At 55.5% G+C, this 125,173-nt stretch overlaps 2 protein-coding genes across 2 annotated transcripts; one reads left to right on the top strand and one right to left on the bottom strand.

Moving 5' to 3' along the window:
• The first annotated feature begins 174 nt into the window (after positions 1-174).
• Positions 175-3,243, top strand: LOC119113033 (caseinolytic peptidase B protein homolog). The gene is made up of 6 exons (XM_037237351.1): positions 175-189; positions 326-487; positions 814-989; positions 1,603-1,798; positions 2,128-2,244; positions 3,109-3,243. Exons 1-6 carry the CDS (start codon positions 175-177, stop codon positions 3,241-3,243), a joined length of 801 nt encoding a protein of 266 aa, XP_037093246.1.
• A 10,196-nt stretch (positions 3,244-13,439) lies between these two features.
• On the bottom strand, positions 13,440-70,639 carry LOC119113036 (uncharacterized). The gene is given in 77 exon segments (XM_037237356.1): positions 13,440-13,573; positions 13,881-14,004; positions 14,252-14,364; positions 14,367-14,391; positions 14,580-14,713; positions 15,405-15,525; positions 15,910-15,960; positions 15,962-15,998; positions 16,291-16,442; positions 18,415-18,500; positions 19,548-19,723; positions 20,246-20,462; positions 24,076-24,253; positions 24,791-25,041; positions 25,327-25,450; positions 25,832-25,997; positions 27,105-27,282; positions 27,575-27,980; positions 28,350-28,691; positions 29,070-29,218; positions 29,716-29,833; positions 30,131-30,277; positions 30,680-30,840; positions 31,110-31,382; positions 31,701-31,781; positions 32,116-32,181; positions 32,385-32,600; positions 32,864-33,041; positions 33,624-33,783; positions 35,439-35,584; positions 36,188-36,382; positions 37,242-37,375; positions 37,681-37,801; positions 38,197-38,337; positions 39,540-39,686; positions 39,892-40,043; positions 40,326-40,442; positions 41,008-41,040; positions 41,092-41,194; positions 41,703-41,836; positions 42,845-42,993; positions 43,457-43,634; positions 43,992-44,202; positions 45,039-45,223; positions 45,634-45,761; positions 47,056-47,162; positions 47,519-47,677; positions 47,948-48,045; positions 48,420-48,557; positions 49,319-49,397; positions 49,927-50,105; positions 50,518-50,663; positions 50,915-51,065; positions 51,796-51,984; positions 52,634-52,796; positions 53,364-53,581; positions 53,866-53,896; positions 54,339-54,365; positions 54,758-54,898; positions 55,236-55,348; positions 55,885-56,291; positions 57,074-57,206; positions 58,056-58,242; positions 59,102-59,231; positions 60,164-60,273; positions 60,642-60,754; positions 61,160-61,285; positions 61,846-61,932; positions 62,124-62,247; positions 64,980-65,096; positions 65,674-65,819; positions 66,177-66,207; positions 66,255-66,419; positions 66,909-67,126; positions 67,717-67,906; positions 68,286-68,485; positions 70,630-70,639. Coding segments are annotated over 77 exon segments (11,271 nt in total).
• Positions 70,640-125,173: the final 54,534 nt, after the last annotated feature.

Below are 125,173 nucleotides of genomic sequence, written 5' to 3' on the forward strand. Positions count from 1 at the left end.
ACAATAGGCTGCGGTCGAAAGCCCTCTCTTCGCGTGCTGTTTTGTTCTTTTGCTCCCCCCCCCCCCCCCCCCCCAGTATTCAACGGTTATGTTCTCCATTTTCACCAGTGTTGGATTCTTTTAACTTAAATTTCATAACCTGAAGGCACCAAAAGAGGATCAATTGGAAGAGACATGATGAGCCATACCGTGAACAAATATGCAATCTTCGTGTATGTCTCAGCTCGCATTTATGCCAGAACACGGACGCAGTTTTGCTGCACATTCAAATAGCCCGCTCGCTGACGTTCGTCGGTGCACCAGAGTTTCCGTCTCGCGTCGCCAGGTGGCGAAGCTGATTGGTTCGCCGCCGGGCTACGTGGGCCATGACGACGGCGGCCAGCTAACCAAGCGACTCAAGAGCTGCCCCAACGCCGTGGTGCTGTTCGACGAGGTGGACAAGGCGCACGCCGACGTCCTCACCGTGCTGCTACAGCTGTTCGACGAGGTGCGGACGCGGCGGCCGGCCCGGGGCGCGGCCAGCCATCGCTCGGCATTTAAATGTTGTAATGCAGACAATTTACGGAGTTGCTAAACCTACCATGCAAAATATGCCTCAGAACCTTACAACCCTCCTCTGTAGCTGACGACTCGTCTGCCGATACTGCTACGAGTTCGCAAGCTTACATGTTGTGTAACAGTTGGTTGGGCTGGGGGAGCTGCACCCATCCTACTTGATCTGCAACAGTTCTGTTCTACTTGGCCGTGCACTGGTGGCATGCGAGTGCTGGGTGTCGGAAGTCGGTCATAACTGGCGCGCTCGTCCCGCGCCAGGGCCGGCTCACCGACGGCAAGGGACGCACCATCGAGTGCAAGGACGCCATCTTCGTCATGACGTCCAACCTGGCCAGCAACCAGATCGCCGACCACGCACTGGAGCTGCGCCGCGAGGCCGAGAAGCTGGCCCGGGAGCGGTACGAGGGCAAGATTGGTGAGCGCCGCGTACCGGCGTGCGCGGGCCCGGCGCAGCCCGACGCAACCGTAACGTTTCTGTTGTTGGCGTGTACTTTGATGCGGTTGGCGCTAGAACTGGAGGTATGTGTGGGACGTTCCCCGTATGGTAGGGGTGGTTGGGGTGAGTAGGCTGGCAGATGCCAGGTTTTTTGTCAGTCGTCCCCGACCAGCGTAGTCATCACACTCAAGCGTAATTTTGCCAGTGTAGTTTTGTCTGTATGTTGATGCTCACATGCTTGTACTGTTAATCAACGTACAGGCAATCTGCTTGTTATCCGATATGTCGGGCTGCGTCCGTGCAGAACATGCCGAGGTCATCAGCCCGTCCTGCGTGTCATCACTGGTTACCACCAATGACCCCAGCTTCCTTCCCGTCGTTCGCACTCGTTTCATCAATGCATAATCTCGTGGCATCACAGAGAAATGCATGTTAGTGAACAGCCGGAGTCCAGGAAAAGTTAAAATATGAAATTTGTCCTCACTTTACCGCGCAACAGTTTCCGTAACCAAGCAGCCTTCCGAATACATTGCACCGCCGTTTCTGTATATATTTAGGTTGTTTGTGACCCCTTGGGCAGCGTGCCTGACCCTGCCCTGACCCGGCCGCAGACGACGTGGAGTTCACCGAGCGCGTCAACATCTCCGCACCTTCAAGGAGACGGTGGTGCAGCCCATCCTGAAGCGACACTTCCTGCGGGACGAGTTTCTCGGTCGCATCAACGAGATCGTGTACTTCCTGCCCTCGTTCTCGCGGCCCGAGCTGCGTCTGCTGGTGGCGCGAGAGCTCCAGCTCTGGGCTGACCGGGTGGGTGGTGACGGACGGCGCCACCGCGAACGGCGCTCGCGGCCGCGCGGCAGGCGTGCCGTGGCTGTGTTCGCACGTGCACGGTGGAAGGAAGCGCGTGCTCACGGTGCTGTGTGTTGCCGCTAAGGCAGTTCACTCACCCCACGGCGTGATATGATACGGTGCCTTCAAGAGTATGGGGCTGGTCACAGCGCGTCCTGGCATATCTGGGAGCCACATCAGGACACTTAACGGAGAGGTATTGGGGACAGTAGTTACGGCTTGGTCACTGGTAGCGCGTTTCACTCCTGTCGGACCGTCGCTAACGCTCCGCCGGCGTCCCGTTTCAGGCGAAGGAGAAGCACAACATCGAGTTGAAGTGGGACCGTCGCGTGCTGGACGTGCTCGTGGACGGCTACAACGTGTACTACGGCGCCCGCTCCATCAAGCATGAGGTGGAGCGGCAGGTGAGGCGTTGGTCGGCACAGGATGGAACGCCGGCCAGTGCCCGGCGTTCCAAGTCAGGTGCTGCTTCCATGGCCTCCCCGGTCGCCCGCCGCTGGTTCTATTTTGTCCATTTGTTCCATACGTGTGCTATTTGCTTGAATTTAGGGGGAGACCTTGTGATGTACTTTGCATCGACCGGCATCCCGTACAGTGTGTTTTGCTATGGTTTCTCATTTTTTGTGTGTCCAAAATCGTGGGTGGTTATTTATTCCTTAGTCTCATGAATAGCGCCCGAAGGTAACCATTGCTGAGGACAAAGAGATAAAATGATAAAGATAAAGATGATTTCGGTCCCAGGAGTAGCGCCTTTAGTACTACGCTGTGCTCCTGCTGTGCGTCGCATGATGTGTCGGTGTTCGCGTTCTCACTGTCCCTATCGTACTTCGTCTGCCAGATATGTGTCATTTCCCTGTGTTCCTTAGCCTGTTGTGTCTGATCTGTTCCATTGTGTTCCAATATATCTTTGGCTGTGGTTCTGATGACCTGCGTCTCCCTTTGCGCCGCGTTCATGCCTCACGTCCGCCATGTCTCTTATTTATTTCCTTCCCATCTTCTTATCTTCCGTGTGGATACTGCTCCTCTGTGCCCGCCCCCTCCCCCTCCCCCTTTAGCACCATGTTTGTCTGCCGGGTTTCCTGTTCTCGCGTACCCCGCCCTCAATACCCCACCTGTCATGTGTATGCTGCTTCCTGTGTTCCATAGCGCGCCTGCCGTGTGTCTTCTGCCCTTGTAGTCCGCCTCCAACACCCCACGTGATGGTGACGCGGCGGCGCTGGCCGGCCGGGCAGGTAGTGAACCAGCTGGCGGCGGCCCACGAGCTGCAGCAGCTGCGGCCCGGCTGCGCCGTGTTCGTCACCGTCACGGACGACACAGCACAACCGGGCGCGCGCGGCGTCAAGATCCAGCTGGGCCATGGCGGCGCCTCCGACCTGGAGGATTTCGTCTCTCCGCTGAGCTGAGCCGACGCAGCGGACGTCGCCGGGCTGGGAGCTGTTCAAGCGGGAGACGGCACTGAGGGGATCGCGGTTCTTGCGGCGTCACGGACACCAGCTTTCCCGGGCGACGTCACTTGACTCGAGGTCGCGCAGATGGTGCGTGGTCCAGGTTTCGTGCCGTGGTGGCGGTTCTGTAGGACGCCGGCGGCCGTTCCCAGGTGTGATCGGGCAGGCGCAGGCCCCATTGTTAGTGCTGTGACGGAGGCTGGATAGTGGTGCAGTGGTGATCCGCAGCCTTGTCCGCCTGCCGGTAGTGCCTGCCGAGGGCGGCACGACCCCGGTAGTTGGTGCCAAACGCTACAGACTGTGCTTGCTTGCATGAGTGATGTGCTCGCATTCCACTGTGCTAGTCTGCCCGGGTGGCGTTTTCATTGTTTTGACAGATTGCCTGTTTAAGGTAATAGAGCTGTGGCATTATTTCATGTCTCCATTTCGTTATTTTCTAGTGACTCCCTTCGCAGTATTTTGGTTGAGCCAGCGATGCAAGTCGATATTAATACATGATTGAATCGGGACTCCTGACATTGCCTGTTAGCCTGCGCCTGGCTGGGGTCTGAGATAACCGCGTCCGGCCGGGAGAAGTCAGCTTCCTCCTGGGATTTCCAACTCCCAGATGTCGTATGAGAAAAACAATGACACCGTTGTGAAGGTCTCATGAGTGCATTAACAACGCACGGCAAATTTTTGACCTTAGGTCAAATGTCAATCACCAGGTTATGGGTTGCGATAGGCCAAAAACGATTGTTCTGATAAATGCAGCTGAAATCTATGCTAACGCGTCCAGCCGGATATTGAGGGAACTGAAAGAAATATTAGGACTAAGAGGGAGTCTATTAAGAGGATCCCATTCCGACTATTTCTGTTTCTACATAAGGGTCAGGTCAAATCAGGTTACGATACAAAGTCGATTAACCAGAAACCTACAAGAGTGATGCTTCTCACAATGTGCTTCTAAGTGTATTTTATTAGACGCAGCTGCGGTGCAGGGGTATTCTAGACACAAACAATTCAAGTTAGACTGACCTAGAAGGCATCTTGGGTCAAATTCGTCAAATTTACAAACCATTAAAATGACGAATTTGAAATGCTAACCGGGCCTATGTAACCAGTACAATGTTTCTCTGTCGTCAGAAATAGTGCGTTGTATATCTACAGGTACTCAGGATCGCATAGCTGTTGTCTCCATCACACGTGATCCATCCGACAATCGGCAATGTGTTTGTAACAAACTGAGAGCGGGCACGTTGATGCATGAACTTGTACTCATCAGCTTCATAAACATTATAAGGAGGTGGTTATGCGCATCACACTCATCCATCTAGCCTCTCCACTACTGGCAGTAGGGTCATTGACCTTGGGTGACATCATATTATCTTGCATGTTTTCACGTAACCCATTGTGGCCCCACTACGCATTAGGATGATATCGCATGCTTTTAGTGGAGTATTTGAATTCTGTGTGCAAAACCCAGTGAAAAATTGCCTGTTTTGAGTCCACCAAGTGTTTTACTGGAGGAACCCGTAGAGGTATGTCATGACCTGGGTAAAGGCCATGTGATCGGCGGTCCAATGATGGTTTTTCATATGGCTCTTTACCTCATATGCAAACACTACAACTACCTAAAAACGCGTACAAATTTGCACTATCTACAAAAATTCAGAACGATTTACCTGACTTTAGAATAATGACCCAGCCTTTTCGAAAAATCTGAAATAACAACAATGTAGATTCGATCATGTTCTACGACTATAGCAAGTTTGAACAATGTCAAGTGACCCGCAAACAATTATATGTTGTCACATTTTTTAGAGGCTGGCCTCTTTGGCACTACCCAGGTCACTAATCTTTGTACAACAAAACTTCAGAATCGCATACCAGGATGCCAAATCGATAAATGGACAGGTGCTAAAATTTCAAGTTGCTGCAAGCGTTTGTAGTTTGTACCTGTGCCCAAAATATCGTCAGGAGGAAAGTCACCTTCCCGCTCCCCGCCGGGACGCGGGTTTAAAAGCCATAATCCCCTTTTCTGAACGTCTCGCAATTACGCCCGTGACGATTTCAAGCTAATAGAAACGGTTTTCTTGCGCCAGCCGTATGTGCCAAACGCCGACGCTACGCAATACATGCTCTATTTTGACAGACCGCCAACATGTATCATTTCCACACTTGTGTACACCTCAGTCGCCAGAGGCTTACACGTGCCACACATAGGAAATCCATGCTAGCATCCGTAGCACCCGACAGCAGCATACCTAAAGGTTGCAAAGTGCACGTGTCGCCAGTGCCAGGGGGCGGATCCATGATTTCGTCAATGGGGGCACACAACATTGTAGGGCCCCCTGGAGTTTGGGGGCCCCCTCCAAAAATATTATTGCATTTCGGTCATTACCATTTTTAAGACAAGTTGTATGTAACACGTATAGACCAAGAAATATATATATATATATTATATATATATATATATATATATATATATATATATATAGGTACGTATACATGCATGCATGTGTTTACTTGTTAATTTTATTTCATAAATACGGGAAACCCATCTTGCTGTGCACGGCCTTATAAAGCTAGGCGTGCTACGGCCTACATACACATAGAACTCACTCACTTTGTACAGATCATGTTAAATGCTGTGATTTTGAGGCTAAGTGTTTCGGCAAACAACAGGCAAAATGAACTTAACTAGCTGCTACAACCATCAAACCAAGCATGAACTTGATTCCTAGCTTATGTCTGTACGGTTATGCGGCTGGGCGATATCATCAGTTGATGGCTGATGACTAGTGCATAATTTTTCCTCTGTTATAAAGGAGTACAACATACGCTAGCATTCGTAATATGTTAAGAACGCGATGCACTAGCATAATAAGTGTCAGACACTCAATAGCTAATGAAAATGATACACACGACGATGGCCGTACGTAAAATTACGTTAGACAATTGCGCGTAAGAATTCATCGGCACATATTCGACCGCTGCTCTGAGGCGAAGGCGCCAAGACCAATAGAGACGAAAACTTGAGCAATCATGGGTGCCGCAGGAGGCCAACAAAGGGCTCCCGTCGACAAGCACAGGGTCCGCAGAGCGAGCAAAAAGAACCCAAGGCCAACGTGGTGGGCCTCTAAGCGATCGATAGTAACCTGGCAGTTGACACATAAAGTCCCGGCCAGAGCACAGAACCCTCCGAGCAAAGGGAATTATCCAAGCCCATGAAGGCCCCCCAAGCAAGATAGGAAGAGACCGAGGCTTAAATGAAGAGCCCCTGAGCAACTGAGTGTACCCTGGCATATGGGGCCTGGAAAGATGTAAAGAGGCTTTCGGGCGAATGGGGAAGAATCCGCGGAGGAAAACCTGATCGATCAACAGTGCTCAGACATGCAGGCAGATAGCGTCCCAAACAGCACATTGGGTTCCTACGAGAAAATGCAAAGAGATCAAGGGCAACGTGGAAAGCTCCTTAGCGATCATATTGACCCGGCAAGTGGACATATAGGGCCAGGAAACCAACAGCGCGATGGCTCTAGACAGCGTAATGAGCTCCAAAATTTCCCACAAGCAACACTTCTTAATAAACAAAAAAATGAACTTGGTCTTCTTATGAACTCTTTACTTTTGCTAATAGTTGTTCTTGGCCGCCTGCGGGCCCAAAGGCTTCCTGTTTTGTTGTAAGAAAGTTGTGTCCGTCCAGCCGGTTATGGGCCCCTTCGGAGCCTTAAGGCTCCCTCGGCATGGGTCCATGAAGCATGACTCTGGGTTTTCCGCTCTCCCCCCCCCTTCGAATCCGCCACTGGTCTGAGCAGCTTAATGGATGGGGCCCGCCAAGAACATAGGGGTCATCCATTCAGAAAAGAAATGTTCACGACACAATATGTAGGGCTCTTGAACAATCGAGTGGGCCCGAGCAGGTTAACATATAGGGGCCCCCACAAGAGCGTCGGGCCCTCCATTCAAATAGGACGCACCGAAGACCCAATGTAGAGGGTCCCCGAATGATCCGGTGCGTCAGAGCAGGTTCACACATAGGGGCCCCCGTAGGAGCGTAGTGCCCTTCATTCAAATGGGAAGTACCAAAACCCAAGGAAAAGTGCCCCGAATGATCGAGTAATGCCGAGCAGGTTAACAAATAGGACTCTCACAGAACGTAGGGCCCTCCTTCGAATGGGAAGCACCGAAGACCATATGTGAATGCCCCCAGAATGATAGAATGTGCCCGAGTAGCTTACTCAGAAGGGGTCCAAGAACGCGGCCCATTCAAATAAGAAGTACCACAAAGCCCAGGTGAAGGGCCACCGAAGATGTAGTATGTCGGAGCGGATTATCACGAGGCCCAAACAGGAGTGCAGGGCCCTAATCCAAACACCAACAACCCAATATGCAGGACCCCCGCGACAATTCGGTATGGCCGAAGCGGCGAACAGATGGGGGTCCCGACAAGTACGTAGGGCCCTCCATTCCGATGGGAAGTGCCCAGACACTATGTGGAGGGCCCCGATAAAATAAACTACCCACAACACGGTGTAGACGGTCCCGAATAATCAAGTGCATCAGAGCCAGGTAAACAAATAGGGCCCCCCGAAAAGCGCGGAGGGTCCTCCATTCAAAAAGAAGTACCCAAAACCACATATAGAGGCCCCACGATGGAATGGGCCCGAGCACCTTGTCAGAAGAGAGCCCGGACAGGAGCGTAAGGGCCTCCATTCAAATAAGAAGTACCCAAAACCCGGTGCGGAGGGCCCCCGAAAGATGGAGTGTACCCGAACAGGTATCAGATCACCCCGATAGGAGCAGAGGGCTCTAAATTCAAACACCAAGAACCAATATGCAGATCCCCCCCTCCCCCCCCAACAATCCAGTGTGGCCGAGGAGGCGAACAGAGGGGGCCCCCGACAAGTGCGTAGGGCCCTATTCAAATAGCACGTGCCCAAGGCCCAATGCAGAGGGCCCCCGAACGATTGAATGTGCCCGAGCATGTTATCAGATAGGCCCTCCTCAAAAGCCTAGGGCCCCATTAAGAAAAGAAGTACCCAAGACCCTGTGAAGGGACCCCAAACGACTAGTGTGCCCATGCAGGCCATCAGATGGCTCCCGACAAGAGTGCAGGGCCCTAAGCAAGTGACAGAGAATTGGAAGTGCACTAGACCAATGAAGAGGTGCCCATGAGCATATCGCAAGTGTGTCGGTAGGCCCACTGATATCCACGTAAAACCCCTGAACAATCGAGAATACCCCGGCAGGTTAAGATATGGGACCCTGACTATAGCCCACAGAACCTTTCTGGCGAATTGAAAGAACACCGTGGAAGGGCCCGTGATTGGCGAGAGTGCCCCGGCACGCTAGCAGGAAGGGCCCCAACCAACAGCGCAGGGCCCCCACCCCCAGCAAATGCAAAGAAATAAAAGGCAACGTGGAATGCTCCTTAACTACCGAAATGATCATGCAAGTGGGCATATTGGTCTCCCAGAAGCAGCAGGGCCCCTAGACAGTGTAATGAGGCTTAAAATTTCCAGTTTTACAACTTTTCCAATCATCGAATAATCTGTTTGACTTCTTATAGGCCCCTCACTTTTGCTTAGAACTGTTCTTGGTCGTCTGGAATTCTACAGATATTAGTTTTGTTGCATTGTTTGTTAGCAACAACACCCAGCAACATGCTTACAATTGCGTGTGAAGAGTGCGGCAGCCTGCGGTTGATCGTACTGCGTAGGGATATGAGCTGGCAATGAAACGTGTTTGTCGGCAGAAGGAACCCATTTGACATGGTTAACCTGACTGCACATCGTCCAGTGCTTGCGTGTCGCCATCGGCGGCCATTTGTAAAGATACGGACAGTCGATTCACAACACGTGCGCGCCAGCTGCGAGGGTGAGCACACATCACGTGGTGTGACTATCACCCGGCAATTTAGATCAGTCGCTGGCCGACATGACCTCTTTTGTTCATATGACACCCAGACAGCGCATTAGTTAATGCAGCCGGCCGTTGATATCATGATGGCCAACATGCGGACGTCCGGAGAAAATATTTATAATCGCGCGTCAGGTGTGCGACTGTGTGCATTTGATTATACTTACCTAGAGCCATGGGCTGGCATTGCAACATTGTATCTGTTTGCCCCCACTGAACTTGCATCACTCAATTATGGCGAGCCGGCAATAGCAGGTGGGTGAATGTAAGTGTAGGCGCTCTAAACCAACTGACCTGATGGGAGTAGCCACGTAAGGGAAGGAAAGGGAAATATCGCAGGTGCACCTTGCGTCTTTGCCTCTTGAGTGCGTCAGTGATATTTTTCTATGCCTTTGCTTAGGCCATATGGTTCTGGCCAAGGCGCCGCACTTCACCTACATTGGCCCAATATGTTAAATAAAATATCAGTGTGTGGTAAACTTATTGTATATGATATCAATCACGTGGTTAAATGTGATTATACCTGGTATAATTATCAATATAAAAATAGGTAACGTGTTCTTGCCATACATTGCTATTATTCATTCTGCATACGTTCTTTTGTTTTCCGAAGATACAAATGCTGTTTCCTCAAATATTGAAGCGTGCCCGAAAAATATCTGATGCTTCGCTTGCATTCCCTCCCATTTCCTCGTTGTTTCCAACAGTCCTTTAGGTTCGCGCGCCTACTCCCCCAAGCTTCACCGCGCAGGTTTCGACCATGGACTACGTGCGCTCCCATTTGTGCTCACCTGCAGTTTCGTCTTGCATGCGTTTTTTCTTAATCTGGGATAGGTACAGTGCCTTGGAAGACAAACCTTTCGGGGTGCCCTGAGGCGACGCTTGGCCCTGAGTTTTGCTCTCGCGGCCGTTTGCTCCGCCCTGATTGGCTCAAGCTCGGGCTCCAAGCGCTCTGCCTGGCCCTTCCTGGCCGTCCCCGGGCGGGTCCCCCCCCCCCCCTCCCGTGCGGCGTGAAGCGTGAGCGGTCTGGGACGACGCTCTGCTTGATGGGCCGCTCGTCGGTGTTCTCCGGGAGTTTCGTTACCTTACGACCTTGCTTTCGACTGGATTCGCGCTTTTCACGTAAGATGGTGTTCCAAAAGGGCCAGCTATTTCACTTCTGCCCAGACGCCTTGCCCCTTAATTGTCTTGTTTTGGATATGCTTTTTGCACGGGCACTTACACTTCAGACGTAATCTCAAAGAGGCATTTGTTTTTCTCCAACGCAGACGTTTTTGTCATTATCAATATTGTTTTCGATATTCTCTCAGCCCTTTTGACATAATGTATTGCTCCAAAGGGCTTTGAGCTTCTCTACCGGCAGGGCCTGTATGCGCGCGCGTTTTGCCCGGTCTACAAACCCGTCGCATGACCTCTAGGCAGCGTCTCAGTTGCCATGCAGGATAGGAATTGTATTGTTGAGTTGGAATGCAGTGGGAAAGATGCTAACAAAGCACACACATGCACACACAATTCTAGCAAAAAATGGAAGTTACACAACACACATGTCTCAATTATTTGGGCTTATATTAGTTGACGTTCAGGTAGAAGATGACAAAAATAAGTGTAAAGAAATCATGACTTTGATGATGCGTGACAAGAGTCGCGCACCTCATGCACTCAGCGACCCCTGGGGTCCCTCGCTGCCGTGTGGACCCCATGGGGTACGTCGGATCTCATGGTGGCCCGGCGCGACACTTCCACAGACAGGTAATGGCGGCCGCCGTGATACAAATTCGAGCAGCATGCCACGCGTGATGGGGCGGTCGCCGCCTGGGCGTGAGGTGGGGTGGTACAGAGCCGATGAGTGCTCTAGACCAGAGGCGCGGATCGGAACAGCTGAAGACACGTCCCCTGCTGACGCTTTCTGTCTATTTATCTGACTAGGCAGCAATTGCTGGGAAGATAGGCGCATGACTATCGTTGTGCACTTCGATGGATGGTGGCCATGCATGGGCATGCAACTGCTACCAGTAAAAGCAGCTTGGGATGTGTCAATAACGACCGCTCATTTGTACTGGCATCATCTGTACCAGTAGATGTGCCACTTTTAAGCCCACAGGCCCACAATGTACCGGTTAAAACAACTGAAAAGTAGTACGTCTAGGCTGTAGCATCTGACAACTGCACCAAGCAGATCTTGCCGTCGTCATGACAAAGGTGGTCGCGACAGCTGCTGTTTGTCGCGGATTTGGAATGCATTCGAGGGTTACCAAGAAACGGGGAAGTGTAATGCTGTTTCCAAGTGTCGAGAGCGTACCTTGAATTAAAAAAATGATTACAATTTATATCCTTATAACATCTTGATGGTACTGCAGTAGCACTACTGAGCCTTGTTTTTAGACGTAAATGATCTGAGGTTTGACCATAAAATGTTTTTGAAATATGCCCCAAAGGTGGGCCACTTTCTTTAGGACCCTTTGCATGCGTCAACGATCATCAGGTTTGTTGCCAACGTGCTGATGCGGGCGTTAATGCGCAGCTGTCCTGCACGGTCACAATGCGCTGGTGGCGCACCTTAGGATGCAAGACATGGTTAGCGGGTTAATGGCAGACACGGAAAAAAATCGGTTTTTCACTCCCCTCGGCAGGCAGGTCGGCGGCTATGACCCTCCGTCGAAGAAGGAGCGAGCCAACTTGCGCAGGTGCGGTTGTGTGTGTGGATGCGCTGGCAAGGCTACTGCTCACGTAAGGCTCACTTAAGCAGCCTTAAAATATCCAGTCGTATGTCCTTACTGAATGTAAACCGTCATAGCCCATGGCAAACCATGTCATGCTTGTGCGATGCTTTATTTTGTGAGTGCATATATTTCCAACAATAAAGAGAAATGGCATTCTGATAATCACACGACCTAAGTAGCTGTCTCCGAAAAGTTTTCACCCATTTGCCATGTGTGCGCATCAGAGGGCGATAAACGCAGCTGTTTAACAGACCGTTCGGAGCCTAGAACACGCGCATACACATTGAAGCCACCTTCGTTGGAAAGGGGTTTGTGTTTTCAGGCAGGGTACGAAATCAAATTGATATTTGTCATTACGGATTATAGTGGCCAATGCATCGCATACAATTCTCAAAAGATGTTTCCGTTAGAGGCCATTACATGTTACACTCACCAAACACGTGACTGCGGCAGAGGAAACAGAGCCCCAAAATCCGTGCAATATTACCCCATCAACTGCTGTTTCATAGGTTAAATCTTCAGTTACTCGCGATGCGTTCTATTTTTCAGCAAAATTATACCTTAGAACTGCAGGATATCTTAGCATAGAGAAGGTGGTTCGCCATAGACGGCATATGATATGCGGTGGTGAACTGTGCTCTTCAACGAATTTGCTTCCAACAAACTTCCGACTAGAATCTCAATACAAAATAACACAATCGGCCGTTCTGAGGACTATAATGTATGTGCACCCACTACTGAAAATTTGCTTTCAGTGATAACCTGATGACCCAAGCGCAAATGAAAGGACGGAGGTATTCATTGGCCGTGTTCACGATGACCTCCCTAAAGTACCTCACTAAGTAAAATTGTCGGAGCCACAAGTCAGACGCAGCAGAACCACACCTTGTAGCGAAAGCCGTCAAAATCGTAGATTGATTTCACACTCGAACCACTTTGCTCTTCACAAGTTGGCTATCATGAACGGTACAAAAATTAACCGTCATGCCGTTCGTGGCACTATTTCCACAGTCCACTTAAATTCATTCGTTGGTGAATAATTAGCCAAAGGAATCTAAAACGGTCACTTCCAGCCGAAGAAAAAAATTGTGCATTTCCTCGCAGCATATGCTTCCTTAACCAACATAGCTTTGCAATTCCGGCAAACCATGCAAAAAGGTACATAAGCGATGACATTTCGTTTTGATAACAATAACCTCTGCATTAGGTTCCAACTGCAGGACCAAATCATGATCATTTGCCTGATGCTTCCAAAAGGTATAAAAGAGGGAAAAGATGTCTCCAAAAGCAAATCGAGCGTACAGACCACCGGAGTCGAATCAAGAAGTCACCGCCCACAGTGCCGTCACGGTGTTATGATACAACTGAACTCTAGCTTGACGTCACAAAGTCTACATTCAGGGCTACGCTTTTTGGTGGCCTGATACGGCATACGCACTGGCCCGGCGCACAGGCGCACGCGTACAGGCACTCCGTCCACCGCTTCACACTCGCATCCAGCTTAGTGCCTTGGTCGGTCCTTCGGGTATTCTAGATGTCCGCGATCTGCTCCTGCTCCTCGGTCAGCTCCTCGGGCGGGACGTAATTCCTTGCGCAGCGCCGGCCGGAGCTGTCGCAGCCCCAGCGGACCCCTCCGCAAGCCGCTCCTTGCTGTTCTTGTCCGACTGCCGAATGGGGGGGGGGGGGGGAGGTCAGCGCAGAACGCCGCAGGGACAGCCCGAGTGATGCCATCAGTGCGAGCTGGATGAGACTCAAGGATAACGTGTGGGACAGCAGTTTTGACATGGAAACATCGGGTTACTGGGATATAAGTCGGCATGGACATGACTTTGGTGTGTATTGGGACGCCCGCAATGCGAAGCGAAGAAAAGCAACTCGAGTTCGAGCACGCCCCCAGCAAAGTCATAGTCGTTATTCAGTTCGGCATCAGATGGGCAGCACAACATGACGATACCACCGAATTGTCCTCACCGCAATTGTCTTTTTTCAGCCACGACTTATTGTCCAAGTCCATCTTCCCAGCGAAATAGAAGTCGTTGACGTAGTTGAGTAGTTGATCAACTTTCTCTGGGAACTGCTGTGACGGATCTTGTTTCTGGAAATTCAAAACGTTCATAATCGATCACTCAGCGTGTGGGACTTGGAGTATGATGGTTCTTTGCTCTAAACGTTAAAAAAACGCCGCCAGGTTTGTAAACGTCGCCGATCGTTATTCTCAAATGTTATCACCCTGCGTCGTCACGAGATTCTGTGATTCATAAGTCGCAGCCAAACCGGTTGCACACGTCCTCAGCATCAGCAAGCGCTCTTGACGCAGAGAAGACCCAAGCGGTGTCGCCTACCCGCTCGTCTTCGTCCGTGGGAGCCAGAGGCCCGACCGAGTTCAGCTTGGGCTGGCCAATGCCGGTGAGCATCTTCAGGCGGTTCACCAAAAAGTCGATCACCTCGTACTCATGCTCTGCTTCATCAGGTCCAATTTGACCTGAAGAACCGAACGCCGGTGCATGGTGTCATTGGCAGGAGGGGAAGAGGAAATATCGCGAAATAACAAATGCTGTTGTAGACAACATGAGTGATGACAAGGCATGCAATTAAATATTCTATTCATCGTCCAGAATAGCACCGAAGGCGAATGCTGAAATCTCACAAGTCCTCCACTGCGTAGCTCACCGCCTGGAAGCTCCTGATGATGATGGTCAGGAAGATGTTGATGAAGACGCAGGTCATAGAAATGGTAAATATGAAGAACATGATCGGTCCAAGAATAGCGTTTGCATGCTGTATCTCTCTGAAGTGGAAACGACCTGAAATGCAAGATAACGGTGAAAGACGTCTGTTTTTCACATGTTAGCATTTTGCCATTGTTCCAATCCACGTCAAAAACCTCAACTGCGACTTTCACACGGCACAGTGAGAAACACAACATTTCCACCCTCAAACTCGTTACCCTAGCATCATGCGAAGGAGGACTCGATACTGATGACGAAGTTTGAGAAGTCTTCTATGGCGTAGCCAAACAGCAGGAAGAAGGTGAAGCTGAAGGAACAGAATATCTGGGGACAGCAAGAAACGATTGTTGAGAGTGTCAACGAGGCTTCGCGCCCAAGACACAAACAACATAATGGCATACATCTGCTGCGGCCAAATCAATGGTGCTCCTTGGACTGTCTGCGACTATAGTACTTAGCATTGCGCTATATAATCGTTTTACCAATCCAAGCACTTTGCTTGTCACTGATCCTCAGCCACTCACTACTAATGGCCTGACAGGCTGCGGGCCAGGAAAACAGCTTGTCCTCTACAGCGTTTCCGTGGCGTCAGTCCAGCTCAGCTGTCTGGTAGGGCTGTTCAGCATGTTCTCAAAGGTGACTACTGCTTTCTGTCGCTTTCAATAACGTTACAGGTAGATAATAAGAGTTATTGAAGGATTGATAGAGCACGGCGAATCATTGCACTGCTGCATGCTTACCACGAGGAATCACAATGAATCCCCACAGGTCTCCAGCGCATGCTTCAGAGTGGACGTCAGGAATCCCATTCGCTTGTTGAACCTCAGGAGCTTGATGAACTTGAGTGTCCCAAAGAAGACCAGGAAGCCAATCATGTAGCCGAATACCTGAACGCGCGCACGCTTGACTACCGCATATACACTAGTATTCTGCACTACGCTTCCATGACGAGGTGTTGCTTTCATGACTAGATGTGAGGTATTGCTACTGTCTAGAAATGATCTCGCACGCAACATAGAGGCATAAATGGAAGCTGATTAAAGTGATACACGGAAGACAACGGTCTGTTTACATTGCTTCACGCTTAAACTACATCTAGCCGGACCGGGATGGTGCTCTACAGCATGGGACCGGGCGATGGCGCTCCAGCGACTGTTATACAGCGCGGCTTCCTGTGGCGCTTTCACCAGAGCACGAGGCATCGCCTACAGCTTTAACCTCTCGGTTTAAAGACACTTGTCACGGACTTTCGTAGATTTATTAACACCTACCTCGTCAAGGTAGGTAACATATTGTAGCTTGATGTAGCCTCTTCCTCGTGTTTCTGTAGGTATCGACGATTTTGCTCGCCAGAAACATTCTGTGAAGGATAACAATGGCGATGTAAATATTCTTCTGCAGATGGTTAAGACTACTGACGCCCACGACATCCCACTCCGCGGGCGGCTCTGAACCGGCAACACTCTTAGAAGTGTTCGGCCAAACGACTGCGAGCATTTGAAGGCGCTGTGAAAGACATCGAGTCGTTATTAAAGACTGGTGCGTACGCTGACACACGTGTCTACGTGTGACTAGGGTGTTATGCAATGAGCCCTGCTACAGTGCATAGCGCTTGGGCTTGACCCTCTGGCTGCATATACATATATGCATACCTGTACAGGTAGAATACAATAGCTGTGTAGCCCAGAACGATGACCCCCAGCTCCAGGTAGTTCCAAGGATCGCTCATGTACTGCTTCTTCTGCTTGCGGGCCCTCTTGACTTCACGCACTGTATAGTATATTATAAAGCCCACGAAGGTCACCTGAGATGAAAAAAAAAACATATCATTACATGAAATGATAAGTAAACAGACGTGAACACAACTTGATCGATGATGCGAGTGGGTATATTTTGATCACTCTGAACATGAAAATGAGCATGTTTACACCCGTATGTTTTTCCGGTCAGTACAGCCTAATTCGGAAACAAATTGATCTGGAGTTTCACTAAACACCCAAGCGTTTGAATCATGACGCCAAGCATCAGCATGCAGTAGGAGTTAAGGCTCGCACCGTAATGTAAGGCTGGTGAGTTGGTAAGTTCTGCTCGCACCGTAATGTAAGGCCTGATTACTGTCAGCCATATGGGTATGACAGATGTCATACGTTGAGCACTTCACGCGAAAACCAATTTGAGATCGTGCACAACATCGGCATGGGGTGTTTGACCCGAGGTGTATAAGATTTAAAGGCGGTTATCAGTTAGGTCAAAGGACGATTGAGTCTTGCATGACGTAAAGCAAAACTTCCAACTTCAGAGACCCAGCCGGCCGTCAGAATGTCTAAAGAGGCTTTTGCAAGCACTAGCAGCAAGCTTGTGCAGTTTCCGGTAACGTTACTACAGTTTTCTTCCTGCACTTGTTAATCACGAACACACGTAGCACTTTTTAAACGCCAAAAGCCTAAGGAAGACGGAATTAAGCCGGGCCCTGATCGCAATGGCCAAGGATCGCAGCGAGACGAGATCAATAGATTCTGATAAAGAAAAAGACGATTTTCTTGGCAAAACTGTGGCCAATGTGTGCGGACGATCACGCGCTCTCCTGGCAAAAACCGTGGCCGATGTGTGCGAGCGATCACGCGCTCTCCTGGCAAAACTGTGGCCGATGTGTGCGGATGATCACGCGCTATCTTGGCAAAACTGCGGTCGATGTGTGCGGACGATCACGGCGCTCTCTTGGCAAAACTGTGGCCGATGTGTGCGGACGATCATGCGCTCTCTTGGCACAAACTGTGGCCGATGTGTGCGGACGATCAACGCGCTCTCTTGGCAAAAACTGGCGGTCGGTGTGTGCGGACGATCATGCGCTCTCTTGGCAAAACTGTGGCCGATGTGTGCGGACGATCATGCGCTCTCTTGGCAAACTGTGGCCGATGTGTGCGAGCAATCAACGCGCTCTCTTGGCAAAACTGCCGGGTCGATGTGTGCGGACGATCACGCGCTCTCTTGGCAAAACTGTGGCCCGATGTGTGCGGACGATCACGCGCTCTCTTGGGCAAAACTGTGGCCGAATGTGTGCGAGCGATACCTCGCGCTCTCTTGGCAAAACTGCGGCCGATGTGTGCGGACGATCATGCGCTCTCTTGGCAAAAACTGTGGCCGATGTGTGCGGACGATCATGCGCTCTCTTGGCAAAACTGTGGCCGATTGTGTGCGAGCGATCACGCGCTCTCTTGGCAAAACTGTGGCCGATGTGTACGGACGATCACGTGCTATCTTGGCAAAACTGTGGCCGATGTGTGCGGACGATCACGCGCTCTCTTGGCAAAACTGTGGCCGATGTGTGCGGGCGATCACGCGCTCCTCTTGGCAAAACTGTGGCCGATGTGTGCGGACGATCATGCGTCTCTTGCGCAAGCAATGGATCGACTCGGTCTGAGGCGTTTTGAAAGGTCTCGTGCCAGATCTCAGCGACCAGGCCACATAGCGACGTTAAAATAAGTACACTCTGTGTGCGGAATCACCGGCCACAGCTCTCTGGCATGCCAAAACTAATCCGACCCAGGGAAGCGTCAGTGATCGGCCGGAAAGCAGTCAATGGCGTCATTCCGAGACCGATTACAAGTATGGGGCGCCGCGGCCTAAACCGATCTCGAGTACAAGGCGCTGCGGCCTAAGCCAAGAGAGACTGGACGATGGACGCCACACAGGCCTGCACTGCTGTGCCCGCCGCAGATAGCTGCGCAGCTCGGTGCCCAGACTGGTGAGCTGACACCACCCGTCGGAACACTCACATCGCAGATGAGCACGAACAGACCGAAGCCAGAGTGGTAGTTGAGCAGGCGAACCGGCTCGAACTTGAAGAACGGCACGATACCGCCTACCGGAGGACCGTTGGACGGTTAACGTGCGCACATACCGCTTACCGGAGGACCGTTGGACGGTTAACGTGCGTACATACACCGACCTGTTCGTGCCGACCCTTCGCTCACCACGCTGCATGCTGTCCAACATCACTATCAACTAGTTTTTACACGACACAAGGGAAACATACGTGTTGTGGCAAGCTCAAACAGCACTGTCTACTTAAGGTAATAAGCGGTCGCCATATTGGGGAAGGCATCCGGTGAAACTTGAAAATGCATCAAAACTATGGCGAAATGTCATCAACACAATCATCATTTGGCGCAGGTATGATGCCAAAAACATACGGCGTCAGTTATTGCTGAGTACGTTTGGAAAAATTTAGAACAACTTGCATGGATGTCTGTGGGTATGAAGACATGACCGTTGGGCCAGAATTCGTGCCAGGCTATTATATTTCATACGGCAGCGCGGCCGCATTCAGAAAAACGGCCTCGCCACCATGTTGAGGGCTTCTATAATCTATAGATATTTTCACTTGACGCTGCTTGGTTGACGGATGTAACATGGATACTAACTGAATGCTGATTGGTTATTTTGGAGGCCGAGAAATGGAGCGGCACGCGGCGTTTCTTAGCATTGGACCTCACGGCACTCGCGCGAGTCGCAGTCTGTGCCATTGTGATGCATTTATTGGATCGAAAATGTTGCTAGTGAGTTGATGTGTCGTCAGGAAGATATTGCTAATCTAACGCATTTAGAAACGTCGTCGTTAAGTCGAATATTTGCTGTTTAGGCGGTTTAGGAACTATCACCTCATTTCAGAGGCGCTAACGATGATGAGTGCGCAAGCTTATTTTGCCGAAGTTTCGTGCCAGACAACCCTTCCAACATGCTATGCAAACGTGGCAAATGTGCTTTTGAAACGTAAGTCATGAACCACAGTTGCTGTCAGCGCGACAAGCCCTTCACTGCAACACACAGGGCCCGTCACTTGTGCGGAGAAACAGGACCCTCACAGCGTCCGACGCCACGACAGGGGATGTCGGCGGCCGATGCTCACCGTCTGGACTGAGCTCAGCCACGATTGTGCAGCCGACGAACAGGTTGACCTGAGCGTTGAACAGCGAGAACTCGACGAAGACGGCCCGGGTGCGCTTGTCTATCCAGCCGTTGGACTGAAGCCGCCACATTTCGCTGATCAGCCGCGCTCTGCTGCCCTTCAGGTCCACGACGTACCTGCAGGCGGCAGAAGCGTCGGTCGCGTCACCGCGCGCCGGCGACGGTCGGGCGGCTGTGGCGACGTGGCGCGAGGCGCGGCGTCGTCACAGACGAGAAGCGGGTGGTGGATAAGTAAGGGATAAACTCCAGGAGGAAAGGAAAGAGAAAGAGGACGAGAAAGGAGAGAGAGAGAGACGAGAAAGAAAGAGAGGGAAAGAGAGAGACGGACAGAGAGAGAGAGAGAGAGAGAGAGAGAGAGAGAGAGAGAGAGAGAGAGAGAGAGAGAGAGAGAGAGAGAGAGAGAGAGAGAGAGAGAGAGAGAGAGAGAGAGAGAGAGAGAGAGAGGCAAAAAGAGGCGTCAAGGTCGGACTTGATTATCCACACGCCAACGCCAACATGAAGGGATGTTGACGCCTGCCCATCTGAGCAACTGACGCCCCTGCGAGGCTCGGGTCACCAACATTACGCCAGTTCACCGGTGTCGGGCGGTATACCGGGCGCGAGAGGACTGCGGTCGAACTGGGAAGGGTGCGTACTCACCCACCACCGCCGTACCAGCCCAAGTCGCCCCAGAACGGGTACGAGTCCAGGCTGGAGCTGGAGCGGTAGCGGTACTCCTTGAGGTTGAACGGTCGCCGGGTGGCCAGAGTCTCGTCCCAGCCCAGGCCGAAGTCACGCTTCTCCTCGTACAACAGCGACCCGAACTTGTGGCACTCCCGCGTGATGTTGCGCATCACCTTCGGCACGCGGCACGTGTCTGAAAATGAAATACACTTAGCAGGCGCGTAATAACACGTATGACACGCGCACAAATGCCGCTGCGCATCATCCACTTCAATTCAATAGTTATCTCATATCGCTTATTTCACGACTGAACATGACTATAACAAAAATATTTATGATGCTGATGAGATGGAGGACATATTTCCGTTTGTCTTCCGGAACGGTCGCGAAGGTCAAACCACTGCAATGAAATGGTCAAGTTTCGTATTGAATGAGGCAGGACAGACAAAAATAATCGATTTCATGGTTCTCATTTAATGTTGGGAATGACGCCGGTTCTCAGTTTTGTTCCCACAAACATTCCCATTTCCGGGTGACATGTAATCTACTTCCAAGCAACAGCATTCCGCCCCAAAAAATCCAGAACACCCAAAAGGTCACTGTAATCTTTGCGCTTTGTCTCCGGCCATAACGCAATGGAATAAGACGTTGCGACGCCAAGGTACCGCGTCGTGCCTCTGTCCTATGCGTTGTGGTCAAAACTCTGCATACTTAGTACAAAGTGCAAAGTAAAGGTGAAAAGGGAAGCAACGGAAAGACATAGATTGAGTCAGGAGAGCGTGCCACAGCTTTCAGCACATTTAACAACAATTTTCCGCCGTCCCATTACGCACTTCCTGCTTCTACAGAAACGTATTCAGTCGAAGGGTAGAGCACTGAACTTTGGTCAGTTATGTGGGTAACATAACCAAAGTTGATCTGAATTGCCAAATGGAAGAGGAGAGGAAGAGATGGAATGCCTGGTGTGTAGTGTGCCACCCATTGCAGCATAACACGGTGCGTGAGGACTAGCGGTGAGATACGCCGGGTGTATTCCAAGATACGTTCGTGCTGTTGATGTCTTGATGTTGAGTTATATGTGAGGACACGAATGTCAATGTCTTTGCCACGCTAGGTTATCAAGGTCACTCTCCGTCAAGGTTACGTCAGGTCAACGAGACCAGCCTCACACATACTCGGCAATACCCATTTCATTTTGCCATCTATACACATTTTTTGAGATAACTGTCGTCAAGACTTGGTCTCCAAACATAAAGAAACATAAGTTATATGTTTTAAATGGATGTTGGTGAAAACGCCAGTGAGGAAAAACAGATGTGGGGCTGTCCATAAATTACGTTATGTATGGAGCGAGAGGGTTCGTATGGAGCGTAATGGAAGCAACGCAGGGAGTGAGGAGATATATTCAGTTGTGATTGCAAATCATGGTTAAGTTTTCAAAATAGGCTCCACACATAAGCCAAATACAGTTGGCTCCCATTTATAACAAAGAATTCGTTTGCTGCTTGTTTCGCATCTCAGCTCAATTACGGACCACATGGCTGTTAACTTTTTGTGAAGTTACCTATAGCGAAGCGCAACCGAGGGTAAGGGCTTTTGCCTAGTATCACTGGTGCATAAGCAGGTCGGATGGAGAAATGTGAAGCAAATTAAAAATGTGTGGCTCGTGCAGAAAATTTCTACCACACTTGCGCATGCGCCATCTCTTCCGCGCAGCAGCCAGGCGTGCTTGGCTGTGGCGGGCGGGCGAGAGCCGCTTCTCGACCGAGTGTGGACGGCACTGCTTGCCCTACGGGTATACGATAGGGCTGCCTGGGTGCTGCATAGAAGGGGTGTTCCACATATGTATTGGGCTTTGAACTAATATCGCCCTCTTGAAAACCATTCAGTGCAGCTCACAGCTCTGTCGTTAATACCGAAAACCCGCTAGTTTCTGAGCTACACTTTGGCAAAGATGTGCAAACTATTTCAAGGCCATTCAGGCATGCATGACGCCATAACAACGTCATTCAAATCATGCCACCCCATAGGCCATGCGGTGTTCAAGACCAGGAAGAATATTATCTCCAAGCCATTCAGATCTGGTGGCCGTGAGCCCGATTTGCAAAAATAGTGGAGATCGATGGACTCTCAATCAATATTGAGCAGGTTTTGCTAGTTTCAATCAGAAATCTCGTTTTTGCTGCGTAGTATGAAAAGTTGAAAATGATTCCTAGGCATTACATCGGATTACAAAAATCAGACCTGTAATCGAAAATCTTAAAAATGGTGCTATAACCGAGCATGTAAATGCATGTGTGTATCTTAAAATCACGGATAGATATATAAGAGCATCACGAAAAGGGCCAAAACACGAGCAGCCAACAATATTTGAATCCAAACACTCTCAGCACCGCCACTGTCATATCTCGGTGAGTTAAAGTACTACACGTAAGTCTTGGGCGGTTATTTCGCGCGGCTAGTTTGGCAGCGTTTCAAAATCATGCGAACGTTCCCTGACGCCATGAAACAATAACGCATTGGAGAGCATGTTTTCTGAATAGAGAAACGTGATTGTAGAGAGCACCCTTTTCCACTTGACTCCACTTTTTTACTAGCAACTCGGACTCTTCCAATTCCAATTCGCAGCATGACAGTCGTCGTTGGCTCCATAGTGACCTCAGCTTAGCTCTCTGACTGCCGCAGATGGGAGGAAGAGTGACAGACCAATCTCTGACCGGGATACGTAGTCGGCTGAGGACCGTGGAGCCTGCGTGGACCCTTCTGAGCCGAAATGTCAGGCAGAGGAGGTCCAAGCAACAGCGAGTTGGGCTGCTGATCCCAGGCCGCCGACCCATCCACGTGGCGGAGGTGCAGAGAAAGGCTACAAGGCAAAGAACAAACTGAAAACTGAAAGATGACCCGCCAAGTGCAGCTAATGAACATGCAGATGCCTCTGTGACAAACTGCTCCGGTGCATACGCCGCCGGACAATAGCGAATCAGGCGGCGTGGCGACAGTGAACCGTAGTGTGTTGTGAGCCAGAGCGATGGGCCGCAGTAACGTCAGGCGCGTAGAACTCTGCACGCCGCTGCATGACGTGTGAACAGAAGAGGAGTCATGCGGTTGGGAAGTCATCAATCGCTGGCCAGAACAGGTATTGTTTAAAACTCAAAGCCTGAGTTATCGCTACGTAAACCGGGGTGCTATTTGGTTTCCGACCACCACTACAATAGCATTCATCCCCTAATGAATCTCCCGATATTCTGCCATGACCAACAATACATCTTGAAAAGCTTATGTGGCCTGAGGCAATATGGATTTGCCCCACGCCATGTGTTGGGAATGTCATCTACTGCATCATTTGTGGCTGACTGTGCCAAATTTTCGATCAATGGGGCCACGAGTGAGTGCAATGCTGCCATTAACCCCAAACTTGGCAAATCTTGACGCGTTTGAGCAGAGCTGACTGCGGCAAATAGATCTCCGGTAATACGATTTATATGTCCAAGAATTTGTGTTCAGCCACGGCCACTTTCCGCGCTCGATACTCCTATTCTTACAGTTCCCAAGTTCGGAAGTGTGAGGCTGGAAACCCTCCGTTAGTAAGCAGGGCCTGGAAACTCTCCGTTAGTAAGCAGGGCCTGGATATTTCGGCTGCAGCCACAAACGCTGTTTTCAGATAACCAGTAGCAACATGATTCGGTGTCCACAAAACATAAGTCACGCACATTTCCTAAGCAGCAGGAACGCAATCATTTGCAGATCGGAATCTATTTGCACTCACCAAAAACATGTGCACCATAGCGTCACACCACTGTACTTACTCTTCTCACGAATGCGAACTTGTCGCATCACGCCGTTGCCCATCAGCAGATGGACTCGGTCTGTGATCAGGTTCTTCTCCTTTCTCTTGGGCTTCTCCCCGGCGTAGCCGGGTCCGATCTTAAGCTCGGGAATCATCACCGACCTCGTCCAGTTCCAGAAGCGAGTTTCGTTCCGCACCTTGAATACACAACGTGTACTTGTAATATATGTTTACTCTATCCGCCGTCAGCAATGTTGTGGTGGCCAAACCTTTAAGGTGACACAAGTCTTTTTAGGTTGACTGCGTGCGAGGGTGCATTACAGCCGATTTCTTTATTCCGGGAGACGCGTAACACCATGTTCTTGGGAGGATGCTTTTGCGACTAAGAACATAAGATATGGAAGTTTGTGCTTTAGTCACTTTGAAATATGCGTAGCAGCAACAATCACCGCGAGCTGGAGAGAAATAACGCTCTCATTCCCCAGGTCTCGCTCAAATATCATAGAGCAGCGCGTACTGAGTGGTCCGTGACCACACACAATGCGTGCTGATGGCGCATGCTACGATTCATGACACCGCAAGTTCCATTGGGGAATTCCATATTCCGAAGGCTATCAACTTAGCGGCGAGGCTATGATTGCCCATGTCCTCACTTCCAGCCTAAACAGGAGTCAAAATGGCACCCCACCTGGTCTCCAGAGGTACGAACGACCACTGCCGGGCGCTGCACTCACCGCGCTGAACGACAGCCACGGGTCGTTGGGCCGAAGGAAATTGTTTTCGAGCGCCGCCCGGATGAGGAAGGCGTTGGGGTCGCGCGAGCCGTAGCTGAGCACCAGCAAGATCCAGAGGAAGAAGGCGTAAGCGGCCATCTCCTGGATGATGTCCCACATCTTCACCTCCTTCTGCCGCTCTCGCTTGGCCGCCTCGATCTTCGCCGGGTCCACCGGTGTGTACTCCACCTTACGCTGCTGCTTCTTCTTGCCTGCGAGCGGCAGCCAGTCCGTTACGCCCGGGAAGTGCGCGGCATGCTGGTAACGCCAGGAGAGAATACGCAGACGTTACAGGAAATGAAATGCAACGCGAGCGACGTACAAAAATGGTGGATTGACTTTCCGGAGTCTCCAAGCGCGACAGTGTCCTTTTCAAAGTTTCCTTTCCACTGAGAGCTGCAGTTTCAGCCGCAGTTAGTAAGTTAAGTTCACGAGCATGCAGTAGCAACGGCAGCGACCACCCGCCGCCGCCGGCGGAGAGCCCCCACATAACCCACGTGGCGCGTAGAGCCACTCCTCGTCGTTGAGCAGAGCCGGGTCCTCCTCGTCGTCATCGATGTCGTCATGGCCGTTGTCCAGCTTCTTGCAGATCGCCGACACCAGCAAGGCCGTCAGCATCACCTACCACCACGGCACGGCCATCGGTCAGGGGTGCTCGACATCACCGCCCACCGGCAAACAGTGGCGTTCGCGTGGGTGGATCCCACACAAGTGTGGCGTGCTCGCGCGCGTGAAGACACCACTGGGGTAGCCTTCGCGACGATCAGTGAAAAAAGGCCTCATCTGCTGTGTCCTACAGATACACGGCAACGTGGTGCCGCGCTGATGTCGCGAAACCGGATCTCTATGCTATGCATGAACGGTGTTTTGACATACAACCCCTCACCTGCATGCACCACTCACATTAAGCAAAAAGACGACAGCCGCCTGTCGGTACGGATAAACAGCATCCGAGTACTCATGCGAGTTTTTATATCATCTATCGGAAATCACGGGACACACCTTAATAGGCTGGGTGAAGAGCACAGACGAGAAGAAGGAGATCATCAGGGAGGTGAGCCACTTGGTGGTCTTCTCGTTGCCAAAGGTAATGCCGTAAGCCCAGAGGAAGAAAATGGAGGCGCCCATGCTGCCGAAGGTCAGGAGCCAACCGAAGTACACGCACCACCTGGACGGGACCAGACATAGATGAATGATTCAGTGGCCCCGGCAACAACCATTGCACACCAGCACGATATTTCGTATGTCTTATCAGCTTGTTTCACTTCTCCGCGGTGTACGTCAGTCTCTATGGTCAATAGAGTTGACAACAACGACCTTAGTAGCACATAAAAGAGGAGGACAGTTTTTAGAAACGTTCACCGCACCTAGGAATATAAATTTTACGTCGTCTATTCCTTCATGAGATTTATGCATCTCATCCTAAAAATTGAAAGCAAAAATGTTGTCAATAACGGCTGCAAACGCGAAAACGTTGTAAAAGATTGTATCCATCGTCAATTTTGCGCGTGTTTGGAAGGTGTTTTGGAAGGTGTCAAACACATCGCGCGCTTCCCATGACAGCCGTCTTAATTTTTGGGGAGGAATCTCAGGGTCTTGCCTAGACAAAACCGCCGTCTCTCTCTCTCTCTCTCTCCTCTCTCTCTCTCTCCTCTCTCTATCTCTCTCTCTCCTCTCTCTCTCTCTCTTCTTCTCTCTCTCTCTCGTCTCTCTCCTCTTCTCTCTCTCTCTCTCTCTTCTATTCTCTCTTCCCTCTCTCTATCTCTCTCTCTCTCTCTCTCCTCTCTCTCTCTCTCCTCTCTCTCTCTCTCTTCTCCTCTCTTCTCTATCCTATCTCTCTCTCTCTCTCCTCTCTCTCTCTCTCTCTTCGCTCTCTCTCTCTCTCTCTGCTCTCTCTCTCTCTCTACTTCTCTCTCTTCTCTCTCTCCTTCTCTCTTCTCTCTCTCTTCTCTCTCTCTCTCTATCTCTCTCTCTCTCTCTCTCTCTCTCTCTATCTCTCTCTTCTATCTCTCTCTCTCTCTCTCTCTCTCTCTATCTCTCTCTCTCTCCTCTCTCTCTCTCTCTCTCTCTCTCTCTCTCTCTCTCTCTCTCTCTCTTTTCAGCCGACCTCAAACCTCATCCCCTTAACCCTTGAATCGCCTAATGTCCCCTAACCCAGTAACCAACGTTACGATCGGTATTTCCCACACTTCGCCCGGATGGTGACCATGCTCCAGTCAAACGAAACATGAACCCCCACAGCAGGCATCTGTTTCGCGGCACAGGCTGCCCTCACCAGGGCAAGGAGAACGGCTTCTTCCTCTCGGGACGTTTTTCGAGGGCGGTAGACTCCGCCAGGCTTTCGTCGTCACCGTCCCGGTCCGCGAGGTCGACAGCCCGAGGCGGTGCACTTTTGGGCGCGGCGGACTGTTCGTCCGCCTCCGGGAACTTGCCTTCCTTCCGCTGCCTCGCACCTGGATGGTGGAAATCTCAATCATGAGTCGACTCAGCCGAAGCTGCGCTGGGTGGTAACTCAACACTCATACTGGGAGTCGAAAATTGCGGTGATTGTCGAGGGCATCAGGTGCCAAGCCGAACTTACCACATTATAAGCTGACTTCCCCTTAGTAACAGCAGCAAATGCCCGTTCCACTCTGCTACGGAAACCACAAACGGAGCCGAGACTCATCATATCGCATGCAGCGTGTCAGCGTTGCTCTATTCTACGAAGTTCGGCATTCGCCTGTGGCGCGCTTGGTCACTCACGCTGCTCGGTCATGGCCTTCTCCACCCTGTTCTCCTTGAGGCGGCGTGGCCGCGACTTCCTGAAGAGCAGCACGATCAGGAAGGACGGCGGGAAGACGATGAGGTTGGCCATGACACCCACGCCGATCTGTTCGGGGCTGAAGGAGAAGGGGCCAAAAGCGATGGCGCTGGACCCAGGCTGGTCGGGCACCAGGCCGTACCACATGGCGTTCACCAGCATCGAGAGATAGAGCAGCGCCATGCAGGCGGAGACGCGCTGCACACGCGTGAAGCGGCTGCGCGGTGGCCGCATGAACACTGAGAACCAGAGGTGGCCGTCCGACAGGTTCTTGCGCGATGTGGTGTTGAAGAGGTGCTGGAACTCAAGCATCTGTTCTCGGCCGGCTACCGGCAGCAGACGGTCAATCTGAAACGATGCCATGCCCGGGATCAGCTGTCTCCACTAGTGCACGACAGCACACAGGACGTGATGCAGACGCTGTGATTCTTCTGTCGCTAGAGATAGGCCAACATGGATTTATCCCGAAGTTGGTCAGACCGCCACGCAGCATGTGGTTTAGCTGATCTCGATAGTTGCACTGGTCAATCAGCTCATGGCTATCTTGCTTCAGAGAGGAGCGCAAGCAGATTTTAAAGTCTGGCTTCGATAATTCACGAGAAACACGACAGCTCTTAAAGCCGTCAGCACTGGAACGCATACTTAATAACCTAGCAACCAAGCCTGCCCTGACACACCAATCCAACAGAATCCCCGTCCGAAGTGCGTGCACCCCACCTGTCCATCGCCCTCCTCCACGGCGAACCACTTGTTGGCGATGAACTGCGACTTCTCGCCGGTCTGCACGTCACGCACCACGAGGAAGTTGAGGTACCAGGAGGCGGCGCCGCCCTTGCCCGAGTTGTCGTGCCAGATGCGCAGGTAGTTGAGCTGGCCGAGCGGCCGCGGCACGGCCATGACGAAGCTGTCCGTGCCGGAGCGGCGCAGGATGGGCCGCTGCGGGTCGGCCAGGGTGCGCACGTCTGTCTCGTCCCGCTCGCCCGACAGGATGAACTGCACCTTGCTGTCGCACTCCGAGTTCGTCTTGTTCCCGGTGATGATCAGGATCTCGTACAGGTACTGGCGGAGGCGGGGGGCGGTGTGGTTTGTTGCCGCGGACTCGGGGCGGGTGAAAGGAAACGTCAGCGCGTACGGAAAACACCTAAACACGTACTTTTACCAAAGGAAACACGTACTTTTCGCAACATTTCTGGCGACTTAGCACCCCGTATGGCACATAATAGATGGTGAGTTCTGTGATAACCTATTTCAACATGTTAACTTAAACGACCTATGAATCTGACACTACGAACAAAAATCTACTGCGCAGCGAAACGCCCGTCAGCTTATAGCACGAATCATAAACAAGTTTACTAGTATAGTCTTTAGCCATCAAGATCAAGCACATATGGGAGATGTCAGCTGTAGGAATCGCTGGGCATGTGAGCAGTGGCAGACCTTGTGATTGGGGTTGTTGTCCGGAAGTGGTGTGGCGCCGATCTTCTCCAGGTCCTTCTTGTCTTTCCACCGCGCCCAGAACATGAGCACCAGGTAGATAAAGAACGAGATGATGAGCGTCAGATATATTGACAGGTTGTCTTCAAAGCCTGGGAATGACATGCGCTGTCAGACTAACATACCGTAAAGCCTGTCGATACCCAACGTCGGCAGGTTTCAACTTACCGTGCCCTTCAACAACCCTGGCATTATTCAACCAAACGTGCATCACAGCAACACGCAGAACTGGTCGTCTGAACACAGGACCGAGGGTTCGGCAGAGCGGATAGATTTGACGCCCTCTGTCCTCCACAGCGTGTTCCCGCCCGCAATGTGAACGCCTCAAGGTCACGTTGCCTACGCTCTCGCACGACTGCGGACCATATCATGTGATGACATCTGGATGCTTTCATTAGCGAGTATATCACCCGTGATGATCAGAACAATCACCAACCCGCCTGGACGAGATAACTCCGATGGATCTTTACGAGACTACCCACAAATCATTTCTGCTGAGAGACATTTGTTTCGGGGGCGGCAAATTCCGACCCTACTCCGAATTTCCCCCCCCCAAAAAAATTCATTGCTGATCTTCGGCAGCACGTACTTGCGTTGGCAAACACATATTCAAAGTCGATGGCGTTCGGCATGACGAAGAATCCGGAGCCGAACGAGGTCAGATGGTTGCAGGTACAGATCGTGGCTCGGTAGTTGGAGTCTGTGACCTGGGAAAGCCGCGACGGACACATGTGACGTATGCTGACGTGGATTCGGGATTACCGCGGGCAAGGGTGGTTATCGCACATACTGTCGGTGATTCATTTCAAGCCACATATTAACTACGCGATCGCAGAGGGAAACTCGGGACAGAAATATTCCCTGTTCCATGTGTAACCACACGGTGCAAGTACAGCGCAGCGGAACATAGGTGGTTGCATGGCTAAGGAACGCTGGCCGCAGCGGTGTTACGTGTCGATGCAGCCCAGCAGGCTTGTTAAGCCAACAGACAGTGCAGAACTCACCGTGCAGCCGTCGCTCTCCCACACGTCGGAGATGGTATTGTAGAAGAGACAGCCAGAGGTGTACACACGAAGCGTGTAGTTGGTGGAGTAGACGTTGGTCATGTTGGCCCACGTCAGGTTCGTTGCCGACGGGTCTTCGAAGAACACCTGAGGGAGCGCAACGCTGCAGCTGTGAGAACTGTACCGACAGAAGACATTCAGTCCGCTGATCACAACCGTGGGCATGGATGGATCCTTGTGTCTCTTCAGTGGGACATGACCCCTTACTCCTCTCCCGGGTGTTTGTCCCGGTACACTGATATCCCGCCAACACTTATCAAAAGATAGCAAACGCCTCAATACCCGCATGTCTATGGGGAATAACCAGCCTTTTAAGCTACCCAATCGATTTTCGTGAGGCTGCGCTCATGCACGCGAACATTGTCGTTCGAAACTAATCTAAGGCATCCACCAGTCAGCTGTTCAGAGCTGGCAGCTGACTGGTGGGTCGGGCCTGCCGATGATCACTCTGGCAACAGCAACCGTGGGGCCAGCCCGGCCCCTGCTCACCTCGTCATCTGTGGTGTTGGAGAACTCGGCCACCCCGATCCAGTACTCCCCGGTCATGTTGAGCACGTACGAGTCCGGCACAAAAATGTCGTACAGCGGGTACGAGTACAGCAGCGTGTCGTTACCGTAAGGGTCGTATGGCTCCAGGGCGCGGTTAGGCACTGCCGGTCAAAGGCCAGGTCAGAGGAAGCCGGCCTCGTGGCTTGTTGCGATGACCTCAAACATACGACCGAGCAAATGCAGCATCGTATTAGCTGTTTATGAAGCCATAAGTAACAGTCGAGTTGGTTGGAACGCATTAGCTCCATTGGTGATTGAAAATGGACTGGAGATGACACGGATTGCGGGAAGGCATGTCCGTCCAGCACCGCCGCAATCCCAGTCAGTGAACACCGCTTTAACGCCGTCACCAGTTTCCAGCGCTTCTTACCGACTTTGAGCCGGACGTACTCGGAGATGTACTTGGTGGGCACGACCGGCTCGGCTGTCGGGATGCCTTCCTCGGTGGGTGGTGCCGTCACCACCACCGGCGTGCAGGGCCGTGCGGGCGTGGTGCCGTTGTACCCCCCGGTGCCGTTGCCGTCGTACCACTCGGTGGTGGTGCTGGCGCTCAGCTGGCCCGCCGTGACGGTTGAGGAGGGCGGCCACGGAGCCGGCGTGGTCGAGCCGAACGTCATGAGGTCCTCCTCGCACAGCACGGCAGCTGCAGTGGCACGTCGGGTAGAACACTCAGCTGTAGCTCGGCTCAGGTCAGCCCAGCTCCGCTCAGCTCAGCTCAGCTCAGCTCACTGGGCGGTGCTGCACTACTGTGAGCTAAACTCAGTCGAAGTTTATTCGGCGGCATATAAATATGGACGCGAAGGCACAAAACCATTGACGAAGGATGAACACGCAGAAAGCAAGTAGAAGAACAGAAAATAACAGCAAACATATTGTGATTCGCCATCAAAACCATAACAATGATCAGATCTAAGCATGTTTCCATTTTCATGTTGGTGTTACAGCTCGGTGAGTGACGTACGTTCGGTGATGCCGCCCGGGATGCAGGTTTCGTTAGTGCCGTACGTGCTGTTCACTCCCTCCAGCTCCTCACAGGCCGGCACTACAACAGCAGGTAACAAGTGTGAGGGCGCCCGTGAGGCTGGCCAGCATACTGTGGCATGATATTAGCACAGCATCGCTACCGCATGAGGACGTAGCCAGGAAAATAGACAAGGACAGAACCATGCCATGGCCGTTGTTTGTTTTCCCACCCATTCATTGTACCAGCTGATCTGATGGAGATTTTGGCATGGTACGCGCTAAACAGAAACTTGACTGTCTTTCTTACCCTAAACAACAGCTACCGCAGTTGTAAGTTGTGAGCCTTTCAGCGTGTACCGCGCTATTAAACATGGGGCATAACATTCACAGAAATACGGTGCAAATGTACCAACCTCGGATTGTAGTTAATGGAACTGCTGTTGTGATTGGTATTGGTTCTTCCATGGGCTCTTGGGAAACTGGAAAAACAAAGTTCTGCATGAGGACGTTTGCGTTGTTGTGAACATTCACCACCAATTACCAGCGTCTTGTTTCGGCTACAAACCCGAACGGAAGCACGACACACAGACCCACTTCTGTTCCGTAGGTTGCTCATAACGCGTTACAAACTCTTCGTGGTCCTGGAAGTCTGGCCTGCAGCGCCTTCCCAGAGAGAACGCACCGTCCACAGTGAAGTTGGTGGGCAGCTGGACCTTCCAGACCCAGTCGTAGTGGGTGAGGTTGGGCTTGATGCCGCGCTTCATGAAGACCACCAGCTGGGCGTCAGGCCTGGACACCGACACCTCGATGTTGATGGAGACGTCCTGGCGCGTGATGTTCACCGAATGGTACATCATGATCTCCTTTGAGTTGGGCAGTGGCTCCACGAACGTCGGGTCTGTGAACAACCACAGGTGGAGTTTACAAGAGCTCAGGAAGTGGGATTTACGAGAGATGGGAGACGAACCGGGTGTGGCAATACTTTTGCACAGTAATGAAGCCAAAAGGCATATTGCATGCCTTCATATTTGCCACATCGGCTACATATGTAGCGAGATAATCTAGATCGAAGGGCAGCATGGCGAAACTGGAACGTACAGCACCAAGGAGGGAGAGGCGGACAGAAGATCGAATGGGGGAGACGGCCAGAGATGTGCTCACCAGGCAGGACCGGCTTGGATCCCTTCTTGCCGCGCGGAACACGGATCTGGATGCGCTGGTTGCTGGGCAGGTCGTAGACGGGCAACTGCTCCAGGTCGGTGGTGCCGACGCGCTGCACCAGCTTCAGCTGCATGTTCTTGCTGTCCTTGCTGACCGAGTCTGTCCCCTCGCCATACGACTGGAATAAACACCGCGCGCGGCTGAGCACGACTTGTCGCCAGGGGGCGTCAGCCGGTGCAACGTCCGCTGCCTCTTTCCCCCCGGGCAACAGCCGTAACCCCCCCCCCCCCGACCTGTTGCAGCAAGTTTTATTTATTTTGCACTGAAAATAGTGTATCTTACTTGGTCTACTCCACCCGCTAACAACTGGCATGACCTCAGCGCCGTAACCGACGACGACTGTCCCCGCCCGCCGGTTGCTGGACCTCCTGCCCGCGCCGGCGTGACTTCAGCGTCGTAACCGACAGCGGCCGAGCCCACCCGCCGCTTGCTGGACCTCCTGCCCGCGCCGGCGTGACTTTAGCGTCGTAACCGACAGCGACCGTGCCCACCCGCCGCTTGCTGGACCTCTACCCGCGCCGGCGTGACTTCAGCGTCGTAACCGACAGCGGCCGAGCCCACCCGCCGCTTGCTGGACCTCCTGCCCGCGCCGGCGTGACTTCAGCGTCGTAACCGACAGCGGCCGAGCCCACCCGCCGGTCGCTGGACCCCCCACCCGCGCGGTAAGCCGACATCGGTCAGTGCGGGCCACCCAACTGACGTAGAGTAGTGTGGGCCAGTTGATAGCCTGCAGCCCGACGGTCATGTTGTAGGCCTCGCTGCAGTTCTGCTCGACGTGCAGCACGGCGCATAGCGACGGGAACTGGTAGCTGCCCTCGCCCAGGTCCAGTTGGTACCCTTCCAGCTGCCAGCCTTCCATCCTGCAGCATGGCATGCATCGTGAAAGCCTAACAAGGCTGCCATCAATGCCAGACACTTTTTGGATTTTTTAAAGGGAAAATAAACACTGATAAATGAGTCTGCTTGGCGGCTGAAGTGTCTCAAAATATTTCCTTTCATGCAACATCACAGCGCTTGCCGGCTGTAACTCCAGGCGTAGGAGAGGGCCGAGTGAGTCCTCCTTTAACCATGAGAAATGTTAAGCTTGAGTGACCGGCCCGCCGCCAGCAGCCATTCTGGTAGTTCACACATTAGTAACCATTTGCTACGGCTGTGTGCATATTTCGGAAACTTGATCCGGCGGGTTTTTCTCCAACATGGCAGTGTCGCCATCGATTTGTCTCCGTCAATCGAATGACATGGAAAATCTTGTGTTTTTAAATTGCGAAAGGGCTGAAGATCGTGAGTCGAAACTGGATCCAGCTTTCAACTACCGGGCGTTTCAGGGACACGAGACTTATGCATTCTGAGGGAGGAGAGAATGGCTTAACATAAAAGCCAGAGTGTGGGTTAGTGTGAATAGACGACCAGGGGTGCTTAACGCATAAGCCATGGATCCGTCGGTGTCGATGCGTTTTCAAGGGATATGTCACGCATCAGGCACAGGAGGTGATGAAGGCGTAAGGCCGAGTGGACGACGTAGGTAAATGCCTCAGCTCTAACTAAAACGGATCACAAATTTATTTTGTCCGCAAGGCGCCAGTAATTGACCAGAAGGCGGCCAGCGCTACCTTTCCCCCGAGACTCATTTTCAATGCAAGACGATGTGGCTGATATCGAGATAGATTAGACCATGGCAACTTCTCTGGGATGTAGTCCTGCACATTATGACTGATAGACACGCAAAAATAATCCAAATAGAGGAGGCAAAATCGGGATGATATTGCAAAGTTGCAGGAAAAGCTCGTTTTTTCAAACGGCTTGTATAGAAATTCTTAGAGAATGAAACAGCACTGTTTTCACAAAATTCTGCGTTTTGTTGTTGAAAATTGCATGAACCTGCGATCGCTGGATGGCAAGCTATCAGCTTTTGTACTCTTGACGGCCGAGCCGAACCGCTCCAGTTGAGAACTTTTTCACAGCTCGCGCAAGATTCATTCGGCCTGCAGCCTCGCTCGTAATGACGGTTGGTAATATTATCCACGGCATTTTCCCCTCGCTCACACTATGCCACACAAAACGTCTTACCGGGTCAGGAAGTAGAAGGCAGCGGCTGTGCTTGTCCCACCCGCGTTCACACACCCACGCCTCCAAACCTGGCCCAGATATGCAAAGATCACCTAGTTCAACCATCGGAAAGCTACTTGTCTGGTCGAAATATTTCCTGATATTCATTGGGCTGCTGACCGTTACTCCCCAGAGTGAAGGCTTGAATCACAGACTGGTCTGAGTGCAGATGAGGGCGAAAGGATGACTAATATGCAGGGCGGGAAGACGAAAAGCTCATTAGTTTCCTTCACGAGCAAAACAAGGAAACTCCTGCCCTGATTCTATTTCATCCTTTTCCGCTTAAGTCTATATCCGCAGCCGGATCAGTCTATGGCTCGAGTTCTCACCAATGGCGCATTGTTCGCAAACCCAATTTAAATTGGAGTCAGTGATAGGCTGAAATTTACATTTGATCGTCTGAGCTCACATGACTAGCGTCATCTCCAAGCCATCCGGAGTCTTCAGGGTGAACGGATCCTCTCCAGGCAGCGCGATCGACAGCAACTTGTCCTGCATCGACTTGACCGACTCCATCATGGTGGGCACTTGACTGGCGGCGTTCTTTTTCTGTCGCTGAGAGCAGAGACCGAGGCTAGAGAACCAGTATTGGGGAAGATCCGCTGACTGGGCGGTCAGAAAGAAAGAATACGAAGTCTGAGTGAACATCGAAGAATGTCTCGGCATAGAGCCACCAATATTGAGCGAGCTATCAGGGTTTATAAAATTCACTACACATGGGTTATTTGTACTATAACATAGTACGACTATTCAATGGTTTCCTCCAGCACTTCGCTGCGCACTTGCTTCCCAGCTTTGAATGCTCGCGTGTATCTTTGTATCCTCCGAACAATTGAGCAGATAAGGCCTGGTAACGATCGCACCATCGTGAGTCTTATCGTAACACCTGTACATATTTTTATAGATATTTGGCAACAATATCTTTGGCCCAATCGCAGTGTGGACCCAGAGCGGATCCAGTAATTCTGACTGATCATCAGTACTTATTGATTAAGCTTGATCGCATCAGAGTGTACCAGGTGAGCCTGACCGCCGTCTGAGCGTCCCGGATGACTTTGACTCACTATCTCAGCGTACTGGACGACTCTGACTCACCATCTGAGCGCGTGCTGGATAGCTCCGGCTCGCCACCTGAGGGTGCTGTAGAGCCTGACTTACCAGCAGTGCGAGCTCGGTGGCCGTCTTGCAGGGTACCGCGTCCTCGTCCTCCTCTTCGGGAGTCGGTATTACCTCCTCCCCCTCCTCACCCTCTTCACAGAGCTCGTACTCCTCGTAGTCGAGCCCGCGCCGCCGGCGGGCCTCCACCATGTCAGAGGGCACCACCTCACCGTTCAGGTTTGTGTTGTCGATGCCCTGCAGCGACGCGATGGGGTCAACCGCCGCCTGCCGATGGGGCCACCCGCCGCCTGCCGATGGGGTCACCCGCCGCCCGCCGCCGGGACAGGGGATGCCACTCTGCGTAGCTCGGATAGCCGGCTGAGCACAGGTCGCTATGCGCGATGGGGTCAGCGCGGCGTTACGATCAGTGATGAAACAACGGTGTGTTTGGAAGCTTAAGATACGTTTTCGTTTTCAGGATCAATCTTATATCATATGTTGCAGACATGTGGCTAGACTCTGCACTACAGACGTCTCATGCGAAGGAAGAGCAGGGTTGGTACACGCATCGGTGCGCGTTCAGATGCTGACGTCGCCGATGTCCCCATGCTCAGATATTGTTCGAACGGCTTGCACCCCATTTGCGTTGGACTTGCGTTTCGCTTCTATGCACGTCAACCGCAGAAGTGTCTATTCTTTAGCCGTTTGTTATGGGAGATGAATAAGGTTTATGTAGGTAATGCAGAGAAAAAACGCGCCCTAGAATAATGCACGGATTACTGAATATGTGATAATCATGCATGTGGCTTAAGAAAGGGGTGCTTAGGAATAGAGCAGGTTAGATTGTGTTGTATCAGCATTGTCTCCGCCCCAGCAATTGAGAGTAATACAAAAACAATTCGTATGAAACACACAGCATGTGATAAACCATACTTGGTTTTGCATGATCACCAGTTTCGTGTTGCTGAATATTGGTCATCGGTTTCACCATCGCGAGCCTATTTCACATGCAAATTGTCCAATATTAGTGTCAACATTTATACGTTATCGTATCGTGTTTTGCCCGAAATGCTCGCGGGCATCTGATTGGCCGACTTGTCACCAGATGGCTGACCTTTCCGACGGCGGTCACCGTGCCTAAGTTGCTGGTGACCATTCCCTCGGCCTGCTTGGGGTCGTTGAGGGTAGAGTTGAGCAGCACGCTCTGCAGGCAGGTGCCCCCCACCGCCTGGATGGCGGCGTCCTTTCCTGCGGGCGCACACCAGAGCACATCTGTGCGCCGAGAGGACCCGCTCCACAGACAGAGACATGATGATGGTGATAATGAGTATCATAGAGTGCGTCGGCTACTTCGGCCATTTTGCACTCGTACAGACCAAGACAGGATGCCTTCATAGCAAGCGTGAAACAGATAGCCTAAGAAAAGTCAGAGAGTCAGAAAAGAGTTCAACCGCACATACGAATGGCCGCACCAAGCGCTGGGGTCTCGCCCGACATATCCGACACATTGTCGGCGCTCCGACAGTCCGGGGCGCCGGAGACCCGGGCCTCACCAGCCGTGTCGACAGCCTTGCCGTCGCCCACGATGGCTCCCGTGGTGCCGAGTACCAGCGTGCAGTCGTCCAACGTGTTCTGGTTGAGGTTCTCCACCTGCTGCAGCATCGCCCTGTTCTCCTGTGGCCGAGGCGGACGCGGACGTTGGTGAGAAGGCGATAGCGGACAAGTGCACAAGCTGGCAGGGGCGCGACAGTATAAGGGATGCCAAGAGAGGACGTTTGCCATAGTACAACCCGAATAATTTGAGGGACCAGACGACGTTCATCGTCATGTTTACGTGAACAACGGTCGCACTTCTAAAACTATACAGAAAGCAGCTACCAGCTACTCGTGAATGCCACCAAAAGGTGTATCTTGTGTTGTCTAAGACAGCAGGACGACCACCGACGCCTCTCTGTACGGGGACAGACGTGACGGCTGCGGAAGCAGCCCAGCCCAGCCCAGCCCAGCCCAGCCCAGCCCAGCCCAGCAGCAGTAGCGACAGCAGTCACCGCCGGCCGCGCGGCGCTCACGTTGGCCTTGGAGTTAAGCAGATCGAGCCGCTGCCGCTCCTGCTCGGCCATGATCTCGGCCAGCTCCTCGGGGTCCATGGTCTCGGCCTCGACGCCCTCCTCGTAGTAGTCGTACGCCGGCGTGGTGGTGAGGGTCTCCGTCTGCGGCCGGCCCCGGGGTCAGCCCACACGCCTGGGGGAAGCTTCCGGCCTCCATCCGGGACACCAGGCGGCATGGCGGCAGGCTTGGGGATCGCGGGCAATCTTGGTGAGACCTGGCGCATTATGGCGACAAAGCGCGACTTTGTGGCATGGAACTGAACCCCGGGGCGTTAGTTCTGTCATGATATGCGCTATTGCGGTGCCTTCCGGTTCTTTGTTAGCATCTTCAAAAATATTCGGTACCTTATAATGTTATTGAACCAGACGAACCTAAAATTGTTTTAGACCTGATCCAACATTCCCATTTCCCTCCGTAGCAAATCACTGGGAAATTTGACCTCAGTACGAGTTGTCTCTGCGGTGTCAATTTGAGAAGTGGTCATCTGCAATGTTCTGTGTACATTGCCATTCTATGGTGAGTCTGAATGTGTGAACCAATTTTGTAATAAAAACATCAGTGCCATGAGCTTTAAAAGGGAGACCTGAGGTCAAGATCACATCAAGTAAAATTTTGAAGTTTATTTTAACTGGGACACCAAACTGTTCATTTATAAAGAAAACGCCTAGCATATGACAGTTATGATGTAAGAGTGGCTCAATGTCAAGATCATGCCAAGTCAGGTATGGAATATCATTGTCGTGGATGCAGATTTCAGTGCGAGATCAAGCACGGTCAAAGCGATTGACGGTCACATATTGAACTGGCGCCGATACACTCCCAAAAAAGAAACGGTTAGCTACCAAGCGCTGTTTGTCTTTTGGGCGAGCATATCTCGTTTAGGATTGTCATCTTGTATCATCGTCGAGGCAGTCAACAAACCTCAAAACTTCGCGTGCAGTGCAAATGGTAGCGAAGGGGTCGAAGCTGGCTGACCTAAATTTTGAGGACAGTTGGAGGCTGTTGTGGGGAGGACTGCGCCTAAAAAACAATACGAATAAGAAGGCTGTAACGCGAGTAACTGAGTGCGGTCTGGACACACGTGAAATTTGGCTAGGAGAGAGCAGTCCAGTAAGAAGAAAAACAGAGTGAGTGAGGTAAACCGGTGGAGAGAGCTTACGAGGATAGTCTGCATGCGGAAAGAACAGAGAGGGTGAAAGGACAGCCTGCCCGCAGAGACCGCAGAGAGCGTGAGAGGAATGTCTGCACGCAGAGAGGTCAGAGGGAGAGTAGGCACTGCCGACTGTGCCGGGCGGTCGGTTACCGGGTCGTCGGGTAGCTCGATCTCCTCCAGGGAGGAGCGCGCCTGCAGCAGCTGGCTGAGTCGCGCCTGGTCACCCTCGCCCATAGCGCGTGCCACCGTCTTCTTGGCCTCCCAGGCGGCGTACTCGCCCTTGGTCGGGGTGGAGGTCTGACGACAGGCAGCTCAGGTCACTCAGTTCAGTCAGGTCAGGTCAAGGCAACCTGTCACCACGGCGGGCTGCGGGAATGCCAAAGGCCAATGGCAGATCGCACGCGCATGATATGTGGTCAAAGGCGATCGTTCGACGAGAATGGTCGACCTGGATGGCCATGCTCGTATGTGTGTGCATATGTGGGGAATGCGTGGAACCCACCATGATCACGTCAATTAGGATGTCCCTTGATGCGTCGAAGTTGTCGAAGATTGTGACGTACATCTCCCAGACACCGTAAGGGAAGACAAAGCGATCTTTTCGGTCTTTTCCGAATTTGAGGATTCTGGTAAAGCCCTCTGTGATGTCCTTAACTGAAACAAACACGCCCATCCAAACCGCCGTTAGCTTCGCTATGCATACGTCACCGCGGAAAAAGTTTAACTAAAACACTATAGGTATCAAACTCTAATGATGTTCCTGCATTTCAATCTGTAATAATTGAAATAAATTGTCTTACAGGCAGACCAACACGGTATACACGGCACATCAACACCATAAATGACCAGCATTCATTCATTTGCACTGAAAACGTCTTGCGCCTCCATTGACTAAGAGTGGTGGCAATGGCAGACTGATAGGATATCAACTCTTACTGAAGAAGACATATTTTCCAATCTTGTCGCCGTCGGGGTCCTTGAAGTCGGCGCACTCGATGTACCAGTCCTCGACGAGCGCCCGTCCCGGTGTGGGGAGGCTCGCCGCCAGCGAGGCTGCGCGGCAAACCATGGCTCAAACCCACTGCCGTGCGGCCTCACCACGCAGAACGCGACTCAGAGCCGTGCGAAGCATGCAATACTCAATCGTTTGCGGATTGTATGGTCACGGCTGGCCCGCGCAACAGATACAGGGACCACGCCAAATGACGCGCAACAGGTACAGGGACCACGGCAAATGACGCGCAACAAGACACTGCGCTCGGCGCAACAGATACAGGGACCACGGCAAATGCCGCGCAAAAAGACACTGCGCTCGGCGCAACAGATACAGGGACCACGGCAAATGCCGCGCAACAGATACAGGGACCACGGCAAACGCCGCGCGACAAGACACTGCGCTCGGCGCAACAGATACAGGGACCACGGCAAATGCTGCGCAGCTGGTACAGGGACCACGGCAAATGCCTCGCAGCAGATACAGGGACCACGGCAAATGCCGCACAACAGACACAGGGACCACGGCAAATGCCGCGCGACAGAGACAGGGACCACGACAAATGTCGCGCAACAGGTACAGGGACCACGGCAAATGCCGCGCAACAAGACGCCGCGCTCGGACCTGTGTCGTTCCCGGTCTGGCCGCCGTCCGCTCCTGGCGCCACCATCGCCGGGTCGTAGTCGGCGGCCGAGACGCCGTGCGCGCGCAGGTTGACGACGCGGCCCTCTGGCGGCTGCACGATGCAGGTGCCGCCGGTCGGCGCCTGGTTCAGCAGCAGGTACATCACGGCCACACCAGTCTCGTCGTCCTGCCGGGCGCCCGGCGCGGTGAGGGACGCGCGCTACGGGGCGGCCGCGATGCCGCCGCCCATCCGGCAGTGGCGTATGCTCCAAGACACCGGTAACACCGCTTTTATTGAAAGCGTCACATTTGTGATATTTTAAGTACCAACGACTTCAAAAACAACGACGCAATTAATCTCGCATCTAGTTCAGGCTTGCCTAAAAAACAAAGGAAACGTAGACATAGTGAGACGAGATTTAAAGCCCCTCAGAAACACTGACCTGAGGCATGTGGCATTGTGAAAGGTGACAATTCAGCACAAGAAATCTGAACTCAAGGCTTTGCTATTAGTCATTCCTGTGACTCCCGCTGCGGGCACACGCCGTCCAGACGGCTCCGTAAAACATCGCTCTGCTCTGGCCGAGGCTAGATGCGATAACGCTCATCGCATACAACCTCCGTGTGCTTTGCACACATCCAAAATAAACTAGGCAAAACCAAGTCGGACGTCACACGGCGGTATTGCGACTCACAAACACCCTGCTGACGCCCATCTTGGCTCGGAACTCCACGATGTCCGGGTAGTCCGAGAAGAGCGCCTTCTTGATGGCCACCTGCGGCTTGCCAGTGCCGATGATGTACTTCTCGCCGTCTCGGATGCGGTACTCTGGGAACGGGCAGACAGGCTGGGGATCAGCTCTGAGATGGAGGGGCGCCCTGAGAGCGGGCAGACAGGCTGGGGATCAGCTCTGAGATGGAGGGGCGCCCTGAGAGCGGACTGACAGGCTGAGGGCTAGTTCTGACCTGAAGGCGGTATTCTGAGAGCAGACCGACAGGCTGGGGGTCAGTTCTGAGCTGGGGGCGGTGCTCTGAGAGCGGATCGACAGGTTGAGGGTCAGCTCTGAGATGGAGGCAGTGCTCTTAGAGCAAATCCACAGACTGAGGGTCAGCTCTGAGCTAGGGGCGGTGCTCTGAGAGCGGACCGACAGGTTGAAGGTCAGCTCTGAGCTGGGGGCGGTGCTCGGAGAGCGGACCGACAGGTTGAGGGTCAGCTCTGAGATGGAGGCGGTGCTCTGAGAGCGGACCCACAAACTGAGGGTCAGCTCTGAGATGGAGGTGGTGTTCTGAGAGCGGCTGAGGGTCAGTTCTGAAATGGAGGCGCGGGCTTGGTGATGATATCGTAGTCGAGCAGCATTCAACGTCGCTGTTACTTCAGAAATATTGCATAATACGGGGAACAGCCGCGTAAAACATTGTTCCAAAGGAGAGTGCGTTTACACGAACGGCATTATCTTTGTATGAGAAACAATGTATGTTATCATGATTTGAAGTCTGGTCACTCCATAAGGACAACATCGTGCAGAATCAGCATGATACGTGACAAGAGGAGCAATGCATTCGCATGTGGCTACGCAGCCCACAATCGAGGGCGCACCTGAATTGTTCTCAAGGGAGTGGGTTATGGGGCATTATTTGTGGTTCAGGGGCGCGTCGTACACTGTGGTCCCTTTGTGCTCTCCAAGGGAGGGACGAACTCGGCTGGTTAACTTCACGCCGATTTTTAACTTTTTGTCAGCAGCTATCTGTGGTAAAACGAAACAATCCTGGCGTGGGGAATGGCACCCCCTCCGTTCGCCCCCTTGGCTGCACTCCCGCCCCGCACCACTGGACTGACCTGTAAAGTTCCTGACGTAGTATAGTTTCCAGTCCCAGCGGAGCATACCATCGCAGAGCTCCTCGCAGACGCCAACTAGCGCCACGCGAGAACTCGGGTTTATGATAGAGCCCTTGTCCGTGACCCGACACATGTCCGCCACCTGACACCTGGCGGACGAAGAGAGAAGCATTGTCACCCAGCCGCCCTCCGCTTTCCGCTGCTGGCAAAGAGCTGCTGGGATGCTGTTGGACTGCTTGACTATCTGCGTTGTGTGAGATAACCTGGTGCACACGTTATCGGGTTACATCAGTCACCAGCTGCAACTGATTTCGCATAAGTATTGCCCGCCCCCCCCCCCCCCCCCCCCACTTCTGCGTCCGGAGCCATATGCGCATTCCACATATGGAAATATCCGCCAGCACTGTCTTCACCGCATTCAGCTCTAGTCGTGCCAGAAAGGCATGACAGGCCGACTAGGGCTGCCAACTCCCCCCCCCCCCCCGCTCCCTTATCCGCAAGTATCTCCTTAGCGCTGACGACCGATGGGACCCAGAGCTCCCTTGACGTTGACGGTCAGTGGGCACCGGACAGCCACTTGTCGCTGAGAGCCGATGTGATCAGAGCACTCACTTGACGCTGACGATGGGCGGTGAGCCGGGCACCACGTCCACCAGCACGGTGCCGATGGCCTTGCGCGTGTCCGACGCGTCCCGCTTCCGCATTTGTACGCTGATCTCGTACGTGACGTTAGTCGTGCGAAACTGCATCGTGTTCAGTTCCAGGATCCCGCCTTGGATGTTCAGCATGCCTGCCAGTGGAAGCACACGCTGGAGGTTCTGTCTAAGAGAAAGGAGCAAGCGCAGGGAGTGCTGGTGCCAGAGAACGCTGGAACATGATGCTTTTCCTGAAGAGCATGGCTGTAGACAAAGAACAAATGTTTGTTTACCGCGGTTTGTGACGATGCATGGTGATCTAAGTTTGTCCTTACAGGGGCAAACTTGGACTACTATGCATTTCTGCATACTGAGGGAAGGTACAGGCTAAGCTTTGTGTTTTTCTGGAAATCATGCCCCAGTGTGAGGCCCGCCACGCAAAAAATCAGCGCTCAACAACTAACTGCAGGGAGCCGACCGCTCCTCGCATGCCACCTGCCGGCCGCACCGACCTGGTCCCTGGCCGAAGCAGCCGCCCAGGTCGGGCTTCTCCACCTCGTAGGTGGCGTTAGTGACGTTGTCGTACACCCAGTCGTACAGCTCGACAGTGGCGTTCATGATGGGGTCCTGCAGCGGCTCGGTGCGCAGGTACCAGCCGGACCGAGTGCGGGGCAGCTCCTCCTCCGCCTCCAGCCGCCGGCAGAACCACCAGTACTCCAGGTCCTGAGGCCAACCAGTGCCGTCTCATGAGGTGTTGCCGCCTGGTACGTCGCCTCTGCTCGGCGAAGGCAGGGGTGTTTGGAACGCTTGTAGTAGTTATGCCTGAAGTGTTAACGCGTTCTCTAATAAAGAAGACATCAAGTGCGCAGAACATCGCGATGAACTATATAGTTTTTATACACATAAATTAAACTAATCAGTAACAACTCGGCTGTAAAGTTCTGCCAAGCTGGGTAATTTGGATAAGACGGTAGTTGCCGAGTCATTTCACAGCAGCAGTGTGGAATGTATCGTCTATTGCTCTTAGCGACTTGAAGCAATTAATTCCGAAATTGCGAGCGCGTTTCTGCTTTGGCCAAACCGTTTGAAGTGATTATAAGTACACCGAATAGCTGGAAGCATACACCTCTAAGACCCATTTAACATATTCCACATCTCACGCTAACTGTGGGAGGGCCTCTGTGAAAACTTCTAAACAGCAGAATGTTCCATTTTCTCGGAATGGTCCAGCATGGCTCAATCGGGAAAACATAGCTGCCAAGTGAGAGCCCCGAGTTAGACTCCCTTTCGACGCTATTGGTCCTGGACGCTTCATTGAGCAGTGGGGTAGCTAACGTTTCATGAAGCTTTTCACGAGGACATAGGTCGCGTACCCTAAAAAATGAACCAGACGCTGAAACTAAAGCCACAGGCATGACGCCGACTGACGACGGGAGGTTTGGCGCAGAACGCTCGTAATGACTGCGCTCCAACGATGACTTCGGATCGCAGAAAACCTTGTTACCCACTGACCAGAGTGCAACACCTGCTTGCCGTTTCGCTCTCCGACATCTTCTTACCTTGTCATCCGGATAGTCAGGATCCATGGAGAACTTTTCGGGCTCTAAGAGCACCATCTGATTGTAGCCTCTGGATATGACGGAGCTGCCACCGGCGACCATGGTGACGATCAGAGGCGACCTCTTGATGCGGATGAACGTGAACACCCTCTTGATGAACGGCTGCGAGGGGTCCATACCCTCGCCTGGGCGGAAAGGAAACGGCACGTCAGAAGGTAGCATTGAAATACTGTGATCTTGTTGATTGAGCACGTAGCTAGAAATACCTAGCCCTGGTTTAAGGAAAGAGCGCCAAATTGCTAAGCATGCGCGGGGCACTAAGTCCAATTGATATCGCTGCTACGTTTTCAGCGATTCAAAGTGGGTAAGTTCTGTTTAGACACAAGGAGGTGGCAGGCACTCCCCACGCAAAGGTGTGATAAAAGCTTATAAGCGCCTGCCTTTACTTTGCACTTTTGGATCACTCGATTTCGACATACGTTAACAAGAAATCTATTCATGTAAAGCTTTCTACATTATGTATTTTGAATCAACTAAAACATCATGGATCGCAACCACGCCTGCCCACTGATATTGCCGTGCGCACGATACTTGCCCGATATCTGTAGAGAGTAGGTGAATCTGTACGTTCCATACTCTAAGAATCTTGCCGGTATGAAGAGAATCGACTTTACAGCCGAGTCCAATGAAGTTAGATCCACATCACCCATCTCTGTCCCCCACCTGTAGACAACGCAGATGATATGTACGACGAATTCGCGGAATTTTTGAAAACGGTTGACAAAGTTCACAACTTTTATACGTGCGTCCCAACAAAAGGGCATCCATATTTTCATCTCATTGGAATGCAAGTTGTAGAAAATAATGCCCCGCAACAGCCCAGTAGCGAGCACACCCAATAACACGCGCTCGGGTGGGGGGGGGGCAAATTGACCCCCGGAAGGTTTTTCCAGAACGGTTTCCAAACGAGGCCTCGCAGCCGCGCCAAAATTTGCATAGCAGTAGAAAATTGAATAGCGAATCGTTTCACGTAAAAAAATTAGACGTTCCTTGTGAGATCACTGGCCTATGGCAGGTCAAAGTCAGGCCATGGTTGCAGCGAAGGCGATTTCTGGGGAATTGTCCAATCTGATACAATAACGTGGTGTTCGACGAATCTATACATCTCTGAGATGCTTTCTTAAGCACCACATATATAAAATGAGCAAATTTCGCTGAACTAAGCTCAGGTCAGACCAAGGTCAAAACCAATTCGATTTATTACTCTAGTGCTTGCTACATGGAATAGTCTGTGGTGCTCATTTCAAATTCATTGACAGCAAGAACCGCATTATACATCTTCCATTGACTTCTTAGAGGTCAGAACAAATCATTGACCTGAGATGACCCGGGTCGACATTTTGTTTTAGGAACATATTGCCTAGCGTAATCTTTGCCGCTTATTCAAATAAAAAACTCAGAGCAGTCTTGTATGATTTTGGTCACCATGACCTTCAAAAGGTCAAACAAGGTCACTGACCTCAAACGAGCTTGTGATCTTTTGCTTAGAAACAGTTGCCTAGGTTCTGGGGGCACTTAAGAGACCAACCTGGATTTTGACCTTGTTAGACGTTATTTGACCTGAACATCACGACCTAGGAAGCTGAAACTTTGACCTAGGTGAGTTCATGTATAGGTCAAGACACCCTGTAAATTTGGTGTTTCAAGCTTCCTTAGCTTCCAAGATCCCAGTGGGGTCAAATTGGCCCCGCCCCCCCCCCCCCCCCCCCGCCCAAGTGGAAGGTATCTAGCCGGCCACCCGGGACGTGTTAAACGTAGCGTCCATTCTCAGAACCGGTCGAGCACGACGCCGCGGTCCGGCGTTGGGTGGTTCAGAATAGGCCGGCCGGACCGCTGCACCGTCAACCGTTCCGGCGAAGGGACCCGACCAGGCCGACCAGACCGCGGACCGTCAGCCGGTCCGGCGGAGGGACCCGAGCAGGCCGACCGAACCGCGGACCGTCAGCCGGCCACTCACGATTCGTTGATCATGGCGGCCCGCCACGTCTTGGACGTGTCCAGCGAGGCGTTGCAGTCGATGGCGCACACAGTGACCAGCTGTACTGGGTCCTTCCTGTAGAACTCCTGGAGGCAGAGCGCGCAGAGCGGACGGTCAGGACCGGGGCGGAGTCACTCGCAGCGGGTGAGGACCGTGCTGTGACACATTGGCGCGGCGGCTTCAGGGGCTGCGGACAATCCGGCACCCACAGGTTAACGTGCTGCTGTTCAGTGGTGCTACATGCACGGAATAGATCAACTGTCACTGATCTCTCATGTGCACACATCCAGGACCGGGAAGAACAGGAGAACAGAAGAAGATGATCCGCCCAAGCCCCACAGTGCAGCCTGACGCGGTGGGTAGCCGCGGCTCCCTTCCTGCAGGAGCGCCGCCGCCGCCCGACCGGCTCCGAGGCGGCGGGCCGCGAGAGCACCCCGCTCACCTTGGGCATCCAGAACTCGGTGGAGTTATCCCGCACCATCAGGTCCGGCGGCCGGCACGGGATCGACGACACCGTGAACGGCAGCTCGTTCCGCGACGACGACAGGAAGTTGAAGGCGTGCACACTCATCCGGTACTGGCCCTTCCTCATGTAGGTCCACTAGAGAGGGGAAGGTGCGTAATATCTGGCAATGACCCTTTCTCATGTAGGTCCACTGGAGAGGTGGAGTGGCGTGCACTCCAACCTTAAGATCTCCATGGTCAGTCCTAATCGCAGAAAACATGAGTTGAAAAGTCAACAACGTATAAAGAGCAGCACATACAGGAATGCAATGCGCACACAGACGGTTATCGCATCCAACCTGCTGCTAACAAGCTCTGAATGCATGAGTTCACGATCCAGTTCTAGCAAAGAGGACCTTATACGTACGCTGAGGGGCATGGGGTTCAAGATCTGTCCTCCGTATATATAGCTGCCCGGCGAGTACTCATCGTGGCATGTGTCGCGGTCCCCGAATCCGTGCAGTTCTGGAAGATAAGTACGCTGAATAAGCTGTTTCTTTCAGCCTGTCGGCCACCAAACCTTTAGCCAGTCCAGTCCAGTCTGTATCAGTTAAGTCGCTTCATTAACTTGGATGGTCACAGATGCGGATTACCTCAGAGTGCTACAGACCAGACCAGACCTACAGAGCAACTATGCAATATTCAGAGCATCTCATCAAAAACACAAACTTTGCCCTCGCTTACTGAGCGATTACGCAACATGCAATCAGCATCTCAAGCAGTGCCGGGGTCTGGCTCTGCGGTTTTATTTTGCTAGCCGTTGCATTCCCCGCCAGCAGCACCCCACCCGCTCCCGGACCGCCGTCACGAGCTCGGGCCCGCGTCCGTGTGGCACTTACTGGAGCCGTCGCCAGGGTTCCAGATGAGGCAGGCGTACGTCCCGACCGACGCCATTCGGATCTCGAAATCCTTGTTAGACTTGGCTTCTGACACTAGCAGGTAGTCGTCGATGATGGCATTGACGGCCGACTCCAGCACTGGGGGCGCGTCATGACAACCTCAGAGCGTCGCCGTCACGCGTCACGGCAGCCTCAGAGCACCGCCGTCACGCGTCACAGCAGCCTCAGAGCACCGCCGTCACGCGTCACGGCAGCCTCAGAGCGTCGCCGTCACGCGTCACGGCAGCCTCAGAGCGCCGCCGTCACGCGTCACGGCAGCCTCAGAGCGCCGCCATCACGCGTCACGGCAGCCTCAGAGCGTCGCCGTCACGCGTCACGGCAGCCTCAGAGCGTCGCCGTCACGCGTCACGGCAGCCTCAGAGCGCCGCCATCACGCGTCACGGCAGCCTCAGAGCGTCGCCGTCACGCATCATGGCGGCCTCAGAGCGCCGCCGTCACGCGTCACGGCAGCCTCAGAGCGCCGCCGTCACGCGTCACGGCAGCCCCAGAGCGCCGCCGCCACGCGTCACGCGTCACTGCAGGCGACGCTGAGCCGGGCTCAGTTGTAGACCCAACGTTAAGAGAGGCATAGCCAACTGATCACCTCGGCTCGTGGGACCGTGCATTAGTGGTGTCGGTAAAAGGCTAAGTGCACTTATTCAAATAATGTTTCGGTTGGGAAATACTTTATTTATCCGTTAACTATACAGTTTCTAATGCATGCTAAGTACTCCATATTTGACGCCATTACAAGTGTTCAGCACAAACAAGCACTTGTGTAAAATCGGCTACGTTGCCAGAGCTGTTAAGAGCCTATAAAACCGTCACTCGACACAAGTGGATCGACGGTGTGAACGTACCTTTTACGGTCAAGTTGACGGGCATGGAGCGGCCTTGCAGAGGATTCCATCCATACAGGCTCACTGAATACGTGCCTGGCTGAAAACGGACCAGCGACATTGACATACGTCCACGCAGCACGTCACCTGGTATAAGTTGCGTCCTCCGACGCTCATGTCACCGCCTCGAGCTCGGCGGCGACAACTGCCGGAATGTCACCTAGCCGGGTGGATGCAGCAACAGGCGCAAAGAACATGAGTGGTGGCGACGAGCGTACGAACTCCCACTCAGACGGCAGCTCGCAGCAGGATGTGTGCAGCTCTCGACCCTCACACAGCTGGGCTCATACTGGGGCCGTGGCTGACGTACGCCACCATTACCCTGAAATCACGTGTGCCGGCTTTGGGAGGTAGGCGACACCGTTACACCGGCACCCCAACCTTGCGAGCCCACTTAGTCATCTGCTTGGTTTTTAGGCTCACCAGTGTGGGAATCATCACCAAAGACGAAATAACAGTGCCACTCTGACAAGCTTTAGTCGCTTACGATGCTGCGAATAGACAGGCAACCAAAACCAGACAAGCAAAGCAGTGAAGGACGTCGCGAACATGTTGTCCGGGCATCATACCTCGGGGAACATGTAGTCGACCGGGGAGGTAGAAGAGTTGGTGAGGAATGTTCCATTATCCATCTCCAGAAGATATTGGAAGATGGTTCCTTGCGTCATATTGAGGAAGAAAGAGACGTTCCTCTCAATGGGGAACGAGTCGAACTCTGGACCCTGCCCCGGCATGTAGGTGTCGCCACCTGCCGGTACAGGCGGGAAGCATCGCTTCGTCAGCCGTATTGCTCTGTGGCGGTACGCGGCGGCACCACTCATGGTTTACAGCATATGATGCATTTAATCGCGGCAGGCGTAATATAATAGGCGTGCACTCTAATTATACTTAGCAATACATTGAAATGATACAATACTTGTCGGTGTAACGCCAGACCACCAAGTTCGGCGGCCTTGCAAGTAGATATCCATGCTCGTAACTTGAAGCTAGCTGCAAGTGAATCCCACATTCGCCACACACGAAAGCGAATCTAGCGCATTATCCTATCAAAGCATTTGTTTCATAAAAATGCTCAGTCATCCGGCTTCAGATGGTGTACTACTACACGAACCATACAAGTACTGGTTTGGTTACATCCTTTGGAGGTCGCTATCGCCTACCGATGGGCAGGAATGGCAGATAATAGGCGCTGGTGGAGAGGTTCTTGATTTCTGCCCACACTGGCACCCGATTGGTCATCTCGAACTCTGAGGCCAGGTTGTAGACGCGCAGCTTCGCGCGGTAAGTGCCCTCCTCCGCATACGTCCTGAAACGGGACATCCAGCGTTGCAGTGTGGCGCCGCGTAAGCATGCTTCTCTGCATGCGAATAGTTTGTCGGTATCGTCGAAAACTCCGCTTACCGGGCGATGGTGGCACGAGAGGCTGGTATTTGTGAAATAAAGGGTGCTTTATGTTCCCTCTTTTCACGCACTCCATATGCGAGGTGACGAAAGAGCGCGTGTTCCGCGGACACTCCGCGGCGGGCGAGTGATGGTCCGCGCGCGCCCTGGGCTCACCTGTTGTACCCAACCTCGTAAATAGTGTCGGCCTCCCTCTCTTCGGGTATCTCCCACTCAATGACGTATCCGTCACCGGTGAACAGCTGGGCTGACGCCATGGTCGGCAGAAGCAGGTTCGCCGGGTACACCACCGTGTAGTTCACGTCGCCTGGGGCGGGACCAGGCGCCGGTGAAGCCGTGTGGAGCTTTACAACAGCAAGCAGGCGTGGCTGCTCTGTTCCGACACCAATGGCGGCAGTATCGCCCGAGGGATGGACCCTCTTAAGGCGTCACATTCGCGAGACTGACATTTGCTCACAGCCTGCGTTGCTGCTGTGTTTGGTGGTTACGGATATGACCGACGTTGGCTAACCGCGCTGTCAAATGTGGAACTTTTTCGTTCCCTTTGCCGCAAAAATTTAGTTTAAGACTGACTGAGACCTTAAGTAAACACCATAACTATTCTAAGTCACAGTCTACCTTTCAGTTAATTGTACTTAATTATTTACTTTTTAGGTTGATTTACTTCCGAGAAGACCTGAACACAACCTGCACCAGCATACACAACCTGCATACTCTTTCATGTGACGCATCTTGTGACATAATTGAATATGCACCCCGGCCACGTGCGTGCACGCCGTGGATGCGACTGACACGCCAGAACGACCTTCCGGTGCTGTCGCTGGGAGACAGTTCCCCACGCGTACGTCTCAACACGACCCCTCAACACGAGAGCGCGCGAGTGCGGCATTCGCTCGACGCGTTCCTTCAAGCGAGCTAAAGACAGCTCAGCGAGTACGCGGTCCACTCGGGCCTCGTCCTCTAATGGCCTCCAGAGGCAGCTGAGCCGGTGTGCGGATCCGCCCCTTCCGCACGCCTCCCCAGCGCAGACAGCTTACCCGGCACGGGCCAGAGCACAGGAGCGTTGTCGAGCAGGAACCACTTGTCGGTGACGGGCCTCTGCACGTACAGCGTGTGCCGGAACTCCTCGGTGCTCCATTCGTTGCTGGCCGTGATGATGACGTAACGCGGCCCGGGATCACCGCGCCGGTACCAGTAGATGTGCGACCACGCGTCCTTCTCGATGTCTGAAACCGCGCGGATGGTGGTAACGATAACGATTGCGTCAGCGACGATCGCTGCGACGGTGGTGAGACAACGTGCGGGAACACGCCAGCGTTGATGACGATAATGCAGACGAGCGTGATGGCGAAGGTTATTTAAGTAAGGTCGATGGTAGATGCGATGGGTGCAGTGACAGTTATTGTTTCTTATGATGATGGGATGATGCTGGTAATGGTGATGTTGGTGATGGGGCATGTCGTTGAGGTTGGTGCTGAGCTTAATCAGGGCCTAGCTGGCCGCCTCGATACGGCACATTATTCACAGCTTCACGCGGCCAGTTAAGTCGCTTTTCCCCAAGCTGTCGAGAACGTTCGGTGAGCCAGCTGATTGTTGACTGAGGTCTCACATTTTGAGGCTATTTGATTCCACAGGGAGCATTTGATATACTGTCAGTGCCTGACGCATGCGGGGCCCAGACACGGCTGAGATGGCTTTCTCAAACTACATTTTGGGGCGCCTTTGCCCTCCACATTTACCACGGCTGCAAACACGGCCATCGGCACCGGCCGCGCACCGCGAAAACAATCGGCAGCAAGTAGCGATCTCACGACCCTTCTGTCGCCAGATCGGACGCTAGCCGCGAGCCGCGACGGCCCGCGGCTGGGAACTCACTCTCTGCTTGCTCCGTCTCGTCCTTGCCGCCCAAGTGCGCCTCGCCGAACTGGAAGCTGACGGTGACGTAGCTGCCGGCGTCGATGTAGACGGTGATGTTGGTCTTGTTATTGGTGGTCACGTGCTCTGGGTCAATGGTCACGCGGAATTTCTTGATGGGAACCTGCCGGGGTGGAAGGAGTGGCAGTCTCGATCAGTGGGTGGTGCACTTTTGGAAAACAGTAGGCACTAACAGGGGAATAGAACACTGGTGGTAACATCAGGCCAGAGGATGAACAGGTGACGTCACTTTTTTCTGTCGAAGGCGCGCATGCGCCCAGCCAGTTACACAGCCAGCTGCGCGACCCTCGTCGCTTTTGGTGTTCAGTTGAGCACTGAGAGTGGAGATGAACTGGGATATATCTGCAGTCTAGAGATGGAATGATGGCGTCCGGGTTCCCAGCTGCGCGTGATTAGTTACAACAATTACGACAGACTGGACGAATTCATTTGCGCATGTATAATTATTGGTGAGCACTTCAGTTGCTGAGCCTATGGGCTATTTTTGTACCCCTCCCGGTGACCCCCTCCTAATCCGTGACGACCTGACCAGGATCAGATTGCAAAGTAAGTGGAATGAGCCACAGCCAGATTAGCCGCGCCCTCTACCGTCTCCAGCGGAAGCCTGACCGCGGTACGACCTCCGACCTGACCCGTGATGACCGGTGACCTGACCCTTAACGACCCTGACCTGAACGTCGATGGCCTCTCCAGCGCTGGTCTCCGACGCGATGTCACCCTCGGACACGATGCTGGCGAACATCTCATACGCGCCGATCTCGTCGTAGGTGTGGTTGATGGTGAGCTGGACGGGCGACGAGACGATGGCGCGCAGGTAGTGGCGCGCCTGCAGCGTGCCCGACGAGCCGCCGTCCGAGCCGGTGCTGCTCACCGAGCCCACGTCGCTCTCTGGAGCGGACGGCGGCCAGTGACAAGATGCCGGGCGGCGCGCTGGACTGAGCAGCCAGAGCTACTCTGCCGCAGATGCAGCGAGAGGTCGGGAACTTTTCATAGATGCGGACAGACGCGACCGCTTGCAATGGACGCATGCGTTGGTAAATCGGGACGACCATCGCCGATACTGGCGGGGCAGCCACGCACAAACCCTGGTGGCCATGCTGCAGTGCGTGGGAGAGCAATGACACCACGCACCAGCCACTACGTCGGTCTGTCGCGGCGCGGCGCCCACCGACCTTCGCCAGGTCGCGTGTCGCGCCAGCCCAGCTGCGCGCCGCCCACCGACCTTAGCCAGGTCGCGTGTCGCGCCAGCCCAGCTGCGCGCCGCCCACCGACCTTCGCCAGGTCACGTGTCGCGCCAGCCCAGCTGCGCGCCGCCCACCGACCTTAGCCAGGTCGCGTGTCGCGCCAGCCCAGCTGCGCGCCGCCCACCGACCTTAGCCAGGTCGCGTGTCGCGCCAGCCCAGCTGCGCGCCGCCCACCGACCTTCGCCAGGTCGCGTGTCCCGCCAGCCCAGCTGCGCGCCGCTGCCGACGTAGCCGATGACGTCACCCGGTTCCAGCCAGCTGGCGGTGGCCAGGCTGGAGTCGACCAGCAGCTTGCCGTAGCCGGGCCCCGCCACCGTTTCCGACACAGAGTAGAGCGCCCTGTAGCCAGCCACGCCGGGCGGCAGGGCCGTCCCGTTGTCGGCCGCCGCCGCCAGGGGCGCTGCGCTGCCGCCGGCGCCACACACCGACTGCGGAGGCGGGGAGCGGTCAGCGGAGCAACATCAGAAGCACGTCAGGGTGGAGATGAGGCGCCGGAGTTGGACAGAACAGAACCGGAACAGGCCTAGGGCCAGCCTGACAGAGCTTAGCCCGGCGGAGTGGCACCGGGATGTACAAGCGCGGTGTTAGCATCTACATGCTTGGACTCTCAGCGGAAGACATCGACTGATCGTGTTCCGGGTGAAATGTTTCACGCCGACCTACTCCGGTGCCTTTCTGGGCGAAAGCTGCACCTTCATTTGAAACACTGTCACATTCTTATTTTAGAACACCCTGACGTCACGTCATGACGTCATACTGAAGGTAGTGCCCAGCGCAGCCCGTCGTCCAGAGCGAGGGCTGTTCGACCGCGGACACTCACGGCCTCGCACTGGCGTCTCTGCGAGTAGAAGGGGTCGGACGCCTCGCACGCCACCGTCAGCTGGTCGACGTCGTCGCAGAGCGCGTCGTCACACTTGCCGGACGAGTGGCAGTAGCTGCCAGGGCAGTCGGGCCGGAACACCTGCCGGCCGGGCGGCTCGCTTCGTTTGCGGCGGGCGGCAGCGAGACGACGGCACCAGTGACTGATGATCGGACCAAGAAGAGCACAGCGAGGGGCACAAAGGAGCGCACAGCGAGGGGCACAAAGTGAAGAACAGTGGGGTGGTTGAGATTATTTCACCATTACCGAGTTTTACACATACAACTGTGTGCTACGAAGCACATGCATGTAACGATATGTCCAGAAAATCAAATAAAAAAGCAAAACAGCAATGAGATTTTGCAAAGTCCGCATTGCATATAACCAAGCTTTTAGCCATGAACGAGAAGAGTTCCACTGTACTCCAAAGAAATCTTACCATCAGCTTCAGGCCCCCGGCTTTTGTAGCATAATACTCGAATCCAACCAGAACGGAGCGGTCGGTAACCTTCGCCCAAGGCATGATGACTGCCGTTGCCTCGTACGTTTCACCTGCCAAGGTCGCAGTACCCACCACCCCGGTGTCACGACTGAGTGCAATTTCACAGGCGAATTTGACGCGTCACTGTTTTTCAGTGCAACACAGCAAGCACCCCAGCTCTCTCACGCCAGGGCAGGAGTGTGCTCAAAACGCACCAAAGGGTATAACGCTTGCATACAGTGCGCAAACTTTTGGAATATGTAGTGACGAGTTCATATAAAAATAATGTCTTTATAACGCTCCTGGTCATTCAGGTACGCGGCACATGATCCTCCCAGACCCAGCTGAAAGAGTTCGGCACCTGCTACTGGGGCGTATGTGACAGTTGGGAATATGCCCCATGCGGCGTGCGCGACAGTTGTGAATATGCCCCTGCGGCGTGTGCGGCAGTTGTAAATATGCCCCCTGTGGCGCTTGTGACAGTTGTGAATCTGCCCCTGCGTCGTGTGCGACAGTTATGAGTCTGCCCTTGCGGTGTTCGCAACAGTTGGGAATCTGCCCCTGTGGCGTTTGCGTCGCGCCCCTTCGATGACGTCAGCTAGCGTACCTGCAACGCCCGACTGAGCGGGACCGCCGGAGGCCGCGCTGACCGCCGCCCCCGGGCCTTTGGGGTTGCTGGAGTAGGTGCTGTCCTTCGCGGAGGTTCTAGATGAGAATTTAGAGCCTCCTGATGCCGAAGAGCTGTCAGACGAGGAGCTGCTGGATGAAGAGCTGCTGGACGAAGAACTACTGGACGAAGAGCTGCTGGACGAAGAGCTGCTGGACGAAGTTTTGCTGGATGAAGAGCTGCTGGACCAAGAGCTGCTGGACCAAGAGGTGCTTGACGAAGAGCTGCTGGACGAAGAGCTGCTGGACGAAGAGCTGCTGAATGAAGTGATGCTTGTCGAACTGGAAGAGCTGGTTATGCTCGACCAGGTTTTGGATACCGTAGATGAGAAGGAGCTCCAGCTTGCACTGTAGAAAAACAAACGGGAACGTGCTTGCGTGGAATTTCACGGACGCTAACTTCAGTAGCCATCTATCATCATCTATTACGGACCAAAGAAAAATGATGACACATTAAGAATGCCTGGTCAACAGCTTGTTGTTCGCAAGCAAAACTTGAGCACCTCAGCCCTTGAAATGTTTTTAGACGTTCCTGTTGCACGGTTGCGGGATACGGATATGTTTCACGACGATGATTGTTGAGTAGCAATGTTCCGACCGTGGCCTTCAAAATACCGATCCAGCAGAATGGTTGATTTTGAAATTCCTATCGTGAGCTGGAGTCAGGGCACTTTCTGGTATCAAGGAATGGCTGAGGGACTACCATTTCTCCAGAAAACTTTTGACCCTTGCATTTTACGTAGTGTCAATAGACTGTTTGTCACATCACGTTGGCACTTTTGTCATGCAGTTTAATCTGATATTTCGCTCGTACTAGCATTCTTTTGGTGGCTGAATCTTAATGTTGGCTTGATATTAGGTTAGCAAGATGAACTTAATTATCGTGCGGAGCGAACCAAATGAGACGTCTCCAAGAAGAACGGAAAGTGTGAAAAAAGACACATCACCGCCCATGCCAGCCCACATCTCCCTTTACGCAAGACTCGAGGGCTATTATTTAACAAGTCTAAGGCATGAGCGCAGCGGCAGCCACCCCGCTCACGCCACCCTCCATCCGACCCCGCCGGTGCCCCGAGCCCTCCCCCAGCGTCGCCTCCTTGTCCGTGCGCGACTCGCGCCGGCCCACTCACGGGCTGCGTTTGCGGCGGCGGCCAGCCGGCTCCGGTGCCGTGTACCGCCCCAGCTCGAAGGTGGGCGCTTCGGCGCGCAGGTCCGCAGTAGGCAGCTGCGGAGGCGTCAGGCCGATGGCGCGCACCGTCGGGTCTGCCGGCCGGGGGTGGGGCGGCGGGTCGGTCAGGCGACTTGGAGCGGCCGAGCTCGAGGGGCGGTAGACGACACCAGCTGCGCTATGTCACCCCTGCATCCTGAGTCCTCACAACGACTCGTCTCGGCAGGGCAGGCTGAGGTCATCCGTCATGCGTTGGCTCAAGAATCCCTGATGGGAACCCCGCCCGAGCGTCCGCACAAACTCCCGAATGAAAGGTCACTGTGGGGAGTAATGTTCGATAGCAGGGGTCACCAAGGTCAACGCAGCATTGTCCCACTACTCGTCTCTCCTCTTCCTTCCGTAGTCTTGAAAATGTCATTACTGGTCGAAAGAGGCCTAATTCAAACCAAGCCGCATTCAAAAAAGATGTGTGCACTTGAGAAGGAAATAAACGTGGCAATCAGTTAGCTTATTAAAGCCCTGCATTAGTTTTATCCAAATCAATGAAAATGCTAAGTTATTTTATGATACGATATCACAATGATATAGGCCGGCGTCAATCTCCGGATATTTCGCGCGGGGAGGTACGCGCGCCAGCTGACACATTTACCGTCGCGGCCGGTACCGATAGCGGTACCGCAGGCCGGAGCCGCCGCAGCCGGTACCGATAGCGGTCCCGCAAGCCGGAGTCGCCACAGCTGGTACCGACAGCGGTACCGCAGGCCGGCGGCCGCCGCAGCCGCTACCGGTAGCGGTGCCGCAGGCCGGCGGCCGCCGCAGCCGGTACCGGTAGCGGTGCCGCAGGCCGGAGCCGTCACAGCCGGTACCGGTAGCGGTACCGCAGGCCGGAGCCGCCGCAGCCGGTACCGGTAGCGGTGCCGCAGGCTAGGGGCCGCTGCACTCACCGGGCAGGCTGTACACCTGAGCTTCGCTGGTCGTCTTGTCCATGTGCAGGGTCAGCGTCAGGCTGGAGCCGGTGACCAGCCAGAGCTGGCACTGAACCTCGTCCCCGGGCTCCACCACGTCCGGACAGTCCAGCTCCACCTGGCCCACCTCTTCCCCCACCGTCACCGTGGTCGACTGGTACTTCGCCTGCGGTCAACGGTCACCGAAGTCGGCGCACATCGCACCCGCGTCGGCCGTCATTGCGGTCATTTAGAGAGGCGCCTGACGCACTGCCAGCTCGGCCGGCTGCGCACGCGACCGACTAGAGCAGATGTCTGTTAGAACCGTATTGGTCGTAGGGCTCGTCCATCTACACATACCAACGTCTTCAGAAGGCGCGTTACGTGCGCCTGAGGGCCCGCGTAGGCCAGATACATCTACCTGCCGCCGCGTCACGTGCACTGTGCATGCAAACAATGCGGCAAAGGAGCAGAACTGATAAGAGCCATCTAACTCCGGCCGAGTACTGGCCACCTCCATCTGTACATGCTCAGACTGTGGAATCGGAACATGTGAGAGGACCTGTGCCCAGATATCGCGACGAGCTCCTTCAGGCCCGGACGGGAGTTCTGCGAACGACAGCACTCAGCGCTCGTCTTCACAGGATACCGCCAGTTATTACACAACGCACACAGAATCTGGAACGGCGACGAGGCTGACCAGCCCGCATGAATCAGGCAGGCAGTGCAACTTACAACACAATGGTTCCGACATGCCAAATGTCAATAGGGATCAATGTGGGCCGTTTCTGAGAAGAATGATTGAATTGAAGCCATTCCACTATTACCGCTGTCTTTGATGGCAGGGAGAAGTAGCCATCCAAAGTCCCGCACTTGGAATCAATGTCCTGTAGGTGACGTTTTTTCATGACAGTGCGATAATGAATAGCATCGACTCTCTCATCGATTGCTGCAACGTGGCCTCAAAAACGCAGAAGCGTCCAGCGCGAGATTCGAATCGAGACGTTCTTCTCCGGCTGCCGCTGTGTTGCCGACTCTTGACCCACCTTGGCCACCTTTGGGACGTCGGTGAAGATGGCGGTGACCGTGTACGTGCCCGGCATGCTGTATTTGTAGGCGGCCGTCGTCGCCTCCATCGACGGCAGCGTGACGTCAGAGCCGTCACCGAAGTCGTACCTGGACACGGTCACGGGCGGTCACGGGCGGAGCCGGCCCTCGCAGCGGCAGCAGGCACGCGACAGCAGCAGCAAAGCCAATCAGTGGGCTCAGAACAGCGGCAAAACCAATCACAACAGCGGCACACGGGGCGCGATCCGCTCGTACTGATCACAATATCTGCTGCGCGTGAGATCTGTTGAGGCCAGGTATTCACAAATCGCGACCAGGGGAGATAGTTGGACGGTGGAGAACGTTCTCTGGCGCACGTCCGTCCACCTTGGAGATCATAGATAGCCGCGTGCTGCTGCTGCTTTGCACGCGTCTGCACGAGACGCTGCCGTTGTTTGCTGTCTCCGTGTCGTTACGTGGGTGAGTGAGTGTCGCTGAGGCGCCGCAGGATTGTCTCGGCCCCGCAGCCCGAGCCTTTGTTGTCTCCGTGTCGTTACGTGGGTGAGTGTCGCTGAGGCGCCGCAGGGTTGTCTCGGCCCTGCAGTCCGTGGCTTTGTTGTCTCCGTGCCGTTGCGTGGGTGAGTAAGTGTGGCTGAGACTTCGCAGCGTTGTCTCGGCCTTGCACTTTGCAGCCCGGGCATTTGTTGTCTCCGTGTCGTTACGTGGGTGGGTGTCGCTGAGGCACCGCAGGGTTGTCTCGGCTCTGCAGCCCGGGCCTTTGTTGTCTCCATGTCCTTGCATGGGAGAGTGATTGTCGCTGAGGCGCCACGGGGTTGTCTCCGTGTCGTTGCGTGCGTGAGTAGTGTCGCTGAGGCGCCGCAGGCTTGTCTCGGCCCTGCAGTCCGTGCCTTTGTTGTCTCCGTGCCGTTGCGTGGGAGAGTGAGTGTCGCTGAGGCGCCGCAGGGTGGTCTCCGTGTCGTTACGTGCGTGAGTGAGTGTCGCTGGGGCGCCGCAGGGTTGCCTCGGCCCTGCAGCCCGGGTCATGTCGGACAGAGACTCACGAGATGAGGACCTGCTCTCCGGCCTCCACGCCGGCCGTGAATGTGAACTCGGTGTCCACCGGCTGCATGGTGGTCTGCTCCGCCACGATTGAGGGCCCGGTTATCTCCGCCTGGGTGTGCACGTGTACAACACTCGTCAGCTACCGCCATGTTGGACAGGGGGTCACATTCAGAACGTGTCCACACTTCGGTTTTCTCCTATCGCGACCAAACTCAGAGCGCGCTCGCAACCCAGCACTGGCCAAGGTGTTCAATCGTAAAAACTCTTGGATATTTGTAGCACGGCACACGCTTGCCAGACATCGTTGTAAATCTGCCAAACCATTCACAGATCATTCCCAAGTCTCGCGCGCACAGCATGGCTCGCGGTGTCAGATAAAGCCCTGTTAAGGTCCTGTTCCGCGCTGGGGGATACATTCTGCGGCGCCTGTCTGGCCTCGGGGGGCGTCGTCTTGGACCCGGCCGCCGGCGTGCTCACCGTGCCCCCCGTGCGGTACACCTGGACGTAGTTATCGCTCCCGCCGCACGTTCCGCCGGCAGCGACGTCAGTGCACGGCACGTCGCAGTTGCTGGCGGCCACGCGCTCGATGCCTACCCACGAGCACGACGGGGGGGGGGGGGTCAGGGCAGCGCTCAAGCTCAGGGGGGGGGCAGCATCATGTCGCAGAGATCATGCCAGCACCAGCATAGCGGCAACCGATTCGTCTTCCTGATTGTGATACGAACAGCAACCAAATCTGTCAGATGAAGTGCAATTGGTGACGGAAGAAGATGAAATACTTCGGCTGGTACCAAGAGGACCGATGTTTCACGTTTAACTGTGATTGCCGGTGGTCGATGGTGTACGAGGAACATCAAAAGCAGCCAGTCCGGAGAAGGGGGCATCGATAATACCTTACCGTCATTCCCTGCGTAGATGTACTCGATCGACCATCGCATCACAGTCTCACACCACCGTTTCGCTGAGCAGACACGGGCGTGACGCGCTCTACTCACGCAGAACGTTGCTGCAGAAGCAGAACATGCCATTCTTCACGCCAGCGTACATGAATTTGAGCGTTTGGCAGCGGTGCTTGCACATTTCCGAGTTGACGCTGGAAGGATCGTAGTCGCCAGGCGACACTGAAAGGCAGACGGTGTCGCAGATGTCGGTACGCAGTCCACTCGCCTGCCAATGAGGTACGACCGGTGCCAAACTATCCGCAAAGGCCAGGCCCGCGGAACAATACGAAGCCCTGATCGGACCATCCGGGAATACCACACCGCACCTCAGGTGGCGATGGCTGTCCCCATCGCAACAAGGCTTTGATTGGGCCATCCGAGAATACCGCACCGCACCTCAGGCGGCGATGGCTGTCCCCATCGCAACAAGGCTTTGATTGGGCCATCCGAGAATACCACACCGCACCTCAGGCGGCGATGGCTGTCCCCAACACGCTTCAGCAATAGAGGCTGATGGCATTTCCTCTCATGATAGGATCGGACTGAAGAGATGCTGTGCTAGTTTGGTCGGTTTTCTCATTAAGCCAATCGAAATGTGCTGAGCTCCCACTTTCGGAGATGAAAATCTCACTGGTCTCTGCTGCAATGACGATCTCGAAAGGCCGTAACCCCAAAACGACGAAAATCAGAGCCACTTGTGCGACTAGGAAGCCAACGAATATCACCGGGGATAATCTTACCACTGAAGTCGGGGCCGAGTGGGTACGGGTCGTCGTTGAAGCAGGCACCTTCGGGGTCGATCTCCGGCACAACGGAGCTCACCAAATCTGCAACCAGCGACAAATGCGCTCAAAACATATGAATGAGTCCTCCTCATCTGAGGCTTTGGTTTATGTGACGCATGCTCTAAGCGACGATGGTGTTACTGCTATCCTACCGAAATCCCGCTTAGCAAAAAAGCAAGACCACGTGATCATCCCTGGATCAGTCAGGAGCGGCTCTCGATGCCTCGACTCACCGGGCTGCCACTGGCAGATGAACTTGTACGACTCCTGGCATTGGACGGGCGTGAGCAGTTGCAACCCGTTCGAGTTGGCCAGCACGGCACAGCCCTGGTCACCCGGCTCCGAGTCCCAGATGCCCTGCGGACACGGACCTGGGTCACTGCGCAGCTCGAGCGCGGCACAAACTCTCGCAGGGATTTTGGCGGTCAGAATGTTGAGTCAGACCACCAAAACACTTCACTGCAACGCGTGGTCGAGCTTGATCTGGGTGTTGATTTGCCGGAGTGTGGTTCGTCCTACTAGCACGGTTCTTTGGCACGTCCGACTCGGGCCGTTCAACTCCATGTTTCTGACTCAAGCAAGTTGGGGGAAGCTATAATGTCCGATGGCAAGCGGTTCGAAGCAAGCTGTCATTAAGATGCAAAACAAATTCTGGCTGTAACTGCGTTCATTGTCCCGCTGTTTTCTCTCGATTTATTTAATTTCCACGATCGATTTTTTGAGCGGTGGCCGTCTTTCATATCTGTATTGAGTATCACGGCACATGAAGCATCCCTCTAGCGGCACTCTGGGCGCTGAACCCAGCCGCCGCCACACGTCACCCTGCAGCCACCGCCACAAGTCACCCTGCAGTCACCGCCATACGTCACCCTGCAGCCGCCGCCACACGTCACCCTGCAGTCACCGCCACACGTCACCTTGCAGTCACCGCCACACGTCACCCTGCAGTCACCGCCACACGTCACCCTGCAGTCACCGCCACACGTCACCCTGCAGTCACCGCCACAAGTCACCCTGCAGCCGCCGCCACACGTCACCCTGCAGTCACCGCCACACGTCACCCTGCAGCCACCGCCATAAGTCAACCTGCAGCCGCCGCCACACGTCACCCTGCAGTCACCGCCACACGTCACCCTGCAGTCACCGCCACACGTCACCCTGCAGTCACCGCCACACGTCACCCTGCAGTCACCGCCACACGTCACCCTGCAGTCACCGCCACAAGTCACCCTGCAGCCACCGCCACACGTCACCCTGCAGTCACCGCCACACGTCACCCTGCAGTCACCGCCACACGTCACCCTGCAGCCGCCGCCACACGTCACCCTGCAGTCACCGCCACACGTCACCCTGCAGTCACCGCCACACGTCACCCTGCAGTCACCGCCACAAGTCACCCTGCAGCCGCCGCCACACGTCACCCTGCAGTCACCGCCACACGTCACCCTGCAGTCACCGCCACACGTCACCCTGCAGCCGCCGCCACACGTCACCCTGCAGTCACCGCCACACGTCACCCTGCAGTCACCGCCACAAGTCACCCTGCAGCCGCCGCCACACGTCACCCTGCAGTCACCGCCACACGTCACCCTGCAGCCACCGCCATAAGTCAACCTGCAGCCGCCGCCACACGTCACCCTGCAGCCGCCGCCACAAGTCACCCTGCAGCCGCCGCCACACGTCACCCTACAGCCGCCGCCACACGTCACCCTACAGCCGCCGCCACACGTCACCCTGCAGTCACTACCACACGTCACCCTACAGCCGCCGCCACACGTCACCCTGCAGCCGCCGCCACAAGTCACCCTGCAGCCGCCGCCACAAGTCACCCTGCAGCCGCCGCCACAAGTCACCCTGCAGCCGCCGCCACAAGTCACCCTGCAGCCGCCGCCACACGTCACCCTACAGCCGCCGCCACACGTCACCCTACAGCCGCCGCCACACGTCACCCTGCAGTCACTGCCACACGTCACCCTGCAGCCACCGCCACACGTCACCCTGCAGTCACTGCCACAAGTCACCCTGCAGCCGCCGCCACACGTCACCCTACAGCCACCGCCACACGGCACCCTGCAGCCACCGCCACACGTCACCCTGCAGCCGCCGCCACAAGTCACCCTGCAGCCGCCCGCCACACGTCACCCTGCAGCCGCCGCCACACGTCACCCTGCAGTCACCGCCACACGTCACCCTGCAGCCGCCGCCACACGTCACCCTGCAGCCACCGCCACAAGTCACCCTGCAGCCGCCGCCACACGTCACCCTGCAGCCGCCGCCACAAGTCAGCCTGCAGCCGCCGCCACAAGTCCCCCTGCAGCCGCCGCCACACGTCACTCTGCAGTCACCGCCACACGTCACCCTCCAGCCGCCGCCACACGTCACCCTACAGCCGCCGCCACACGTCACTCTGCAGTCACCGCCACACGTCACCCTGCAGTCACCGCCACACGTCACCCTACAGCCGCCGCCACACGTCACCCTACAGCCGCCGCCACACGTCACCCTGCAGCCGCCGCCACAAGTCACCCTGCAGCCGCCGCCACACGTCACCCTGCAGCCACCGCCACACGTCACCCTGCAGCCGCCGCCACACGTCACCATGCAGTCATCGCCACACGTCACCCTGCAGTCACTGCCACACGTCACCCTGCAGTCACCGCCACACGTCACCCTGCAGCCGCCGCCACACGTCACCCTGCAACCACCGCCACACGTCACCCTGCAGCCACCGCCACACGTCACCCTGCAGCCACCGCCACACGTCACCCTGCAGTCACCGCCACACGTCACCCTGCAGCCGCCGCCACACGTCACCATGCAGTCATCGCCACACGTCACCCTGCAGTCACTGCCACACGTCACCCTGCAGTCACCGCCACACGTCACCCTGCAGCCGCCGCCACACGTCACCCTGCAGCCACCGCCACACGTCACCCTGCAGCCACCGCCACACGTCACCCTGCAGCCACCGCCACACGTCACCCTGCAGTCACCGCCACACGTCACCCTGCAGCCGCCGCCACACGTCACCCTGCAGCCACCGCCACACGTCACCCGGTGCCCGGTGGAGGCCGGGCTGAACGTCTTACGTCTGCCGGGTTGGTCTCGTCCCAGTTCTCCCACATGCCGTTCAGGCTGTTGTGCTTGAGACCGATCAGCCACTGGTAGGATGGGTCGCTCCCCAGCACGGTGGAGGACAGCAGCCGCTGTGTGCGCAGCGCAGGGTCAGCTTTGCCGCACAGCGTCAAATGTCAGCCAGTTCAGAGACCAGGGACAGACGAGGGCGAGGGGAGGGGGACAGCGTAACCGCAACGTTTTGCTCAGGTGCGGATGAAAATAGTGCTGGAATCGTGCTAAAAAGTGTTAAGCTGAGTGCCGTGAGCTAGCCTCATGGCGAGAAGCACACCCGCTTTTGGCTTGCGCTCTAGCCCCGTAGGTGTTAAGCGGACTCCCGACTTTTTTGGACGCTTCGCGTAATATAGCGTGACCGAGGGAGCTCAGAGTTGCGTGATCTCATTTTTGGCCGGCTCCTGAAGGGATTCGCATTCGGCAGCAGTTCAGGTTCTCTAATGACCGTATCATACGCTGAAAACGTGACAAAGCATCAAATTTCCTCCAATCGATATTTTCAGGAGTTGAAAAACCGTTTTTTTCAAATCAATTGTCGTCCTTGGCCAATTGTAAACATCATTATGGCACAGCCACACCTGGTCTCTGGCACTTTTCACGCGTGAACAGGATGGTCCCGCTGATGCCCTCAGGCTGATTCCAGGCGCCACCTACCGCCGTGGTGTCTGTGTCGATGGCCGCCAGCGATGACGCCATTGTCCGACAGGCGGCGCTAGCGTCGTCGTAGTTTGCCACCGTGGGGTTATAGTGGTAGCAGCGGCCGCCGAGTTCCAGGAAGCCCGCAGGGCACTTATCCCAGCCTGCCAAGTGGAATGATGGGATCCTGAGTTGAGCCCGGTGGTGAGACCAACGCTTGCGTCAGCGTTACACGTAACACATCATATGGTCACATCATCGTACACATACACACCGTATATATATATATATATATATATATATATATATATATATATATATATATATATCATACACATCATTTAACACGGCAGGTGGCATCACATGAGAAGGAGTGCATGCATCAGAGTATCGAGTACGATGGATCTAATGGCACATAATGCACACATCATACAGACAAAAATCGGAGCGAAAGCCAGGTGGCTGGTTCCCTAGCCCGTTTCACCGGTTCTGCGGAGGCACTGGCCCTCACCAGCCCTCACCAGCTCTGTGCAGGCACATGTAGCCCTCGGCCTGGTCGGCGTTGCATGCGACGTCGGACATGGCAGCAGCTCACCAGCTCTGTGCAGGCACATGTAGCCCTCGGCCTGGTCAGCGTTGCACGTGACGTCGGACATGGCGGTGGCACGGAGGGTGCTGCAGCCGAGCTGATCGCCTGTGCCCTCCCCAGAAGACCAGGGCAGTAGACTCGGTGCCACGCCCTCGCCAGTGGTGAACATGTTGTTCTGTCGATCACAGCGACGTCAGATTATGTGGAAGAGTGTTCAGCCGCCTGTTCGCCCGCAGATTTGGGACCCGCTGTGATGTGCTCGTGCGTGATAAAGCAAACGAGACTTGAAATGCCAGAGTTGTATTTTCACAGTGAGCTGTTTCTGGAAGGGAGTTGTGTTTTCGTACTCAGTCCTGACTTATATCGTAATGATGGTTATTATGCACCCTAGCACTAATGGTCCTGGACCGAGACATGGCAATTGCGTGCTGGAGCTGTCGGACTCGGCCTGGGCGTTTGGCACCAAATGTCTTGACGGTCCGGCACAACCCCTAACGTATACTCAAAAGATAGTTACTACGAAATCTCCAGATGTTGACCGAATGTCTGACGTATTTTTTAAAACTTATCTGCGGCCTTCAGAAAAAGCAAGTTATTACGCTGTTTGAACTGCGGGTTCACCGGCCAGCCCCCTCAGGCTGGCCGATACGCTTACTACACTGACCTCCGCCTTGTCGGTGACGCCCATCCAGAGCGACACCTCCTTGTTCCTCCAGCTTTCGTAGCTGGAGAGCATGTTGTCGTCGCGGAGTTCGGCCAGGGTGGCGCCGACGGCGGCGCAGCGCTGCTGGGCCTCAGCCTGCGCCACCGCTTGCTCTTCCACCATGTAGAGACAGTCGGACGTCTCGCCGAACGAGAGGAACCCGGCCGGGCAGAGTGGCTCTGTGACGTGCAGAGCGATCAGGGCAGGGCAGCTTTGATCAGGGTAGGCCAGCTTAGGCAAGGTCAGGCGAGAGCGGGCTCTGTGACGTGCAGAGCGATCAGAGCAGGGCAGCTTTGATCAGGGTAGGCCAACTTAGGCAAGGTCAGGCGAGAGCGGGCTCTGTGACGTGCAGAGCGATCAGAGCAGGGCAGCTTTGATCAGGGTAGGCCAACTTAGGCAAGGTCAGGTGAGAGCGGGCTCTGTGACGTGCAGAGCGATCAGAGCAGTGCAGCTTTGATCAGGGTAGGCCAACTTAGGCAAGGTCAGGTGAGAGCAAACAATCGGACCAAGTAGTTCGGGTCAGGTTAGGTCAGGGTGGTGGAGCCAGCGGCACGAGACAACCGGTCCAGTGCCATCGCATTCCTCGACAAGCTCTCTGAATGGAATGTCAACACGTTCAAACACCACGTTCAACACGTTTAACACGTCTTTGAGCTGCGAAATACACTGCGGATTGCTCTAGACTGCCCAAGGTTGTTCGCTCGGAAGGGTTCCAAAACCACACAGGCGGCGGCTTTTGGAGGCAGAAGGAAGTGTCGACGCAACTCACGTGGCTTGTGGAGGCAGAAGTAGTACTTTCTGTCATCACAGTTTGCCACCACCAACTCTCCGTTGGTCTTCCTCTGGACGCAGGCACCGGACGGCTCGGCCTCGGTCACCGGGCCCCGCGAGCTGCCGCTGGGGAAGAAGTTGAAGAGCGGCTTGCTGCCGTCCGACACCATCCGGAAGTCACCCGGGCCCTGCGACAGACGGCAGAGTGGTGTACCGACGGTGGGTCGGGCCCGGCCTGTGCTGTCCACAAGGTTCGGTATTGCATCATCAGTCTCATCCGGTGTCAGAGTCCGTTTCAGCTAGGATTTTGACATTGTGGGCATGCTAACGACTTACATCACTGGTTTTGGTGACGTTACGCGCATCTGTCATAAATCAGATAGCGGGATGCTTCCGTTGTCATGCTATGGGTAGCCTCATTCCACCAAATATCTCAATGTATGACGAAAAGCGACGCTCTCTCGAGATGCACAGCGATGTTCGCGTCAGTACCGCACAGCAAACATATCCTCCAGTCGTCCTCTTCCACCGAGCAAACAGAAAACGGTCCGAGCGACGCAGCCTCACCAGCTCCTTCATGCCGACCCAGTGCTCGGCTTCGACGGCGTCAGTCGCTATATCGGCGAAGAGACCCGGCTCGCGCGGCTCGTACAGCACGGCGCTGAGCCTCTCACAGGCGGCGCGGGCCTCCTCGAATGTGGCCTGGTCCGGCGAGTCGCGCACGCAGCTGGAGCCGGTGCGCCGGAACTCGGACGGGCAGAATGAGTCTGGAGGGGGGCGGTAGGTAGATGTACCCGGCGGCCAGCGAGTGGGAGGAGCGCTCGTCACACCCCGCTTCAAGATCGTCTCTTGCTATGCATAAATACATAATTGATGGTGATGTCAGGAAAAGGGAGTGGGCCGTTCCCCTCCCCCTCCCCTTCTTCCAGGATTCCCTCGTCTATGCTATCGGCCGACTCAGAAATGACTCACAAACCTCCAGAATATTTGGTGTTGTCCAAACATGGCCAAGGCGTCTCATGGTGATCAAAAGACACCCGAGCTGTATGCTGGAAACACTGAGGAAAGCTCCATGGGACAGACACACCCGAGCTGCAGGCTGGAGACGCTGAGGAAACCTCCATGGAACTGGCAGCACTCAGAGACAAAACTGGAGTGACACCAGGGGCCCCAAGTTTCTGAAGCAACCAAAGGGATCGCTGGGCGGTCAGACTGCTCAGCGAGATTGTCGAGGTCACCAGGCCAGCGGTGCGTGCGACGGGTCTCTCTCTCACTGTGAGAAGCGCGGCCGGGCCGAGGCCCGAGCAGGAGCAGACAGACGGCGGCGAGCGCCGGCCAGGTGACGCCCCCACTGCGTCCGGCCATGGCGGCCGCTGGTGACGATCTGTCGACCTGGCGAGCCCGACCGCCGCCGCCGCCGGGCGACCGCCGCCAAGGCGACGGCCAGCGGCGCGGCCGGCCCGCCGCCGGCTGCGCGCCGGGGTAGGCGGCTGGGCTTCGGTTCGGGGGCCCGGGCGCTGGCGCGGAGGCCAGGCGCTGGGGTCGGACCAACGAGCTGTAGCCAGGGTCTGGCAGTGCTCGACGTTCATAAATCATAGTGTGGTGTGGAAAGCATCTAACCTCGCCGCTCGAGCGTTTATTGGCCTCTCTCCAGCTCTGGAACGTCTATGCCCAATGGGGCCCTCTAAGGGAGTGTTTCACGTTTGTATGGGGTTTTAAACTGAAATACCCATCTTGAAGACGATTCGAAGCAGTTCACAGCCCGCTGCTCTTAAGGTCTATACCCCTCTAGTTTCTGGGCTACACGCACGTGAAGCTGTGCAGACTGTTTCTGGGATAATAACACCATTCAAATCATGCCATTCCATTAGCAATGCGACGCCCAAGGCCAGAAAATACATTTTCGCTGGTGAACAGATAGCTGGTGCGCTGTGTAAGATACAGTATAAGACACCAGGAAGCTAATGCTAGCTGAAAAGAGAAAACACACCCTGTGACACTAGCATTGTTAGGCAGGGATCTAATTTGATACCAAATCTGAAATTCAGGAAAAAGCTCGCGTGAAAGCAACCATGGAATGAAATGAACCAAACCATGGAATGTCGCCGGGTCTATCAAGATGGCCAATCCATTTTACTCCCTCCATTTTACTCCCATTGTTTGCCGTTTAGTATTTTCCGTGTGCGGTGCTTTATCATTTAGCCCCATGGGACCCCATTGGCCAACCAAAAATGAGGAAAATATACGGAACGGAAACAGGCCGTTTTCGTATCAAAGTTTACGGGTTTGTTAATAGGCTTGTAAAGCGAAACGATAGAATCGCTCCTCTTTTTTCTAGGTTTCGTCCTGTGTAGCGGTTATTGGATACTCCTCTGAATAGTCTTTAAAAAGATGATATCTGAAGTCGATTGACATTGCGAGACGTAGAGTGCAGCCTGTACTGGTGAAACGTTCTCATTCTATTTGTCAACAGAGTCCGATAGGCAAAAGGAAAGGCTCATCAGTGCCGCAGGCTTCGAAAACACTTCGTCGCACATATTTCTAAGCAAGTATAGGCTTGTGAGAAGTGATCGGGTACAGGTGTGCTACAGATTAGAGGTGAACTGCTGTGCTCCAGATGTTCCGGCTCTGTCCAAATTACGTCACATACATTGGAATGTGATTTCTCATGCGTTGCGCGGTGGTATCTGAAATGCTTCGTAAATGGCCGTTATATGAAAACGTCGTGTTGCATAACTTCGCCGAGACCTCCTTCATATCCTTATGGTCCTTGCCACAGAGTGGAAGCGCGTTTCCAACGCAAACTACTAACAGTCGTTGCTGCGTCAGGAAAGTTCCCAGTCGTGCATTTTTTACACGGTCACTATGCCTTCGCAAGCAAACACGAGTCGAGCCACCTGCTGGCTCTCACCGCCAAACATGCCTGGAGGCATGGAAGCTCGCGACGCGGCCAACACGCCTCATGACGCTCCCCGGTGTCGATCAGGCAACTGGGAAACGTGCTCGGCGCTGAGGGCTCCCGCGTCCGGCGAAATCGTCCCTGCCTGACGCTCATATATCATTCAGCGCCCGCCGCCTGGCGACCCCGACACCAGGTACACAATGGCCATCGGGGCAAGCTGAGTAGGTGACTGCATGACTCTCTCTTCACGCAGGGACAGCCCAGAAGGAGAAGGAGTATGCTTTAGCCGCCTCTCCCAGCATTTTTTTTCTTTAGCCGCCTTTCCCAGCAGAAGCAGTTAAAATATGTGAAACCTATGCGTGTTCTGCGAAGCCTTCCGGAAATCCCTTATTCGTAGTTAAGAACATGCTGAGGAAGGCGTGACACGACCAGGCAAAAGGACGAAGGCACGCATGATCATCTTTTGCTTCGAACTTCAATGCGTTTGCTGCTTTCCGAGGGCGTCCAGGCCCACCTGAAGAGCAGCGAGGACGCAATATATATATATATATATATATATATATATATATATATATATATATATATATATATATATATGTATGTGTGTTTTGAGTTTTAAAGGACGAAAAATTGTGCACTACTGTTGGAAAACATCTTTTGGTACGGACAAAATAAATGAAGCATAATTATTTGAAGTAAGACGGAATCCTATTTCCATTTTCATACATGTAAGAAACACACATGAGAACATCACAAAGACTCAATGGGAATACTATTGTCACAATCACATCAGGGGTGCTCACCGCCCACCACCTAGCAGTTCAAGAGTTCCGCAAGAATTTGTCTGTCTGTTTAAGCCGGAGAGAGTTCGTTAATGAATATGCTTTCCCAAATTTGAAGGCGTATTCTGTCACTGCACGTTCGTAAAATGTCAGTGCTGTCTGTCAGTTGTTGTCGTGTCAATGTTATGTCGTGTTCCTGTCGCATGTGGTCCAAAGGTGCCCCGTCACGTAAATGCATTGTCAGGCGTCGTGAGAGTGTCTTGGTGGTCACACCAATGTAGTGTATGGGACGCAGTTTGCAGCCTTCGATGTTGCATTGGAATTGATGCACTACATTGGTGCATTTTAGTTTGTCGGGTTTGACTGGGCTGTTTCTCAAAAGAAAGTTTGATATTTTCTTATTACAATAGTAAATGACAATGCCTATTTTGTGGTCGTTTTTGCCTTCAACGCGTCGAGAGATAATTTCCCGTAAAGCTTTTTCGTCCTGTTTGTGGGCAGATGTCATTTGATTTTGATAATACAGTTTGACGGTTGGTTGGATGTCTTGCCTTGGTTTGCCGTCAAAGTGTCTTGTCATATGTCGTTGTGTCTTGTTTTCATCGTCAGACATCTGCCCACAAACAGGACGAAAAAGCTTTACGAGAAATTATCTCCCGACATGTTAAAGGCAAAAACGACCACAAAATAGACATTGTCATTTACTATTGTAATAAGAAAATATCGAACTTTTTTATGAGAAACAGCCCAGTCAAACCCGACAAACTAAAATGCACCAATGTAGTGTATCAATTCCAATGCAACATCGAAGGCCGCAAACTTCGTCCCATACACTACATTGGTGTGACCACAACGACACTCCCACGACGCCTGACAATGCACTTACGTGACGGGGCACCTTTGGACCACATGCGACAGGAACACGACATGACCTTGACACAACAACAACTGACATACAGCACTGACATTTTACGAACGTGCAGTGACAGAAGACGCCTTCAAATTTGGGAAAGCGTATTCATTAACGAACTCTCTCCGGCTTAAACAGACAGACAAATTCTTGCAGAACTCTTGAACTGCTAGGTGGTGGGCGGTGAGCACTTCTGATGTGATTGTGACAATAGTGTTCCCATTGTGTCTCTGTGATGTTCCCATTATGAGTGTTTCTTACATGTATGAAAATGAAAATAGGAATCCGTCTTACTTCAATTAGTTATGCTTCATTTATTTTCTCCGTACCAAAATATATATATATATATATATATATATATATATATATATATATATATATGTATATATATATATATATATATATATATATATGTATATATATATATATATATATATATATATATATATATATATACATATATATATATATATATATATATATATATATATATGTGTGTGTGTGCGTGCGTGTGTGTGTGTGTGTGTGTGTGTGTGTGTGTGTGTGTGTGTGTGTGTGTGTGTGTGTGTGTGTGTGTGTGTGTGTGTGTGTGTGTGTGTGTGCATATGAGCGTGTGTGACTATGCATGTATGCATGCAAAGAAACGATAGAAGCAAATTCATTTTGATGAATGGTTGGTTTCAAAGGATTTCTAAAGGTTTCACTGCGACTACGCGGAACTAGGAGGTCACAGAGGTATGTTGTACGGAGAAATTCTGCGAACAACTAATTCTCCAGGATTTTAGGCCTCATTTGTTGGTTGTTTAAGATGCGACTTGTTTAACTGCAGAGCACACAGCTGCCTGTTGGCACCACCTTCCCCGCGACATTGGCTGGGCACATGACTGACTCGATCTGAGCGTAGCTTGTCATCCCGTAGCGGAGGAGAAGAAACAGTCCTTCGGGCAGCGCTAGCCCAGATGTTGTTTGCAAGTACCTGGTCATCTGCCAAACTCGACTGACGAAATGGAACAGAACAAAATGGCATTGACAATAATGCTATTAAACGCGTGATTTCGGGTAATGGCATCTTGAGCAGATCAAGACGTAAAACCAACCACACGGTGTTGACGAAGATACAGCACACAAATACGATAATACCATAGCGCTGCACCATGCCATAGCGCTACCATAGCACTGCACTATCAACAATTCAGCCCGTCATTGACCGGGAAAACGTCATTGTCGCTCTTTCAAAACTTGTCTCGATTTCGACACGGTTTAAGCCTGGCGAGAAAAAAGGGACCGAATATAATACACCGGTATTTCGTTGATGATATTATCACCAACATTTACGCAAACGATTGGCGTGGTTTCACAGTGATCTGAAGTCCGTTCGTTTCGTCTGCTGAAGTAGCCGGGACTGGCCAGGCCCATAACCTGGCGGTCTGCAGGTAATGGGGTTTGGGAATGAGCGCGCGAACCTGACGCTAATGACCCACTGCCCGTTAAACTCATCAACTTGGTCACTCAGTGGCCTGCGAGAGGCACATCATAACCAATATTGGGGTGGCTTGGCTCTTGGTTCAGCCGCATACACTCGACTGAACCAAAAGATCCAAACGCCCAAACTTGGACGGCTCTACACAGGTTTAAAGAGCCCAACGAAACATTCACGTTTAGCAACGTACGACAGAACGATGAATGAAGCCCAATTCGAGTCGAATGTGCACTGACTTTTTTCTGATAATGGTAGGGCACTCGGAATAAGGTTGCCTTGGACAGGATCAAATACCATGAAAACGGACGACAAAGTGCTACGTCAGTGCTGCCACAGATAAAATCATGATCTGAGCCCATGTTGTAGATGGATATGAAATGTTTTGCAATTTGAGGGAAGTAGTCGACAACAAAAGAGGAGATATTGGTGACCTGGCGTTAATTCATGAGTAACCAATGCAGATCTCATACAAAAAGTCCGCTTCTTTTCGATAGGCGCATGCCATGAGCATATGCTTGGGTCGATTGCTACAAAAGGTACCACTTGAACTGTCATAATTCACCATCTCTGGGCTGACGTGACCCGAGTCTGTCATGCTACACATAAATGTGGTTCTTCCGCGCATCAAATCTCTAAACACGTTTCATGTTGGCGACATTCCAACACATCACGAATGCATTTTTTTCCTCGCCATTCCATCGGTGTGTATTAGCTTCGATGCTCATCCCCGTAGCTGCAAACAAATGTTTTTTTCAGCTTTCCACTGCTCCCTGTGGTATAAGCCTGTACGCCGCCGATTTCCAGATTTCCGTCACATTTTAAGGATCCGTGTCGCCACACCCGATTTTTCGTAATATGATTTGTGCACACTACAGCGTCCAGAGTGCAGCAGTCGCTTTTAGCTGGTCGCAGATGGTCCTTGGCAGTTACGAGGTACCTTTGGGCCCCCAATCCTTTGGCTCGTCAAGTATGTCTCCCAGCAGTCTCAAAGAATGCATGGCATGGCAAGCCCAGGCACGGAGGGGGCCTTTTGCAGTTTTAAAGGGCCTCTGGATATTTAAAGGGTCTCTGGATATTTATGAACCTTGGAATTCACAAGAGAGCCCTCACATGTGGGTATGATCTCCCTATTGACCCTCCCACATAGCTGTAAACGTAGGAGCCGAGATGATATGGGGACATGGCCTATCCGGTCACTTTGTTGTGAAGCCTCAATTTCCCCTTGTGGTGATGCTTAGAAACTATTTCCCCCAAGCATGGGTTGGCTACCACTTTTTGGAGGGTTCCTACGTCCATGGTTATGGCTCCGCTACTGTACCCATCTTAAACACGCCGTTGTAATGCAAAAAGACTAAGGAGTTTTTCTACCAGAGCTAGTGTTCTCTAGGTGGCAGCACCGACTGAGAAGCATGACAAGCACATACCGTCTTTATAGGTGGCAGCACAATCGCGAGTAGTGGCGGTTGTCGGACGCTTGGTGTGTATAGGAACAAACATCTTCTAGTTTATATGACATCCATACCGACATTAGCCTTGTCATCAATCATAGAAAATAGATACATTTCACAAGGCAGTTTTTGACATCACAGCTAAGTTTTGACACTGGATAAGTGACAACCAACTTCTAAGCCCGGGGGCGTGACTTATGCAATCAGGGCATCAAGACTTTTGATAATAGTTGGCAAAGAATGACATCGGCAGGTATTGCACCAAACTGGAAGCATGCCCAATATAAACACCTTTGCAAAGGTGTGGTCCATCTCCCAGGAAGCACCGACTATGCTCCAGTGGCTCTGCTTGTCCCGCAGCAAGCACCGTGCATCCTTATCGTTCATCGATGCACAATCCAACGGCATTCAAATGCATGGGATGTTTTAAAAGCATCGGACTTTTCACTGGTTCAGGTCATACATATTTTATAAGATGATGGGAGACATCAATCACGAACGCGCAACACTGTGGGTAATGCGTGCATCGGTCAGACAAAGCAAATGTCGCTAGAAACACGTGCTAAACAGAACTAACCCAGGTTGCACCTTGCCAAATCCCAAATTTCCCGCCTTTATGCAGAGGCATAGATGGGTTTATTCCCCCATGACATTGAATCACGTGACTGCCACGTGGCCGCAAGGCGTTATTAAGCGGCGAGCGAGCCCTGGTCCTACCACGGTTGTTTCTCACACAAGGCAAGCTTAGATTGTGGGAACTCCGCGTTTCTCAGACTGGCCGAATGCGGTCGTTCTGAGTGTGTTTAACGATTTCTTCTGACTTGTTTTGGCATGATGTGTCTTTTGGAAGAAGTGCGAAATGTACGTGATCACACATAGTGAGTTTTACCACGATTTGGGCCGCCAAGATCCTCAGAAAAAAAGGATCACAGACGGTCTAACGGGAATTCACGCCGGGATCGACTGGGCACGGTCGGCTGTGAGGGATTTCATCTCACTACACGCACATAGTACAGACCTCCAGAACAGACGATCCACGGCTTCGAATCAGCAGCCGGACGCGTCCTTAGCTCGTAACGTCCGCAATCATGCATCTACATGAGCGTCGTTTCGTACTCAGTTGAGGGGCTCCAGTTCCCCCCCCCCCCCCCTCCTCCTTCTCTCCTTCCCTTCCCTCCTTCCCTTCCTTCCCTCGAACTTCGAAAGTACAGTGGGTTCAACAATGAAGCTTGTGTGGAAATAGAGAACTAGTGTCAAAAAACTTGCTCGAAAATTGATCGCTCTTATCCGTTTTTCAAAACTGCACCTCTGTATCGACAAGCTTAAAATATAAAATTTTTGGCTTCTTCCTGTTGGCTTTTTCTATTTTCCACGATAGATATCTTAAGATCTTTGTGAGGCTGAAAACCCTTTTTAATCAGAATATCTTGCTTGCTCTGATGGAATAAAAACTAGAGATCTGCTGTCGTGGGAGCCGTTACTACAACACTCGCAGGTTTGAGGGCTAGATTGGTGTGTTGTGTACTATGTTTTGTGCACGGCTGCCTGGTGGCCTTGAAGGCCTCTGTCACGTTCCCGTCCAGGGTTTCGGTAGCTGTTTTTATTATCCGAACGGTTTCTGTTGAAAACATTCTTTGTCCCTGACAGCCTGTATCGCCGACTGCCCTTACCTCGCTCGATCCCATAAGGAACCAATTGACCCAGACTTGCACTTAGGGTTTTTGGGCTCAGACTCTGATTCAATGCTGCCTTAGGACTCGAAATCGGACTCGTGCAGTCTAAATGAGTAACTCGGAGTCAAGGTCTTAGGACTCGGAGCCGGTCTTCTGATCTGGAACGCGGAAAAGTGAACCTGGGGCTCAAAACTGAACTCAAACTCGATTCATCTGCTGTTTTTCGTTCAGGCTCATCTGCGCCAGGCCTTGCCGTCAAAACCAATGAGCAGCACACAGATTTGTGATGCACTGTTTATATAGCCTCCGGCTATAGTGATAAATAGTTAAAGAACAAGTAATGGACAAGAAAATCCTTCACCACATTTCGTCGTACTAAAAAAAATCACATACCGATAAATTATTCTACGTACAAGAAAACTCCATGGGGCGCATTGCCGTACTCCACGCTTCTTTGCACATGACATTTATCGTATTTCAGTGCTTCGTTTTCGCGATTATTTGCAGTTCGTACTACTTGCTGCCAGTCCGTAAAGCATGATCAAATGTGTGCCCACGTCCCTCCCCCCCCCCCCCCTCTTTAGATCCCTTGAAACCCCTCGGAACCGACGATAAGGGGTCCGATAGTCCCGAATGACCAATGGAGGTCACATTAAATGGCCCTAAAATACCAGCCAGAGGGCCCCTTGCACCGAGTCGGGCAAGGGGCACTCTGGGGCCCCTTGCCCGACTCGGGCAAGGGGCCCTAGAGTCCCACTGAGTCGATAAGGACCTCCACGTCGGTCATGCATCATCAGTGCCAAACAGACGGCTCCGCGTCGCTCTCAGCCCTAGGGGCCCATTTTCCAAGCAGGCACAAGGCCGGGGCTTGCAATTTTCATTGGTCGAGTCCCTGCAACAATGAGGCGCACTTGTGTCAGTCAGGGTCCACAGTGCATAACAGGGTATCCTATGTCGGTACGGGGTCCCAATTAAGCCAAGGAAACATTTGCTGAACAGAGGCATGGACGGGACCCCAAATGCCAGAGAGCCTCTAGCGCTGGTTGGGGCTCTTTAGCAATGCAAGTAGATAGGGCAGCTTATGATGAGGGTCCACAACAAAACGATGAAAGGGCCTTGTGGGGGCCCCCAGTACTGTTAGGGCCCCCAGTACTGTTAGGGCCCCCAGTACTGAACGGGGCGCCGTCCATCCAATTTCAGCCCAGGGCCCGTTTAGCCGAACTGGAGTCCCTGTGCCAGTTCTTGGACCACCTGAGTCGATAAGAAATATTGTTGCGTTAATGATGGCCACTGCGTCGATCCGGGGCCAACGTCACGGATAAGAGGGCGTCAGCGTCTGGGAGGGGACCAATGGATGAGGTGCCCTTAGAAAAAGACTTAGAAAACTTAGAAAAACGTACGTAGACGTACTTAGAAACGTACTTAGAAAAGGATAAGCGGTCATAAAAGTGTTCACTTGGGAGGATCGAAATGAGGTCAAATATGAAAAGGCCAGCCCGTGTTTGCTGAAAGACGTCATCATTTAGCAGAAGCGACCTGTGAAGCAACTTACAGAAAGCATGTTTTGAGCCGACGTGCTCACAACCCTGGGAGCAAGAGCAGCCGGGGAAGCTGTGTTCATAAGACCGAACGGCGTGGGCCGCTGTGGATAATATCAGGCGGTGGTGCCGGACACGCGCGAGCAGTCGTCGTGAAATAACGCTGCCGAGTCCTTCAAGATCAATTGGCACCGTCAGAAGATGAGACTGAGGCGTATATTTCACTTTTATGATTTTGAGAATGTCCTCTGGACAGATTAACAGCTTCAGCAAACCGAAACAGAGATTATGCCCGTACGTTTCCAGTTCCACCACCAAATTTTGGCGCCAGTTTACGGTGCTGTAAATGATAATCCATTCATATCTATCAATCAAGAAATGACACTAGTAACACATACGCCAGACTACCGTCTAAGCGTACGGCTAGATCTCCTAAAGTGTTAAAAACTTTCAGACGGGTCATCACTTTTGTCCGCCCATTGAACACCGCTTAGTGTTAGCCACTGGGCAGACGCTGCGCGGCCTATGGAGGCTGCAACCCCGGTCTCTGGGATTTTGTTTTCAAGGCTTATGAACGCGCATGTTTAAAGCTATGGCAACCAATTTTGCTCACTTCTCGTTACTGAATGAAGGTTGGACATTGCTTAGACGAGCAAGAGTTGGCCGTGTTAATGCACATCGTTTACTCCATTTCTATCTACGATCTACGTTCATGGGGTCCTCAATATCTCTGTACAGTCCAAAAACATTTCGGACAGTCTCAGAGTTTTATCTGTTTAGGAGCCCACCTGAACCTGTGTAAAATGAAAAGCACAGGTGGTTCATTACCTGGGGTCACTTCACACCCGCTCCTTTCCGTTTATGAACTTCATAATAGAACCAGAATTGCATCGTCCGGTAGCGTTTTGCTTCTCCTTCTTTTAAAGACGGCAAAAAAACTCGAGATTTAATGCACAATATCCGGTGTTTTGTCGGGGGGTAGGTCTTTTACCATCAGGGTACCTTGTCAACCCTGTGTCGCTTTCCCCTTCTTTTACCAACGCTCTGGCTGTGCCCCCGCATTGGGCATGCACGTTAATGCAACGCGCACTCAATTTCCTGATCGGTTCGACCAGTCTACAAATCTTCGTTTCATCACGAACAGCATGCAACGGCCTTTGCACTTGTCGGATCTTACGGATGCTGCGTGCAGCCTCGCGTGCCCCGCAAGCCTTCCGTGGCTGGGCTGGCAGCTGATTGGCCGAGTTCGAGACGAGAGTGGCCACACCTGCGCTGATTACCAACAAGTATCGCTCTGCCCGCGTGATCGGCTGGCCAGCAGCCACGGACAACGCCGCTCCGCCGGCGGTAGGCTCCGGGGCAGCGGCCGTGGCTGGCCAGCAGCTGCGGACAACGTCGCTCCGCCGGCGGTAGGCTTCGTGGCTGGCCAGCAGCCACGGACAACGCCGTTCCGCCAGCGGTAGGCTCCGGGGCAGCGGCCGTGGCTGGCCAGCAGCCACGGACAACGCCGCTCCGCTAGCGGTAGACTCCGGGGCAGCAGCCGTGGCGACGGCAGCACTCAGACTCTCCTGGGACCCGTACGGTGCAGCTTCAGCTCTGGACTCCATGGCAAAACGGCCTGGCGGTCTGATATGCAACGCTCCCGGCGGCAGTTGACGAGACGCGCCGTCGAAACGTACAGCACGCCCATCACGGTACGTAACCCCCACGTTCCTCGCGTCCTGACGGGGAAACGCACAGTACACCCATCACGGTACGTAGCCCGCACGTTCCTCACGTCCTTACGGGAAACGCACAGTACACCCATCACGGTACGTAACCCGCACGGTCCTCACGTCCTTACGGGAAACGCACAGTACACCTATCACGGTACGTAGCCCGCACGTTCCTCGCGTCCTGACGGGGAAACGCACAGTACACCCATCACGGTACGTAGCCCGCACGTTCCTCACGTCGTTACAGGAAACGCACAGTACACCCACCACGGTACGTAACCCGCACGGTCCTCGCGTCCTGACGGGAAACGCACAGTACACCCATCACGGTACGTAGCCCGCACGTTCCTCACGTCCTTACGGGAAACGCACAGTACACCTATCACGGTACGTAACCCGCACGGTCCTCACGTCCTTACGGGAAACGCACAGTACACCTATCACGGTACGTAACCCGCACGGTCCTCACGTCGTTACGGGAAACGCACAGTACATCTATCACGGTACGTAGCCCGCACGTTCCTCACGTCGTTACGGGAAACGCACAGTACACCCATCACGGTACGTAACCCGCACGTTCCTCACGTCCTGACGGGGAAACGTACAGTACACCCATCACGGTACGTAACCCGCACAAGCAATGGAACAATGAAAGTTGAGCTCTGGGCTGGACATGGAATCGCACGCTGTGCCGCTCTTCGCTGGGACACGCGAATTCTGCGTGTCCCATGCTAATCAAAGGAGGGACGTTGAATTTCAGTTTGCACTACACTTTTGTGAGAATTTCATGCACGATCAGCTTGCATGCAACCGCCCACACAGTTATGCAGCGCAACGACCGCGGAGTCGCACTACCGGTCGCCCAAACCTGTATGAAGCTGCGATCAGTGGTTACCAATAAGATGGCTTGTTAACAGCGCGAAGGCCGGGCCGAGCCGCTAAAGTTACAAACGTTCCCGCAGTTTTCATTAGGACTGACTCAGTGGCCACACCCGTACAAGCTAACAACAAGCCTTGGACAAATTACGGATACATCTAGGAGGGCACATTGAACTTGATAGCATTGGCCACACCAGTGGGCAGCCAAGTCTGTCAGCCAAGTCTATCGACCAAGCCTGTCAGCCAAGTCTGTCGACCATACGTCTGAACTAGATCGGAGCGGGGATGTAATCAGTCATTCCATGGAATTCAGGCAGCTGCCTGCATGCATCAGAGGGATTGGGGCGTGGGATGTTCCAGCATCTTTCACACGTGTATTGCGCGAAGATATATACTCCACCGGCGTGCAAAACTAAGATACGCTCGTAACTCTCGTCTGCAGAAAATGCTGCCGAGCGGTGATGCGGCCAGCGCCGAGAACTGAAAACGTCTCTGCTGAGAGTGAGTACTGCTGCTGGAGCGCGTAACTTTCGGTGGAAAACAACACAATCACGAGAGTTCTCATGAAAGTCCGTTCGATAGCTGCCACAGCTGTCATACTACTATATCCACCCGCAACGCTAGTAAAGCTTTACACCAGTATTTTGCATTTAACATGTTTACTATGAAGTCATATGCACTTGTCTTCATCGTTCTGCAACCGTGAGTCAATGTCGCAGTCTACCAGACACTTAGATCAGTTGTCCATGGCTCACTAACGCTCAACGCTATCCAAAGTCCCTCAAACGTATTTGCCTCGTCAAAGGCGCACGCTTGCACGCGCAGTCTGCCACGTCACAGCCCTCACGCGTGCGATCATCTCGCAGTAGCACAAATTGACTCATTTTTCTCCGTGACAGCCCACCAACGCGGCACACGACTCGAACAAGGCCTCCAACATGACTGCCAGCGCAATCTCCGCAGACAATCACCGCCGTTGAGTCATCCGCACGTGCGCGGCTGCCGGAGTAGCGCTCGGGGCCTCCGGTTCCGCAGTCGGGGGCCTCCGATTCTGTCGCAGTTGGGTGGTGGCCGTGTACCCAGGTCCTGAGCTCGGCTTCCAGCATCGGCATGCTTAGCATCTAGCCTGAGCGGGACATTCTGCTTCGTGGGAGGTCGTTCCGTGCGGCGTGACCTCAGCGTCAGCCTGCATTGGATCAGCTCGGCTCTAACACGGCCAGTTCATGCATTTGCAGCGAGGAATGCGTGCTATGTTCATGCGGCTGCTATCCTCCCAGCCACCCTGTGGAGAAGCCAACCAAACAAGCATGTCAGGAGCCTCGAGGCGTGGCCATCACCACGGTCCCTCACGTATGCGAACCGTCTCGCGTCTCCGATGTGTCCAGGCGACACCAATCGCTTCGCTGATTGAAAGCGATCTTCGCCTTACACGTGCGCAGGCGGTGTCGCGTCCTGAGGATGTCATTCGTCACTGTCCAGTTCAGTCATGGGAACAGCCTCTCACGGCCGTTCCATGCGTGGGGACGTTTCGTTCTGCCGACAGCACCATCACTAAAGTCTGTGTGAGTGGTCGTCCGGCGCCGCGGCCGTCTCTCAGCGTCCTGCTGCGGGTTCCGGTTGTGACAGGTGGGCCGTGACGGCCGACAGTCACCACCGAGTCGTCGCCTGAGGCCCTGGCCTCTGCCTGAAGCTGTGACAGGCTGAGGGCGTGATCTAGAGCCGCACGCTGGGCAGAGCAGGTGGACAGGTTTGCCTGATGTCTCCACTCGACAGCTAAGGCCCAGACCATTTCATGCCCGCCTTCCTCCTGTTAAACTCCTTCGGGTCCACGCTGTCTCTGTGCGCCCTGTGACCGGCTGCACGTGACCTCTGGCCGACCTCGCGCCGCCTGTGGCATCCTCTGTGAAGCCTGTGGTCGGTGTGTTGTAGCCACTCTTGCAGGTGTCGCACCGGCAGCGATCAGGGTGTGTCCAGGTCGCTGCGGCGCACGTGACCTCCAGCGGCTTGGCGTCTGCTTCGCACTGAGACGTCAGGCGTGGAAGTGGGACTGAAGCTATCCATTCAAGAGAAGCAAAACATCTTATTCATGGACGCTCATATCAAAGGGAATATGGGCCTTTGAAGATGAATGCTCACTCAGAGTAAATCGGGTCATTAGCGGAAAAGGTGCTGTAGAACAAAAACGAAATTCCATTCTGAATGTTTTGCTGACTGACCCAGGCGTCGAAATCAGGTACGGATAGTGAATGCTGGGTCAGGTCGGTGTGGAGAATCGATAAGACGCTTTTTCATTGACAACGCTATAGATTGTCGTACCTAAAAACTAGCGGCGTCACTGCGAAGGTCAAAATGTTAACATGAAAACAGCTTCAACAAAAGTTGGTATGTATGACGCCCCTTTTTCCATACCAGGAGCGTCACTTTCCTTTTTCAGGGAGGAGTGGGCCTAGGCTCTCTATGCTGTTTTGAGTCCCCCAATGCTTTTATGAGCCCCCATTTGCGCAAAAAAGGAAAACTGGGCTATACACGTGGGAAAAATTATCTTAAATATTGGTATTCTAAGTACCAAGACGTTTCACTGTTAGAAGTATGCTCATCTTGCACCAAATAGTATCCTATGGGCACTTAATGTTTGGGTCACGCCAGCGTTTTCATATGTCATAAGCCAGTCCTGCAAATGTTTGGCAAGTTTTCACATGATGACACATGGGTTGGAAAAAAGGGAGAATCGACTGCGATGGGCGGTAGCTTTTTAAAGCTACAGGGTGGCCAAGTGAAAAGCTGCATCATGTTTGCCTCAATAGTGGCAAGTGTACATGTCGCACAATCGTGACTGTGGTGGCATTCGACTGCCAGCTGCATGGCAAAACACCATAAGCGCTTGGGGTGGTCATCAGTGATTCCATAACTATGAAAAGGTGACAGTAAAGGCACCAGTTTGAACAATCAAGGCACCACCCCTTTCACTTTTTACCTTGAGGCACATATTGGTAGTGCGCTCAAAACATTTCCTTATAATATATCTCTTCTCTTTCTCCCCCTCTCTCTCTTTACGTATATTCTATGTACATGTATGCATTATATGATATACGATATATATATATATATATATATATATATATATATATATATATATATATATATATATATATATATATGTGTGTGTGTGTGGTGTGTGTGTGTGTGTGTGTGTGTGGTGTGTGTGTGTGTGTGTGTGTGTGTGTGTGTGTATGGGTGTGGGTGTGGGTGTGGGTGGGTGTATATGTACATACATATTGTACCCAAATTGTAATATCTGGATACATGAAAAACGCACGAAATATATATTTCTGTTGCATTTTCAGCAACACAGCTAATAAGACCTTGCGTTGCACTTCGTCTTAATCAATTTATAGACGTCTTTACATTCGTAACGCGATCGATCATGTTTCCTGTCACGGACATTAAACCGGGTCGACAAACGCAGCGTACACGGGAATTCACACGGAGTCCGGCGCTGGATGCAATACCCCTGCTTTCACGGGTCCGTCAGTCCGTCACGTTTAGTGGAAGTAACACGGAAATTCACTTACACGGCAGAAAAAATGACACAAAATCGGCAGGGGCGGGCGATCGGGGTGAAGGGGGAGGGCGAAACTGGGTTATACCGTCCGGTGCAAAGCGAAGTAAATCAGCGATATTTGAGCTGCGATAATCCGTTTATGTTTACACGGCACAGACGAGTTCTCCGCGGGCAGTGCCGTAGTGTGCGTCACGGCTGGCGGCCACCGGTGGCGCTGCGGTCGCCCCTCGCCCCGCGCCGGCCGCCGCGGCGGACGCCCGGACGGCCAGTAGTACTCGGCGACCGCGCTTCCCAGGCGGCCGCGGCGCTCGCAGGCCGGCGGCTGGCACCTGGGCGCTCCGTCTCCAGCATGCCGCTGCGGACCGTAATGCTCGCTGTCTGTCTGCTGGCCGTCGGAGGACCGCAGGCGGTCCCCGCCAGCGCCCCGCCCCCCACAGGTCAGTCGCGCTGCCGGCGCCGGCTCGCCGCAGCACGCGCGTCGCTGCCGGCCGGCCTCGTGCCGCGGCTTTGATGCTTGCGCGGGCGGATTAAAGTGTCCGGTGACGTGACCGGCCTCCGCGCGGAATAGCCGCCTGTTTAGTCTGGGCGCGGCAACTCGCTCCCGGGCGTCGATGCGGTGTTCGCTTGTGATGTTACCGGCTGGTCATGAGTGGCTGTGGCGCGCTTTAGGACGCCTTTAAGGCTGAAACTTCGCGCCGTGCACTGGGCACGCCTAGACACCGTGAAGGCCAAATGAACCACTGGTGGAGGCCTGTGACTGTCGAGGTAGATGCTGGCGGACAGATGGTTGTGGGTGTCATTTCGGCGTGGCTGGAAAACGTTGTCGTCCTAAAATTACCTTGGGCCTATGAGCTGAGACGAGAGCTCATCCCGGCCACGTTCACACTTGCGGTGGAGGTCGTGTGAGCCCCTTCCCCCTCCCCCCCCCCCCCCGTCTCTGCTGCCTCTCCGGGCGGCGGCGGGCCCTGTGCCGGCCGCCGCCCACCTCCCAGCTCCCAGCTGGAGCGTTGCCACCACCGCCGGCCGGCCGGCGGCGGCGGGCGGTGCGGCACGACCGGCGGCTGTCGCGCGCACCGGGGCCGGGTCCGCTGGGACCTGCGCCACGCTCCGCTCTCGCCGCCTCGACAGGGCAGACCGCGATCTCTGACCAGCGCGCTGCCTCCCCCCTCCCCCCCCCCCCCACTAAAGCGGGCGGGAGAGGGGGCGGGTCCGTCTCCGCCCGTCGGCGCAAGGTCGGCGGCCAGAGTCGGCCGCTGGAGTCAGCGGGGAGTCAGGCGGAAGAGTCAGGCGATCGAGGCAGACAGCGAAGTCGGGACATTATGTCAGGCAGGAGATTCATGTGACAGGGCCATCCGGCAGTAAAGACTAAGGCCGTGTTTCTACGGCATCCGCTCCCTTGAATATTCGAATATTTTTGCGTCCGGATATAAAACGGACAGGGGTAAATTAAATAAATAAATAAGGTAGATAAATAACGGACACCCTTCGAAATCAATTTGTTTTACAGCAAAAGACATTCATCACACCCACCCGGAAATGTTGGGACATGTCGAACTCCTAAATGTTTACAGATGAAAAATGCAGAGAAGCGTGCTGCCGTGGTAACAGGCTTAGGTGTCAGCCGGCGTGTCAGACGGCAGGGCCATATGGCAGGCATGTAGCGGAGCGTTGCTGGCGATAAGTCGAACCGGTCCAATCCAAATGGGACTGGTGCGTTCAATGGCTGTCCGCAGAGGCGGTGCAGCCGTGCGGTTGACACTCCCTTTCGGGCGTCGCTGTCCTGTCCTCGCGGTGGGGCAATCAGCCTTCACCCAGGCCTCTCAGTTCCCTTGTCTCACCTTTTTCGCAGCTAATTGGGGTGACTGTTTTACTGTGGAATGGTGCCGGTCGGAATCCTTTCCTCCAGGGCTGGCCGGATCAATGGGTCACGCTCTGTGACCCTCCTCCTCCCGCCGGCGGGCACCGCATGTCAGCAAGTCACCCAGTTCTTTGTCCCAAAATACGACTTGTCGAACAAGGGCACCGGTGGCAAATGGGAGCGTCTTTGTCGTCCGCTGATTATACGGCTTCATGCTCCACTTTCGCGTCGTGGCCGATGGCCACAGCCATTCGGAGACGGGACACGGGCCAAGACGAAGGTCACCCCGGAGTCGTGCCCCCGCGGCCCACAGACGACACTCCCTCTTGTGGCCACGTGTCGTCCGCACCACGTGCGCCGCGAGACCGGCACGCCCTTCACGCGGCGCGAGCGTCGGCGCGCGCGGGTGTGCGTGCGGCGCGTGCGAGAGTGCGTGCGGCAGGCCAGGCGCCGCGGCGTGCACGCACGACCGGCACGCAGCCCGCTCGCCCTCGCTGTTTATACGGTGGTGCGTGAGAGGCATGTGTGGGCTCTCATGGTCAAACAGGCGATGAGGCACGACAACAACGGAGCGACGGGCCCGGTGGGGTGGGCGGAGCGGGGCGGGGCGGGGACGCGCGCCAGCCGCTGTCCACTCGCCCTGGTGTGCACGCTGTGCTTGCTGTGCACTGCAGAGTGCAGGCGGACCGTGCTGGGTTGTCTCTTACTGGACAGCTCGCGGCGGACGAGGGCAGAACAACAGATCACTCGGCCATACGAGACACGGCAGCATTCTCCACTGTTCGTACTCCGCTCGCGGACATAAGCAGCTGGCCCTTTGCCAACTGCTCTGCCAACGTCTCTGTTTCCATCAAACAATCTAGTATCGATCCGGGGAGAGTAGAGGGTTAGATAAATCATCATAGTGGAGGGATTTGGGGACTTCATCATGAGAACCGCGTAACGCTTTCGTTACCAGTCGAAATATGTACCACGGTTAAATCGACTGGGTGCCTAGCGCCTGTGGAAATGTTCCAAGGGATCTCGTAAGCGAACGCTACTTCAGAGATAGAGTGGTGCCGTGTTCTGACAATGCGTTGTTTTCATCACCCCAGCTGATGACAATGTCAGTCCCAGCTTACGCCCGGCGTCAAAGAACCGTGGCATGTGGTGCATGGTACGGACGGTGCCACTCACCCCTTGCATTATGCACGTGATTATGCATCACATGGATCTTACATCACATCGCTGGCTCGTGCCAGCAGATGCCCGCTCATCTCTGCTGACGCCTGGTTAACAGCCGTCATGACGGGATTCTGTCATCGCCGAGCATGAATCGCCAGCGGCGGCGCCTCCGGCAGGCGTGGTCAGGTGTGACTCAGACCGCCGCCGCCGCCGCCGCCGCCGCCGCCGCCGTGGGGCTATCAAAGCAGCCGTGGGAGGAGATGGCTGGATGATGAGCCGCCGGGCTTTTGCTGGCAGACGATGGCGTGCGAAGGCTTATATATATTTTGTTGCAATGGTTTTGCAATACGGTTATGTAAATGTTGGTTTAGTGCTCATTTCGCCGCATAATCGCAGCGGGTCACGGGTACCATCTGTTGTCCGCACTGTGCACTGATGAAAGCGGCGTTATGCCAATGTGTGCTGATAGATGACGCTCTTCCTCATCATTGGATGTCACTCAGTGCTGGCAAGATCTGTAGAGACCAAATATTTGTTTGTTGGCGTTAACTGGCCGTATTTCTAACCTTGGGCGTGGCCGGGATTAATGAGACTCGTCTCCCGGCTGGGCCGGGCGCGGCGACAGCTCGTCGAGCTAATCTGCTGCGCCCCGGACCGCCTCGGCGGGGCCCCGCTCCTCTCATTATCGTCGCACGCCGCTCACCCCCAATCAGCCGAACGAGCCTATTAATAAGCTCATCAGCGAGCGCGGTCCGCTCCGTTAATGACTAAACAAATGAGGCAGTTCCGGCGCGGCTGCGACACGACGACTGTGCGTCCGGGCGGCGCGCGCGCGACACTTCCGGCACAGTCTCGTGTGACGAGGTCAACGGCCGGTGTCCAGCGGTGCCGCGGCGGCGGACCGCGCCAATTTCACCCCGTGCCACCGTTCGAGCCGCGACACATTGTCGGTGGTATGCGCAGCCATGTCGTGTCTGGCGGGTCGCTCTGGCGGCCCGGCGGTCTGGTCACCATGGCAGCGGGCAGGCACGCGCCGGCCGCCGCCGCCGCCGCCGCCGCTGTATTGGCAGTCACGACTGCTGAAGAGTGGGTCGGCCGGCGCTCTGACCGGCGCCGTACTCGCACGGCGTGAATCGAACGGGTCACGACCTGGGCCGGGCTTACGTCTGGTGTGGGCCGAAAGGACGATACCACGCTGCCAGAAGGGAGCACAAAATGCCGTCGAGCAGCTGAAGAGCCTGTTGTCGGCATCCCTGCATTCGAGTTTGCGACCTCATCAGGAGGCCCGGTCGCCTCAGTGGGAGCGGGCGCGGCGATCGGCGGTGGCCGGTCGGCACAGTGCGTTACGGGCTCTGATGCCGCGCACCCATACATCACGACGGAGGGCGGGCCGGCAGTGGGGCCGGCCCCTGCACGACCCGGCTGCCCGTCCCACCCCCTGTACGGTGACGGATGACACCGTGAGGGTCCGCCTGCCGGCCCCGGCTGCCCCGGCGGCTCGGCCCGGGCGCCGCGCCGCTCGGTGCCGCCGCCCCAGACGCGGGAGCCCCTCGCCGGCGGCTGGAAAACATGCAGACACGGCCAACATGCCTGAGCGGCGTAACACGGTCCGGGGACCGTGTTACGACGTCCGGTAACCGACGGCGTGTGAAGGTGTGGGGTGGAGTCATCCTGATTTGTCTGCGCCCGAAGCCTCGGAAATTACCGATCATCACTGAGGAGGAGCAGTTTCCGAATGACGCGATTGGACGTCTTCAGGAGTGAAATTTCCGTCGCCCGAGGCTACCACAGCCTTACCCCATGACCTCTCAAGGTCACCCGTCACAACACGGGTCGACGCCGCCCGCTTCCGACCGCAGCGAGCTGTTCCGGTGACCTCGCGCGTGACCTCCCGGGGTCTAGGACCCGACCACAGCCGCGTGGACCCGTTGGGCGCTCGCAGACGGAAGTTAAACGAAAGGGAGAGGCGCGTGACGTTCGAGACGGCGCCGAGCCAGCCGCGCCGTCTGATAGGCCACCGCCAAGGTCAGGCGCCGCTAAATTAAACACGACTTGGCAGGATGCAGCCTCAGGTGTCATGGCTGCTCGGAGCAGCGGGCCGGCAGGCGGCCGTGCGCAGACGGGCTCCAGGGACCGTCTCTTCACCGACTCCAGGACTCCAGGGACCGTCTCCTCACTGAATTCAGGCACTGTCTCCTTACTGACTCCAGGGACCGTCTTTTCACTGACTCCAGGGACCGTTTTCTTACTAACTCCAGTGACCATCTCCTCACTGACTCCAGGAACCGTTCCTCACTGACTCCAGGGACCGTCTCCTCACTGAATCCAGACACCGTCTCCTCACTGACTCCAGGGATCGTCTCTTCATTGACTCCAGGGACCATTTTCTTACTGAGTCCAAGGACATTCTCCTCACTGACTCCAGGGATCGTCTCCTCACCGACTTCAGGGACCGTCTCCTCACTGACTGCAGGGGCCGTCTTCTTACTGACTCCAGGGACCGTTGTTCTCAGGCCCGTCTTCTCACTGACTAGAGGGACCGTCTCCTCACTGACTCTACGGACCGTCTCCTCACTGACTCCAGGAGCCACATCCAGACTGGTTCCAGAAACCGTCCCCAGGCTGATCCCAAGGACCCGTTCTAGACTAAGGGGACCTTTCCGCATTGACTCCAAAGCCTATCTTCAGACGGACTCAAGCGATCGCTTCGAGGCTGGCTTAGAGACCGTTTTCGGCTGTCTCCAGGGGCTGACTCCAGGGTTACTTTAGGAGCCGTCTTTAGGCTGACCCCGGGGGCGTCTTCAAACTGAATCCATGGGAACCGTCTTCAGACCCATTCCAGGGATCTTTTGCAAGTCTTAGGCCGTGTATACGACTCATTCCCACGGTGGCTCCAGGGAGCGGCTTTTCCACACTAACCTCGAGGGCCGCATTTGCACTGACTCCAGGGCCTGCCTCCATACTTTTTCCCGAAACTATTTCTAGACTGACGTCAGAAACAGAAGCCACCGATATTTACGGCTGTCTGACTTCCCTGGCGCCCTCCGGATCTCTCCAGGACTATCCTGACCCCAGCCCTTCCACCCTCTTTGTCCTCTTCTCAGCCATCGCTGCACCGTGTCGCCCCCCCCCCCCCCCCCTGCCCACCATCCGCAGCCCCCAGCCTCTGCCCAGCCCACAGTCTCCTGCAACGCCACGCGACGTGTCCCGAGGCAGCACGCCGCGGTCCCCAGCCGACTCGGAGTCCGCACGGGAGATGCGGCCGGGGCCGTGTGCGTTATCCGCCACGTGCCGCACGTGTGCACGTGTCGACGGCGATCGGACGGGTCGCTGACGTGCCCAGCGTTGTCGGGTCCGACGGCGCCAAACACAGCCGGTCGGGGGGGTGGGGATCAAAGCGGTACGGCCGGGCGCCGGAGGGTGCCGGAGGGGCGCCGGCCGGTCGGGTCACCGCAGTGACGAGCGCGGCGCGCCAGAGCCACGGCTACGGGCGCGCGGCCCCCGAGGGAGGTGCAGGTCTGCAGGAGAGGGCGGGTACACACAGCGAAGCGTGCAAGGTATGACTGTGCGTGGCGGCGGTTTCTGCGATCCGTTGGTTACATGACCAGGCCATGACTTCACAGCTGGCCAGGTGCCATCTCCTTTGTGGGCACTCGGACCGAGGTAAGTTCTGTGAACGCTTGTGCCCTCCGCACTCTTGGTGAGCATTGCGACTTCTCTGAACATCTGGCTGGCTGTTTACCGTTTCTCAGTAGGCGAACTGGACAGCGCGGGTTGTGGTCAGCGCCGCAGTGAGCCGTCACCAACTGCGCCTCCTCCCGCCGCACTCCGCCGCCCTGTTCCCGCCGCAGAAACCGCAGCCGTGGCTTATTAGCTCCGACGATCGATGGGCGGCCAGGTGACCCGCTTCGGCGGTGCCGGCTTCGTCTCCGGCGTAGCGGTAGGCCGCGCTGAGTGGGCTCGACGCTGGCTGACGTGGCGACCGCTCCCGACGCTGTTGTGGTTCGGGCTGAGTACGAGCGGTGTGCTCTGTACACCCACGCCGGGCTGCAGAGCGGCACTGAGGCCGCTGTCTCAGCCCCGGGTGCAGGGCGCTGGCGGGCGGCACCTGTCTCAGATGCCGCGCGGCTCGCGGAGATCCAGTGCACGTGTCGTCGGGCGTCAGTCGAGCCATTAGCGGAAGACCGGCCTGTGACAGGATAGATTGTCGGCACGATTGTTGCAGCTGCAGATGATTGTGAGCTGCTGATCGTGACCTCAGAAGATGGAGCTGATCTGCTAGCTTATTAAACAGAACAAGCCAGGAAAATCGTGACCTGAAAAGACGGAGCTGATCCACTGGGCTATGAACCAGAACGAGTCAGGCCGTTCAGCGGAAACGATCACGTCAGCACGCTCGGCGGGAACGGACAATGTTTCAGTTAGGATGATCCGTTTGTTGAGCAGGACCGGCCAGCTGGCCGGGTTTGGCAACTTCAGGTCCGGCCGTTTGTAGCAGCGGACCCGTGAGCCGACAGCGGAGTGGCGCCGCGCTCTCCCGGGATGACGCAGCCCGCCCTAACCTTGATACCCATATCGCGGCCGTCCGAGGGGCAATAGTGCAGCTTTTTGCCCGATGTTGGGCTCATGGATTCGTTCCTCTCGTTTCTTTTTGCGGTGGTGGCGGCTGAAAGAACGCGTTGTTTTTGCGCAGCCTACGATTTAGCGCTAAGACGGCGAGCGTCGGGCTCGGGCCCCGCTGGGAGGCAAGTCCCAGCGGCATGGACCGGCCCTCGGGCCGCGCCTTGGCTGGTGCAGATCCGCCCGGTGATGTTCTGCCAGACGGAACTGCCGCCGCGGTCCTCGAGATGCAGGTGCTGAGCGGCAGGGGACGCGTCATGTGCGTCTGGCAGAGTGGGTGTGAGGAGCCAATGTGGGCAGTGTAGGTGTGATACACGCTGTTCGTACCGAGCCTGCGCTGATTAGGGTTGTCCAGCGCCGCAGGACGGTACCTCAGCTGGGCTGATCAACTCTCCAGGACTGCCCAACAGTTGCCTAGACCATCTCTGTCCACTCACAGGTGTCGTCCAACGCCGCAGGACGGTACCTCAGCGGGGCTGATCAACTCTCCAGGACTGCCCAACAGTTGCCTAGACCATCTCTGTCCACTCACAGGTGTCGTCCAACGCCGCAGGACGGTACCTCAGCGGGTCTGATCAGCTCTCCAGGACTGCCCTGCAGCTACTCAGACCATCTCTGTCCACTCACAGCTTTCACGCTCACAGGGCTTCAATTGCGGCGTCAGCGTCAAGCCCAGGTGCCAATGGCCTATGACTTTCCGTCGGCGGGCACCGCCACTGTGTGCTGTGTTCTGCGTGGGGAGGCTCGCTTGCGGCAGTCACCAGCGTCGCCAGTGCCGCACGAGGCCGCGGCATCATGAGGTCATGGGACCGCGGCGTGACCGCTCCCGCCCCGGGGCGTCGGGCGCCGACGGACGCGGAAGCGCCCGATAACGCGTCAGCCTTCCCGACGCGGCTCCGGTGTCGCCGCCACCGCCGCCGCCGCCGGCCTGTTGAGTCTGCCGACGACGGCCCCTATAAATAGCCGGCGGCGCCGCCCGCGCCCGCCGGCCGCCTTGATACGGCCGCCAGCCAGCGCCGGCACGATCCACGCGGCTCATCCGCACTGTTGATCCGTGCTGCTGTGGTCCACGCTGCTGATCCGTGCTTTTTGACGGCGTGGTTGATTTAGATGCTGCTTTCCTCGTTCGATTCGTGTTGCTGATGGATGCTGATGATCTGGTGTGAATCCGCCTGCAGACTCATACAGTTGCAGTTACATCTCATGCAGCTGCCCAACGCCGCTGATTCACACTTTTGATTTAAATTGCTGATTCATCGGTTGTTTGAGCACTCTGATCTGGGACAGAGCTTCACGCTCCCGCCCCCACCATCTCCTTCTCCCCGCCCCCCCCCCCCCCTCGCCTTGATAAGTGAGCGAATGTGCATCATGGGGTCGGCAACAACAGTCCATCCATCGCCAACGGGTGCTGGCTGGCTGCGGGGGGAGGGGGTCACCACCGCCGGCGGGGGTCACGGCCACCCCAGCCACACCTGCGCCGCTCCTGGCACGCCGCGGCGGTGGCAGACCTGTCTGAGATGTGCGGGGAGGAGGTCCACCCCCAGGACCGGGGCGCTCCGGCGATGTATGGTGTGACGTGGCGCTGGTACTGGCGAGGCCGGCGCCGGCTGCGGAATTGTCTGCCTGATGGCCGCGGTCTGGCAGAACCTCGCGCCGCACCCCCTGGGGAGCACCTCCTATCCAGTTGGAGGGTTAAACTCCCCCTCCCCCAACTTTGAGAGAAGAGAGTCAGATCTGGGGAGAAATTCGTCTCAGGTCTATTTATGGCGCAGGTTTGGCCTTTTTGCCCGCTCAGCCCTCCAATTTATTTTGCGAAACCGCCAGAGTCCAGGAAGCTCAGTCCTGGATGTTTGAAGGTCAGGGTACAAGCACGTTTCCGTTATGCTTTATACGCTGCACTTTGGCCGTCTCAGCAAAGTTCGCTGGCCTTTGTCAGCCAACTTTGCTTGCTGACAAAGGTCCCCTGTTGCTCCCCCTCTACGCTCGCCCAGTGTTCTGCCTTGACAGGGTCTGACTCTTGACCTCAGCCGCCCCTGCGTTCAGTCTGGACGGTGTCCGCGCTGTGACCCAATGGGCAGCATGCTCCCGTACGCGTGGTGGTGGGAACAGTAACGCACAAAGAGGAAGGCCAAGTATCCATTCCCATCGAAATCGAGGAATTGCTTCGGGTCTTTAGCACGAACGCGACGTCCTTTTATGGGCACTTATGTCGTGTCTGATCCGGGGATATTTACCGTTTCTTTGCGTGATGGGCTTCAGTTACAACGGCTCGCGAGAACAGAGGGGATGCATGCGAGAGTCTTCGACACACAATTTATGACCCACTTAAGGCATGCGCCTGGAGCGAATCGTCTCTGAATGGTGATCGCGATGACCCTTGCGTGCAGAGGCGCGAGAATACACGCTGTTCGTATGCAGGCCGCAGCCGTCAGAACAAGGAGCGCCGAGCTGACCTGGCACCCGTGCATCAGATCCTTTGAGCGCCAGGTGGTCTCGGCGTGAGTTCCTCGGCTCATTACGCGCCTTATGCTGTTTAACTGCCTCGCTTCTTTGGCGCTCTCACTGCCAAGGTCGGGCGAGCAATGGTGAGTCATTATCGTCGCCTGAAGTGTTGATTAATTAGGCGAATGGTCCATGTGTGAGGCGGCGCCCTTGGTGGCTATTTAGGTCCCGGTTGGCTTGTTAGCGGCTTTTGCCGCCAGGGTGGGGTCGCGCGTTTACGCGAGCGGGTGATTATGTAAGCGGTGCTCGCTGGTCTCCGGCGGCAGGAGGCGCCAGGACCGGCTCGGTTTATACAGGCCGATATGGGACGAAGGCAGAACGAATGAGAGTTTTTCGCACAGCATGGGACGCAAGGGCAGCTCGCCAAGGTGCTCTCTCTCTCTCTCTCTCTCTCTCTCTCTCTCTCTCTCTCTCTCTCTCTCTCTCTCTCTCCCTCTCTCTCTCTCTCGTCTCTATCTCCTCTCGCTCTCTCTCTCCCTCATCTCTCTCCTCTCTCTTCTCTCCTCTCTCTCCTCCAACGAGCCTGTTACCGTGCTGATAACCTTTTGCCCCGGCGACACGCTCCCCAGCCTCGTGCCGCGATGGTGTTAGGTCAGAAAATTCAACATAAATGCTTCACCACATCAGTTCAAAGACGCTGAAGTATCTACAGGCAACAGTTTGCGCTCACATACTCGTAGACTTACAGCTTCACGCACGCCCGTGCTCTCGCAAAAACGCACGTGCAGCGCTCGCGCACTCATACCTGTACGGCAAGCGCCCGCCGTACGCGTCCACGCTTGAGCGGCCGCCCGGTGCGCACCATAGCGTACACGGATCGCCAGAGGAAGATCGCAGATGGGCTGCGATGAGCCGCCGCCGGAATGAATGAATCCATAAGTGGCCAAAAACGGCGCGCCATTCATCGGGCTTATCAGCTATCTGGCCCACAAAGCAATGCGTCCGGGGCCCGGGCCGACCGAAACGTGCGGCGGAAACTGATGAGCTGTCGCGTTCACGGCCGCAGGCACCCGCGGCGTCCCGGCCTGTATCAGACCCGGTGAGGGCGGCCCGTTTTGACAGCATTTTTCAACCCTGAGAGGCTGAGGCGCTTTCAGCTGTCACTCGGCTGCCGGCGGTGCGTCTTGGCCGTTGCGCGCGTGTGAAAGTGCTTTGTTGTGTCACGGTCGCGACAAGTAGAGATGACGTTAAAAAAACATTTGTTGGCCCACCTGGGCCCCTGGAGCGGATGCGGAAGCGTTGGCCACAGGCGTGTGGAGATATCGCGTCACGCCCAGGTGACTTTTGATATATTTATGACCTTGCAATTTCGTGGATTTTTGGGTGTGAGTTCCGGACAGCATTCATGAGGAGAGCAGGGAAGCGCCTCTGACTGTCGGGTTTGAATAATGAGGGCATTCTGGACAGAAGCTATGCAAATCGGTAAGATTTAGAGTGCAGTAAGCTCGGTGAGACGTTTCAAGGCGAAGGGTCGGGCGCGCTGCCGTTCAGCCCTACGTGCCGCACTTCGGCCAGCTTAGCAAAGTTAGCTGACCTTTGTCCTTCTCGGCCACTGAAACTGCAGGTTGCGCTCGGGCCGTCTATACAGCTGGTCTGTACGTACAGGTGCCAGGCCTGAACCGGATCACGGAGCGCCTCTCCGAGCCGGCGGCGGTGTCGACAGCGGCGGTGGGCGTGGAGCAGGCCAGCCCCGCCGCCGCGGAGGGCGGGCGGCACCTCCTGACCGGACGCAGACCAGTGCTGCGGTACGCTGTCCCGCCCTTAATCCGCCGGATTATTCGAGCCGATCGAAATCGTCACGGCTTGGATGGGCTCTCCCGCATCGACGCGCCCCACAATCTCTGAATCGTGTGCATCTGGCCGTCGTCAGCCTCCAGCTGTCAAGTGGGGTGGTGGTGTCGAAGGTGCCGTGGTGTCAACCGCAGCGGCACTCACCTGGCTGGCCCGGCTAGAGCAGTTTCTCGTCACTGGTGGGCATGATATACAAAAAGGAACTGGATTATGCAGCTTCTTGTTCGCTATGCACCGCGGCTGAAAAAGTCTGCTGCTTACTTGCGAAAAGATTATGTTCGCTCGTGATCGAAGGACAGAAGGACAATTTTGCCAACACGTCAAGTCTTGGTTTGGCATCGCTTTGTTGACAAGTATTGTATGGCATCGCAACCCTGCAAAACTGTCGGCGCAACACGTAATTTTGGACGTGGGGGCGCCGCTTCCGGGTCTGTCGTGCCTGACTGTAGAGCGGGGGGGAGGGGGGGGGGGGGGCGCCGGTGTTTGGCCGCCGGCTACGTATTGTGGTAGTTTGTTTACCCGCCTCGGCCGGCGGGACAGCCATGGCGGTGACCCAGTTTGGGCGCGTCGGCGCCGGCGGCGAGGGTAGCGGATGACCTCAGCCGTCCCACCGAACCGCACGTGTCGGCCGCGACGTGCGTTTGGTGGTGTGCGTGGCGCACGTGTGCAGGGCGCCGCCGCGCACGCACGGGCTCGGCGGAGGTCGGACTGTCCCCGGCGGACGCCGTCGAGAGGACGCTCGCGGGAGAGGTCGCCCGTGGCCCGGGGCGGACCGGGCGCTGTGACGCGCGAGCCGCGCATCAGATTGGGCCACGAACACGTGTCAGATTAATGTGGCGATTGGACGGGCGGAGGTTTGACGCTCGGTGTAGTATTAAGTCAATGCCATGAACTCAGATTACCGATGATAGGTCATGTTGTGAATAATATTACGAGTCTAGATCAGAAGAATAAAGGAAACGATGTGTATGATGACTTAGTTTATGTGAAATATCTTAATTTAAACTATATTGAACGAATGGGGTGCTCTGAACACTTCCCAGCCATTCGTCACGGCCAATAAGTTAACGATAAGCGGTGCCAAGCCGCCAAAACTGTTATCTAGTCAGAAATGCGTTATTCGCTTATCTTTGGAGAACATTCCTGAAGTCGGGTCACTGACCGCACTGATCTTCCGCAAAGAACGATCTCCTCTGATGGCTTCATCTCATGCTATGCTTCTTCGCGACTGATCGATGGGCACTGACCCACATCGAGCCTGCCTTTATCTGGCGCATATCACTAAAATCTCGTCGGAAATTCTTCAAAACTCTTCGTCCGTATCCGGAGATCGGTAAGGAGATATTCCGTTTTCGCCTTCTGTTTGCTTTATCATATGCCTTCTGTCAAAAGAAAACGCCGGTCAAATTTAGCATTGTTCTTCGGAACCGACGCGTGAACACGCCCTGGATCCCAAAATCGTCGGGTTATCATGACATGGTCGATTTTCTGGCCATATCCATGGTCCACGGCGCGCCTAATTGCCTGCAGTGGACCTGCTCCCACCTGGCTGACAAATATTCACCCTTGCCTTTTAACGGCGCGCTTTTGACGGGGCGTGCACCCAGCGACCCCCTCCGTGTTTAAAATCCGGGCTGGTCTCGTGTCTGACCCTGCCGGGGCCGGCTATTTGGAGGCGCGTATAAATAGCGCCGTTGTCAGCGGCTGCGCGGCTGTGACGCCGCCGTGCGGTCGGACCGCATCGCCGCTAACGGACATCCGGCGGCTGTCATCGCCCGCTGCGTCGTCACGCGGTCGACACGCCTCCGGGGCTCGCCTTGGTCTACTAGCTGCCTGGCGAAGGCGTGGGCTGTGCGTGTCAGCACGCGTGCATCATCGCGCTTCCGTTCTGTGTCGGGGCTGACTGCGTGCGGGTTCTCAGGCGGGAGGCGCCACGTTTGTTGGGCTTCGCTGCGACCATCTCCGCACGGTGGTGCTTTGTGAGAGTCTCATGCCCCACGACGAGAAAGGACGCGTCGAAAGACAGTCAGAAATTTGTCCTCTGAGCGGAGGTTACAGGCAACCGATTGGTTGCGTCAGAAATACCCGCTACACGCCTCAGAGCAGCGGGTATTTCTTCTTCAAAACCACTTTTGCTGAGATTTTGTGCGTGTCCCTGACCCTCATCGCTCCTGAACCTGCCGGGCGCCATGCGACACCTTGTCCACCACGTTATCGGCCACCATCTCGGCGGGCGGCCGGCTGGGCGATGGGTCCGACAGCTCGTGCTCGGCCGGCCGTGGCAGTGGCGCACGCTACACAGCCCCCATTGGGCCCGCCCGCGCAGCCGTGGCGCGCGCCATTGTTGTATCCGGCGGCGCCTCGGGGAGGGCGCGCGGCGGCGGGCGCGGCGCGGGGTCACCGGCTGCCACTTCCTCGACCGGCCGCCGACCGGCGCCAGGTTCGTGCCGTTTTTGCCAGCTGACCTGGCGGGAAGCAAGGGTAATTCACCGTGTGCCGGTGCGACCGCTGATACCGTCCGTTTTTGCGCAGGGCAGCGGCCCCGGTCCAGCCGACAGAGACGGAGCTATTTTCTCTTTCGCTCTCTTGGCGCGTCCACTCTCCCTCTCCGTCCATGCCTCCTTCTCTCTTTTTCTCCTTCCTCTTGTCTCTCTCTCTCATCTCTCTCTCTCTCTCTCTCTCTCTCTCTCTCTCTCTCTCTTCCTCTCTCTCTCCTCTCTCTCTTCTCTCTCTCTCTCTCTCTCTCTCTCTCTCTCTCTCTCTCTCTCTCTCTCTCTCTCTACTCTCTCTCTCTCTCTCTCTCTCTCTATCTCTCTCTCTCTCTCTCTCTCTCTCTCTCTCTCTCTCTCTCTCTCTCTCTCCTCTCTCTCTCTCTCTCTCTCTCTCTCTCTCTCTCTCTCTCTCTCTCTCTCTCTCTCTCTCTCCTCTCTCTCTCTCTCTCTCTCTCTCTCTCTCTCTCTCTCTCTCTCTCTCTCTCTCTCTCTCTCTCTCTCTCTCTCCTCTCTCTCTCTCTCTCTCTCTCTCTCTCTCTCTCTCTCTCTCTCTCTCTCTCTCTCTCTCTCTCTCTCTCTCTCTCTCTCTCTCTCTCTCTCTCTCTCTCTCTCTCTCTCTCTCTCTCTCTCTCTCTCTCTCTCTCTCTCTCTCTCTCTCTCTCTCTCTCTCTCTCTCTCTCTCTCTCTCTCTCTCTCTCTCTCTCTCTCTCTCTCTCTCTCTCTCTCTCTCTCTCTCTCTCTCTCTCTCTCTCTCTCTCTCTCTCTCTCTCTCTCTCCTCTCTCTCTCTCTCTCTCTCTCTCTCTCTCTCTCTCTCTCTCTCTCTCTCTCTCTCTCTCTCTCTCTCTCTCTCTCTCTCTCTCTCTCTCTCTCTCTCTCTCTCTCTCTCTCTCTCTCTCTCTCTCTCTCTCTCTCTCTCTCTCTCTCTCTCTCTCTCTCTCTCTCTCTCTCTCTCTCCGTCTCTGCCTCCCCTGGGCGCAAAATGACCAGTGCGGTCGACGCGCCAGAAAACACCAGTTAACAACAAAATCTCTCCGCCTCCTTCCCAAGCTCGCGCCCTCTCGTTCTCTCTCAGTCTTTTCGTCATTCTCTCCCTCTCCTTTCCTCTGTCTCCCGGAAATTTGGGCTGTCTCCTGGGCAGTGGATGTGTCAGCTCCGCTCAGCCCGTCCACCTGTCCCGCTCCGTCCTCGTCGGACGGCTCAGTCGCCATGCCAGGGTCGGCCTTCCTTACATGGAAAGTGCCGCCGCCCACGCGGCGAGCGGCGTCCGCGCCGACGTCACCGCGTCACCGGCTGCTCGGGCGCATGACAGGCTCCATGGGCACGGCACCGTGTCTCTGAGGGCGGCACAGTCGACCGCGGACTCCCGAGCCTCCCGGTCGCACCCTCCTCAACCTGACATCAACAGCCTCCGCAGCCTCCCCTCAACAGCCTCCTCTGTCTCCCCAGCCTCCCGTCAATGGCCTCCCTTGCCTTGCCAGCCTCCCGCCAACAGCCTCCCTTGTCTCCCCCAGTCTCCCATCAACAGCCTTCCCTGCCTCCCCAGCCTTCCATCCGCAGCCTCCCGGCCTCTCCAGCCCCCCGTCAACAGCCTTCCGTGCCTCTCCAGCCTCTCGTCAACAGCCTCCTCTGCCTCCCCAGCCTCCCATCAGCAGCCTCCCCAGCTTCCCGTCGCAAGCAGGCCTCACAGCCTTCCGTCTGCAGCTTCTTCAGTCACCGCCCGTTCTTAGCATGCTTTACGTCTCGTCAACAGACGGCTTCACTAATCTCCCGATAGCAGCCTTCCTAGTCATCACCCGTTCGCAGCCTCCCTAACCTGCCATGAGCCCGTTAAGCCCCCCCCCCCCCCCCCCGATCTCTTAAGTCCCCAAACTCCCCGCTCACAGGCTCTCTGACCTCCGGGCCCTATCTTCGCAGCTTCTCGGCGGTACGCCACCGGTAGAGGCATCTCCGTGCCTGTCTGACCTTGACTGCGGCGCGCTGGGCCCGGTGGTGCCGCCCGGTCAGCCGGCCCCGGCGGGCGACCCGACCGACCCACCCCCGGGCACCGAGTGACGACCTGTGCGTCTCTCGGCAGCCTTGTCCTCGCGCTGCGGGACCACCGCTTTCGATTCCCGTCAGGCCTCGCTTCTCGAATGTGAACTCCAAACTGCACTCTCCCTTTTATTCAAAACACGTCCATAAATCCCCATGATAGTATCGCGTCGCGTCGGCGACGAGGCGCACGGAGGTGGCGGTGCCGGGGTAGAGCGGGGTGTGCACGCACGTCCGCCGCCCCCTCGTTGCGCGTGTCACGCGTGCCTGTCCCCACCCGGCGTGTGGCGGCTGTCACCTGCCCACGTACGAAGTTTGTCCCTGAGCCGCAGCTGCTCAGTGTGTGCGCGTCAGACCGCGTTCTTGCCCTTGCGTGTGTCCGTGAGACGCGCTCCAGCAATGCGGGTGCCCGTGAGACGCGCTCCAGCCATGCGGGTGCCCGTGAGACGCGCTCCAGTCATGCGGATATCCGTGAGACACGATCATTTCCTGGCGTGTGCCCGATGGATGCATTCCAGCTGCACGAGTGTCTGTAAGATACGCTCCAGTCACGCGAGTTTTCGTGAGACGCGCTCCAGCCATGCGCGTGTTCGCGAGACAAATTCCACCGATGTGGATGTCCATGAGGAACACTCCTTGCCCGCGTGCGCCTGCGAGACACCCTCGCCTTGCTCGTGCTCGTGTTCGCGCGTCCGCGCCCTCTTTCATGCCTGCCCGGCGTGCGTCGCTTCGCGCATGACAGCATGACGAGACGCTGCCTCTCGCTCGTCTCTGTACCGTCCGTCCGTCTCTGTGCCGTCCGTCCGCCTCTGTGCCGTCCGCCGTCCGTCTCTGTGGTCGCCGTGCAGCGTTGGCAGACGGCCGGCCGCCGTGTCGTCGCCGGGCCGGCCTGCCGCACTGGTGTGTGCTGACCGTGACGGCGCCGCCGGTCCAGTGCAGCGCTGAAGGCGCCTGGCTCTGACGCCGGTGGGTACGAGCGGACAGCGTCGTCAGCTGCCAGCACGGACGTAACGGCCGGGATCTAGTGCAGCGCTGAAGGAGCCTGGCGCTGGCGGCGGCGGCGGGTACGAGCGGACAGCGTCGTCAGCTGCCAGCACGGACGTTACGGCCGGAACAGGCCAATGGCTTCATCGCCTCGGCTGAAATTGGCGTGAAAAGTTTCGGCGCGAAATGACTTGAGCTTTAAATGCATCGTTGAGCCCCCCATAGCAGTAACGTCTTAGTCAATGAAGGAGAAGATTGCGAATTCACGGCGATGTTTCACTTGTGAACAAATTATCAAATTTGCGCCGCTAGCAAAAATTGTGTAAACTTAAACATAAGACATGAAATCCAAAGAAGGCAATTGCTCGATGTCTGAATGGCAGGCGTCGTTTTGGCAGGACGTGCGAAATTTTCTTCTCGTCTAACAATTTAGTTAAGCTTCCCGTTTGTTGTTTTACCACATAATGGTGCACCGTGGCCATTGCATGTTGAAATGTGGTATGACCAGGTGAGGGTATTGGCACGCGGCATACCACTCCTGTGCTGAAAGAGAAAGAGGGCGGGGGAAGGGGGTTCGGAGCAACGCCCGTCGATCACGTGGAGCTCGAGAACAGCCCAGATGGAGTACGACCATCCATCTTCGTCCGTTGATTTGCAAGCACGAGTCAGCCGAGCCTTGGAGACTGGGGCGGCCTGTAACCGCGCTCGCGGCGACTTCGGCGCTTGTGTACAACTGCAGAGCGGTGCAACTCGACCGTACAGAGTGCCGATACGCCGTTCCATCGCTCGATGATGCAATACATGGGACAAATAACCGAGCAGCGGAGTTTGTTTGGTCCATCCCAGAAACTTGACCGGTGTTTTTGATTCTCTTGTCTCTTACGGGACCGGACAGGTGTCGAATATCTCTGGCGCGTATTTGCCAGGCTGGTAGCTATTGGTGACTCCGCTTTTTCTAGCGCCCTTGTATGTTATAAGGGTTAGGTGTGTGCTGTGTGGTGTAGGATGTGTGGAACTATTCAATAGCTGGCAGCTGTATTTATGACGATAACATGTTTTGGAGGGGTGTGAGATTTGACGGCGATGTGTCTGAACTGTAAAGTTAGCTTTTTCCAGGTGCATGCCCGCAGGCTTCGGATGAATGGCTCCAGTCAATGCTGTGAATGCACTTTGCACACCTCTTATACAACCAACGCCCATGACTAGGCGACTTGCTAAGGCTACCGAGCTGAAATGTTTGCCTAGGACGATGTCACAGCAATCAAACATCACAAGTTTGTGAAAAGGCTCGAGTTGTCACGCAACCGAAAGGGCAAGGCTGGTGAACCTTGGTCCGCCCTATCGTCAATAAACATACACTAGTCTCTCAGCACCCGCTACGTCTTGTTTTGACCGAATCGATGAACCCCAGCGCGTCGGTGCAAGTGCAACGCTTGGTGGCACCTCCAGCCTCGTCCCAGCGCCATCGCCAGGGCCAGCCCCCCCCCCCCCCCCTCCGTTGTGCTGGCCTCCCTCGCCGCTGCCTGCTCGCCCACCAGAAGACCCGCACCACTAGAGACGACCCTGACCGCTGCAGGCCGCCTCCCTCCGACTGACATCACACCTGCGTCAACGCACCCGTCGTCACCGGCCTTGGTCGAACGCTTCTGGTTGCGCGTGATTTAACTGTCACGGAGGTGCGAACGCGGCGTCGACCGGCGGGGAACCAATGGAGACCCCGCCGGCGCTGCCCGGACCCCGGGTGGTCCCGGGCTTGAATGGGGCTATTACAGAAGGCAATTGTTCGCCGCCTGAATGCCAGGCGGTGTTTTGGGATATATGTAATCTCCTCCGTCGTCTATCAGTTTGGGTAAACGGCAGCCGCTTTGTTCGAACAGGTGGCGAGAATTTATAGCCGGCCTGACCGTGCCGAGGCGCAATAGCGCCATGGCGGGATATAGTGCGCTACTATAGCGCTCTTCGATGTACTTCGGAGCTGGTTAATGTGCCTTGGCGCCAGTCGGCGTGCTCAGGCGCCAGTCGGCCGTGCTCAGGCGCCAGTCGGCACGCTCTGGCGCCCGCCGGTGTTCTCCGGTGCCAGTCGACGTGCTCTGGCATCAACTTGTGTGCTCTGGCGCTAGTGGATGTGCTCTGGTGCCTGTCGGTGTGCTCTGCTGTCAACCGGTGTGCTCTGGCGCCAGCACGTGTGTCCTGGCGGCAGCGCGTGTGTCCTGGCGCCAGCCGGCGTGCTCTGGCGCCGATTGCGTGCTCAGCGCGAGACGATCGACGGGTACGGACCAGCTGGGCTGACGACACAGGTTCGGGAGGCCTGACTGACAGTGGGCGACGCTGGCCCGGCCGAGCGGCCGTCTCCGCCCCGTCTGGCCGGCGACACATGACCGATGTCGGCCGATTGCGCCAGCCGCGTCGCCCGACTGATGTAGATGAGCGGCTCCGCTGCAAGGCGCCGACCGTTGTCTGGCGGCTGGCGCCAGGGTGGCACCGACCCCACCAGCGAGGGACGCCACCGCCGCCCCCGGGTCTGCGCGCGGAGACCCTGAGGCGCCTCTGCACCGCGACACACCCAGAGGCCGCGATCGGAGATGCCCGCGGCCGTCGGGAAGGCTCGGCACCACTCCTGGTCCGCCGGTGCTTAGCAACCAACGCGTTGTGGCCATCGGTCGCATACACGGCGGCCACTGGCAAGGGAGGGGGTCGCTGTGCGCCAAAGGCTGAGGTCTCCTCCGTTGCTGTCAGACGATTCACGCGGAACCAGAGCCCGACTCGCCGCTGACCAGCTGTATGAGATGGGCTTGGGCGGTCGGCGGCCCCGGTGCAGACGCAGACGCGCCGCCGTCTGTCGTCATCGACGCCGGTGCCGCCCCGCGGGCCGGCCGCAAGGATCGCTGGCGGGGTTGAGGCCGGGCCGGCTGCAGGGATCGCTAGCAGGTTGAGGCCGGGCTGGCCACAGGGATAGCTAGCGGGTTGAGACCGGGCCTGTCGCAGGGATCGCTAGCGGGTCGAGGCCGGGCCTGTCGCAGGGATCGCTAGCAGGTTGAGACCGGGCCTGTCGCAGGGATCTCTGCAGTTTGATGACCGGGCCTGTCGCAGGTCGATACGGGGTCGAGGCCGGGCCTGTCGCAGGGATCGCTAGCAGGTTTTGAGGGCCGGCCTGTCGAAGGGATCGCTAGCGGGTTGAGGCCGGGCTGGCCGCAGGGATCGCTAGCGGGTTGAGCCCGGGCACTGTCGCAGGGATCGCTAACAGGTTGAGGCCGGCGCTGGCCGACAGAGGATCGCTAGCGGGTTGAGACCGGGCCTGTCGCAGGGATTCGCTAGCGGGTTGAGGCAGGGCTTGGGCCACCAGGGATCGCTAGCAGGTTGAGGCCGGGCTGGCCGCAGGGATCGCTAGCAGGTTGAGGCCGGGCCTGTCGCAGGGATCGCTAGCGGGTTGAGGCCGGGCTGGCCACAGGGATCGCTAGCAGGTTGAGGCCGGGCTGGCTGCAGGGCGATGCCACTCGCCAACGTCAACGGCGCCGGGTCTCGTGAACCGTTATGGGACCGCGGACTGCATACGAGTGCCGCCATCACCCATGGAATATTCCGCGCCAGTGGGGGATGATTTATGGATGGGGAGAGATGCGGCCCAATGCCTCACAGCCGAAGAGAGTTTGAGCGGTTCTGTCTTGCCGGAGATGTTGGAGAGGAGCTCTTCTGTCCCACCACCAGGTCAGCTGGAGGGTTTTTGAGAGCATCTGTGAGCGGGCCTCTGGCCTCTGGAGTCTGCAGCAGATCCAGCTGAATCCGAAACCGCTCTGGATATGGACCTCCTCCAAGTCGGGGCTTGACCTCGGCTGCAGCAGCGATGGACCCGTGATAGCTGTGCCTCCCAGGGGCCACCCAAACGTGGACTATTGCAATGCAAAGCTTTTATGACACTGCAGCGGTGTGCTGTAGCCTGCATTCTCAAGTCTGAAAATGGGTCATTCTTGGGCCGCTTCAGGCTGTTCGTGACCATTCTTACGCGGTCGTTGTTGGCTATTGGTTGTGCCTCTCGGTGTCATTCGTTGCGTTTCTCTTCTGCTAAGCGTGGCTCACGTTCACTATTGTCGGCCCCTGCTAACTCATGGCCACAGTTCGGTTCCCAGTACCTTCGCCAGCCGACGGCGGCTGTCGCTGCGTGTGCAGTGGCGTCGGGTCGGCGCCTCGTCTATGACCTCCGCCACGTGCCGGCGCCGCCCCCGCCCGTGTCGCAATGTGGCGCACGCACGTGCGGCGCGCAGCCCCGCCGCCCCACTTGGCGCCGTCCGAGGGCGTAGCCGGCCACAGGGTTGTGTCCTGAGCGCGTGAGCGGGCGGGGTGGACGCGGTTGGGGGGGGGGGGGGGGGTGACCGCCGGCCCACTCCGGGGGCGATGGGTATGGTTTCGCTTAGAAGTCCTTAGCCAGCTCTAGTTCATTTGATGATGAACCGACGGCTCTGGTGGCATAGAAGGGCGGATTCCGAAATAAAAGCAGTTGGTTTTAATCAGATCAGCTAAACCGAGCTAGTTACGAAAATTATTTTAAATTGATAAACAATGCAATTCTTCCACAGGTGGCGTTTATGTATCAATATCACGAGAAAACTTATTTCGTACAATCACATCCTCATTTAAAGGGAGTGCTCCATATTTGTATGGGGTTTTGAACTGAAAAAGCCATCTTGAAGATCATCGGTGCAGTTCACAGCCCTGCCCGTCTAATAACCTAAACCTCTCTAGTTTCTGAGCTAGATTTACTTAAAAGGCAATTGTGTTGCTAGAGCAGTCTTTTCCACTGAAAATTATATCAATAATTATACGTAGTGTATTGTATCATATGTGATGCCTGTTAATACGTGCTCACGGTCCGAAAAAACGTAACTGTCATTCGAAATCGAAAAGCTGAAAACTATGTTTCGTATAATGTTTACGATTGCAACCGAGATGTAACCATCTGTACACTGACATGCGCACCCAGCTTTGTTCTAGACAACTGCATCGGGTCGGGCAGGCTTGCACGTTTGAACTCTTGGAAGTCGACAAGTGGCGCTCTTATTGCCACGTTCGTCTGGGCGATTTCGCCACCCCCGCGGGCCGGACAAAGCCCAGTCAGTGACCTGCGGATGAGATCCTCCCTCGACGCTGCACCCCAGGAAATGCCTGTCTGGGCCGGCTGCTCGCGCTGGCCACGCTGCCATGCTGCTCTGCACCGCCTCGCCCGGTCGTGCCAAAGTGTACACTAGGGCGGCCGATTGGATTCCAAACTTTTTGAATTTCAAAAATGTCCAACGCTCAGTTTTGAAATTGGACGGACGAGGGCGAAAATCCTTGGATATTTTTTGATAGCCGATATCGCTACGTCCTTTTGCAAATTGGTGTGCATCGCAACTTATTTGATGTAGATGCGCATTGTTCACCCTCGAACATTTTGCTTCTCTTCATTTGATCCGAGCGAGGCCATGGTCGACGCGAATAGCGGCTAAGGTTATTGGCTGTATACAGTAGATGATTGATATAAAAATAAACATTTTACATTTTTGGACCACCTGGTTTTTGGACATTTTTGGACGGACAGCTGGCCAATTCTTTGACCTTTGACCGGACTTTGGACAAGGACTTCTACAAGTCAGTACCTGTAGTATGCATGTCCCTGCGGCGGTGGCAGCGGCAGCGGGGGTGGGGGGGGGGGGGGGGCGGCCCGGCACGGCACGGGGATGGCGCCCAGCCCTGGCCGCCCGAGTATCTCCACCAACACCCTGCGCTGCAGACGCCTCGCCGCCGGCGGCGGACCGACTCCGGGAATAGTTTGCGTGCCTTCAGCGCTGGCATACGATCTGGGGGAGTGTAACTGTTGCAGGGTGGTTGTGTAAGTACGGCCGCCTGACGCGACCCACAGCTGCCCTGTGGGTATTCCCACAGACAGCCTGGCTGGCTGGGAGCTTGCCAGACGTAGGGGTCTACACTTCAGACTCTGTCACGATTCGGTGGTTACGACGGTCCACCTGCTAAAGGCGGTGCTGACCTCATGCTGCCATTCGCTGCCGCCTGAAAAGACTCCAACGACCGATCTCGGCCGGAGTTATGGGCAGCTATTGGCGCCTCCGACGGCTACACTTGGAATGCGAGTTCTGGGCATGCTATGAGGTGCTAAAGGGGTACCCAATGTTCATATTAAAGTCAATTATCGTTTGATGTGCCTTGATTCCCCGTAAAAATCTGAATGCAGCGGTTGTCTGTTAAGTAGAATGAATCGCCCCATGCATGTTTACCTCCAAGACGGCGTTGACTACACCTCACAACAATTACCAAGCGTCGTTTTATGACGTGTGTAATATAAAGACGCCCACATATTAACAGAAACCATGCGGTTGATTGGCAATTTGTGTGTGCAAACTATTTAATGCGCAATCGACGTTACGAAAACAGCAGCCCCCGAATACAAATGCGGTGATGTGCTGAAACCGGCCACTCCACATACCGAGTCAGCTGCAGACAAAACGTGCTCTTCCCGACCGCCGTCAGGCTGTAGGCTCGGGCCGACGCCGACGGCGGCCGCGGAGCCGCCTCATTGGAGCACGCACGTCGCGGCCGAGCCCGGTGGCGGTTCGAGCCAAGATCGTGCAGGCGGCGTTACCGTTTCACGGGCCCGATACCGTCGCGCCGGCCGCCGGTCTGATTTACGCGCTCGTAAAGCCGGCGGGGGCCGGGGGGCGGCGGCGGCCAGACGGGCCCGCGGCTGTGCTGCCAGTGACCCGACGTGCCGGTGAAAGGCGGGCCCCGTGTCCGCCAGCGGCCACCGTCCGGCCGGCGCCGGAGCCCTCCGTCGGTCGGGACTGCGCGATCCGCCGCAGCCAGGCCCCACACCCACCTGCTCATCCAGCACACAAACCGCTGACTACTGGTACTCACGTGGCACACAGGCTCACCCAGGCCGTGGGACTCGGTGCTATAAAGCCGGTTAGCGCTGGGGCCGGTGGGCGTTTTCATCTGCCTTGGACTTTTCAGCTGCGGGAGAATATGATGATCCAGGATTCTGGCCGTCAGCCGTTGGATACGAAAAATACAGAATCGTGCGATTCGGAGGTTTCTCAAACTCCCGCGGGGCGCCACGCTTGGCCCGTCATTGTTATAGCGTATCAGCGTTGTAACAATGAACGCGTAGCAGCCATGTCGCAGCATTCGAAGTTTGTCTAACATTTCTTGCCTGCCCTTGTTTGTCATGGGGCGGGAAGAATGAGTCCAAAAACTCGAATTTAGTTACTAGTGGACTGGCGCGAGGTGCACGTCAGAAGCAAGGATCAGCATAGAGGCGTTCTGAGCCGTAGGACCTTCGCACAAGAATCATGAATCACATGCCCACCAATCAGTCCATCTGCCACATCTGGTGACAATCATAAAGAGAGGTATCCAACTGAAGCCTTTCACCGATCCAGTTCGACAGCAAATGAGCAGCTCACTGGCCCACAGCCGGCCCCCTTGAGACACCTGAGCGGGCGGCACATGTTATCAGATGTCCGGATGTCCACATACCTTTGTGGACGGCGTCTTGGAATGCGCCTTCAGATATTGTCGCTCCGTTGCCCCGCGTGGCTGCTTAGCCCGCTGTGACGGCCTCCAACTGCAGCCGATGCTGGCGGCGGCGCTGGCTGGAGACCACGGCTGGCGAAGTGTTCAGCAGCAGAGGCAGAAACCGAGCCGTTTCCAGCGATACGGATCAACGTGGGTCTCACCCAGATGTAACGGACTGGAGTTCACCATGTGAAGCTCCATTTAGGGATCGGCCGAAGCACATTGGCAATGGCCGTTGTGTTTGCATACGTTAGGTGCTGGGAGGCGAAGAAGTGCCTTATCTGGAACGTGCTGATGGTCCATCGTATATGTATGTGTGCTGCTGGTTCGCTGTATATCTGATTTGGTCTCTGCCGATGGACCGTCTCTCTATATTCGGTGTACGTTGATGACATGAACTACTGATGGATGGCCGTGCTTTATTTGCGCCGAAGGCATAACAGCCCGGGTATACCTATTCATGTACAGATGTGATAGTCATTCCTAGTATTGTGTCGTCACTAGTGTTATGTTGCGCCTGACGTGTAAGCCGGCTAGTTTTCTCGTCATCTTCAAGTGTTGATGCTGAATGGACTGAGGATACTTCACGTCCAGACATATGCCTGCTTACGCTGCAACGAGCAATGACATCTTTGTCATCTGCGATGAATGTCTCTGATTGGCCATGGGCCACATGCCTCTCACGAGGAAAATAACAGATAAAACATTGCACTTCCAGTTGCATGCGACAAGTAAGTCATAACAAACAGCTTTTATTAGTATGTGCGGCAACTTACCCCGGTACGAACATGCTGTCACAGGACATATCCTCGGGGTGTCACAGTGCTAGGCCATCAGGAAGGTTCTGAAGAGATCGTTTTTTGGGGGGGGGGGGGGAGAAGCACGATTGTCCACGTTACGAGCTAAAAAGGCAGCCGCCTCAGTACCACGTAAAACAAAACAAAAAATAAAAAACGCGTGAACTATGTTCAATGCTCCCGCTCCCTCGTGCCACATTATCCCTGTGTTTCCCATGGCCAACTTTGTATGCGGGGTGGAAGGAGCGCATGAGTTAATTTACTTCCAAATTTCCAAGGTTATTTGCGGTTTCCGACGTGTTCCGATTGTAACATACATCATTCCTTAAGAATTGTAGCCTCATTAGCCTTCTGCTGACGAAAATGACTTAATTGTTCCAATCAGTCTCAATTCAAACTCGATTATGAATGCAGGCGACCGAGCGCAGGGCCGTAAAGTACATCAAGGAAATATTTTCGCAAACCTTGATTGATAGTAGCGTGCTTGATCGATGATAGTGGGCTTTCGTTGTGCGTACAGCGTTTTTCCACGAGCGGCCAACAGCAAACAAACGCCCACGGCATCGCTGACTTCGACCCTGGCCTTTTTATTATGCAGTTTCCTGGCGAAATCTTGCGCCGAGCTAATCGGCGCCCCCGCGCGTCGGTCTGAATTTGCACTTGCCCCTGAGTCATCGATCTCCGAGCTAGCCCTGGTATCTCTGCGGCGCGGGAGACCGCTGAGTCATCGATCTCCAAACTGACCCTGGGATCCCTGCGGCCCGGGAGATCGCTTCCCACGCCTGTGAGAAGCGAGACACGGCAAGGAAAACACCACGCCGGACTCCGCGAGCGCGGGCTGGACTTCTTACGCGAGTCAAAACATTAGCTGGCCAATTCAAATAAACGCTACCGGCGGTCGGAAACTAGAAAATCAACGAGGAAAATCGGCCGGTAATATCATTTGACGCGTCGGCTGACGTGTTAAATTAGCCTCCTTGACCCTCATGAATACCTGTTTGGTCGTTGTCGCCACTCGTAAAGGAGGGCACGTCAGTACTGGTCGCCCGACGCCAGTGTGTAGCGGTCGTCGCTCATCATCTCGACCGTCGAGCCGCGAGACGCAGACGGTGACCCGCCCACCGGGCCGTGCTCCTGACCGCGGCCTCGCCGCCATCTGCGCTTCTGACCGTGACTCGCTTGATGAACCGTGTTCACGTGTGTGCACCTGCTTGCCGAGCCTTCTCCCAATCCAACCCCGATTAGCCAGCTGTGTCCCCGACCACAACTGCCTGCCGACCTGCGCCCCGGGGCGGTGTCCCGCCCGCAAGGCTCTGACCTCGGTCCCGTCGACAGGCGCGCCGGAGGTGGCGGCAGCAGGGGCGGAGGTGGGCCGTACTCGACCGCGCAAGCTGGCGCTGCCGTTCGACCCAGCGGCGCCGCAGCGCTCCGTGAACTCGGGCGCCTTCAGCCGGGCGGCCGGGCCCGTGTGGGACCCGCACCCGCGCTACAGCCTGCGCGCCTTCGGGCGCCGCCTGCTGCTGCGGCTGGCGCTCGACGAGGAGGTGGCGGCGGCCGAGCCGCGCGTGCAGCGCGTGTACCGCAACTACACCGAGGTGCGCGGCTTGGGCCGGCCCACGGCGCGCTGCCTCTACCGCGGCACGGTGGAGGGCGACCCGCTCTCGCTCGTGGCAGTCAGCCTCTGCCACGGCATGGTGAGTACGGCACGCAGTCGGCGGCGCTGCTCGTTTGTTTGTTTACTTGTTTCTGACGGCTGTGTGATCTACGCCGGGGGTGTACTGCTATCGGTCGCCGCTGCTCGGTCCTTCTCGTGCCGCGTGACGTAGAGACCGAGCGGGGCTCTGGGTCGGGTCGGCTGTCCTCCTGACACCGAGACCGAGCGCGGCTGGGAGCCGGCCGCGTCCTCGGTTGTCCTCCTTACACCGATGCGGGGCGCGGCTGGGAGTCGGCCGGGTCCGGCCGTCATCCCGGCGCAGGCCGGCCCTGTGCGCCTCTGCGTGGGGCATGAGCGGGACCCGTCGTCGCTCCGTGTTGATCGTCCGCCGCCTCCCAGCGCGTGCAAGGGCTCATGCTATTTACAGCTGATCGGCATCCCACGCGTCGGTGCCGCCAGGAGCATGAGGTCTGTGCGGCCGGCACGGTCAGCACCGACCGGCGCTGCGCAGGACAGGCGGCAGCCATCCACGCCCGGGGCCATACGGTGGTGGCGGCGGGACGCGTAGTCCCTGCTACTGGCGGCTGAGGGTCATGCCGAGATACAAGGATTTGGCCACTCTGTTATGTTGTGCTGCCTTACACTACGGTCGACGTAATGCATGGTGGCCACGTTTGACGAAGTTCCAAGATACCAAAAAAAAAAACTTAACTGAGTATGAGCTCACTTATATCACTTATATCACTTATTATATCACTTATATTTATAGGCGTCGTTAACTGGCCGTGCTGCGTTCATCAGCCAGGCCACTTCCAATGACATCTGTCTCTTCTCCTGTCTGTATCAGGATCAGCCAGTTAGCACCGGTGTTCCTTCCACCCTCGCTCAGTCACAGCTGGGGTCCAACCGATCCGTTTATTTTCTCCACGACTTGGCACGGCACTGCAACGTCCCCATAGCCTTGCCGTCCGCCTGATTTTGCCAGATGCGGATCAAGCCAACACCCACCTGGTGCTGCTTTGCCAACATGGACTGGTAATTGTCCGGCTAATCGTCAGAAAGCCGGCGTTACGGCCGGCCATTCTGTCGCGGCGGTCGCCAGAGGCGCAGATCCTACGCCCTACCGCCGAGCACGTCCGCATGTCAAACATGGCTCTTGTTTTTCTTGGACGCTCTACTACCCCGCTCGTTAATTTCGCTTTGTTTTGCGCCGTCGTAAAAACCGCTCTTCCGCAGAAGCGGTGCAAAAAATGTGTTTTTTGCTTTCCTCGTTCCATTTGTGCGTCATCATACGCTCGTCGACGGAACAAGGGAATAATTTGTTACCCGTACATAGATAATCACGTTTAATTCACCTAATGTATCTACATCACATTCATTGTTAATTGCAGTCTCACTATTTGCTCTTGACATGCACAATTGTCTCTGGGATCTAACCCGTGGGCCCCCTTTGTTTTAGCATTCGGCATTGATCTAACTATGCCACAAGTCATTAACGGCATCACGCCACACCGACTACGGCTTCCGCACACCTGGCTCCCAGTGCTTCTTGCTACCCCAGCAAATACCTCAGTTGGCGCAATGTCCCCCTGTCAACCGTCCTTCCCCCGCGCCCTCCCGACCCCGTCCCGTAGCTGCCCGCGGGGCTTGGGTGGCGGGTCACGCTGGACCGGCGCCGGGCTCGCGGGGGCACCTCCGCGCCGCCCGACCGCCCCTCCACGCTTTCCTGTCCCGCCGCCAGGAGATAAAAGTAACCTCGGAAGTGGCCCATGGCGCGCGGCCGCGTAAACGATTGGTTTTGGTTTACTGCCGGCCGCGCTCGGTGTAAATCGGCGCGCTGCGCAATAAACAAGGGACGAGGCGGCGCGCGGCGGCGAAAAAGTGGATACCCTCGCCTTCCGCGTTCCGCTGGCCGGGGCGGTCTCTGGTCGCGAGAGTGGCCGACGAGCGTGCCGAGGTTTGGGGGTGGTCTGGGGTGCCCGGCTGGTGCCGGGCTGGCGTCAGGGCCGAGGCCGTCGGGGTGGGGGCTGGGGGGCTAACGGCGGTTGTGGGACGCAGGAGGGGTGCTGGTGGAGGGGGTGACAGTTTCGGCGCGTTTGGATTGCGGGAGTGGCGGCGAAATAACCCAAGCAAGGCCTTCTGCCGGACACGGAAGAAAAGGCACGCACTCCCTGGACGCCGCCTCCCTGACAGACGCGCGGAAAATCAACGCTTTTTGATCGATCCGCTTGTGAGCTGTTCATTAAGGAAACAGTGACGGATTGGCCGAGGTTCTGGCTCTCCCACATGCGGAAGAAAGGAGGTCAATGTCAGTGATGCGCCAAAAACCAACGACCTGGCCCTTTTTCCTTTTTTCGGCACGATAGATGTAGACGTTTCGTTTGGGCATCCTAAAGCTCTCTTCGTTTGAAGGTCTTGGCATGGTGGTTGGGTGTTGACTGGCCCTCCATGCTGAAGTTATGACGTGAAGCAATGTGGGATGTCGCCCAGATGTTGGGAAGGCCCCAAGACACGATGGAGCTTAAGACGGCGGATTCAGAGTACACCGTGAGGCAAAATGGTGTGTGGCAAGCCACTATGTGTTCCCACTGGATATTGATACAAAGTGGTGTTTAGGTGAGAAGTCAGGAAAGGATCGCGAAACATAGTGGGACGTGGGTCACATGCTGGGAGGCGTAGCTAAGACAGTGGGGCCTAGTCTGTGTCTGGGGGAGGACTGTGAGACACAGGGGCTCGCGCGCTCGTTGGGGGGTGGGAGGTGGGTAAAACGCTAAACAACGTGGCCTGGCCTCGTTAGCGTGGAGCTTCGCTGAGACAACATGGAGCATTGACCTGGCGGCAATAGGATGAGTTGAGACGCAGTGGGACGTGACTGGGCGGCAAGAGGGGACCCCCAGGTGCATCTGGAGCATCCCGTTGGTGCTCAGAAGGGCCACAAAAACAACGCCGCTTGTGGTGCTCGTCGGGCCGGAAATTTTCCCGATCCGTCAGGAAGACATCACAATCGATTACAAAAACGTCTCCACGGCATCCCACCGGGACTTTGTTTGAGCGTGCACTGCTGGTGGTAGCACGCACAACGGAACAACGAGCGAGGACAGGGGGATATAAGAGCAGTGCTGGAGATTTGGAGACGACAGATGCAAAGAATCAGCGCGGAAGTTAACGAAGCGGAAAGCTTGGTGCACGCACGGGTTCTCGGGAGCGTATCTGTTTCGTGTCAACCATGGATAGCAGAGTAAATGACTCGATGAACTGCTGAATCAGCTGTCAGGCAGTGACGTCATTATTCCAGGTGTAGTGCTAGAGTAAGTAGTTGTAGCGCTGCTGTGGTTGGTTGCAGTGTTACAATGAGAAGTTGTAGCGCTACAGCTTTTCCCGCATGGTGTACATCACCTTTGTCGGCTATGGGTGGGCGAGCGCCATGTATCAGCATCAGTGCCACCTGCCATCCGCACAGTGTTGTCTATCACCATCGGTTTCACCTGCCGTCCGCACAGTGTCATGTATCACCACCGGTGCCACCAGCGGCCTGCGTAGTGTCGTCTTTTTCATTGGATGTCACCTGAGGTCCGCACAGTGTCGTATATCCCCATCGGCCTCACCTGCGGTCTGCATAGTGCCGTATATCACCACCAGTCGTGCCTGCGGTCCGCATAGTGCCGTATATCACCACCAGTCGTGCCTGCGGTCCGCATAGTGCCGTGTATCACCACCAGTCGTGCCTGCGGTCCGCATAGTGTCGTATCACCTAGACTGCTGCTTGTGTTCCGCGCAGTGTCATGCAGCGCCATCGATGCCGCCTGCGGTCCGCACAGTGTCGTGTATCACCATCGGCCATTATTACGGTCCGCACAGTGTCTGTATCACCATCGGTTCTTGCCGCTGTCCGCGCAGTGTCGTGTATCACCATCGGCCATTGTTACGGTCCGCACAGTGTCGTGTATCACCATCGGCTTCTGCTGCGATCCGCACAGCGTCGTGTATCACCATCGGCCCTTGCCGCGGTCCGCACAGCGTCGTGTATCACCATCGGCTCTTCCCGCGGTCCGCACAGTATCGTGTATCACCATCGGCTCTTCCCGCGATCCGCACAGTGTCGTGCATCACCATCGGCTCTTGCCGCGGTCCGCACAGTGTCGTGTATCACCATCGGTCATTGTTACGGTCCGCACAGTGTCGTGTATCACCATCGGCTCTTGCCGCGGTCCGCACAGTGTCGTGTATCACCATCGGCTCTTGCCGCGATCCGCACAGTGTCGTGTATCACCATCGGCTCTTGCCGCGGTCCGCACAGTGTCGTGTATCACCATCGGCTCTTGCCGCGGTCCGCACAGTGTCGTGTATCACCATCGGCTCTTGCTGCGGCCGACGCGCGACAGTTTATCACCAACCGGCCTCGTCTGCAGTGGCCCAGACATCACCGCCATCGCATCGGTTTAAACAATCAGGCTATGATAAATAGCGCGCCGTTTGTCTGATCTCGCGTCGTCCCGGGCCATTTTGACTCGCTCAAGGTTTGCCGACACCGTCTGAAAGCAAACACCGCATGGGCCGGGCGCGCGACAGCCCCGCGCCCACAGTCGGACCTTCACCGACATGACCCGCCGCTGGACCGCAGGGTGCGCGGCACGGACGGACATGCAGCACGTGTCCGAGCTGAGAGGCGCGGGACGCCTCGAGCCAGTCCGAGCCGCCGGTGCTGACGTCGCCAGACATTTCCGGCATGATGTCCGGGCCGGTCGGTGTTTCCGCAGTAGGGAGGGGCTTAGCTCAGCACCACACCTTCTCCGGCGGTAGCTCTGGGCCTCAGCGACAGGCCGCAGGCCCGAAACACGGACACTCCATATCGGCAGATCAAAGGGCGTGCTGGCCTGGCGCAGATAGAGAATGCGCAAACAGAAGTCGGCCTTCCACTTGAGCGGCCCTGTACCAAAAAGTGGCGCAAAAACGCTGCCTCTTGCATAACGGCCGCGCGGCGCCAAACAAAGAGACAAAAACGGCGCAGAAACGGGGCCTCGGGACGAATGCGCCAGCAATTGGACCGCGACCGCGCCCTCTTACCGCCCGTCAATTTCTTACCGGTGAGCTGACTGACACTGAGGGAAGGACATGGCATGCCGCTACACAGACGGACGGACGTATGTGGCGTGCGCGCGCGTGTGTGTGTGTGTGTGTGTGTGTGTGTGTGTGTGTGTGTGTGTGTGTGTGTGTGTGTGTGTGTGTGTGTGTGTGTGTGTGTGTGTGTGTGTGTGTGTGTGTGTGTGTGTGTGTGTGCGCGCGCGTGTGTGTTTGTCTGGACGAGTAATGGCAGCAAGAGCTCCGGAAGTGTGTCGGTATGCAGATTTCGACTACAGCGGTGGCGCACGCGAGTTAAGGGTGGAGGAGGAAAATGACGAGCGAGACGTTCGGTGGCCTCTTTTCGCCGCTGTTTGTTGTTCGAGTTGCTCAGTGGTGGTTAAGACAACCTGCGCATGTTTGTCTGTCGACGGCAGTATGTCAATGGCGGCAATTTTTAGATGGCCAGCCTCATCTTGTCCTCTTTTGTTTCTAAGACATCAGCACTACACTCTGCATTTGAGCTCGGCCCCAGACCGGTCATGGGAATTACGATCGCCCGCCTTGCGAGTGGCTCTGCCGGTCGGAAAGGGCCAGCTCGCCGAGCTCGCTGACGTCATTTATCTCCAGCCGGCGTCAGAGCGCCGTGTCAGTGCTCCCGCAGCTGATGCCGGCCGTTTAAGGTGTCGGCCACCCGTCCTCGGCGCTCGCCTGTTTGCGGAGGTACCATCGCTGGATTGATTCCGGCTGGTCGTCCTTCAACGCCGGCCCGTAATTAGCGCGGACGGGCGGGCGCACCGAGCGGCCGCGCCGTACTCTGGCCCACACCGGACAAGATCGACAGTCAATCGGCCGGCTGGCTGGAACGTGATTTGTTGTGGCGGATGACGCCACGAGGGCGTCGTGGTGCATGGAGACACGGCAGGTCGTTCAAGCGCATGGCAGCCCACGAGGGCGTCGTGGTGCTTGGAGACCCGGCGGGCCGCTCAAGCGCATGGCAGCGGCTGCACCCGCTCTTTTGACCTGCCTCGCCTGTGGTAAGCTTCCAGCTCGTGGTGCTGCGGTCCCCGCGCAGGGTGCTCACTTCTCCTCTTCCCGGTATATGCACGCGATGACGTGGCGGTGTGGCGGTCTGTCAGGCAGAAGCTCAGACAGACTCGCGCCATAGTCGCGTTCCAGCTGACGCGGGGCGGACGATACCAGGCAAGTCCCAGTCTGGTCTGACGCCATCTGTCACACAGGAGGATACGAACATCACCTAGCTGTTTATGTCATGCAGATTGTGATGTTGCCCAAGACACCTTACTCGCAAAATACTCGGTAATCTTGAAATTTTGGAAGCACAATGATGCATCCATTGTGTCCGATGTGTGGTCTGCATCTTGGGCGACATTTGTTGTGCGCTGTTCTGACTCGCCCGAACCTGTGACGTGTGCAGATCCGACTGTTGCAGCATATAGATTAACGACAACTGGAGTAGTAAGCACTGCTTCCGATCAGTCCAATTGCCGTAGCCATTGCATCATACTAGAAAGAGCATTGCGCCAGCCTGTAAAGCCTATGATACGCCCCACTAAGTGCCCCCCATAGCCCGCGCCGGCCCGATGAAAGCTGGTCACAGAAAACCTCGTCATTTGCGGATGATGTGCCGTCATCCTCGCGATCACGTGCCGCTTCACGTGGGAATGTGTGAGGGAGCGGTTCCACGTGACGGTGTGATGTCACGTCCGGACGCGGCCTGGTGGAGGCAGTCCCCTCTGAACGCCTCTCTGCGGTAACCCGCCGTCTAGCATGCCGCTGACGTCAGCCGGGCCTGCTCACCTGACTGGTGAGCTCAGAACAGTCTCTCGCCACCGGGGACTCCGCTCACTTCCGAGCAATGCGCTCCGGTCTCCGAGCAGTGTGCTCGCTCCGCTTGCTTTACTTGTCCCGTAACAGTCCGCTCGCTCCGAGCTGTCCTTTCGCTACAGGCAGTCCACTTGTCTTCAAGCAGTTCGTTTGTCTCCAAACAACCTGCTTGCTTCTGAGCAGTTCGCTTGTCTCCAAGCAGTCCGTTTGCTTCCGAGCAGCCCGCTTGTGTTCAAGCAGTCTGCTTGCCTCCGAGCAGTACGCTCGCCTCCGACCAGCATGCGCGTCTCCGAATAGTTCGCGAAGAGACTGGGGAGAGCGATTGGAAGCCGTAACCTTAGTTCGGCGAACCGTGATTTACATTGTATCTATTCGTACTCGGCGCGATATGAGCGCTGTGCACCCTGCCTCGTGGATTGCACGATCGGAATGAACATACTGTCTCCTGTCATGTGTCTGCAACTGTGTGCACGTCATTGTAAGCAGTGGCATGTCTGGTCCGCTTCATTCATGACCTTAAAGGAAACAGCACCGTTGACAGCAGCCTTCTTGTGAATGACTTGTATTTTTCCGCCGCCCACGTTAGCCTTCAACTTCGGAAAGAAGACAAATGCCCGTGTTAAACCCGAGTGGTTATGGGAATGCGCTACTGAATCGGGCAGAGGGATTAGCAAGAGTCGCCCACAAAACCAGGGACGACGGGTTCCGATCTTTTTCCGCCGGAGAAAAACGAAGAAAGGCACCGGCGTTTTCGCAGCCGCCGAGCTTCTGGTCACGACGCGGAGCGTCCAGGCCGTGCCGGCTGGGGCTGCGCGCGCCACCTCACTGTGTGGTCGAGTGTGCACAGTCCCTCAGAGCCGGGCAGCTAAGTGGCCGTGGCGGCTGGCGGCGCGCGCCGGCCGCACCTGGCCAAGCGCCGGCGGCCGGCGCTCCTGCCGCGGAGTCGCCGTTCGGCAGTTAGCGGCGGCGGCCCGACGGAATACCAACGCACTGTGTACACTGCAGCTGCAGCATTGACGGCCGCCGGCCGGCCTTGGACCCAGGCGACTGCGTGCCGGGCTGTTCTGCCGGGTCGACCGGGCGAGGCGCTCGGCCGCCTCCGGACGGAAGGGGGAGCCGGCCACCCGGTCTAGTGTGGATGGCCAGCCACCCGGCCTGCTGAGCGAACACGGCTCACTGGTGTCAGGCGCCGACACTGCCGGCGTCAGGCGTCGGCACTGCGGCAACACCTCTGGGAGCCCCGGGCATCTGTCTCGCACAGAAATGGCGGGCTGTGAGGAAGCTTCGGTGACCGTCGGATGGGTGTGCATCAGAAGCAATGTTGGTGATCTGGTCTCCTCACGCTGCTGAGGTGCAACGTGGATATAGATAGTGTTTTCCAACAGACCCACTGACGATCTCGGCGACTTACTGAAGACTTCAGCGACCACGAATGCAGCGGTCGGAGCTCACATTACTGCCTCGGCAGTGTAGCATCCCGTCTGAATAAATACTGACGCGTCTGCAGGCACAGGTCGGTGACGGACCGCTCGCCTACACTGCAAACAAGTGGCTGGTACCGACCGCTTGTGAAGAAGTCGCATGGGGCCTAAAAGGCGAATGCGCCTTTTCACTCTTCGACTCTCGCTGTCCTCAGCATCCGCCGCCAGTGAGAGGGCGCGCACATTTCCATTGCCCACCTGTCCGCCCGTCAATCTGATGGCGTCCATTGCCCCGGCGGGCCTGTCGACACCTGCAGCATTAGTCTACCTCAGTCCTGGACGGCGCCGCCTGCGTGTGGGCCACGGTATTTCTCTGCAGTCGTATACGGGCGCTCGTTGGGTTCACGGCTGGCCACGCAGGGCCACCCATTCTCCTGTCCAATGTTAATCTTGCTTTTTCACGTCATGCATCGTGCTCATCTTTTTCATCGCGTCTCCGGTGCCACGCCACTGATGCAATCAGCTGTCCTTTCCATCGCTGGGGCCCTCCACACAGTTATGGCTGCTCTCGCCGCCTCTTGTTGTTTTTGCCCCTTGTCTTGCTGGGCTGGTTACGGCATGTTTAATGTTGCCACCCGCTTTTTACTGGGAATGAACTTCTGTAACTGCTGTTGCGCACCATCCCTTTTGACGGTTCCATCTCCCCCCCCCCCCTCTCTCTCTCTCTCTCTCTCTCTCTCTCTCTCTCTCTCTCTCTCTCTCTCTCTCTCTCTCTCTCTCTCTCTCTCTCTCTCTCTCTCTCTCTCTCTCTCTCTCTCTCTCTCTCTCTCTCTCTCTCTCTCTCTCTCTCTCTCTCTCTCTCTCTCTCTCTCTCTCTCTCTCTCTCTCTCTCTCTCTCTCTCTTCCTTGTCCCTCTCCCCGGCAGTGTTTTTCCGACCGGTGCGAAGGATGCTTACACTCGGACAAGAACTGGTAATTGATTGGCGCCTGGGTTCCGGGCGAGCCGGCGCCTCTGCCGATGCTTCCCTGTCGGCGAGGTGGTGCGGCGGCCGCGACCACGACACCTCAATGCCACGAGTCGCGTGCTGACAGCACACGTCGGCACGCGCCCTGCACGGGCCGACTAGCCGCTGCAGGGGAGGTGGGATGATTTTCAGAGCCGGCCGGCGGCCGCCTGGCGGTCGGCGCCGAGTCTGACGCACTTCCGCTCCGGAGGTCTGACGCGGGTGACCTGAGCCCACTGGTCTGGCGGGCTGACCCCGGCGATCGGGGCTCGACCTCGCCGGAGTCAGGTCGAACTGGTCGAGGGGCTCGGTCAGACGGGTCAGCCTCAAACTGAGGGTAAGTCGGCGCGTCGTGCCGAACATTCTTTGCTTTTGGAATGCTTGAAGCTGAAAAATATGAAACTATGTATCGTAAATTTTGTGAACTCATAGACAATTACCACCACCAATGCTCATTTTGGGTTGAGGTGCTGGTCCAGCACAAGCTTGCCGGCGGCGGTGTGCAGCCCTCGCCGTGTGCTATGGATTAGCATTACGTCAGGATGCGGTCACGGCAGAGGGGCGCCGGCCGTACGCCGGCAGTGCGGGTGTTTCGATAACTCACGGGCGTAGACAGATGGCTCTGACTTGATCTGTTTGGCGAGCGTGCCGCACGGTGACGGACGCAGCGCGTCTGTAGTGCGCGGACCACCCCTTCAGCAGCGGCGTGCGTCATTGGTTATGACAATGTCGCGTCGAGTACCGCGAAACAGACTTTGCTGGGCCAGCAGCTGCCAACGTGCAGTTTCTTTCTTAACCGCTCCCTAGCCTCTCGGATGTCGGTAGGAACAACAACTGTGAACAGTGACCGGTCGTCAGTTGTGGAGTATTCAAAGGCCCAACAAGATGTACTTCGGTTATTGACAGCACAGCAATGAACGTGAAACTGTTTTTCTTGGATTGCGGACTAAGGGCGCGTTTATAACGAGAACCATGCTCGCCTTAGGCAACTGACGACTGTGCGGAACGCGATTATTCAGCCTTTGCACTCCGCACCACCCTGACCACGTTTGAGACCACACAACCTGCTCCACCGCGGAGCAAGCTCGGCAAGACCTCGAGGAGGATCGATGAGTTCTCCTGTTCGGCGCACATCGTGCGTACGCAAGCGCGCGGTGGACCCATAAAACCCGCGGCCTTCACTGTGCAGGCATGAATGCATAAACTTCCGGACCCATAACGCGTCTGGTCTTACAGCTGCAAGCCTGATCAGACAAGGCGCAGTGGCACCGAGGTTCTTTGATTTGTGGTACATTTAAAGTGGCGTTCAGGGCGCTGCCGGCCGGTGCCTAACCGGTTCATCGCGTTACTGAGCACGAGCCGAGGACCCGATATGATAGCGGGTATCGGGAGCCGAGGGCCCGATACGACAGCGGGCAACGGGAGCCGGGGACCCGATACGACAGCGGGCAACGGGAGCCGGGGACCCGACGCGGCAGCGGGCATCGGGAGCCGGGGGCCCGACACGATATCGGGCATCGGCAGCTGAGGGCCCGACACGATAGCGGGCATTGGGAGCCGAGGACCTGATACGACAGCGGGCATCGGCAGCTGAGGGCCCGACACGACAGCGGGCATCGGGAGCCAAGGGCCCGACACGATAGCGGGCATCGGGAGCCGGGGACCTGACACGATAGCGGGCATCGAGAGTCCACGGCCTAACCTCGCCTGGCCGCGACTGCGCGCTAGGGCGTGTAGCATCTGCTCATCCTGCACTGATCTTACACCGGAGCCATCCGTGGCGAGGTGGGACCCCGCTCAGCCGCGGGCGGCGCACCAGTGCGTGCCGCGGCCGGGGGTCTGGCTCCCGAAGGCGTGCGGACCCCTGACCGCAGACGGGAGCGGGCTGTGGGTGGCGCCGGCTGCATCCCAGCAGGCCTCCGCGCCCGGCGAGATGTCGTGGGATGGTGCGATGACGTCCCCCTAACGTCACCTCGTGAAGTCACGGCGCCTGGCTTTCCTGGCGGGTCTCCGCGAACGGCCGGAAGCGCAGCGATCAGCTGTAAACAGACGGCGGCCACACGCATCAACTAGGCATTGTGTGGCGTCGCGGTCAGCGGCAGCCGGCTGAGTCAGACGCGTTGTTGACAAGGCTCCAATACGGTGCTCGTGCACTTGGAGGACACCAGCTTATGTCGTTGACCACGTTGTGTATATCGCGATGCAATGGCGCGAGATGGTTTTGATTGAGCTGTGTCAATCTCTTGCACTTGAAATAAAAACGACACAAAGGTCCTTTTCGTGCTGCGGAGACATGCGCAGTGGTGGCATTTTAACGAGGCTGGTGCACTGCATGTATCCACCATGTACACCAAGGTAGGGCATGACACATGGCCCTGGGGGCCCACCTGGATTATAGGATCCATGGACAGGCCCTATAATTGGTTGCGCTGTAGTACACGTCATGGGCGCGTGATTTTCTGGATCAGACCGAGCTTGGGTTGAGTTACGGCTCAATCTGAAAAGTACCGCAAGTCGAAGCGGGTGTCGAAGAAGGCGGCGAAGCAGGGTATTTATATCTCCGTTTACATCACGCTTTACGAAACATTCAACAAACTAGCGGTTCGACGGACGGAGCGCGTCTCGAGGCCGGATGATTCAGCGAGTTGATCGTTTAGTCGCCTGGCAACTTGAAATATGGCCGATATTTTCTGACGCGCGCGGTCAGGATCTTGGGGCTGTTGGCTGGGACCTGACGGCAGACGCGGCGGTTCGAACAGCACGGCCGATATCCTGGCTAGAGGCTCTATGTCCTGGCTAGGTCCCGTCCTGGCTAGGAATGCCGTCAGTTCTCCGCCCCGGACAGAGCGGGTCAAAACAAGGGGTTCGTGCTGCTCGACGCGGCTAAGTGCGGTGCGCTTTCGATGCGCTCAAGACTGCCAGTGACTCGTGCTCAACATCGAACTAGCGCCAAGAGAGCCGGCGCGCAGTGCCGACGCGTGTGGCGACGCCGTGCCCTGGGCTCGCGCCACCTGCGGGTGTCCGGGTCCGCCGCGGCGCTCAGGTGGCCTGCCGCCCGCCTGTTTGTTTTGATTTCCGGCTCGACGCCTTTCTCACGGCCCGGACGGTGGGGAAACGGCCGTACTCCGGGAACGGCGCGCCGTTTTCGGCGCCGTCGGCGGGTCTGCTCAGGGCCTGGTGCCGCCGGAGCGTCGGGAGATCGGATCCGGTGAACGCCGCTGGCGGGCGCTTTCCTCGAGCTCTAGTTTGGCTGGCGGGCGCTTCCCTCGAGCTCTAGTTTGGCTGGCGGGGCTGGCGGGCGCTTTCCTCGAGCTCTAGTTTGGCTGGCGGGCGCTTTCCTCGAGCTCTAGTCTAGCTGGCGGGCGCCTTCCTCGAGCTCTAGTTTGGCTGGCGGGCGCTTTCCTTGAGCTCTAGTCTAGCTGGCGGGTGCTTTCCTCGAGCTCTAGTTTGGCTGGCGGGCGCTTTCCTCGGGCTCTAGTTTGGCTGGCGGGCGCTTTCCTCGAGCTCTAGTCTAGCTGGCCGTCGCCTGCTCTGAGGGACCAGCCAGGAGCTTTGTAATGTTTCGGATCCAAACGTGCCGATTCCGTTATCAATACACCCCGTCGTTCGGGGATCAGCCGGGCTTCCCCCGAGGCTCGGCCTATCACCGCGCCCGGACCGAGCAACGCTGCGTCGCTACCCGAGCTGGTGCGGCGACTGGCGCACTCTGAAGCGTTCCGGTCCGCCGAGGTGTCTCTCATAGCCGATAGTACTGCGGCCGCCGGCCTGACGTCGG

Source organism: Pollicipes pollicipes, unplaced genomic scaffold (genome assembly GCF_011947565.3).
Source record: "Pollicipes pollicipes isolate AB1234 unplaced genomic scaffold, Ppol_2.1 Scaffold_7261;HRSCAF=8764_pilon_pilon_pilon, whole genome shotgun sequence".
Lineage (NCBI taxonomy): Eukaryota > Metazoa > Arthropoda > Thecostraca > Pollicipedomorpha > Pollicipedidae > Pollicipes > Pollicipes pollicipes.

What these genes read in the sequence shown, in the direction of transcription:
- LOC119113033 (XM_037237351.1), top strand. An exon ending in TCCAGCTCTGGGCTGACCGG is followed by an intron (nt 1,799 to 2,127) that starts GTGGGTGGTGAC and finishes GTCCCGTTTCAG; the next exon opens with GCGAAGGAGAAGCACAACAT. An exon ending in AGCATGAGGTGGAGCGGCAG is followed by an intron (nt 2,245 to 3,108) that starts GTGAGGCGTTGG and finishes CACGAGCTGCAG; the next exon opens with CAGCTGCGGCCCGGCTGCGC.